The sequence below is a fragment of the Zootoca vivipara genome, chromosome 7, assembly GCF_963506605.1.
Source record: "Zootoca vivipara chromosome 7, rZooViv1.1, whole genome shotgun sequence".
NCBI classification, from domain to species: domain Eukaryota; kingdom Metazoa; phylum Chordata; class Lepidosauria; order Squamata; family Lacertidae; genus Zootoca; species Zootoca vivipara.
In genome coordinates, this window is record NC_083282.1 from 79,289,730 (window position 1) to 79,433,908 (window position 144,179).

The following is a 144,179-nucleotide window of genomic DNA, read 5'->3' on the forward strand; positions in this document are numbered from 1 at the left end:
TTCCTTAATGTTTGCTCTCTTTATATGGCAGGCATTTTGAAACTCGCACCCACACACTTCCAAATGTACCCACTAGCCCCAAAAGATTGGCAAGTTCCGCCAACCGGACCTACTGGTTACCAGCTTGCTTCTAGGCCAAATTCAAGGTGCTGACGCTTATCTTTAAATGCCCTTTGCCATCTGGGGCCAGGATGCTTACAGGATCATCTTCTCACAAATGTACTTTCCTGCTCTGTAAGATTTGCCACACATAAATCTTTCAGATTAGTGGCCACAACCAAGAGAGAGACCCTTCCTGAAGTTTTCCAGTTTTGGCCATTGTCTCTTTTAAATGGACTTTAATGAGCAGCTTACTACAGGCAGTTTTAAAATATATAGTAAGGAGACTTGTGTTGTTGTTTGCCATTGGTTGCTGTTTTCTTTGTCCCTCCTATTTTCAATAAATATTGAAAGATGACCTATCATTTTTTTAAAAAAAAAACACACACACAGAGGATAAACATAGTAATGAGAAGGCTGCAATTACTTGGGAGTCCCATTGAACTCAGTGAAATTTGCTTTTGAGTGACATGCACAGGATTGTGCTGGGGGAAGCAGCTCAGGTCAGATCCTGCTTCGTCTCTTTCTACCAGAAAAAGGGTATCCTAAAGATACGTATTACATTTATAACCCATCTTTCCTCCAAGAAGCTCACAGTGGCATATAGAGATGGCTCTCCCCCGCTGTTACACCTACAAATAATTCGGTGAGGTTGGTTACGCTAAGAGATCATAAGGAAACGATGCCTTATGAGGAACGGCTTAGGGAGCTGGGTATGTTTAGCCTGGAGAAGAGAAGGTTAAGGGGTGATATGATAGCCATGTTCAAATATATAAAAGGATGTCATATAGAGGAGGGAGAAAGGTTGTTTTCTGCTGCTCCAGAGAAGCGGACATGTACAAAGTACAAGAAAGAAGATTCCACCTAAACATTAGGAAGAACTTCCTGACAGTAAGAGCTGTTCGGCAGTGGAATTTGCTACCAAGGAGTGTGGTGGAGTCTCCTTCTTTGGAGGTCTTTAAGCAGAGGCTTGACAGCCATCTGTCAGGAATGCTTTGATGGTGTTTCCTGCTCGGCAGGGGGTTGGACTGGATGGCCCTTGTGGTCTCTTCCAACTCTACGATTCTATGATTCTAAGAGATAGGCACTGACCCAAGAGCAATCAGTGAGCTTCCAGGACTGGGGGGGGGGGAGTTTGAACAGGGGCGTAGGAAGGGGGGGCGTGAGGGGTGCAGTCCACCCCGGGTGTCATCCCAGAGAGGGTGACAAAATGGCACATCATGGGGGAGGGCACTTACTGCGGGGCCTGGTCTGCAGCGTGCCCGAGCCACGTGTCTCTCCTGGGAGTGGTGCGGTGGCTTGGGGACCCATGCTGCCTGAAACGGCAGCGTGGGGCTTGCGTCCACCAGGCGGATTCTGTGAGCGGATTGCCACGCCACCCCCGTGGGCAGCTCACCCCACCCCCGCCACTCTGGGTGCTGGAGCAGCCAGCTACGCCCCTGGGTTTGAATTTGGGGTTTTCCAGTCCTAGTCAGAATCTCTTAACCAAAAAGCCAAAATAAAATAAAATCCAAAAGCAAACAAGAGGTCTGGTGCAAGAAGATAGTTAATAATCTTGCAAGGTTGTGGCTAGGATTGGTGAGTGTGGAAGTTTCTCAGGTTCTGCTGCACATATTTACCCAATTTTAATGTTAAGTTGTGATAGTTCTTTGATTGTCAGGCATTTATCCGATGGAGAACGCAGTGGGGCATACCTGTATTACCATATATCAGGAATGTCCAACAGGTAGATTGGGATCTACCAGTAGATCACTGGATGTCTGTGGTAGATCACCGGTAGATCAGTGGGTCCCCCCAAAGAAGGTAAAAAAACTGGCTCCCCTAAAAAAGCTTAACATCTTTTCCCTGCACCCCCAAAAATTGGGGCTTTCCTCCCTATGAAAAGCTCAACAACCTTGACCTGAACCACCAAAACCAGGGTTTTCCTTCCTTAAAAAAAGCTCAGCATCGCTTCCCTCCTCCCTAAAGAAGCTCAACAACTTTGACCTGAACCCCGAAAAAGGGGGTAGATCACTCCCAGTTTTTAACTCTGTGAGTAGATTGCAGTCTCTTGGAAGTTGGCCACCCCTGCCATATATGTACTGGGAACTATGGTACATTAGTGCAGAAATTGGGGGAGGGGGGGTGAATCCGAAATTATGGTGGACAGACTGGATTTCTTCCAAGCAATGAATTCACAGAGGAGGTCAGCTCAAGAATACTTGTTTCTGATGACATAGTTCAGAGGTCATGAGTGAAATTACATATCAAAGAATAAAACGTAACTCAGAACCTGAGATTAAACATCATTTTCACTTTTGCGAATATTTTCAGATTTGAGAATTGTGTTTTGTCATATTTAAAGTTTTTTTTTTAAAAAAAATATTTCATTTTGTGGCTGTCCCTTGTATATGATACCTAAATGCAGTAACTTGCCCTATGGCCTTAGGGTGAAGTGTGGGATCTTCATTTAAAAATAAATAAAATACAAAATAAACCATTGGCAGTGCCCAGAATTGAACCTGTGAGCTCATTTGGGCAAATTATGTTTTCTACTGCCTAAATTACAGCAGTCCTAGAAGCAAACATAACTGACTTTTTAAATTTCTACTGCTGGTCTGTAACTTTGGGACAGTTGGGTACTCTGGGACTAACTGGTTCTAGAAAACACATGTTTGAGAGAGCCTAAATCAATACTCAAGTTCCACCTAGTGGGCAAATGTAGAAGATCCATTTGTTCTAGTATTCCACAGCAAATTAGCAGAGAATCTTGATTGCTTAAATGAATTAAGAAACGGGGAACAACATATATATGAGGGCTGGTCAAGATAATATAAGGTATCAGCTTTGTAATGTCAGTTCCAAACTCTGCAGCCTTTTTGGGAGACTGCAGTTATGAATTTTGGGTTATGAGTAATAACTGCTGGTACATTGAGACCTTTTTAAGAATTGGCAGGAAACCTGGATTTGGCACCAACTGTATGATCAAGAAGAGGTAGCCAGTCCTAAAGATTTGACCTGTAGGAAAGGCAGTTTCCATGCATAAGGATGTGGGTTCAATCCCCAACATCTCAAGGAAATGTCCCCATTTTGGAGCTGCTAGTTGATGTGGATAATACTAGTGAGATGGACTTGTGGTCTGACTCAGTAAAAGGAAGATTTCTATGCATGAAGTAGACATTATGGTTTACTACAATAAAGCAATCTGGCCATGAAACCAAACTACAAGGCTTTATTCCAAGTCACAATGTTGATTTTTAAAGGTGCTGGCTCATTCTATTTTTTTTCTCTTCTCAATGTGAGTCACAATCATGTCTATGGTGCATGCCGGAGAGGGACTATTTGCACGTAGAATCTGCTGGTTTGTGAACCAAGCTTTACAACTGTCTCATCTACACTTGCTCCTATTGGCAAAAATGATTATCCTCTTGCCACTATTCCAATTCTCCCATCCTTATTTGTCTTCTCCTTTGCCAGGAATAGACTTTCCCTGTGTGTGATTCTAAGCCATTTCCTGTTCCTCTTAAGAGCAAGGTTTTTAAGGTGGAATTGGCATTCACTCTTTCATGGGGCATCTAAATACCCTATAAGAATCTAAATTCCATCTGTTGTGGAACTGTTGTCTTCCTGTATTTTCTCTGTCCTTCAGTCTTCTTTCAGGCCACAGAAAATCAGCTTTAATATTTGGGAAAGAACAGTAGCCTGAAAATTTGATCAATAAGACATTCAACTCACAGGCCAAGAATTAGATATGAAGTTGCATAAAATTTTATTTCTTTTAAACCTGGTTTTATACCATTCCCTTTTTAAAAGTTCATACACATCTGCGACACAGAACTGCACACGACAATAATAATTTGCTTTTATATTTCTCTTGCATCAAGAATAGGCACATCTTAATTAACAAGAGGACGGGTACAAAACATTAGCATCACAAATAGTTTGACAAGAGAATCCATGTTCCCCAACACAGGAAAACATTTTTCCCCCTGATTCACATCCAAAGGTATAGAAATACATACTTTTATTAGGTGACAGTAACCAACTTGATCACAGTTGACACACACTTTGGAGTATCTGAGAGCCAGTTCAAATGTTGACAGAAAATGTGGTATAGCCTTCCTAGGATTGTTCCATGGAGAATGCCCAGGAATGGGCGGTTACTCTCTGTAGCAAAAAGCTAGCAAGCAATACCCTCGCCTGCATCCTGAAACAGTAATCTTAGAAAGCCTACCACATACTGCTTTTTAATTTACACTGTGGTAATTGCAATTGCTGGGCATATCAACCCTACCCACTGCTTTAGGCCAACACTTGTTCCAGTATACTCAGTGTTCCTGCTGGCTCCTGACACTGAAGACCAGGCTATGATGTTTCATTATGGTATTGCTCATGCATTTATGTGAGAACACAATGGTGAGAACACCAAAAGACTGGCCCCATAAGCTGTAGACAGAGAGAGAGGACATTGAGCCCAGAATTTAAAAGGATTATCTGTGCATGAAAAGCCTCCTAAACTTTCGGATAGAATGTTCCATATCCGATATTAAATGTCAGAAGTTCTGCGTAGTATTCAACAGATGTTGGGCAGAAGATTTAGGTGAGCATTTCTGTCTTTTCATCCTATAACTATTTTCTGAGGAGGCCCAATGCAATAGCTGTGACGTATGAGAGCATTTGCCTCAACATGAACAGAAGGAGGGCAATTCTGGCGACTGATATAATCAGTCAGGGAGCTTCACGTGCGATCGTTTCCCTTAAATCATTTGTCGTGTGAAATCTCAACAACTTCCCAATGCCTGCAAATATCACAATTGCCCAGTGCCACAAGCCACAATACCATGTTGCTGTGAAAATGCAATATATTGCGGCTGTCTCATCTAATGCTGTGTGAAATATGGCTGCACAGGTGCAATAGGCACCCCACGGATAATGTCTGACATAATGGGTGATTAGTACTGCAATTCCTCTATGCAAAGCCTGTACCAATTCCTGAACTTCAAGTTTACTTTTTTTGGGGGGGGGCAATTCAAGTATGGGTGTAGTCAAAGCAGTAACCGCAACCCAACCACAGTCCTCACTTGCAGCATCTTCCATTATTTGGGGGTAGGCTATGATACTATTAGGACCCAGGTGGCGCTCTGGGTTAAATCACTGAGCCTAGGGCTTGCTGATCAGAAGGTCGGCGGTTCAAATCCCTGTGCCGGGGTGAGCTCCCGTTGCTTGGTCCCAGCTCCTGCCAACCTAGCAGTTCGAAAGCATGTCAAAATGCAAGTAGATAAATAGGAACCGCTACAGCGGGAAGGTAAACGGCGTTTCCATGTGCTGCTCTGGTTTGCCAGAAGCGGCTTTGTCATGCTGGCCACATGACCTGGAAGCTATACGCCGGCTCCCTTGGCCAATAATGCGAGATGAGCGCGCAACCCCAGAGTCGGACACGACTGGACCTAATGGTCAGGGGTCCCTTTACCTTTACCTTTATGATACTATTACCTCTGGGTGCTTCGAGCAGGAGTATAGTGCCAATATGTAGCTAATAGCCCAAATCTTAGCCACATTTATTCAGATAAAGGTCCCACTGAAAGCAATGGGACTTACTCCTACACGTGTTTGCACAGCACTGCAACCTTGTATTCCTGTCTGTAAAAAGGCTGTGGGAATATGGGCAAACATATGATTCAGAAGTGGGAGAATAACCAACAAAGTATCAGAAACAAAAGGGATGCTGTATCTCCATTTAATGAAACAGAAACATGAGAGGATCATCGTATCAGTGCAAAAATAAATAAGTGTTTTTAGTAACCAGCTGCAAAGAGAAATAGTATTTATCAGCAATCTACATAATGCACCAAAGTATTTCTCCACTTTCTCCATTTTAAGGAAAACTGCCAAATTGATTTGTATCACACTAGGTAGAATACACAGTCTATAGGGATGTTTGCCAGGGTAAACCCAATTGAAACAATTCATTCCAAGCTGTGCCTTTGTGCAATTTCCATTCCAATATACTGAGATTGTGCTGGCATTCCCAGCAGATTGCACTCCACAAGGTATGATTGCCAGGCTTCACATACTTAAAGTAGCTTAGGAAAGGATAACTCCATTTCTCATAATGACACATAATTATTATTTTTTTAGGAGAAAGACAGAAGAGGGGAGAAAAGTTCTGATCTCAGTGGAATTATTGATTTGTGCAATTTGTGCTCCAATCCCCCCCAAAACCAAGGTAATTTTATGGAGATCCTATCAAGCTATAATAATAATAAACAAATCAACTGTTGCCACTAGTTTGTTCTACAAGAGGCTGTTTTGAACAATGTTTTTTTTTTTAAAGACACGCTCACAAAATTAAATTGCACCCACTCAGAAAGAAACACTTCACAGATTACAACCTTGTCTAAGATGTTATCTACAGAAGAACAACAGGTCAAAGAGATTTCATGTCTTACAAAAAGCATTAATAGTTACATTACTGCCACTAAATAAAATAGTTCCTTAGTCATTAGTCCAATAAATATTACTGAACTTAATTAGAATTCATTCCCTTTTTTGCTGGCTTTGTTAATGTGGCCATTAATGGCCCATTGATCATTATTTAGTGTAAACTTCACTGATTTTAAAAAAACCACACACACACACAACCCCAAAAATCTATAAAGTCTACCAACATGGTCTTGCATAATAACCATTAAATCTAAAAGGAGCTGTGCAGGGACTGTGACTACAGTTTTCTTATAGGAGACTCTTATACACTCAGGGAGGTGTTATATTTATAGACAGAGAAGACAAAGACAACTCATAAAAGAAGTTGAAGGAGGATAAAATAATTGAAAATAAAATTACTGGCCATGCTGTATTTATGGAATCCTCCCCATTAGGGGAAAAAAAGCTGTACAACCCACAGTTAGACATGCTCAAGTCCCACAGAAATGCATTTCAAATGCTGAACACCCACTAATTTGATTGGACTTCTCTTAAATGGCCCAAGGATCTTGAAGTACAGTCGTACCTTGGTTCTCGAACAGAATCCATTCCTGAAGTCCATTTGACTTCTGAAAATGTTCGCAAACCAAGGCGCAGCTTCCGATGGGCTGCAGGAGCTTCCTGCACTCAATCGGAAGCCGCATCAGACGTTCGGCTTCCAAAAATAGTTCGCAATCCAAACAGTCACTTCTGGGTTTCCGGCGTTCGGGAGCCAAAACGTTCGAGAACTAAGCTGTTTGAAAAACCAAGGTATGACTGTACACAACTCTGAACCAAATGTAGAAATGAATAACCTTCTCACCTGCAGATACACTTCCCTTTTACATGTCACATTTATTGCTGAATTGGAACAATAGGATTTTCTGTGGCATGACGTTTGTTCTGATTCAGCAGTAAACAAGGGGGGCGGGTTACAGGGAAAGTGGCAGGACAGAAGAAAAACCTTTTGAACCCATGCCTGGAAATCGCAGGAGAAAGAGAAGTGTGGATGAGCTTTGTCTGCATGCTGAAAGCCACTGTTGTTTTTACATGGAAAGAACATCCAAGCACAAGTCCACATCTGCAGTCCAAAGTGGCACAGTCCAGTGAAAAATATAAAACGTGCAGTTCAGTGTTAACTTAAAAAAAGCTTTACAGAAAACAACCAGTATCCCATGAACTTTCCCTTGTGATTCTGTTACATCTCTATTACAATCCAATACATCTGTTACGCTTCTGCAGAATAACATTTCAGATATATTTTTCAAAAGGGGCAATTAGCAGCTGGTTTCCTTCCAAAACATTGATGAAGGTTAAGGTGTTTGTTCTATGATACGACAGTGATGCTCATATTGCCAGCCCCATCTGGGGCATTTACCTGCTGTGTGCATTTGCACAGAGCAGGAAGAAACCTTGGTTAGCTCTACTGGATGAGCCAAACGAAACCTGCATGCGAGAATGGAATCTGTATTATCTCAGCAAGCATATATTTGCTAGCTAGTGGTAAGCTCTGTGTTGAACACGTAGCAGCTCTGTGTTGAACATTTGCACATGTGTCAATTCTCCTTTTCAGCCCCTTTCTGCAGCCAGGCTCTCGCTCTCCCCATTCCCCGCCCCCCGCCGGGCAAAAACAGGAGGAGGGGGGTGACGGTGGCTGGAGGAATGTGTAACAGGGTTAGGTATTGCATCCCTAATTCTCCTTGCAAAAGCCCTTCCACTCTCATGGCGCCCCCTTAAATACAGTGGGGGCATGCCCGCCTTGCTCCCCCCCCATAGGACAGGATCCAGCCAGCATCCTGGCATGGTCAGGAAGGGGAGGTGCCAAACATCTCTTCCCAAACCCCATCGGCCATGCAGGAAGCCCCTGCCCACTCCTTCCTCAAACTGTGCTGTGGCGCAAAGGCTTCCCACCTGGAGCCCAAGGTTAATGGTAGTCTCACACATAGAAGCCAACTCCCAGGGGCCCTGGAGACTTCAGCCCCTGCAATAAAATATTTGAAGGGGCTGCGCCATCGCAAAGTTGATGGGCACTGCCATTCAAATGCTGTGTGTGCACCTTGTTGTGATTGATCATGCAGGGCGGGGCTTACCTGCCCTCCCCCTTCCAATATTTTATTCAAATTGGCACCCTTGGCCATAAGCATTAATTATGTGAATATGGGGTGGGAAGCCCATGTCTGCCTTAGTTCTGGTTGTTATAACCTTTATGATGTGGCGGCAGTTTGGGTGGCGCAGAAGTATTCTCCCAAGAAAATGGTACCATTTAATAAAACAGAACCTCTCTTTTACCAGCGTCAATCCCCGTTAAAAATAATTGGACAACTTCAGAGCAGGAAAGACGAACTGTGGCTTTTTGTTTGTTTCCGTTTTGCAGATTGAAGAAAACTTCGCTGAAATTTGGAGCTCTGGTTTGCATTGGAACACATCAAAAGAGGTCAGCATGGCACTCCGAGTTAAAGTTGCCTGTGAGCATGTGGTTTCACCCATTGTAAAGTATTTCCCAAGAAATACAAAATGCTTATAAACTAGGACCTGAACTAAAAAGATAAATAGTAATATAAAAATGACATGAGGAAATTAAAAAAAGGGGGGGAATCAGTCTGAAAAATTTGTCACATCAATAGCTTACATAGCACTTCCCAAGTAAGCACATTCCAGGAATTTCCCACTGGAAGCCAATTCTTCTTGCCAGTTACATGCATTTATTAAAGTCAAAATAAATATAAAGTTGACAAAAAAACTGGATCACCTATGTCAGTTCTCCGGTTTACTTGACTGTTTCTGCTGCACTGCCAGTTATTTCAGTCTTTCGGAAACATTCTCTAGCCAGTGCACGATCCATTTGCAACCATCGGACATAACCGTTACTATGAGGAACACACATTTATTTTGTGCAAAAAGAAAGAGACGGTTGGGGGCGGGGGGAAAGAGAAGTAGTCTCTGCTCCACTGGTAGAACCACCTACGAAGTGAGTTTTGAATAGCTTGGGGGAGAAAATCTTCGCCTCAGATACTTTAGGAAGTAGAGGGGAAGACAGCTGACCAGAGTGATTACTGACACCTTCCACAAGAACGACAAGGTTGCAATGAAGTAAACATCTGCAAGAGAGAGAAAATGAGAGAATGGTTCAAAAAAGAGGCATGTTGAGGGGGAGGAAGGAGAAGAGAAACAGACATCAAAATATGATCAACAGAACAGAGCCCTATGCATGCACCCTAACTAAATAGTAAGCCATGCAACTTTATTTATTTATTTCTTTAATAATATTTAATAAAAAGGTAAAGGACCCCCTGGACAGTTAAGTCCAGACAAAAGCAACTATGGGGTGTGGCGCTCATCTCACTTTTCAGGCTGAGGGGACCAGTGTTTGCAGACAGCTTTCCTGGCAGTGCCAGATTAAATATAAGCTAAACACTCCCCCCCCCCCAATATACTACTTCTTAATTGTATTTCACTATTAAAATACTTCTAAACTGAAATTGTATTTCAGTTCAACAATTACTTTGATAAAATACATGTTTTGTTATGTGCAAATGACTTTAGATACCTATTAGGTCCATAAATTACCATATAGCACATATTCAACACAAAAAACAGCGACAATTTGTTGTTGGCAAAGGACAGCTGGACATATAAAGGGCCCCATTACTTTCATTAGCTTAGCACCTCATCAAACCTAAATCCGGCCCCGTTTCCGGGTCAAGTGGCCAGCATGACTTAAACCGCTTCTGGCGCAACGAGACAGCATGACAAGTGCCAGAGCGCACAAAGATGGCACTTACCTTCCCGCTGCAGTGGTACCTACTTATCTACTTGCACTGGTGTGCTTTCAAACTGCTAGGTTGGCAGAAGCTTGGAGAGAGAAACGGGAGCTCATGGATTCAAACCGCCAACCTTCTGGTCGGCAAGCCCCAGGGGCTCAGTGGTTTAGACCACAGCGCCACCTGCTTCCCTATTTAATAAACATGCTTACTTCAAGGAGTCCAGCTGTACATTTAAAGCTAACTGGAATCATTTTACTACCCAAAAGTAAGGTGGGCTTTTGCAGGTGGTTCCTCTACTTTGGCAGCTTAACTGGAGTACAAACTTAGAACTGTTAATGAGAAGCCACCAAAATGCGCCCCCCCCAAAGCACAAGTGGGCCAGGAATTGTTTTTTTAAAATAAAATGCAGATCTAAAAAGGAACACGTTAAGGACTCCAGCGCATTTATTACAGTGTTGCTGTTGTTTTAATACAGCATTTCATGTGTTTATTGTTGGGATGTTTAAAAGTTGGTATTTTTTGACCCTGAAATAATTACTTTTCAAAATTTCCATGTGTAGCATGGTTTGTTAAATGTATTGTTCTGCTAAATATATATATATTTAAAGCAAATACAAGTTCAAAGAAAGGAATAAAGTAATGGAATGCTCACACTCAGTTTTCCTCCAACTTTGAAGGGACATTTATGTACAGTATATTATGAACTTAACATTGGAAAATGCCACATTTTTTCTGGAAGTCCCATTGATAGCAACAGGGTTCACTTCTGAGTATATAAGATTGTATTGTTAGACTACAGTATCAGAAGTACTTAGCTTTTTTTACACACACATTTGAGAAGAAAGCACAGCCCCTTTTCAAAGCATACTTAAATGCCCTTAAAAATAAAATAAAACTGGGTGTAAACATTCCATGAATGAATTTCATCAGTTCCACTCTGATGAAGTAGCTAACTGCCTAAAGTGCTGTTTCAATAAAAATAAGTTCAGGTTAGCTGTAAAAGTGGAACTGGATCCTCTTAAAACAGCAATGGGATCATACTAAAATACAGTATACAATTTTAAAAAAATCAAGCTTCCATATTTAAAATGCGACTGCTAAAATAAAACAACCATGTTACTTATACTTTGAATTTCCAAATGAAAGTTGGTAACTAGTAGCTAGTTTTCAATCTTTGCAGCAGAAAGCAAACACTTAAAGTTAAAAGTGAACTGACTAGAGTAGGCATCCCCAAACTTCGGCCCTCCAGATGTTTTGTACTGCAATTCCCATCTTCCCTGGCCACTGGTCCTGTTAGCTAGGGATCATGGGAGTTGTAGGCCAAAACATCTGGAGGGCCGCAGTTTGGGGATGCCTGGACTAGAGCGTCACACTAAGGTCTTCAAAGCGGTGGGGGGGGGGATAAATCTTCAAAGTTTAAGTTCTGGAAACACAACTTTTAATTCAGCATTGACAGCTGCATATTTTGGAATGGGGGTAGATATATTGTTTCATTGCAATTTTAGACCGCTCTGCAAATTAGCAGTTGTGTTCCTTACATTTTCCCCTGTTCCATCAGCCCTTCCATTACTTCCTTTTCCCCCATTTCCACTGAAAGATTAGACTAACAATGGATACAAAAGAAGACTTTAGTAGACTTTTCTATATTATTAAAAGAAGAGGGCTATTGTTAGCCATTCTGAGAAGATCTGTGGTGAATTCTCATGGTGGTGGCCCCATGCCTCGGGGGAAAAAACTTCCCTCTGAAGTGTGTCTCACCATGACCCAGTTGTCATTTCATCATCAGCCGAAGACTTGCCTCTTTACTTAGGCTCTTGGATAAGGGAGAGGTACATCGGATTGGATTTCTATTGTGGCTGCTGTTTTATTTGTATGGAAATTGTGTTTGCTGCTTTTAAATGTTAATGTTTAATTTTAACTGCCTGTATTTTGGCACCTTTGAATGAAGGGTGGCCTTTAAACGTAGTAAGCAAATGAATAAAATATGTTGGCTACTGATACAAGAGGGCTTTACTTATGCTAATGTTTTTATAGGATAGGGTGACTCCTCTGCAAAAACTTACAACAGTAGCTTATAACAGCCCATCACCATCTTGACCTATCAATGGGCCAATGAACGAAACTGACTGTGTTGCTCAGAATTTTCAGGCGGTTTTGTAGATCACAGGTTTTCTACATCTGCTCCAACACCAATTCATCCCTTTCTTTGCCCATTACAATTCATGGGTTTGCAGTTGAACATTTGGAGAGTGGAATGGAAAATCTACATGGTACCCCGCTTGCTTTCAATATTCAAGATGGCCATTTCTTTTAATTCAAGCTGCCCTAGAGCCCGTGCCCTAAATCCACTTCCAGAAGTACCTTGGCTTCCAGAACTAGCCCTGGCTTTGCATTTGACCGAGGAAGTTTTAAGAAATTCAGAGCAACGGCTATTACCAATAAACTCGTGCAAGAAGACCAGCGAGGCAATGTAGCAGGAGAGGCTGAGTAGTTCTGCCACTATCATGAGCCAATGCCATGTCTGGATTGTCAATGCCACCATCAACAGCTCAGTGAGGATCAAGGACGTGAAGGAAATAGCCACAATGTGGACAAACTCAGATTCAAAGAGCAGCAATGCGCCGTACATAATGATGCTGCCTGCAAGTGGACGGAAGAGAAAGGAGGGGTTAAATAAAATACAAAAAAGTAATAAAAAAATATACAGTGGGTTGGATCCAGACTTTGAGTGGTCTCCCTGAAATCAGCGGGACTTGTTAGTCAGAGCTATCACTCTTCCACGAACAATAAAACACAGAAGACTTCCTTCCTTCCTTCCTTCCTCTAGCTCAGGCATAGGCAAACTCAGCCCTCCAGGTGTTTTGGGACTCCAACTCCCATGATCCCTAGCTAACAGGACCAGTGGTCAGGGATGATGGGAATTGCAGTCCCAAAACATCTGGAGGGCCAAGTTTGCCTATGCCTGCTCTAGCTGCTAGACAGTGTCTTATTATTTTACAGTAGCTGTAGAGATTTCAAAACACTTACTATTATTATGACCAATTCTATTATTAACCAGCATAATACATCAGAGGTGAGGAACCTTTGGCTCTCCAGGTGTTGTTGACTCCGACTCCCATCATCCCTGACCTTTGGGCCATGCTGCTAGGGTCAATGGTCCAGCAACATCTGGATGGCCACAGGCTCCCCCCTTCTGACATATTACCTGGCTAACCTTACAAGAGCCCTGCAACTAGGTAGATCTGTAATAATATTCACACATTGACAGTAGGGGCAGGTATGGGGGATAGAGGGAGAGGGAGAGGGAGAGAGAGAGAGGGAGGGAGGGAGAGGAGCTTGACCAATATTTCTCAGAGCATTCACAGTTGTGATGAGATTTGAAGCTAATTTTGTCGCCAGTCTTAAGCATTCTAAGAAGTCTCAATGAACTCAGTAGGACTTATGTTCAAGGAAACATATTTTTTTGAGAATGGTTAGGGAGAGAAAGACTGAGAATCACTTTGCATCCAACTTCTGGCTGATCTGAGAATAGCTACACAACGTCCCAGATCATCAGCTGCAGACATAACTCATGTCATCAGCATGAGTAATCTGCACTGATGACTAATCCACAGACATCACATTATGCTTGTTTGAAGAACAATTCTACCAGTGACTCAAGATCAAGCCATAAAACACAGACCCGGGGAGTAAATTTTCCACCATCTGGGTACTGCTCAGTTTTGGGCCATCCCTGATCTTGAGCGATAGCTACTAGCCAAAATTGCATGGTGTGATCCATCAAGGGGTGAGGTCATCTGACCAACAGAATGTAACAGGAGAAGGTTCTTGGCTTGGAAAGCTTTCCCACGATGTCTCACTCTTTCTGACTGTCCGGGAGATGTGTGATCTCTGCAAAGGCCAAGACACTGCTCTATAGTATTGATTTAGCCCTTGAAAATTGCAGCCGTCTCTCCAATTCTTCCCTGACCCTCTTAAAACGTAATATATTCCTGGTCCTCCTTTTCCAATTAAAAAGGCAATCAATAAAGTGGGTGTAACTTAGCCCCTTTGAATGTGAGGTTAACTGATGGACAATGGCTGCTATGCAGAGCAAAGGGTGCTACCTGTGACTGGTTTGCTGGGGGAGGCACCTGTTGGCTTAGTCTTTGCTGAACTGCATTGTCATTACTGTCAATGGCCAGATGGTGGTAGCAGAATGGACCACTCAACAGAGGTCAGATGATGTAACAGCCAGATAGGGTTCTACCCAGTCCTACAAAGCTGCTGATCATGGCTTGGTTCCTTGGCCTCATTGCTCGGGTAGACACAGGATACTGAGCTGCTATTGTCTCCAGACCACCACCCTGACAGCCCCTCTGCACGCTGCTCTCTGCACATGGAGGAAGCAGGATTGCAGCCAATGTCTGGGGAAATCTGAGAAGCCAGAAGGAAACTGAGCAGGACTTCCAGTGGTCAGGGAATGAGCGTGTGTTTGTGTAGATACAAATCTCTGCAGAGCTCATTGCCTCTCTTCCAAACCTATAAAAACCAGAATTTATTACGCACAATTTCAATTTAGTAGATTTGCCTATTCAAGCCAGTGTTTGTTGTTTCCGCCAAACCTGGGAAAATATGAGATTTGAACCATTCATTTCAAACAATTCACTGAGAGGTACCTGGACAGACAGTCTCTTACCTTGGTAAATACTTATCAAAACCCATATCAAAAATGTCTTGTATGATAAGGGCCTTCCCTAAAGAAATGAAAGAGGACAGGAAAACAAAATGAACGTCAGTCTGATGCACATTTCTGTATGTGATAAAAAAACCTGAAGACAAAAGATGAAAACACAACACAAGATGTATCAAACCTTCAGAAGATCTTTGTAGAGTTCTGGGTACAGCATGGCAACTTCTGATTTGACGTCTTTGTCCAGCACTAAAGAGAATACTGGAAACATAGTATAGAGTGTAGAATACCTGAAAGCAACAACAGAAGAGATCCCCATTGATTTCCACGTGGATTCAACACCACCTCTCCCGCCTTGACAACCCCCTTAAAAGTAAAGAGACCCCTGACCATTAGGTCCAGTCATGAGCGACTCTAGGGTTTGTTTACCTTTTACCAGTATTGTCTACTCTGACTGGCAGTGACTTTCTACAGTCTCAGGCAGAAGTCTTTTCCATTGCCTTGTCACCTGACCTGTTTAAATGTAAATGCCATAGATTGAATCCCCCCCAACCTTCTCCATCCCAGGCATGTGTCCTACTGCTGAACTACAACCCCACCCTGAGGCTGGTGTCCAAGAGCTGCTTCACATCTGAAATGAATCTCTCTCTCTCTCTCTCTCTCTAAAAAAAAGTGCAATGTGTTTTTTTGTGCGATCTAAAATCATAAATGTGGCAAACACATTTGCAAAGCATAGATATCACACGGAGCCACTCATCAGGGGTTAGAATTAGCTGCACCTCCCTAGCAAAAACAGACTTTGAGGCAAATTTTGTTGTGCTGCCGTGAAATGTGTGATGTTGTCTAAGACACAGGCCCTAACACTGAAAACCAATGTTTGCCAATGCTCAGCCAATGCTCAGTCTTAATTCTTCTGCTACAATGACAGACCTTAGGCCAGAAACGTGTGAAGTGGGGCACATGTATCTCTTGTGCTTTCTTGAATAAAAAAAGGGCTCATGTTAGAAAAGCATTGGCTGCCCAGGTTAATTTACTAGTTTTGAAATTTATATCCTGCTTTTCTTCCAAAAGAGGGACGTCTGAGCAAATTAAACCATTTCTTCCTGATCCTCAAATAAAAGTTGTCATAACAGCTGGAATTGGTCCTAATAAGATCCACGTGCTTATCATGATTGAGGGATTAATCGCTGCTTTGAAAATGTGAGCCTTCAAAGTCTCATCTCTTATTCTGATAACAGCAGCTATAGCAGGAAGGAAGGCAGTCCGCATTTTAGACAGCGGCACACAAGGATGTGAACGCTTCCAGACATATGAGAATTTCAAAACTAGCCTCCTTGCATTTCAGACTTCCTAGTCACATAATAGGGGTGGGGTGGGGAGTGTTTGGTTCTTACCCAATAATGAGGAAGCCCTGGTAGAGGGGGACGGATGCAAAGTAGAATACCGAAGAAAAAACAGCCTACAGAAAAAACGAAAAAACAGGAAAGACTAATAATAATAATAATAATAATAATAATAATATATTATTTATACCCCGCTCATCTGGCTGAGTTCCCCCAGCCACTCTGGGCGGCTTCCAACAAAATATTAAAATACAGAAATCCATCAAACATTAAAAGCTTCCCTAAACAGGGCTGCCTTGAGATGCCTTCTAAAGGTCTGGAAAAAAGCTATTGTTTCCACACGAGGAAGACTCAATGTGAGCTGAGCTAGAGAGGTAGGAGGCTGTGCTTTAACCACAGAAGATACAGACTTGTGTTCTGCGTTCCATCCTACCTATTCTCTCTGTCCTCAAAAGCAATTACTCCCATTGCCCATCATCTGACACATGCTTAAGTATCCTGATGAACAACAGGCCTGAAGTTTCTTTGGGATGCAAAATAGGTCACTGATGTTTTCACAGAACTATTTGGACACAGAATTCAAACTCTGCCTCACTGTTGGCGCATCGCTCAAGATATACAGAGAATTGGCCTCCACAGTCACTTACAGACCCTTTGTTAAAATCGTGTTTATGGAAGACAATCTTACTCGGATATACGAGTGATCGCCAAAGAAGAAGAAGAAGACTATGGGGGGAGGGGAATGTCTCTTTTCAAGTTTTTGGTAAGTTAAAAAGCAGAACTCCACCAATGAGTTCACTGGAGCTTGCTCCTAGGTGAGCAGGTATAGGAATACAGTCAGCCTTTATGCTATTGGTTCTTGGCTTTTACTGTTCTAGATGATAGGCTACCTTGTTGGACTTATTTTTTAGGTGGGAAACAAAATTAAATATCCATTTACAGTGGATAGTTGTCAGAGGATATGGCTATCAATGGCTACTAGCCATGATGGTTATGTTTTGTCTCTGGTGTTGCAGGCAGCAGGCCTTTGCAAATACCACTTGCTGAGAAGAGTAAGTGGGAACAGCGCTGTTTCACCCAGGTCCCACATGTGGGCTGGACCATGGACATGAGAAAAAGATGCTGGACTCGGTAAGCCTTTGGTCTGGTCCAGGCATCTTGACATTGGGCAGGTGGATCCATGACTCTGCTCCACCACTACAGGAACAGATAGGGCCAGCCCCAAGCCTTTGCCAACCGCAACCCATTATTTATTAACTAATGTAGATTTTAATCGGGTCACCGACTGAAAAGCTTAAACTTTGCAGATCCGATAAAAATAAGACACATTTTCAGTTTTAACAGAAGCAAGACGCTGCACTGAATCAACTTTGTGACGTATCAGAGCAATGTAAAAATACTATTTTTAACTTTTGGACATCAGCCGTCCTCTCGTAAACAGGCAGAAGAAAAGTGAAGATGCTGTGGCGTTACTTGCCTGCATTGTACTGATACACAAGCTTCTGTGGATCACAAATTGGCTGAGGGCTGCAGATCTTTTGTAGCTGTTCCGTCCATGCACCATCAGTAGCCGGCCCAGATGCTTAAACTGAGTGATGGAGAAGTCTGCTGCAAGGGAAGCTTGCTTTCCTTCCTAGGTACACCAAGAAACAATTAAGAAACAACCTATCAGACCACGAGATAGTAAGAAAACATACCCTGCCATAGGGAAACAGATACAATCCTAATTCTGTGGCACCTACCTCTCCCTTACTCAGCTGGAATGCAAGCTGCGGTCAGGTGGTTAAGCCCTGCTTCATATGCCCTCATTATGAGAGGTTAGAGCTATAAAAGCAAGATTCAGAACCTTTATCACAATGGCCCCAAGACTCTGCTACAGCATCCTTTGTGAAAGTGGCCATCTCTGGCTCTTTTACAAAAGGGCAATAAGACTTTAAAAAACAATAAATTGCAGATATATGTCTAATGTGCTGTGCAAGCCTATGTCTGTTTATTCAGAAGTAAGTCAAAATGTGTTCAGTGGGGCTTACTCCCAGGTAAGCATGCACATAATTACTGCCTTAGTAGTGTTTGGTCCATTTTTCAGAGTTATTATTTACTGCTTTGTTTTATGATTAGATTTTTTAGTCCACCCTGCTTCCAAAGAGATTAGGTTGGAACACATCATTTTACCCTTTCATCCTCACAACCACACAGAGAAGTAGGTTAGGCCTGCACAGCTTGTGATCTACCAAGCTGAACTCTACCGAAATTGCTACTGAGCCAGCAACCAAGCACAGCAGCTCGCCAGAGCAGAACAGACCTCTTGCTTTTGCTCTTTGTTTGCATTCACAAACTCTTGGCAGGTCATAAAATGTTCTAGGGTTGCACATCTACCAAGTGGTATCTTAATGTGGGAAACATGCATCACCATGGGCAGAATTGACTTTGTCAGGAGGAGAATTTTACCGTTCCAAAGCATGGCTTGTTTTGAAGCCATTATCCACCGTTTCCTGGTTTGCACATAACAAGAAACTATGGTTAACTGTGGCTTCCTGGCCTGTTTCTCCACATGTACACAAGCAGGGAGTGAAGGAACTGTGGTGGGTGCATGGAGCTTGTGCATATCCCAACTTATTCAGTAAGGATTTCATCACGTAAACTAGGTCAGACACTCATTTCATCCCTTTTAGCAAAACAGGTTCCTTGTGTGTGCATTAAGATAAAGGGTAAAGGGACCCCTGACCATTAGGTCCAGTCGTGGACGACTCTGGGGTTGCAGTGCTCATCTCACTTTATTGGCTGAGGGAGCCGGCGTACAGCTTCCGGGTCATGTGGCCAGCATGACAAAGCCACTTCTGGCGAACCAGAGCAGTGCACAGAAATGTGGTACCTATTTATCTACTTGCACTTAGACGTGCTTTCGAACTGCTAGGTTGGCAGAAGCAGGGACTGAGCAACGGGAGCTCACCCCGTCGTGGGGATTTGAACCGCCGACCTTCTGATTGGCAAGCCCTAGGTGGTTTAACCCACAGCGCCACCCACGTGCATTAGCTATCAATATAAATGTTGGCTTTAATTAAAATGGAGAGAGAGAGAGAGAGAGAGAGAGGGAGACTCACCTTTCCTTCAACCCCAACACCACAATCCGCCTCTTGAATCATACTGACATCATTCCCACCATCACCTGAAAGAGGCAACAGAGAAAAAGACCATAGAGAATCTTGATGGAACACCAATCTTTACTTGCAGCTTAGCCTATATTAGACTGCAGGGCTGCTCAGCTTGATCACAAAAGAGCCTCCACTCTGGCATTAATGTGCTAAAGGTGCCTTGCAGCATTTTTGTAGAGCAGGAGAGTGCAATCCCTGGTGCTAGAGATGGATTCCTTACTTTGGTGCATGATCAATGAGTTCATCTCATATTGTCTGGCTAATAAAGCAAAGGTAAGTTACCCAAGGTAATGATTTCTGTGCTTCTAGTTAGCAAGGGATAGGGAAACTTGCATATATCGCTTTGCATGATACGCAAATTTGAAATGCCCATGGCAGCGGGGGACGGGGGACGGGACAGATGCACAAATTTGTATATTATCAGGGACCTAGGCGTGATGCCTGTGGTAAACCTCCTTGCCCTTATAAACCCAGTCATTGAGAATCAAGCCCGCTCTTGCCAAACCTTCTTGATCATGCTAGAATATGGTGAAATATTGGGGGGACGGGGGACAACAAAACTGAAGCCTCAAAGGGAGGCAGAGACAACGACTTCCTTTGAAGTTACAGCATCTTCTGCTTTCAAGTGGTAGAGGGAGCCATTCAGCACCCAAGGGAGAATGGCTTTTTTTATGGAGTCTATGCTGGGAGGTGCCTGTTTGTGTGTGCAGAGAGCTAGGTAGGCCTGAGTGGATGTGCATGGTTGATGGGGACCTCTGGCAGTATCTCTCGCACCTCATGGGGTGCTGTTCCAGAAGGTATCTGACCATTGTAGGGGATTTCCTGGGGAGCCAGGTGGGTGCAACCAGAAGCTGTACACTGAGAGCCCCTGGAAACATGACATTTAGATCACAGCAGCTCTGTCTCTCAATCTCCAATGAAGATGGGTAAAATAAAACCGCCCAAAGGTGCCGAGCTGGAAAATGAAGCTGGAAGTGACCTACCCACAGCACAGGTCAGCTTCCCAGTTCTCTCCTGGAGCAAGCGTACAATCTGAGCCTTCTGCGTTGGGGCGCATCTGCAGCAGACTACAGCTGGGCACTGGCAAGCCAATTCCATAAACTCATACTCGTAGTATTTCAAGCACACCTGTTCCACAAAACAGATAAAATAATTACGTGGATATAAACATTTCCCCACCACCAGCTCACCTGCTTGCTGCAATGGCTACCACCACAACCACATTCTCACCTCCAATGAATCGCCAGAAATCACTAGGGCACAGTCGTGCTTGCGGCGGAAGGCATTGAGTTCCAAGTGAGCTTCCCCACGGTTGGTGACCTAGGAAAGAGCAAACAGATAACCACAGGCATTCAAAATCATTCCAAGCAGGTTTCTAAAATTAACTTGGAAATCAGAGAGAGAGAGAGAGAGAGAGAGAGAGAGAGAGAGAGAGAGAGAGAGAGGAGAGAGATGCTATGCAAAATTGCATGGCCAGGAAGTCACCCCCCCAAAAGAAAGAAATTCACACAACAACAACAACAACAACAACAACATGCACAGGATCAAGCCATTGAAATGGATTAGTCAGACTATTCCATATTACATTGAACAACTTGAGGACTTGAGCTACTGAGGAGAAATTATTCTAAGGCAGGCATCCCCAAACTTCGGCCCTCCAGATGTTTTGGACTACAATTCCCATCTTCCCCAACCACTGGTCCTGTTAGCTAGGGATCATGGGAGTTGTAGGCCAAAACATCTGGAGGGCCGAAGTTTGGGGGTGCCTGTTCTAACGTAATAGCCACACTACAAACCAGTAACACTTTCAACAGACATTGATTTCCTCCAAAGAACCCTGAGAATTGTAGCATGCTGAGCTGAGAATTCTCTTGGGAGCTTCTCAACTTTCCCCTCGCAGAATTACAATCCCCAGCGCTCTGTGGAAAGTGAGAGTGCCTATTAAACCAGTTAAAGATGGCAGGGTAGAAATGCCATGAGATGGCTTTTCATGCAGAAGGTCCCATTCCACGTCTCATGTCTAAAAGGAACAAGTAGCAAGTGATGTGAAAGCCCTCTGCCTGAGGCAATATTGGGGGAAATAGGGGGGCTTGCTGTGGTCCTTTTTTTACTGCACAACTCTAGGAATTCACAGTAAAATGCTGATGGATTTTCCTGAGGAATAACATTTCAAGCTGCTGGGGAAATGTTGAGAACTGAATTCAATGTGAGTGAGAGAGAGATGAAATTGACAAATGCATCTATCTTGAGACCCTCTGGAAAAGAGATATGAAATTTACGTCTTGTTATGCGTTAAAAGAAAACATGTTGAAAATGCAGTATCGCTGGTACCTCACGCCATCTAGACTCTCCAGAATGGACAAAAGTATATCAGATTTATGTTGGAGATGCGGTGAAAGGAGAGGTGACATGTATCATATGTGGCGGGGGGGGGTGCCGAAAAATTAAAGAATTCTGGAACTCTATATAGGAGGAGATGAAAAAGATCTTTAGAATAACTTTCATTAAAAAAAAACAACCCAGAGGCCTTTCTTCTTGGAATTCTGAGCAATGATATTCCTGTAAACAAAAGAGAAATATTTTTGTACGCCTCAGCAGCCAGCCGTCTACTAATAGCAGCAAACTGGAAAGGGGGACAAGATCCCAACAGTAAAGGAATGGCAGAATAAACTTCTGGGCTTTGGGGAAATGGCTCAATTAACGTACAATCTGAGGGGGAAATCAAAACAAACATTTGTGAAAAATTGGGATATGGTTAAGAGGTATTTACAAGAAAATAATAATAATGATGCGATCTCCATGGCAGCACTAGAGTGACTCATGTATAATGTAATATAAAATGCGTAGGAAACTGAAAGTATGAACTGATATGGATGTACAAAAAATGAAAGAAAGAATACGATGAGAAAAGCAGGTACATCGATAATACTAATGTGATGTACTTCAAGACGGGACGGGAAGTCCAATTTTTATTTTTATTTTTTCTTTATATTTCTTTTTCTTTCTTCTTTTTTGTATCTTAATGTAGTATTTAGATTCGAAACACAGCAAACAACTTGGAAGGGAAAAAAAAGAAAAACAACAAGAAGAAGACTTTTCTGAGTTTGTAATAATCTTTATTTCTTAACATTTGAAATGGAATATTGTATATGTATATACTGTATATAAGAATGTACTATGATTAATACAAAAAAATGCATCTATCTTAGGCATGTCCAAAGTCCCTTTCGGGGGCCTAATCCGGCCCGCCGTTCAGTTGTCGCTTTAATCCGGCCCCTCAACAACTTTGGGGTAAAATTGTAAAAAAAGCACAACAACTCTGGGGTAAAATCATTAAAAAAAGGTCACCAACTTCAATCCTTAAAAAAGGTCACCAACTTCTGAGGTAAAATCCTTAGAAAAGGTCAACAACTTTGGTCGGCCCTCAAGCATGTTTACTTCATCAAATCTGGCACCCCTGGTCTATCTCTACTAGTCAGGTCTCCTCCAGACTGTCAGTATTTTGTAGGGGGGATTCCAAGCTTGGTACGGGGAACTTTTGGCCCTCCAGATGTTGCTGAATGACAACTCTCGTTGGCCAGGCTTGCTGGGACTGATGGGAGTTGTGGTTTAGAAACATCTGGAGGGTCAGAGGTTCCCCACACCTGCCCTAGTGCAGCAAATCTACATCAGAAAAAGGAAATGGACTTTGTGTCACTAGGAAAGTAATGGGGAAATGCATTGGAATGAATTGTTGAATTAATTAACAAGAATGAATGAATGATTAACAGGAAGATGTCTAAGCACCTCATAAGCATGTCAGGATGAACGTTCATTGTTGTGTAACGCTCCCAACCCCAAAGCAAATCAGAACAAATGCTCAATAATGACCAGATATAATCTAAGCTCCATGTACACTTTGTACAAGCAAATCAAATAAATTGGAGGAGCCCTAAATTATCTGAACACAGGGCCAGTATTGGCTTCTCCTTTTGAATCTCAGAACCTGTCATTTTTCTGAGCGTCCTCAGAAAAAGCATTTTCACAGAGATTCCCCAAAGAGCTGGAGCTGAGCAAAATTAATGAAGACAGGAATTCTCCACCATATTTACATTGGCCACTAGTTAGCAAACCTATTGCTCTGTGTTTTGCCTCTTAAGTTGTTACAGAAGGGATCCAAATTCACTATGTCAACCGTGCCTGCAGGAAAGAAATCATTTTATCCCAAGAGGGATAAACAAAGGAGGAGGGGAGGGAGACTTTTTTTTCGGAACGCTCTTTTTCCACTATTAATGTCCAACTTCAATGTACTCATCAGATGGGTCTAGGTGTTGTGTAAATGCAACGATGGTCAGAGGAAGATTAGATCTGCATAATATACTCATATTTTATTCTAACTGCACATTGGGACTGGTGTAAATTATTCCCCTTGATTCATAATGTAGCTCCGTGGACAAGTGCTAAGTAAGCTAGTTTCATTCATATTACTCACCATTCTAAATATATGAATGTCCTGGGTCCTGGTTACCAGATGTGCATTCTTAGCTGTACACGTGGCTGTTTCTAGTTTGTCCCCTGTGAGCATCCATACCTACAATAAAAAAAGCACCATTTAATATCCTGGAATCAGCGATACAAAAACGCATTCGACAAAATGCTTAGTTTGTAGGAGGTTTATCAGATACTCTTTATTTATATTTGTACTGGAATCCAGGAAAATTGGTGTGTGTGTGTGTGTGTGTTTGAGCCACATTGTTTTCACATTAAATGAATCAGTTTGAGCAACAAGCTCATTTAAAAATGGAATTTTATTCTAATTGGATCCAATAACTGAGCTACACATTAGAAATAGAAATACTTTATTGTCACTGTACCACTTGTTTACAGTAAGATTAAACGAGCCCCCCCCCCAATCTCTCAGTCCTTGTTACACTCTATGTGCTGTCGTACGACCACCAACCTGTCTTCCATTCAGGAGCTTCACAGCCCATGGGTGGAAACTGTTCTTTAACCTGTTGATGTGGCTCTCCCAGGGCAAGAGATTAAAAAGGTGCTGGCCAGGGCGTGAGTCATCCCTGAGAATGTTCCTCCCTCTTCTGAGGCAACGGTCTCCCGCAATAACATCTAGCGGACTCAGGGGACAGCCCATGATATCGTGAGCTGTCTTCACCACTCTCTGTAGGTACTCTCTGTCCACGGCAGTCAAACCAGCATACCACACCGTAATGCAGTATGAGAGAACACTTTCTATCGTAGACCGATAGAAGGAAGTCATTAGTTGCTGTCCAATCTTGTTCTTTCGCAAGACCCTAAGGAAATGAAGTCTCTGTTGGGCCTTCCTAACCACCTGGGCTGTGTTGACCTTCCATGTTAGGTCTTCACTAAGATGGACTCCCAGGTATATAAAGGAAGAGAGTCTCTCCGCACAGCCCCCCCCCCAATATACAACAGGGCTAGTTCCCCTCTCTTCCTCCAAAAGTCCAACACCATCTTCTTTGTCTTGCCAATGTTTAGGTGCAGATTGTTCTCTGAGCAACATGTTCTCTGAGCACCTTTTGAACCCCCCCCCCCCCCGGTACGCAGATTCGTCTCTGCCTGTAATTAAACCCATTATGGTGGTGTCATCAGCAAACTTAATAATTGCAGTAGATGGGTCAGATGAAATGCAATCATATGTATACAATGAATACAGGTATGGACTTAGCATGCATCCCTGTGGAGTGCCAGTGCTGAGCTTCAGGGAGGTAGATGTAACAGGTCCAATCCTCACTGTTTGTGTCCGACCTCTCAGAAAGTCTTTAATCCAATCACAAATGTTAGAAGAAAGGTACAGGTCCCTTAACTTTCCGATGAGAATGTCTGGAAGGATGGTATTGAAAGCCGAGCTATAATCAATAAACAGCATTCTGACATAATTCCCTGATCTCTCCAGATGACTTGTTGCAAGGTGAAAAGCTGTAGCAATGGCATCTTCTGTTGACCTATTTCTCCTATAGGCGAACTGGTGTTTATCAAAGTCCGGTGGAAAACATGTTTGAAGATGTTGAAGGACCAATCTCTCGAAGCATTTCATCACTACAGATGTTAATGCAATGGGTCTCTAGTCATTTAGGCAGTTAATTGCTGTTTTCTTTGGGACTGGGATAATGGTGGCCACTTTCAAACATGATGGAACACAAGAAGTTTGCAGAGAGATGTTAAAAATCCTCGTCAAGATCCCTAATTGATTGGCACAATTTTTTACCACCATTCCCAGCACCCCATCTGGGCCAGCAGCTTTGCTGGGATTGACCGCCCACAATGCAGCTTTCACTTGATGGTCATATAAAACAAGTGGCTGCGAGTTTGTAGGCTGGCAGACAGGAGCCGAGATATCTGCTCTGTTTGCCTCATAGCGGACAAAGTAGATGTTCAGCTCCTCTGCCAACATATCATTGGCCATAACCATGTTCGTCATATTGTCTTTATAGTTGGTTAGGTGCTGCAATCCTTGCCACACTTGTTTCAAGCAGTTCCCAACCTTGAGCTTATATTGCTGCTTTGCCGCCTTGATGCCTTTCCTAAGCTTGACACAGTGTGAGGCTGTAGAACAGGCATAGGCAACCTCGGCCCTCCAGATGTTTGGGGACTACAACTCCCATGATCCCTAGCTAACAGGACTAGTGGTCAGGGATGATGGGAATTGTAGTCCCAAAACATCTGGAGGGCCAAGGTTGCCTATGCCTGCTGTAGAACTTGGGAGCTGTACCACTTTGCAATGTGGAGCTGAGTATGTGTACACATTTTTGAATGCATTTGCATGCATTTGAAAATGGTCAAAGGCCTGGAAACGATGCCTTATGAGGAACGGCTTAGGGAGCTGGGTATGTTTAGCCTGGAGAAGAGAAGGTTAAGGGGTGATATGATAGCCATGTTCAAATATATAAAAGGATGCCATATAGAGGAGGGAGAAAGGTTGTTTTCTGCTGCTCCAGAGAAGCGGACACGGAGCAATGGATTCAAACTACAAGAAAGAAGATTCCACCTAAACATTAGAAAGAACTTCCTGACAGTAAGAGCTGTTCGGCAGTGGAATTTGCTCCCAAGGAGTGTGGTGGAGTCTCCTTCTTTGGAGGTCTTTAAGCAGAGGCTTGACAGGCATATGTCAAGAATGCTTTGATGGTGTTTCCTGCTTGGCAGGGGGTTGGACTGGATGGCCCTTGTGGTCTCTTCCAACTCTATGATTCTATGTGAAAAAGCTCCATCAATGTAGTTAGCAAGCATCTTTAAGGGGGAGGGATTTCTACATCATACTGGGATCTGTGCAATTTTAAAAATAAATAAATCAGGAGTCAACCCAATGACGTTTTTAGAAATGTAAAAGGTGTTGGCACCTGTGATCCAGGCATTCTACAAAGCCACTTTAAATTGTTCCCTGTGGCTACTGACTTCACACAGCAAGGAAAGTTTGTGGTGTCAGAGTGAAAAACGCCCCCATCTGCACAGCGAGTCGCTTGTGCTCCTTGAGGAGACAGCCATCATGTGGAGAAGTTTAAAGTAACTTAATGGAGCTAAAATACATGCTTTAGTTAAAATACGTGTAATTCCTACTAAAATCAAAGAGACTGTGTTCATCACCCAAACCATACATCGAAAACACGTGGCTCCCTCCTCCAAAGAATCCCGGGAACTTTAGTTTGTTGAGGGTACTGAGAATTGTAGCTCTGTGAGGGGTAAACAACAGATGGGGGGGGGTTCCATTTGATAACAGATGTCTAGCCTACATTGGGCAGACAGAGATGGCAGCTTAGTCAGTGTTACAGTCTCTGTGTGGGCAGGAACTACTGGCCTTCCAGATACAGATTTGGTAAGATGGCAGCCCTGCCTTTTCAGGTTAGGACAAACAGGTCCTTGGGCCTAGCTCAGAACTGAGACTGAACATTTTTAGCCTACCCTTTTCTCCCAAAATCTCAAAGGCAACTATCATACAGTATATGTAGGCACAGGGTACACAATCCATCTCCAGTTAAAAACAGGCTAAAAACTATGACAGATAATGCTTTCTTAACCCCCTCACTTCTCATCCAGTCATGCTCATCAAAACCCAGTGGTAAATAGTAAAGTAAGTACAGTATAACTTATCAGCGCATGATTCCCCCCCCCCCAATTCTGCTCCCTCTGGTGGCCATTTCAATGCAATTCACTGTTTCAGAGTTTGTTTGTTTTTTCAAAATATTTCATACACCACCCCAGGAGCCTCAAGAGAAGAATTGTGCTAGGTAAGGATTCAGCGCTGCCCAGATTTCATAAGTGCACCGAAGGAAGGGCAAAGTGGTCGAGTTTGCTTGGCAACACTTTAAAGCAAACTTGATCACACAATCTTTGCCGTGCTTTCCTGTGTGCAACAAAACAGCCCCCAAACCACATGGGTCTCCAAGATCATAGGTTGTGGCCCTTCTCTGGGTTCTCCACCACTGACAGATGGGTTCTATGAAAGAGCCTTTTCATTGGTGGCACCCCAGCTTTGGATCACTCTCTCTAGGGAGATTTACCTATTACCTACTTTGAAGTCCTTCTGGCGCCAGACCTTCATCATTTCTTCTGCTTTATCCAACCTAGTAACTTTTAATTCCGCTTTTACAGACGTGCTGCTGCAGCTACTTTTTATGCTCAGGCACCTCCCGTTTTGTGCAAATTTTAAAAAATGCACTACTGTGCATGTGCAGGCTGTTTTTGGACCCAGAAGAGGGCATGACAGGCTCAGGACAAGGGCATAACAGCGTGTAACACACTTATGTGCATTCTGCCAACATGCGCGACGACCAGAATGCAATCCCTGCATAAATAGGGGGTTGCCTGTACTTCAATTTTGTTGTAAGCCACTCAGATAATTTAACTGAACACAGCAGGCAATGCATCTTAAACCCAACCAACCAACGAATACTCTTCCTACTTTTTCTTCTTCTGAACTCACATACTTGGAAAATTTCCAAACTTAAGAACCAAGCACTCTCCTGAGTATCAAAGTGAGAGAGTAAGAGTGACAACTCTTCAAGCATTTACAGGAAACTATTTTTGTATGTGTCTGATAAAAACAGTTGTTATTTGATCCAAACATTTGGTTGTCAGGATGCCTCATTTTTCACAGCTCCCAAAGTTCAGTGTTGTTTGTTTTGTGTGTGTGTGTGTGTGTGTGTGTTAAATTTTCTGCTTTACAATTTACAATACTCATTTTTACATCCTTAAGACATCAAGGACTTCCCATGGTTCATTTTACATATCGTAAATCCCTGCATATTTTACAAAAAAACTTTACCATTCAGTCTTCCATTATTGCATCCATCAAAACTTATTTACAATCTTGCATTTATCTTAATGCTGCCAGCGTTTTCAGCTGCCAAGTTCACTGTTCTGATTGCTGGGGAAATGCCCCCCCTTCCCCCACGAAATGATGCTACAGTATCTCTCACTTTCTCTTGCCGCTGCACTGTCAGATGGGGGGGGGGAGGGAGAGGCAAGAGAGAAACAATCAATGCTACGCTTTCCATTTGCAGTTTAGCCATACCTTCATGCCGGCATTTCTCAGTGTTTCCAGAGTAGGCCTGACATCTGCCTGCAGCTGGTCCTCCACTCCAGTCAGACAGAGCAGCTCCATCTCCATCTCCAGGCTCTCGATCACGGTTGCTACCTTCAGGGAACGGTCGTGGACGCTGAGCTTCGCTTGGACATAGCGTGCCTGTCAAAGACCCGAGAGAGACATAGCCAGTCAGTACGAAATCAATCACTTTGCACTTACATTTATTTATTTTTAATGTATTTTGCCTTGTTGTAACTAGGCCTGGGTCATAAACTGATCTACGTTTAGATGGAGATATATCACGAGGTTCATTGACTATGCAAAAGCCTTTGACTGTGTCGACCACAGCAAACTATGGCAAGTGCTTAAAGAAATGGGAGTGCCTGATCACCTCATCTGTCTCCTGAGAAATCTCTATGTGGGACAAGAAGCTGCAGTTAGAACTGGATATGGAACAACTGATTGGTTCAAAATTGGGAAAGGAGTACGACAAGGTTGTATATTGTCTCCCTGCTTATTTAACTTGTATGCAGAATTCATCATGCGAAAGGCTGGACTAGATGAATCCCAAGCCGGAATTAAGATTGCTGGAAGAAATATCAACAACCTCAGATATGCAGATGACACAACCTTGATGGCAGAAAGCGAGGAGGAATTAAAGAACCTTTTAATGAGGGTGAAAGAGGAGAGCGCAAATTATGGTCTGAAGCTCAACATCAAAAAAACCAAGATCATGGCCACTGGTCCCATCACCTCCTGGCAAATAGAAGGGGAAGAAATGGAGGCAGTGAGAGATTTTACTTTCTTGGGCTCCTTGATCACTGCAGATGGTGACAGAAGTCACAAAATTAAAAGACGCCTGCTTCTTGGGAGAAAAGCAATGACAAACCTAGACAGCATCTTAAAAAGCAGAGACATCACCTTGCCTACAAAGGTCTGTATAGTTAAAGCTATGGTTTTCCCAGTAGTGATGTATGGAAGTGAGAGCTGGACCACAAAGAAGGCTGATCGCCAAAGAATTGATACTTTTGAATTATGGTGCTGGAGGAGACTCTTGAGAGTCCCATGGACTGCAAGAAGATCAAACCTATCGATTCTTAAGGAAATCAGCCCTGAGTGCTCACTGGAAGGACAGATCGTGAAGCTGAGGCTCCAATACTTTGGCCACCTCATGAGAAGAGAAGAATCCTTTGAAAAAACCCTGATGTTGGGAAAGATTGAGGGCACAAGGAGAAGGGGACGACAGAGGACGAGATGGTTGGACAGTGTTCTCGAAGCTACGAACATGAGTTTGACCAAACTGCGGGAGGCAGTGGAAGACAGGAGTGCCTGGCGTGCTCTGGTCCATGGGGTCAGGAAGAGTCGGACACGACTAAACGACTAAACAACAACAACCACAACAACATATCACGAGATGGAAAATCAGATAGCTCAAAACTTCCCAGAAGACCCATGGCCGTTCATTCGATTCAGGCGGGGAACTTTTTTCAGTCCAAGGCAGGACTGGCCCACTCATGAGCCTAGTTGAGGCAACTGCGTCAGGCAGCAGGATCCTCAGGGGCAGCAGATCCTGAGGTAGATCTTTATTGCCTCCTTGTTCCTGATGGAGATCTTCACTCACCCCTCATTCCCTGGCAGGGAGGGAGGGGTGCCATTTTGCAGTTCTCAGGTGCCAACATGTCTTAGGCTGGGCCCTGGTCCAAGGGCCACATTCCATTCTGGGGAACCTTTCAGGGGCCACATGGGGGGGAGGCAGAGGCAAAAGTGGGCGGAGTGACAAAGGCAAATGATACTTTTGTACAGTAAGCTCGTTTCTATATACAGTATACTCATATGCCCCTCACGTACCTTCCATTAAGACGAAGAGCTATTATCAGAGTTCAAGGACACATTCCAGCCAGGCAAAAAGCACTCAGATAGTGCAAGATAGGGCCACTGAGGGGTGTGGCCTGGGAAGAGTCTCAAGAGCCAGACAGAGAGGCCCTGAGGGCCACTTTCAGCTCCCAGGCCTGAGGTTCCCAACCCCTGTATTGGATGGACTGGACAACCCCTGACAGAACAGGGTGGGAAATTGTTTCCCTCTACCCCGTTACTCACTTGGCCTATGTCAACATGCAGGAGGAACACTGCAGGAAATACATTGGGTGGGGTAGCCGATGTGCTTTTAGCAATTTCCCCTCTCTCCCAAAGCCAGATGCGTAGAGACTGGCTAGGCCTGTGCTGTGAGATTCTTTATCTACTCAAAGAAGATGGGTGGGTGGTGAGCCAACTGGCTGCCATCCACGAGTTGATGTGGCCCCCAGGCTGCCAGATGGCTCCTTTTTGCTACAGACTAAGAGCACCTCTTGGTCATATTTCATTTTTATTTCATCTTTGTCCTCCAGTGCCCTGGAATAAATTGCATAATGCCATCAGCAATGGGAGCAAGGAAGGCAATGCAGGAAGACAGAGACATCAAGGGGATGGGAAAAAGGGAGAGCCAAGAGAAAGAAGAGAGGGCACCTTCTATGCCAACTTCTAAATGCCAGATGAAAACTCTTCTTTTCTGCCAGGCTGATGCAGGCAATTAAGGGCACATCCTTGCACAACAGTTAATTGATGCCTGCTTCTAACTCTTTTAGGGTTTTTAATTGCGTGGTTTTAGGATTTTATTGCTGTAAACTGTGTTGATACATTTCTTATGACATAGCAGTATACCAGTCGCCACTCTCAGCCTCCCTGGGGTGGTCCTAAGGAAAGCAGAGCAATATGTTTGGCTGCAGGAGTTGCCGGAAGGAGGCGTACAAGATGCCATCCACCCGCCTTAGGGGCTCCACTCCAGATTTGTGTAAGGCTTACTCCTTGACCTTTTCTTCTCCCGAAGATATCCAGTAAAGCAGCAGAGGTTTAGGATCAGAGGTTTCCTTCTCTTAGGTGGGCTACCTTCCCATGTTGATGGGTCTCATCTGCCTCTCACTTCCTGCCACAGCACGTGATGAAACTGCTTTCTTGACCATTGCACCCACTATCGGTCTCGTCCGCTCAATCCACCAGAGCCTGCCTTCGCATGCAGGGTAAGTCTCTAACTCACCAAGGGTTAAGACCCATCGGCAACCCTCAACTGGTTTAGTCAAAGATGTTCCCAGGGTGCTGCCGCTACTATTGCATGCTGACAGCTTCCAGGAGCCACAGGTGAGAGCTAAGTGCAATTTGGGGCCCAAGGGTGGGCAAACTATGCCAGAAGGAGCAAGACATGGCCCCCACCAGAGGGTCTACCCCTTCCCTAACACCCCATACACCCCTGGACCACCCTGGTAATAAAGGAACAGGGGCAGCTGAAAACTTCTCTGCAGGCAAGAACTTGCACCTCTTTCACCAAGTACTAAAATTGTAGCCGAGAAAAATAATAATGATGATGATGAGAAAGTGGGATGAAAAAAGTGAAAGATCACAGGATGTGGTGTGGGTTGCTGCATCCCTTTCTCGTGTGAACATCGGCAGCCGAATCTGCAAAACGCTGCTGGCCTTGTACACACCCTTTTTGTCGGAGGAGTGCCTTCAAGGATATTTATAGCTAAATAAGCCATTGTTTGGAGCGGCTAGAAATTTGCCTCTCCAAGTTAGGCTCGATGCTGGCCTGAAACCCTGCATTCTCAATCACATGCCTATTGTCAAAACTAGAGTTCAATGCTGAGCTCGATGTATCAATAGTCTGACTCGGTATAAGGCAGCTTTGTATGTCTGTATGTTGAAGGTGGATCTCTCTCTCTCTCTCTCTCTCTCTCTCTCTCTCTCTCTCTCTCTCTCTCTCTCTCTCTCTCTCACACACACACACACACACACACACACCCTTTTCTCATCCTTCCTTCCAGCTTCTGCCTCAGGGATGAGGAACCCGTGGGCCTCCAGTTGCTGTTGCAACTTCTTGTGTCTGAATCAAGGATCTCTGGCTTAAATGCCCATGAACAAAACAAGCTAATAAGTCGGGATAGTAAGGAGAGGAAGAACGCCCAGCCGCATCCACAACTTCACACATCACATTTGACAAAGCTGCAGCTCAGTCATTCCCAAAGTGGATGGTACCATCCCCTGGAGGGTGGTGGGATTACCTAGGGGGCAGCAGGAGAGGGTGCTGGAGGTATAAATGACTATCAGGCATTAAAAAGCTGGCATGGTTGGGTAAATTTCGTCAGTTTTGTTGCATTAAACTAGACAGTTTTCACTGGATTTTGAATGAATGTGCAATTGATTGCTCCTGTTTTGGATTCTCCTGTATTATCTTCCTGAGTGGAGCATGCAAACTGTTATTTTATAAGAACAATTTTTTTTTTTTGGTAAGGTAGGGGGCTCTGGAGTTGAGTTTATGGTACCAAGGGGGAAGCAGGCCAAAAAGGTTTGAGAACAACCACTGCTGTAGATGAACATCCAAACACTGCCACAGACCAGCTTCATTGGGACGCATCAAGCATGAAAAAAACCGGGGTGGGGGGAGGCTTTTGAAAACTGCTGTGCTAGTGACAATGTTCCTCTCTTAAAGGGCCAATGACATAATGTAAAAACAGCTCACAGCAAATTATCAAGTTGCGGGTGTGAAACTAGCATCCTTCCAGTTTCACAACTGATAAGGAAGGAAGACACAGCAGCAGACCAAGCTTGAAGTAGGCAGCCTGCATCTGAATTTTTTAATGTGCCATGTGGATGAAATGTTCATGTGGTCACCAGCTCATTCACTGTGGAAGTAAGTGAGGATACTTCTGGGGCAGTTCTTAAAACGTAGTGTGTGTATTTGCCCCTATGCTACGTTGTCATTTTTTCCTGTAGGTTATTATTTATTCATTGAATTGTTGCTGTAAAAATTTTGAGCCCCCCTTTCATTTCCCATAAAACGCAAGATGGAAAACAGTACGGACATAACAACCCTGGAATCCCAAATAAAGGATTTAAAATACTATTAAACAGAAATGGCAAATAATCAAAACGTAATCATCAGATACCCACAACCAAAAGCTTACTGGAACGGCTTCATTTCTGAACAGCAAAATCCTAACAGCAATGGTTTTGCCAGCAGGGCCTGCCTGAGCTTTTCCACAACAATGGTGCCACAACCAGGAAGGTCTTGTCTCTCATGGCCATCCAACAAGTTTCACCATGGAGCAGGACTCCTGGTATTGTTTGGGAGTAAACGGGGGAATATGCAGGATAAGATGGTCCTTAAGTCAACAGGGTCCCAGAACATCCATAATTTTAAAATTAAGAACAGGCACCTTGAATTGGGACCTAAAAAGAATAGGCAAGCAAGTAAGATGACACGATACCAGAGGTAAACAAAACTGGCTTACCTCAAAGTCTTGATATTGTTCCTCAGTCAGGGATTTCTTTGCTACCACAAGGACCCTCAGGCCTTCCCTTGCCATATTGCCACACTGCGAAGGAGAAATTGCAAATTTGGTCAGGTCACATCTGAAGCTAGGGATCGCAAATCAGAGATCCTTATTTTGTTAAAATGTTTATGGGACAGATCCAGCCTCTGTGGGCCACTTCCACCTGTCCGTTACATTGACACCAGGTCATTCATCTTCCAAGGAAGAATCTTGAAAGACCTACATTGGCTCCCAGTACGTTTCCGAGCACAATTCAAAGTGTTGGTGCTGACCTTAAAAGCCCTAAATCGCCTCGGCCCAGTATACCTGAAGGAGCGTCTCCACCCCCATCTTTCTGCCCGGACACTGAGGTCCAGTGTCAAGGGCCTTCTGGCGGTTCCCTCACTGCGAGAAGTGAAGCTACAGGGAACCAGGCAGAGGGCCTTCTCGGTAGTGGCACCTGCCTTGTGGAATGCCCTCCCACCGGATGTCAAAGAGAACAACAACTACCAGACTTTCAGAAGACACCTGAAGGCAGCTTTTAATGTTTGATGGACTACTGTATTTTAATATTTTGTTGGAAGCTGCCCAGAGTGGCTGGGGAAACCCAGCCAGATGGGCGGAGTATAAATAATAAATTATAATTATTATTAGGAATGTCCTCTAAGGTTCTTGGTTGCTCCTTCGCAGGCACAGTTGGGGCAGGTGGGCATGGCGGGGGGGGGAAGTAAAATTAGGGCCCATAGTGAGAGTTCCCCATGCCCAACATAGGAGGAGATGGCAGTTTAGATTTCATAATTCTGTTATTTCACTGAACTGTTTCATAACGTTTTGCAGCCTTGGGTAGTGTGGTCCAAAATGTCTGGAGGGCATCAAGTTCCAGAAGGCTGCGCTATTGCTACTACAGCTTCTGCAAACACAACTCATTGTTTTGAGAAGCAGCTATAAAAGCGAAGTCACGGCCTCAGTTATTACCTCCCAAGGCAATAGTGTACCCCATGTTCCCTGTACCACTTGACAGTCATTGCACCAAGTGCAACTTCCCACTGGTGTGCTTCCATACCTCTTCCTCTAGCCAGTCATTGTATTGAACAATTCCTGCCATCACCACATCAGCCCCTTTCATGTAGAAGGTTATTTCCCCTGTAGATTCATCCTGGAAGAGAGAGAGAGAAAAGGTTCATAGACTATCTGTTCCAGCGCTACTGCTAATCCATGGTTGCCTGAACCTGGGATCGAGGTGGTTTAGCTCTCTCCACACCTACCACAAGCTATAACCAAGGTTTGTCCTATGATTTGCAGGTCATGGGGTTTTGGGGGGAGAGGTAAACCATGGACCTAAGTTCAGATGACATGCTAAGTCAAACCATGGCTTGCAACAGCACAGCATCAGAACAACTGAAGAGGAGCAAAGCAAACACAATCTCTTCTCCCAGAGCCCATACATTTGCGCTAAGGCATGGTTTGGCTTAGGATGGCATGCAACCCAGTCCACCCACAGTTTCTAGGGGTTCGTACTAACAAGCATCATTAAATGGTATAGTTTTTTTCTGCTGTACCAACTGAGATTGCAGGAGGGTTCTCAGATAAGTCAGTGCTCCTCCATACAATGCAATTAATCCCCTACCTATGCAAAACTAGCACATCAAGGCGAAGGCCTAGACTTCTCCCTGACATGCTATCTTTTGTTTCGAATGAAATAGCACTCAGTGACGTGAGCCCTCATCTCCCAGAAGTCCCAAGCAGTGCAATGAAGAAACAGGTTTAGCGACTCTCATCTTCTGTTTGTGAGAACCAGGCCTTTGTTAACAACAGGTGATATTGGCGTAGGTCCCAGGTTCATGTCAGATTCCCACCATCCTTCATGGAAAAGGTCACTCCTTTTTCCTCATTCCAATCATTCTCAGGCTGAGCAGGGAAAAAACATTACGACCAACTCATTTTTAGCTTAAGGCAAATTAACTACAACATTAATTCCCGTTTTACTGTATATGTTCACATTCAAAACTGGCAAATGTTAAATCACCAAAATAAATGAGAAAGATGCACATCTGTTCTGATTAAATCTGAATGGACCCGAATCTTGAGGTGAAATAGTGCAAACTGGCGCCACCTTGTCTCATTCCTGAAAGAGAAACCCCTTCCTCCCCCCACAATTTTTTTTCCAGATGTGTGAAGAATCTTTCCCCATGCCCTTGTACTTTGGGGGTGTAAAAAAAAGTCATAATAATTAATTCTGTTGGTTTGATAAGACTGTCATATGGAATATACCCTCCATCTCCCGGATTGAAAAATCCGGGATCAGCGGCGGTACGGCACCGGAAGTCGCTTCTATGCGGCGGCGCAGCACCGGAGGTCGCTTCTACACATGTCCAGACATGCGTAGAAGCAACTTCTGGTGTCGGTGCCACCCGATTTCCAGTGCCCAGACATGGGCAGAGTGGCGCCGGAAGTCACTTCTACACATGTCCAGACACGCGTAGAAGCGACTTTCGGTGCCAGGCTGCCCGTGTCTGCATGTCTGGGCACCAGAAATCGCTTCTGCGCATGTCCAGACATGCGCAGACAGCCAGGAGCCGGGTCATGACCGCCAGCAGGAGCTTTACGGGATATTTACAGGATATAATCAATTCGGGATAACAGCGGGAAACGGTAACAAAATACGGGGGTTTCCCACGAAAAACTGGAAACTTGGCAGCTATGATGGTATAACACCCCACTCTCTACTTCATGTAAGGTTTTACTCACTTAAAAAACCCCACCTCAACTCCAACAGATTCTGGAAATCCAATCTCACCCCACAAATCTGTATTTGCTGGACGTTAGAACCAAAATATAAGGTTTCGGAACATTTTGAAAACTTCTGAGTTTCAGAGTTTGGACTGGGTTATGTTTTAGTCAAATTTAACTGACTGGTCTGCAGCTGCAGAAAAATGCTCACGAGTAAGCAACCTGTCTGCTTTCTCCTGTGTAGATCTCCTGGCTAAGAGGGAGCCAGTCTGAGTCCAAGGGTTGTAGCCAATGCAAATCCTACTAAGAGGTGACCCATTTAAATTAAGGAACCTTAAGTGAGTCATGCCCGTTAACTTTAGCCGGTCTACTCTTAGTAGGACTAGCACTGGCTACAACCTTAAAGCTTCTGGTTAAAAACAAGTTCTTAGGTAGTATATTCTTGCCAATCTGCTAGATGAGAATGTAGGTACGTATTGCAGTTTACAGCACACCAGCAGCTAGTTCATATCGGAAGCATGCCTGCCCTCTATCCCACTTCGTTCAAAAGGTCTAAGAAAGAGGGCAGCCAAAAGAGTTCAAGAGCCCAAATAAAGCTTGTAGCTCAACATCAGCATCAAGAGAGGAGGCTAAATTTGGAGCAAAGAACCAGATACTGTGAAAGACCCATCGTGCAGTTAAGAACCATGGGCACTTTGGGAAGACTACAAAGTAGGCGAAATTTGTTAGGCCTCCCTTTTCAACAGACACTGATGGGTGGAACTCTCTATGCCCAATCCTTAATCTGAGCTCAGCCTGCAAGCTTCTGCAGGGCCACGATGTGTCCCATGGTCGCAACCCAAAACCCAACATGTTTAAGTTGCCCACTGAAGCCAATGGCCTTGCAGCTGCTCAAAACTGTGTTGGGATCATGGCCCAAAGCTTTTGAAGAACTGCTGGATGCCATATTGTTGTTCAGCTGTGGCTTTCAACCTATTTCTGCAAAAGGGTCAACTGTCAATGTAAACACAGGACAATGTAAACTTCTGAAAGAGGCCAGGGGGAAAAAAAAAACCACTTTAAAATAAAAAGAAGATCCTTGGCATTAGTTAAGATAGATGTTTGCGTATAAAATGATTTAAACTGTTAAGAAGCGTTTTAACAACTTTTTGGTAGGAAACTGAGCAGAGACTCCACTTCCTGTGGTGTAGAACTAGCTTTAAGATAGTTTAGATCTTTTGTCCAATATAAATACTGTATCAACTATCTCCTTGCATTAGTCATTTCCTCTCACCAAGTTCAGTAGGAGGTTAGCACGTTCCCATGTTATGGCACGATTACAACTATAAATCTGCAGAAAGATTTGCCAGTTGTATTGTTTCTCTACCACATCTTTTTCCACCATGGTCTGATTTTGGCTAAGGTTCAAAGGCCTTCTCTCCCCTCACTACCTTCCCCCAAACTCCCATTTGACATACGACAATAGCGCTCTCTGAGCTGCTAAGAAAACATGCTCCATTCCAGTTGCTCAAAGAGAGAGAGAGAGAGAGAAGCAGAAAGAGAGAGGGGGGGAAACTTTTGTGGTCAGATAAACAACTGCTTCTGTCACCAACGAGAGATGGCAGCAACGAGAGATGTCTGAGTGGTTTGCTTTAAGGGGGCCTTTTGGAACAGACATCTTTAGAGCAGCCAACGCTCTTGCCACCATCTTTTAAGCAGCAGACACTAAAACAAAAAACAAAACCAAAGAGAGAGTGAAGAGATCAGACTTGCTCCACAGTGAATGGAGAGGCTCCTTCCATTTATGCACGGAACCTGACTGAAGCCTGTTGCTGAAGGAAGTGATTTGGGGGCCAATTCCTCATCACTTCTACAGCCCCCAACACCACTTTGCAGCCTGTCCTGGAGGCTCTTCTAACCCTGATGGGGCAGTTCAGGGGGGAAATTGTCAGAAGCAACTTCCGGTCCTCTTCCACCAACATGAGCAAAACTCCGCTGAGTGCTAGGGCTGCTCCAGACGTCCTTGCCATTGCGCATTCACAATTATTTATGCTCATGGTGGTGCTATTGGGGTGGTCACAAGCAATTCCAAAACTGTTTGTGTCTGCAAAAGTTCTGGGGTGTTCACTCTTCTTCCTTTTCAATCAGAGCCTATCCCGTAACTTCCTGCTGAGGTCTCTCCACTTTTTGTACCAAAAACATTATTTACTTCATAAAATTTATACAGTAGAAGTATTTTACTGGGTTTTGCTGTGTGCGCATGCACAGAAGCAGTCCTCAGGTTGCAGAAACCTCAGGATCCGACCAGACCTCCGGATCGGATCCCGTCTGCAACCAGAGGTACCACTGTATACTGCTTGATTGTTTAAAAATATATATACAAAAGGAGAAGCAACACCCTCAGAGAAGTTCTGGTTTCATTTCTTCCAATTTCATAGAATCATAGAATTGTAGAGTCGAAAGGGACCCAGGGGTAATCTAGTCCAACCCCTCTGAAATGTAGGAATCTCGGCAAACACATTCATGACATGTGCTATAGCCTTCCAGACAGCAATAATGTGGTAACTTTGGGGGAGCACTGCAGAACAAACGAAAGCAGAATAAATCCACCGCTGACACACTATTATTGAGTCAAGAACTTGCTGCAAAATATGCCCACAATAAAACACCAGTCTGGAGGCGTCTCATCCCACCCGTAAATTGCTAGTCCCTCCTCTGCCAATTATTTGCAAGCAAACCTCCAGAGGCAGCTCGAGAATTCAAAAAGGGTATTTGAATTCTTTAACTCCGCTCCAAAGGCTATGAGTAAACAGCAAGCATGTTTGAACAGCCACTAAAGAATGATTGTGCATATGACTGGAGAAGCATTCCTCGATAAATCTCCAGGTTGTACAAAATAGAATTTCTGTCTTCTTTTCTTCACCCGCAACCACTAAACATGAAGTTTCACAAAACCGTAAGTCTGCATATCTCCTGCCAAAGAGGTGTACCAAAGTTCTACCACACGCATAGCAGTGGTAGACGCAACTGAGAGTTTCCTCTGAGGTAGCGCTACGTCAAAGTCACTGAGCGGTATGCTTGCCCCACTGATGTTTTGTGCAAGGGGAACATTGCCGTGCATGAGAATGCATAAGCAGCCTGCTGGTAACACTGCTGCATGATAGATTATGCAATCTGTTGTGTAAAGGATTTCTGCTAACACACCTGCTGTGTTGGACTCCTCTGTTGCACAACATTTAAATCCATCTGTCTGCTAGTGAAGAGCCCTTGTGCCAGCAGATGGAGAATGCTGGAAGCAGCCCTTATAAGCTCAGGAAACAAGAAGCAAGATGCCTCAGCTTCCCTTGGCAAGACAGCCCCTTGTGGACCTCTCAGTTCTTCTATGTATCCTGTGCCTTCATTAAGCAGGGAATGTTTCAGTGGGTAGATAACTCTCCCCCCCCCCACTGCTATGGAAGAAGCTGAGCTAGCTGAGATTCCGCTAAATGAAAGGCAGAGAATCCCAGGGGAGATAGCAATCCTATCCACACACTCAATGGTCAACAGGTAAATCAAGTCCACTGCTAATAGTACCACGTCTTCTTTGCTGAACTTTCGGTGTACAGACTGATGCACATGCAGTCAAATATTCCAGAAATGTTTCACAAACCTGCTATGCATGGGCTTAGCCAGGATTTTGTTCCGGGGGGGGGGGGGGGCAGGACTTTGTTGAGAAGGCAGGACTTTGTTGGGGGGGGCAGAACCGACATGATTGGTCAGTTAGTTACGGTAAGTATTTCTATTGTTTTACTTGATGGGGGGAAGCAGCCCCTCCCAGCCCCCCCTTGGCTATGCCCAGGCTGCTATGATTTCAACTATATAAAATGGAGGAAGTCGAGGCCAACTGCTGCTAACAGTTGGGTCTGGCAGTCCTAGGGTCTGGCAGCTAGTTCATCCCCCATCAGATGGAAGCTTCCAGTTCCTGGACATCTATTCACACCTACCGGTAGCAGCTGCCCGTGGGTTTTTCAGAACAGTGCAAGATGAAAGCAAGGCTGTAGAAGCTGATAGTTGGTTGAATTTAAAAGCACTGTGTGCCCAAGTGGCTTGCTGATATAGGTCCTGGTATTCTAACAAACCCCAACCAAAGGCTTCCAACGAAGATGAGCAACAGCAGCAACAAAACCTCATGGTGACTTAAAGAACAGTAGATTTATTTTGCCTAAGCTTTGTGGCCTTGCTGCAGCCGATAAGTGGACTGTAATCCATGAATGGCCATGCCATAGCAAATGTGTTGGCCTCCTGTTGTTTTTTTCCTGCAACTGACTAACATAGCTAATCCCTCTCTGCAAACTGACAGGCATGAAGTTAAAGACACATATATTTATAATATATATTATTTTAAAACCACTCTTAAAGTGGCTCATGCTGGTCTCCCATCCAAACAGGTCCACACCTGCTTACCTTTAACACTGATGCCTCGCCAGGTGATCGCTGTCCATTTCCTGGGCCCAAGAAATAGTTTTTTGTAGAGCAAATGTCATGGCCAATGGTAAATTCCTGGTTTAAACCTTACCCCTGCCTGGACCTCACTAAGTTGCCTTAAGCAAATCATGATTTCTCTGTTTCCTCGCCACCCGCTCAAATGCAATTACACACACCTTGCAGGGTTGTTGTCAGGCCTAGAAAAACTCACAACTCTCCCCACCCATCATGTTATTCTCCCAATCGCCCTGTGAAGTTGGCTGATCTAAGAAAGAGTGGCTGGCCCAGCGTCACCCAGTGGGTTTCATGGCTGGGGGGTTGAGGGGGGATTTGGTCCCAAACCAACATTTTTAACCACTACACCACACAGTAACAGTAGTTACTACTTGGAGCAACTTATTTGTAAGATAAAAAAAGGTATCACATATACAGTGATTGAACTATCTGAGAGTTTCATCCCTCAATGTCAAAGTTACCTGCCTTTGCAAATGTATGTGCCCCTTTTCCCCAAATGCAATGGCAAGTCGTCAACTTGATGTCTATAGGAAACAAGAATGCACCAAAACTCATAGCATTTATCGTTATTTGTTGGTGACAAGCAAACAACAGAAACCACGGCAGTCAGCTCCACCCTCTTGGCTGACAAGCACCTGACCTTCTGCTGTGGTTGTAATGTACAGCGCTTGACCTTATTTCAAAACCCAGGGCATGAAAGCAAAACCCAGTACTAATGTGGTCTTGCAGATCTGTGGTTGTGAATCAAGCAGCTTTTTAAAAAATATCAAATCTCAGCCGAGGGAGACCTGATACAATTTTGACTCTTCTGTGATAACCTACATGAAAACCTTATTTTGAACAACTACCTGACATTTAGAAAACACCTAAAGGCAGCCATGTTTAGGGAAGTTTTTAATCTGTGATATTTTAATGTATTTTTGTATTTGTTGGAAGCCGCCCAGAGTGGCAGGGGAAACCCAGCCAGATGGATGGGGTATAAATAAATAAATAAATAAATAAATAATTTTGCTTATGGCAGTTTTGCTACTGTATTGTACAACTTTGTTGTTGCTGTTGTTTAGTCGTTTAGTCGTGTCCGACTCTTCGTGACCCCATGGACCATAGCACGCCAGGCACTCCTGTCTTGCACTGCCTCCCGCAGTTTGGTCAAACTCATGTTCGTAGCTTCGAGAACACTATCCAACCATCTTGTCCTCTGACGTCCCCTTCTCCTAGTGCCCTCAATCTTTCCCAACATCAGGGTCTTTTCCAAGGATTCTTCTCTTCTCATGAGGTGGCCAAAGTATTGGAGCCTCAGCTTCACGATATGTCCTTCCAGGGAGCACTCAGGGCTGATTTCCTTGAGAATGGATAGGTTTGATCTTCTTGCAGTCCATGGGACTCTCAAGAGTCTCCTCCAGCACCACAATTCAAAAGCATCAATTCTTCGGCGATCAGCCTTCTTTATGGTCCAGCTCTCACTTCCATACATCACTACTGGGAAAACCATAGCTTTAACTATACGGACCTTTGTACAACTTACCCGAACAATGATCCCCATCCGTTTGCTTTCGTACGTGAAAGGGAAAATCTGGAGGATGGTGTAGTTTAAGATGTGGCCACCAGGGGTCCTCAGCTGCACAGAAGACTGATCTCTGCCCACCAGTGTTAAGCCTATGCTTTCTGTCCACTGCACCAGGGCCACCTAAACACAAGAAAGGTTAAAGGTCAGGTAGGCTGCTAAGCTTAGAGGGTGATGCATATGGAACAGGAGAGCGATGGGGCGAGGTATCTGGATCCTACCTTTTTAACACTGAAGGCACTCAAGGAGGCTCATAATTATGCAGCTGGCATTAAGAAGCCACTGAAGAATATTAGGAGCATATTAGCAATGAGCTGCTGTTAGGATCATATACAGTGGTACCTCGGGTTACAAACACCTCGGGTTACAAACGCTTTGGGTAACAAACTCCGCTAACCCGGAAGTAGTACCTCAGGTTGCGAACTTTGCCCCAGGATGAGAATGGAAATCGTGCGGCGGTGGCGGCAGCACGGCGGCAGCAGGAGGCCCCCATTAGCGAAAGCGTGCCTCAGGTTAAGAACCGTTTTGGGTTAAGAACGAACCTCTGGAACGAATTAAGCTCGTGACCGGGAGGTACTACTGTACTGAGATGGATCACTAGACCAGCCAGTCCAGTATTGCCTACACTGACTGGCAGAGGCTCTCTAGGGTTTCAGGAATCTGAAAAACCGATGCTTTGCCACTGAACTTCAGCCCTTCCCAGCTTAAAAGTATCAAATAAATAAATAAATAAATAAATAAATAAATAAATAAATAAATAAATAAATTCATATAGCCCCCTATACCCGGAGATCTCAGAAAATATCAACATAAAAACAACAACATATATATATAATCAAAATAAAAACAACAACCCAATAACACTGACACTGACACTGTCTTCACAAGCTTGCCAAAAGGAAGACAGCGATTAGTCCAACATTCTTGGACAGGATTGCATATATGGAATATCCTTTCTGGGAACTGTAACTCTTTTGGGGAATAGGGGTCTGCTAACAAACTTCAGCACCATTAACAAACTACCGCCCCCAGGGTTGTTTGGGGGCTGTTTAAAGTAGTACGGTACTGCTTTAAATAGACAGTAACTATTTGCCCAGACTAATAAGATCTCACCAGTTTTGATTACTGAGGTATTCAGGAATAAATAGATTAATGATCCCAAACCCCAGTTTTAAAATACAGCATTGTACTATTTGGGATAGCTCAGTTGGTAGAGCATGAGACTTTTAATACCAGGGTCATTGGTTCGAGCCCCACATTGGATATACCAGTATATAAAAAAGATTCCTGCATTGCAGGGGGTTGGACTAGATGACCCTCACGGTCCCTTCCAACTCTTCAATTCCATGTTTCTAATATGGATAATTTATTGCATGCCCCTAACTAGCCCTAGGAATTGTTTGGCAATAACAAGTCCTTGTCTTTGTTCTGCCTATCTTTCCCCAAACCTTCTACAATGCAAGCATGTAGCATTAAAGAGCTTTGTTACAGGTTGTCCTATTGCTCATTGTCTTCATAACCCTCCAGATAAGACAGTTATCCCAGACATTTGATCATTAAAGCTTAATAAGTAACACTAATCAGATGCTTTTCTCTGACCTCTGTTCCGCTTGCTTCAAATGTCACGTTCCAGTTTTAAACTACAAGCGGGAACTGCAACCAAAATGTTGCAGCAGGACGTGTTCCTGGTCAGGGTTCCAGCCAGCTGGCCAGCCAACCAGTCATGGAGTCTTCCTGGAAACTCCATGCCATCTGACCTCCCACAATATGTTTCCTATTTTCCATTCCCACTGAGCCTCATAAGTAGCACAATTGCAAAACAGCCTTATTATATTTTATTATATTTTATGTGCACTTCTGCAAACCTTGGGGTTTTCCTAAGCTTGCCAATACTTCCTCCTTCTGCAGGTGGGGGGAACCTGTGGTCCTCCAATGGTTGCTGGACTACAACTCCCATCAGCCCTAGCCAGCATGGATGATGTGATTTGTAGACCATCAACAGCTGGAGAGGCCGGTTTCCCCCCCCCCTTCTCCAGTGGGTGGCTGGTCGCTGGTGCCATTCTGGCGACATAAGGATCCACAATCTAGGCGCTTCCATATTGTCGCTATTTTCGGTTGCAATTCAATTGCACAGCAGCAAATCCAGGTTGTGCAATTCATAGCAATGTGCAACTTTTGTGCAACAAACACACTCCACCACAAATTTGCTTTCGCACACAAGAGGAATATCTGCTGCAGACTTCACAAAAGCAAAGCAATTCAAATTAATTTCCTTTCATAAGAGGCAACTGGAAGACACATAGCGGTTATGAGAATGAGGTACGAGCAGCGCTTGAAAGCCAACATCTGAGCCTTTGCCCTCAAACAGAAATATAGGAATAAAAACCTCACTGGGTTGCTTTACAAATACTAAATGCTCCAAATATGCAATATTTACTACTCTTAGCTAGGAATGTTACACCCACCAGCCGAACTACGTGGGAGCTAAAAGGAGGATTTTGGACTTTGAGCTGGGAAAAAGAGTGGCACTCAGCCTATAAAAGAGAAACTTCTGGGAATTTGGAGCTGAAGCAGTTTTGGAAGTGGTCCTGTTTCTGAAAAATGCTGCTGCTGCAGAGCTACCTCTTCCAGATTATAGGGGCTTGCTTGCCTGCTCACTCAGCCTGCATATTTGTAAACTATCTATGGGGGATGAGGTGGGGGGGGCCGACGACAAGGACAGCGACCATGATCCTATAAAACCGCCCCAGAGTTTCCACCCAGGGAATATTGGGTTTCATTCAATCCTAGTTCTACTCAGAGTAGACCCATTCAAATTAATGGGCCCAGCAAACTCCATACCATTGATTTCTTAGTATGCTGGCTGTTTGGCCGTAATTATAAACATACATTGATTCATTGAGTTCAATGGGTCAACTCTGAGTAGGATTTCGCTGGGCAAAAGTGGATCGTTACTCCGCTTTATGAATTACTGTTCTCTACGAATTTTTAGGCTTCAGCAACTCCCCAGCACATCTGATCGAGTGTTAACTCTTTCCGTTCACTGAATAGTGTCAAGCCAAAAAAAGGCTATTAAAACCACTTCAGAATCGGAGAAATGGATCCCTGTTTGTCATTAGTGCTGCCCCACGCTTCAACTGGGCTGCCTGGTCCCGGGGACTGCTGCTGCTGCTGTTACTGATCTGCACATTCTTTCACATCCCGGAGCGCGGTGAAGTGTCGTCAGGGTTAAAGGCCAGATTGCCAGGATTCCTCCCGGGCGAGTTATCTCTGATCTGATTCTACCTATTACATTTCCCCTCTCTGTTACTGTATGGCCTCAACCTGACAGGAGCACAGAAACCCCAGAGGCTGGTAACTGATCTCTCAATAAAGATGCTTTCAGGGGTCTCTGCCCAGGAATGCATACAGGAAACAAATCTAGGAAATCCTGCTTTGTGTTTCAGGAAATGAATTCTGTGCCAACTGGTAGAAATTACCCTGGGTGTTCAAAAGTTTGGTGGGGGGGGGGGGAGGAAAACACCTCCAAGGTTTTGTTCAGATTCGGAGGGCAAACTGACCTTCCTGCCTTTTATTGCTATAGGATTTCAAAGGTGGAGTTTGGACGCCTATTAAAGAGGCTTTTCGTGGAGTCACCCTTAGGGAATTGCTGGTTCGTAGCATCTCTCGTATTTGAAGGTTCCTGGAAGCATCCAGCTCTTACTCAGCAACCATCTGTTGCAGAACTGAGAAACTGCAAATGATATGTGTATTTCATATTGCTTAACGCTTGCTGTGCCAATTGCATCCCCCCTCAAAACTGAGCCAGATTATTATCCTCCTTCCCTTTAGAGGTATCAGATTTGCCGTCCCCACCCCCCAATGCTCAGTAATGTCTTATTTATTCGTCCTGAACTGCTTAAGACCTATTTATTGTGGCAGGGCATTGGAGCATGGCAAGAGTGACAACATTTGTATACCATACATAATCTAATGTGGATTATTACTGTATTGTTCACTTCATTCCACAACTCTACTCTTGCTTTTAATGTTCCATTTTGGGGTCCTTGAGCTCTCATGAAAGGAAGGGCAAAGTGTGAGACGTAAAAATCACCCATTAGGAATTTGCTTTTAAAAGGAAATGAGATTCTTGTACATTCTACTTATTCTGTAATTGTCAATTGTGCATTTTCTAAACAATGGCAAGGCAGTCTGGCCAGGACTGATGGTATAGACTAGAAGTTCCTCTCTTGATAGGGTTAGATAAATGGTATTCTTCTAAATATCATCAGATCTTCCAGCACTGGTGCTGTCTGAAATTTAACAGCTCCCAATTGGCAATAATATCAATAGCTGCATTTGAACACACACAGTTTACAGGAAGTCAAACCACACAGTTTACAGGAAGTCAAACCATTGTTTCCAAGGCACAACTTACCTCATCAGGACTAGCAGCTTGGTACACCCTGCAAGAATCTTCATAGTGGCGCTCTGCTTCAGCCTGATCCGTCACACCATTCGATTCATAGACGGGAGTCACATTGTGGCAGAGGGCGATCGCTTTCACTGCCTCGTGGACTCTGCTGCTCAGGGTTTTCCGTACCTTGGTAGCCAGGGTGGGGCCTTTTAAAGCAGGTGGCTCCTGAGACTGCTAAGGAAAGAGGATAAAGCACAAAAAGAAAAGAGGATAAAGGGGCCTTCTCGGTAGTGGCACCCGACCTGTGGAATGCCCTCCCACCAGATGTCAAAGAGAAAAACATCTAAGTACCAGACATTTAGTAGACATCTGAAGGCAGCCCTGTTTAGGGAAGCTTTTAATGTTTAACAGACCATTGTATTTTAATATTTTGTTGGAAGCCGCCCAGAGTGGCTGGGGAAACCCAGCCAGATGGGCGGGGTATAAATAATAATAAGTTGTTGTTGTTGTTGTTGTATTAGCTAGGAAAAAAGACCTGGCTTTCATTAATACTCGCCATTTGCACAGGGGAAGGGTGGGAAGCCTAGGATTCTAGCTTGAGATCCTTGATGAGCAAATACAAATTTGGTTGCAAAAAAATATGCTGAAGAATGCAAAAATAGGTCACCACGGCCACTGCAAGCCAGGACCTGATGCCAGGGACTGGCAAAACGCAGACAACTCACATCAATGGCATGTGCTTAAGGCCATTGCTCCGAAATGATGGAAGCTGGAATGATGGAAGTTTAACAACATGTGACAGGCCGCATATTCCGCGTTCTCTGCAGTCTAGAAGCCCTCACAAGATCTCGTGTGCTTCACCTTGCCTCATCTGTGGGTCAGGCCTGCTCACGAGTCACTGAAAGACGGGGAACTAAGGCTGAGAGAGAGTGACCAAGTTGAGCAAACCCTCTACAGTTCAGTGGGGATTCCAAACCAGGATTTGAATTCAGATCTATATCCAAATACAATGCCCTCTCCTCTAAACTACAATGGACTCTCAACAACAGGATCAAGAGAATATTTTTAAATGCTTCCATGCTACTATTATGGATTATTATAGTTTATTTCTTGTATTAGCTGCTTGATACACAAGAGTCCCCAAGTAACTTACAATACTCCTGAAGCCCACCTACTGGAGCCAGGTACAAATAGTTGCTTGGAGGTACATGGGGTAGTAGGAGAGGCTAGAATTAGGGAAGAGAGTGCCTCTGAGTATGTGCTTAGCCCAGGAGCTTCTTCCCAGTATCAGAACTGAGCCCATAGTCCTCATTGTCATAAAAATCCACTCCAGATCTTCTCATAAACTTTCCCTCAGCAGCCTAATTTAGGGCAAAACCAGGCATCACCTTTAACATTGTTGTTGTTTAGTCGTTTAGTCGTGTCCGACTCTTCGTGACCCCATGGACCATAGCACGCCAGGCACTCCTGTCTTCCACTGCCTCCCGCAGTTTGGTCAAACTCATGCTGGTAGCTTCGAGTACACTGTCCAACCATCTCGTCCTCTGTCATCCCCTTCTCCTTGTGCCCTCAATCTTTCCCAACATCAGGGTCTTTTCCAGGGAGTCTTCTCTTCTCATGAGATGGCCAAAGTATTGGAGCCTCAGCTTCAGGATCTGTCCTTCCAGTGAGCACTCAGGGCTGATTTCCTTCAGAATGGATAGGTTTGATCTTCTTGCAGTCCATGGGACTCTCAAGAGTCTCCTCCAGCACCAGAATTCAAAAGCATCAATTCTTCGGCGATCAGCCTTCTTTATGGTCCAGCTCTCACTTCCATACATCACTACTGGGAAAACCATAGCTTTAACTATACGGACCTTTGTCGGCAAGGTGATGTCTCTGCTTTTTAAGATGCTGTCTTAAAAAGACCTTTGCCATACAAAGAGGTAATTTTAATGTTTTAGTATTTTATCTTTTGTATGTTTTAAAGTATGGCTGTGAATTTTTCATGATTTTCATGTTTGTTTGTTTGTTTGTTTGTTTGTTTGTTTGTTTTTCTTTTGTAAGCTGCTTTGAGGGTTTTCTGTTCTTGTTTTTTAAAATCAAGCAGTGTATAAAATTCTATGAAATAAATACAATTTGCCCTTGTGTCATTGAAAGGTGGCATTCAGTTACATTCTACTCAGAGAAGACCTATTGAAATTAATGACTCTAACTTAGTCTCCAACTTGGAGAGAGTGGTAATGGAAAGCCAACAATCCAAAGGCAAAGTATGTCACAAACTCTGAGTCTAGTTTTTGCGGGGCGGAGGACCCTCTTTTTCTTATTGCTATTATTAAATTTTAAAAAAATGGGAGTCAGAAATTCCTACCAATCTGCAAATCACCTAAAGATCGACCATTGGATCCCAATTCTGCCCACTCTAGTATGTAGCAATAAAAGAGATTCCTGACATGAGTCAACAGTACCTAAGTTTTCCTAGTTGGTCAGAAAAAGTAGGTTTCTTACAGAACCCGCCACCAGTTTGGCCTCTAAAACTCAGCTCTGTAAAGGTCTTTTCAGTGAAATCTCTTTGCTCAGTGAGAGACGGATAATTTGAAATGAACAGGGTTTTATGTTCGTAAACACACAGCCAACCGAAAAAGAAAAAACAGATGGGTCAGCATAGAGGTAGGTAGAAAGCTGATCGTTTTGATTTTTAATACTATTTTTAGAGTCTGCATCGGACCTTCCAGGTAATTTTACAATTACTAAATTATGCTGGCCACAGGGGGAACATATAGCCATCCAGTTTCCTGCTCTGTTAACCTCTTGTGTCAAGAGGACAGAAGTTTCACTTCCAGGTCAAAGGGCATAGCATGGTAACAATAATTAGAGCAATGAATCAGAACTACAGTTTAAATGAATCATGGCCAGCAAATGCTTCCAATTACTGAAGAATCTAACCTTTTAATTATATTTAAAGTTATACCTGCTTGGAAGCTCTCTTTAACGTGGTTAGGGGCTGCTTTCCTCATTCTTAAATAAAGCCGTATTAGTTAAAGTTGGGCTTTGAATACAGTTTGATACCTTGAGCTGCCTTGCTCAGTACCATGAAAGCATGGACAGAAGGGGAAAGTGGCCTGCACATCTACTTTCCATGCTTTCACTTATTGTGCGAAGACAAGTCCTGTACACACAATTGGGGACCACAACTATGCAAATATACATATTTGAATACTTTGTTTATGCATAAGCTCTTTCAGAGATTATGCTGAACATACATAGGAGGAGGAAGCGGGGTGTGATCCTGCAAAGTGGTTGCTAAGCTATTGCAAATTGGTTGTTGGCAACAGATTTTAAAAATACAGTGATACCTCGGGTTGCGGACCCAATCCATTCCAGGGTGCCGTTCGCACCCCGAAAAGTCAGCAACCCGAGCGGGGCTTTTGCGCATGCACGAAAGCACGATAGAGTGCTTCTGTGCATGCACGAAGCACACAGAATGCTTCTGCGCATGCGCGCGTTGTGAAAATCGGAAGTAAACACTTCCGGGTCTGCAGCATTCGTAACATGAAAAAATGCAACCCACAGCGGACGCAACATGAAGTATGACTTTATAACAACAACAACAACAACAACTGCTTACTGAATTCTCAATGAAAAGAGAAAATCTGGGTTAACTACATGAAGGATATGGGCTGCCATTTTTATTCTGACATTGTGCGGAACTCACCTGTGTATATATACTAAATATATGGCTCTGAACTTCATCCATGGAGTCTAGTCCATAAGCAACTGTTCCAAGATGAAGGCGTTTGAAAACCATCTCATTCTGCGTCAGGGTCCCTGGAATAAGAGCAGAATTATAAAGTCAAGGTCCAAATAAGTGCAAAAAGGTGGAAATGGATGTTTCTCACACACATACCCACGCTATTGCATTTATGAAGAAGGGAAAGGCCACACTCCTTCCATTTTTTCCTCTTCATTTTTTTCCTCATCAGAAGGTTGTTTATTTACTTATTTTACTAATTCGAGCCATTTACAGACCACATACAACCAGGGGATCTAACAACTACAACTACAACAACCCAGGTATATTCTTAACCATTTATGAATAAAAGAAAATCTAAATACATAACACACAGCACAATAGCCATGCATGTATCAATAATCTTCTATCAGTATGGAATTCTTAAAAAGAAAAAAAAGTATTTATTCTCTCTCTCTCTCTCTCTCTCTCACACACACACCATAAAACATAAATCAATCTCCCAATAGCATTCTGCCCACACAATTGCTCTCACAATCTTGCATTTTCATCAGCCACACATATACCCACACAACAACTTTGAGAGGCAGCATGGCGTACTGCTTAGATTTCCAGGCTAGGACGAGAGTTCAAATCCCCTCTCATCTGCAAAGCTCACTGGGTGACTGTCAGGGGACCACCAGGGGTCAGCAGGGAGCCCGAGAGGGTGGTGCCACGGCTCCCTCAGGCGGAGGAGCTTCGAGATGCTGAGAGTGCAAGGTTTCAGCAGGGTAGGTTTGGAGAGTCGGACCAGAGCACTGAGGAAGGGGAGGCTCCAGGGGCTACAGCACCGGCTCAACAGCTGAGCAGCTGAGCAGCTGGGGGGGGGGGGAGAGGAGTGCTCTACCAGCCCCATCACCCCAGAAGCGTTGCGAGGAGAGGAGGAGGCTTCGCGCGCCAAGTGTGTTTTGCTGGCGGAAGTCCTGCCGTGCGGCACTTCCGGATTCTGACTTGGACTGAACGGTCATGGACTTTGATGCTCTGTCTTGTACATATGTATATAATAAAACTCTGTAAAAAACCAGTTACGGAGTTGTAGCGCGTTACTCGTGTGAAAGCCACCCAGCACCATTACAGTGACCATGGGCCAGTCACTGCCTCTCAGCTGAGCCTACCTCACGAGGTTGGTGTGAGGATAATGTGGAGAGTAAGGAGGACCGTGTATACCACCTTGAGCCCTTTGGGGGAAAGGTGGGGTGCAACTGTAATAATAAAATAAACCAGCACACCTTTACAAGGTCTCCTTTCCTATTATTACATATCATTTCATTCACCTCTAACAATAACCTTTAGCTATGCAAGATGTACATTATGACATCTTTCCCTGCAAAGATTATGTTCATTTTTTAAAGAAGAAGAATTGTATCCTTGTATCCTTGGGGGGGGGAGTTTTCCAGAGTAGTGAAAATAAAATAAGAATAATATTTATAGATAAAAACCAGGTCTCTCTCTAACATACCTGTTTTATCTGTAAGTAAATAGGATATTCTTCCAAGTTGCTCTGGGATTGTGCTAGATCGGACTACAGTGCCAGGAATTTTAGAATCCTTCCGGATCATCCAGCTATAAACTATTTTCCCCATGTCAAGATTGACACGTAAACTGTGAGAGAGGTGAGAAAGTCAGCAGGGAAAACAACTGAGGAACAATTCCTCTACAGTTTTTCTGATTGAAATCAATCCCTCCTCCCAAGTTCCTCTGTGGTCCCATGGATTGAATATGTTGGTGAACTTCCCCCACATAAAACATCCCTTGTACATATGAAATTAGCATGCACAATTTCAGGTTAGTTTCATGATTCATGAAATAGTTTTATTTGAAGGCTCAAACTCTCAGAATTCCATTCCTAGGCCCAGTATGGACACTGTAAACCATGGTTTGCCACTCTGTGCAAGTGGAAATGCAAAGCACCCAATAACTCGTTAGCAGCAAACTGTCATTTGTTTCTCCATCCAGGCCTGGGAAGTATTCAAACCAGAGTCTATTACCAAATATGGAAGCTTTAAAATATCTTTTGCACACAAGGGCAGGACAATGCACACATGCCTGAGCTCATGTTGCCTCATCTGTGTAACAAACCATGGTTTGTTATGATGTCTGAACTGGGCTACTTGTGCATTACATGTGGAATCCTACTCTTTAGTGTTAGTTCTAAAAGCAGCTTTTTTCCTGAAACAGAGCTTTAATGGTGCTCAGAATAAGGGAGTGGGCTCAGCTTGCTATTTATGGTACAGTTCAAGTAAGGGCCAAGCAAATAAGAAGCCCCGAATAACACCACAACTGAACTAATGGGAGGGGAGAATATCATACCTAATAGGAATTATATTTGAGAAGAGAAGGAGAAATCTGATGATCTGAAGGTACCAGCGGCCAGCGAAGTGCTGAAGAGCGACCATGACAAGAGAGACCACCACCAAGGCCCCAAAGAGAATCTTGGTGAGGCAGTTCACTTCCAGATCGAAGAGGCCAATCTGAGGAGAACAGCAACAAACAGATTGCTTGCAACACACAACTGTGATGGGCTATTTTTCGCTCTCAGTAGTCCATGCTGAGGAAAGTCACACCTTGAGGTGTGGAGAAAGTAGATATTGCGTAGTTTCCCCTTCCCGTCTCATAAGGAACTCGGACTCATCCCTCTCTGAAGAGGGTTTCTAAGTATGTTGGATTGAACACACTCACAAACCTCCTTGCGACTGGGAACTCTGATCAACAACTGCTAGTACTACAACAACAACCCAGTCTTCACCCTAAGTTCCCAGGGTAGGTAAAGGCAATTTAAACCCAACATTGAATACAGCTTAAAACAACTTACAATCACAGAAATAAGGTGGGTCCCCCCCCCAAAAAAAACATCTCAAACATCAAAAGACATGGTAAAGAGGTGCATCTTCAGCATTTGTCAAAAGCTGTACAATGAAGGTGCCAGACACACCTCTGTGGGGAGGGAGCTCCACAACTTAGGGGCCCTTCCCAGGCCTCCACCCCCAGAGCTTCTGAGGGCGGTGAATGATCAAGAGAGCCCCCTCTGCTACACTTAGCACCCAAGAGGGCCCGTCGGGAAGGAGGTGTTCTTCCAGGTATTTGAGGCCTGTTCATGAGGAGGCTTGTAAGCACATTCAGGCAAAAGCACTTACAGTGGTGCCTCGCTAGACGAATTTAATTCGTTCCGCGAGTCGCTTCGTATAGCAAAAAATTCATTTTCCGAAGCGGCTCCCATAGGAATGCATTGAAGTGCGGTTTCCCATAGGGTGCCTCGCAAGACGGGGGGGATTGGTCTTGTGCGGCACCCTATGGGACGAAAAAATTCATCTTGCGAAGCGCGCCATAGGAAACTTCGTCTTGCGAGTCTCCATTGAAATTGCAAAATGCATTTGTCTTGCGAAAAATTCATCTTGCAGGGCATTCGTCTTGCGAGGTACCACTGTACAAGCTTGCCTCGGTTCTCCACACAAACATGGGGAGCGGAGCAGGGCTTGGTCCTTACTTTCCTTCCTTTACATATCTTGGCCCTTCCATGTCCAGGCCAAGTGCCTGAAGGCTCTAATGGCCTTAATATCGAAGACCCAAGAAGCTGTTTGGGTTGGTTGCCATGTGGGAGCCATAATGTGCAAAGCCACCCCATCGAGAAGCGTCAGTTTGCCCACTGCATTTTTAGGGGTGTTACATGCTCACTTAGGTGCGCCTGTGACAAACGCATCCATCATACAAGTACAAATCCTGGGAGTCAGGACTGGTCAAAGCTGGGAAACCAGGGTCTGCTACATGAGAATGAGTAGAGCGGACCAAGGAATCTCTCCTTACCTTACTCCGTGGATTTGAAGTGTTCATGACGCTGCGCAGCTCCCGCCCTGTGTACAGAACAACTCCCACAACCGTTCCTGAGGAAACAAAAAGATTCTGATTCCAGATTGATACCAATTGGAAAGGCGAGAGTTGTTTAAAAAACAGAAAGTGGACATGTGGAAATGTGGAAACGTGGAATCGTACTCCCTTGAGAGGTTGTGGTGTCTCCTCCTTTGGAGGCTTTTAAGCAGAAGTTAGATGGCCATTTGTCATGGATGCTTTAGTTGAGATTCCTGCATTGAATGGCACTGAGCATTGGGCTCAGGTTCAACTTCACACCACGGGATTCCTCCCCTTGAACACTGCTGAGTGTCCAAAATTATACCAGCACTTGAGTGCAGTCAGACCTTGACAGCAAGTACCAAACTCACATCAAATCAGGTGCACCTTTTAATGCCTCAACTAAACACAAAGCTTTCTAAAGAAGGGGAGAGATGCACAAGCTGCCCTAGCAGGAATTAAAAAAGAGCTCTTTCTTGAAATGCATTTGCTAGAGCAGAGACTGGGTACATGCGCCCTTCTCCTACAACTCCCATCAGGTCCAACCATTGGTCACGTTGGCTGGGTCTAATGGGAGATGTGGTTCCATGGAGGATATTAGATATTTGGCTCTTCCATATATTAGAGAGCTCCTCCACTCCCTGCCCTTAATGCATGACACATCTGGTCTTGCTTTTACAAGATGCTCTCTTACAGAGCTACAAACTAGGGGGTAGCCTTTATTTGAAGATCTTTCACCCTAGCTTCCATTTAAAATCTCTTTGACACCCTTTCTGTTACAGATTTCAAATGTCAATATTGAGAGCAATTAAGTGTTATTCAAGCAGGGGATGCTTTGCGCAAAGGTTACTGGAATTCCAAAGGCTTTCTCATCTATAAATGTTCGAGGGGCAATTAGACGTCAGCTCAAAGTCCCTAGAGGTGTTAGGACAAGTGGGGAACTTCATCCCAGCCACTAATTCCCGCTGACAAGAGATGATTATTTAAATTGCAAAGGGAGTTTTTAAAAATTGCTAACATACTCCCGGAGACATTCGACATTTACTCTGGCCTTACCTGAAGCAATCACTGTGCTGGCCCACAGGGTGTTTTCGATGCTTAAGCTCTCATTCACTGGAGGGTCACTGTCCTCCTGAAAAAGTTACAAAAAATAGTCAAAATAGCACTATCAACACATGGGGGAAGTATCAACAAGCTTGGGGAAATGCAAGTAGGAAAAAAAGTTTGGGTGGAACCCCAAGTGTGGCGTGTGATTGGGGTGGGAGGGAATAGCTTGATGAGACCTGGAAAACTAAGGAGAGGAGCAATGGAATGGAACACCTTAGAAAAGGGAATGGCTGGTTGGCACCCTGAGCAGCTGCACCCTGCACTGCAACGTTTTGTTACAGAAGAATAGCAACTTATTTGTCCTAGAAAGCACAAGGCACTTCTGCGAGTCATGTTTTATGATCCTCGCAATACACTGAACATCTCCAACCTCTTTTGAAAGAATCTGGATGTTGTCTCCACTACCCAAGGGTTCTTAAGAGACACGTTTTTAGATTTCTTGCCCAACAGCAACCACTTACTCTAGTGAAAGTGCCAACAAAGTTGTGGATGTCAATGTTAGGTTCCTCTGCATACACATATGATCGGATCTGGAGAAGGTCCTACGGAGAAAGATAAAAAATGAGTGACAACGATGAGTTCAAAACTTTGCTGTTTAAAGTAAGTCCTCTTTCCAACTAAATGATAGGCACTTCTGGGAAGGGGGAGGCAGGGGAGGACAGATGAACTTCCTTTAAATTAGTGAAATATGTACACCAACTTTCCATCTAATTGACTATCGTGGTTAGAGAAAGCTTCAGCATGCTTTGTTTTTTACAGATGCCATCAATCTCATTGGAGCTGCAGGAAAAGACATGCTCATGTGAATTGTGCCCCTGGTTTTTAAAATGATGGCTGCATTTTAGAGGGCAATGGTTAAAAACGACAAATTAGAAAACTTTACATACAGAAGCAGTGGGCAACCTCTGAGTGCAGCTGACAGGCAGGCGCAACTTCCAGTCTGTTTCGCCATCCAGCTGATCCGTACGTAGAAAGCAGGACCCTGCGGATTTTAAATCTGTGTTAATGGGGCTTTGGTGGTTGCTCTTCAAACTGCATCTCAAAGGCAGCCACATATTTAGGGAGAGAGTATCCCAGTGGACCTTGTGGACCTTGGAGCTGGCTTCAGGCACCAGGCCTGTCGACAGACCAACTCTGCATTATAAAGATATCTGCAAATGGGACACGAAGGTTGGCAACATCAACCCTGCCATGTGGGAATCCCTTGCAGACAGTGCCTGGAGACAGGCAGTCAAGTCATGTTCAATCCCTGGCATACCCAGTAAGAAGGATCAGAGAGCTTGTGAGGACCAAAGAGCTCTACCTAAGACTCACAAGAGCCACTGCTAGAAGGACAAACCAATTGAACGGATATAAGAGAATTTAAACATTCTTACTGAATAGCACCACACCAGAAGGATATTCCATCTCGTATCATGTGGCATGCCATTGTTCTTATAACAAAACAGAACCAGGAGTCAGAATCCTTCATTGCCCCTTTCTCTTCCTCCATGATTTGCAAACAAGATTTAATTAAATCTACTACACATTTTGGAACACTGTTTGTCTGTTTACAACATCTTAAGAGGTGTCAAAATGTATAGCAATCAGATTTTGAATGATGACTCCCGAGATCAAGAAGCAGGTTTCAAAAATGCAGAGGTTTTTTTGGTTTCTTAGAATTCCCAAGCAATGCCGGGCACATTCCTAGTGCAAAATAAGCAAAAACCACGCAATTTGCTTGATTTGCACGTGCTGCACAGATTCAAGAGCTTAGTACAGCAGCCTAGAACAGGGTGACTTGTGCTATGTTGGCTGGGGCTGAGAGGAGTTGTAGGCTGGATCTACACAGCTATTTAAAAAAGCTATTTAAAAAAAAGTTTTAAAAGCTCACAATGGAAATTATCATTGCCTTCCGATTTCAGCTCCACGGCGCCACCTGGTGTCACATTGTTACAGCGCATTTATAACGTTATAAATTGACTAATGTAGCTGAGTCCATAGTCCAAATTTTTTGGAGGGGACCAGTTTGGAGAAGTCTGGCATTTAGCATGGAGGGAAGGACTCTATTTACTTGGCATTCTCCAACGCTGCAGTCTATTAGCTCTGACTATCCACACGGGCCCCATCCACACCAAATGGAAGCAAAACTACTAGGCAGAATTCATCCAAGCCAGTATCCCACCAGGACTGCGGTGTGAGCAGAGGCTTTCCTATTCAGCATCTCCCTCTTTCTTTGGCATGGCTGCAAGCCTATCAACCCAATTGCTCCAGTGCTTGGGGTGGCTCCATGTGTGCCTCCCCACTGCACTTCTGATCTGGGTCATTGTCTCCGTATGACCCACAAACAATTTGACCGTGGCCACCAAGACTGTAATATGACTGCACTTGAATAAACACTGCTACCAGCAGCTGTCCGCTTGATAAATATTATTGCACACAGACAGGGTCCCAGTGTCTGCAAAACCATGCGAGCTTTTTTTAAAATAAAAATAAAAATCAAGTCTTTTCTTTTCTTGCAGTTCTACTTGGGGGCCAGGTACATAAACATGAGAAGGAACCCCAGGATGACCGCTTATATAATATATATAATCTATTCCATCTATCGGTTTTAAAGAATGCATTTTTCACACTCTGAATAAATGGAGGCACATGTTAAAAGACAAGCCAGTATGAAGCTCCCAGTGAGCGCGATGGCGTGCAGCATCAATCTCCTTTAGCCTCGCATTGCCTGACCTCGCGCAACAGGACACCCTACAGGATAAACTAATTGCTATGGTTTGAACGATCACAAACGATAAAACAAGGATGGTAGCCAAGCTATCGAAAAAGGAGCCTCTGAATCGGGCAGACATGCTAAGCCTAAAAATAGGACCCACTTGGGCTACGTTTTCAAAACGATTCTTTTATCCCATAAAAACAACAACAACAACAACAAACCACCATTAAAGATCATTTTCACTATTGGTTCCAGATGTTTACCGTTCTTTTCCGACGTCCTGAGGAAGATCATGTCGGCAGGGACCCTCTGGTTCTGTTTTGAGAGATGGGAGGTGGGTTTTGAATGTTCGGCATACAATCAATGGCTACTAGTCACAGTTTAGTAAACCAGGCATCCCATAGGCCTTTTGTTGGCCACTGAAATGGTGGGCTTGCTGGGCCTTTGGTCTCACCTAGCAGGGTTCTTGTTATATTCACTGGTGCAGCAGAGTGGTTAAGAAAAGCACTTTTCGGCCATTATCCTCCACAAGATTATGATCACATAGAGGCAAAAAGTGAAGCTGCACCTGCTGGTCTAACCACATATTATTAAGTTAACAATATGGGTGGGTGTTAAAAAATATAAATAGCAGTTCTGCCTATTTTATTAAAATATTATCCTTATTTCTATGGGAATGCTGTGCATTACTACTTTAAAGACTTTGAAACATTTTAGCTAGGGTGTTTATGTACCGTGTTTCTCCAAAAATAAGACAGTCTTATATTTATTTTTCCTCAAAAAACACACACTATGGCTTATTTTCAGGGGTTGTCTTATTTTTTTCCCCCTCCTCCTGCCACGGCCGGCATTGCTGCTGCGCCTATCACTATGTCTTATTTTCGGGGTATGGCTTATATTTCTTGAATGCTTAAAAATCCTGCTACGGCTTATTTTATGACTACATCTTAAAATAGGAGAAACAGGGTATTAAGAGAATTTATATGCCTCTTTTCATTTCAAAATGAAATGTTAAGGCAGTTCACAATCTAAAACAACAGAATATTGCAATAAAAGCAGCCCAGTGAAGCAAAGTTAGAGTTATCAATCACAGGAACCTGGAAGGCCAGAAACCAGTATTAATGGTCAAGAAAATGCTCAGCTGAAGAGGTATATTTTCAGTGCCAATAGTGTTAGGAAAAGAGAGACAAAAGTATAGTGTACAATGCCAGACTAAGCTGGCTCTCCCTCCCAGCATGCTAGAAGTAGTAAGAAAAGTATAAAATCTTTATAAATCCAGATGTACCTTTTCCACAATAATAAGGTCCCCCACTTGAATACTGGAACTTTTCACTTTTACTGTACCTGTTGCAGGGGGGAAAGATAGACTTTAATAACATTCCTTTCTCTCCCATGTTGTTTACCTTGGTAGCACATTTCAGAACTATGTGGAATCAATATTTTTGCCTTAAACTGCAGCGCCATTAAAAGAACTTCAAAGTAAGTGGTTGGTTGACTGAAATTGTCCTCCAAAAATATAGAAATAGAAATCAATCAACTAAAATCTCTTCTTTTATGCTGGTTAATCCTGCCCTGCATTTCCAACATCTAAACTTGCATTTTATTTACTTAAAAGCATTTATTTAAAAAAGCTTAATGTTTAAAACTATTTTAAGCAGTATACCACACATAATATATAAAAACAATTAAAACAGCATCCTAAAAACAGAGATACAACATAAAACCCAGTAAACCAGAATTAAGAGGAAAAAACCCGCCCCCAAACCTAGACAAAGTCAATCTTATGCATCAGGGAAAGCATTATTTATTTATTTAATTATTATTATTATTATTATTATTATTATTATTATTATTATTATTTCTACCCGCCCATCTGGCTGGGTTTCCCCAGCCACTCTTGGCAGCTTCCAACAAAATATTAAAATACAATATACAATATACTGTTAAACATTACAAGACATCTGAAGCAGCAAGTGGGTACTATTTAACATAAAGCAGAGAGAAGACCCTCTGCAGTGTAGGGGCAATGAAAAAAAACAACCTATTTCCAGGTCACCACCCTGCAATATTTTGTAGGGTCTAGTCCCATGAGCAAAATCATCCCCAGATTATCCAAGTGGTCTTACAGGTCTATACTGGGGCCGTCAGGTCTAAAACACATGGACGACAAACCAGCATGGCTTTGTGTACCATAGGAGAACAGGGAGCTGCCTAACACTATATAGGAGTGACTATTTGCTCAGCCAGACCCTATTTGCCTACTCTGCCTGCCAGTTCTCTGAGACCTCACAGGCTGTTCATATTCCCTGTTTCCTGATCCTGGTAACTGGAGATGCCAGGATTCGAACCTGAAACCGCCTGCATGCAACCTACATGCTCTGTCACTTAGCTATGGTCCCATGCCTTAAAAAATAATAATGACATAGCTCAGTCAGTAGAGCCTCAAGCTCTTGATCTCAGGGTCGTGGATTCGAGCCCTGTGTTGGGGGAAAAGAATCCTGCTTTGCAGGGGGTTGGACTAGATGACCCTTAGGGTTCCCTCCAATTCTAAAATTCTATGATACTATGGCTCCAATTTTCCCTGGTATATCTTCCCAACTAGTGCATGCTGGTGCTAAGAGGAAGGCTCCATCCACCTTAGGGGATTGCACTAGGGAGGAAATCATGTACTGCTTCTCAACTTTCTTCTCTCACCTACCACTCCCCAAGAGTCCCTTTTAGAACAACCAAACATCATGGAGAATCTTTATAACAGGATGTCACCATCATCACCAGTGGTTTCCACTTCATGGCACAAAGGCAGTGCTAGCTCTTTCTTTGCACCCAATTTAAGGGACACATTAGGCCAAAACAGGAGTTGCCCCAGATTTAAAACACTTTTATGCCCAGCCTGGACATATGCCCAGTGTCCCAACTCCTGAGCGAAACAACTGAAACTACTTCTAAACCCCTGCTGTGCTGGTGACAAACAGCACATTTAACAAAAGTGCCTCCTGGCTTCTGCTAATAAAAGCCACAGACTTCCTTTGATGCTGTAATGATTGCTACAAATTGCAAAACTAAGTCTTGGGGAAACAGTTGCAACAATATCGATTCACTGGTAAAAAGAAAAAGGGGGGAAAGGGCTCTAACAAATTCCTCTCGGTCGCAACTGCTAGCCAACGCACAGCAGCAAAATATTGGCTGTGTGACTCAAAGATTCTTTTCAGGGAGAGTTGAATGCGCACACATTGGGCGGTCTTACACACACACACACACACACACACACACACACACACACACACACAGAGAGAGAGAGAGAGAGAGAGAGAGAGAGAGAGAGAGAGAGAGAGAGAGAGAGAGAGAGCAGCTCCTTGTTGCTATATCAGGGGCTCATATATTAAGCTGCATTAATTGTTTATTGTTTGCTCTTGCTTTGCCGATATGCTACTGTGTCTTACACTATGCTTTTGGGGTGTGTGTCTGTGTGTGTGTTTTAAAAAAGATTATATTGGTGGAAATGTTGTTTTAAGTATTATTATGTTTAATGCTCAAGTTGTTAAAGTGTTCTTTTAAAACTTAGTCATTGTATAAGAAGAAGAGCGGCATACAAATATTAAATTAAATCAAATCTTAAATTTCCCCTGAGATTCAGGAGCAGACAATTTGCTTCCGAATCCCCATTCTAATAACTCTGCCTTGTCACATCACTCTTGGGCTGCTGGCCTTTGCATCTGTCATGACTACAGGGTCAGGCTCAAGTTAGGGAATGAGGCTTCGGGGATTCAGAAACACCTCTGGCAAGGAGGCAGCAATAACATAGTACCTGCCCAGCCTGAGGACGATACACCACCCTCCTCTGACATCAGTCTAAAAGCCAAAGAGCAACAGTGTGGGACATCTACCTTGGGGGCCTAATCAGGCCTGCCAGGTCTTCCCATTTAGCTCATGAGGTTGAGCCACACAATTGTCCCACACTTGACACTAACAGCTGTGGGTTAAGTAAAGACATAACTGGGCCCCAAGGGGCTTGCAGGCACTTTGCAAACCTTGACAATCATCTGAAAAAGGGGAACCTGCCAGAGCATGTAGCCTCTTTCTTCTTCCCCTCTGACCATGCCACCACTAATCCCGGAAGTCTGCAATAAACCCTAGCTCCCCATGAAAGCTGAACAAGGAAACTAAGGGCTGCACCCAACATTAGTCCTACTCAGAGTAAACCTACTGAAATTAGTAAGAATCACTAACTTAGATCTACTAATTTCAATGGCCCTATTCCCGAGTACTGGTCCGTATAGTTAAAGCTATGGTTTTCCCAGTAGTGATGTATGGAAGTGAGAGCTGGACCACAAAGAAGGCTAATCGCTTCTGAATTATGGCGCTGAAGGAGACTGCAACATACCCATCCATTCTGAAGGAAATCAGCCCTGAGTGCTCACTGGAAGGACAGATCGTGAAGCTGAGGCCCCAATACTTTGGCCACCTCATGAGAAGAGAAGACTCCCTGGAAAAGACCTTGATGTTGGGAAAGATGGAGGGCACAAGGAGAAGGGGATGACAGAGGACGAGATGGTTGGACAGTGTTCTCGAAGCCACGAACATGAGTTTGACCAAACTGCGGGAGGCAGTGGAAGACAGGAGTGCCTGGCATGCTCTGGTCCATGGGGTCATGAAGAGTCAGACATGACTAAATGACTAAACAACAACAACTCCCGAGTAAAACAACTCTATGGTTACAAAGCATATTAAGCAGAGGGTTAAGACCCTGGCTTTTCCTTAACCATAGCTTCCCAGTTCCGATGCAATGGATGCTATGGGGAAGACTTCCGGGGTTAATTGTGTTGAGAAGGAAAGAGAGAAGTGGCTGCACAAGGATGCAGCATGTGTGTATCGCAGCTTATTAAAGTGCGATAATCCAAACCATTATTATTATTCTTATCCAAATTAGGCAAGCAACTATGTCATTCCGGTCTTGATTTCCAGCTATGCATACCAACTTTTGTTTTAAGAGTCAACTGAGGTTCATGATGATCCAAGTGCCACGACTGCAAAATAAAAATACTACAGAAGTGAAAATTTAATACATCCCATTAATGGCAGCACTGCACCTTTACAGTATGAAACAGTGACACCAAGATAAAACTGATAATGAAACTGGTATTGCCAATTAGCTGTTTGCTTTCAGGTTCTTTATATAGACCTCTCTGACGTGATCCTTGACACTGCAAAGGTAACCAGCACTAGCAATGGGGAATGCGTTCTTTATATAAAACTCTCAGTGGAGACATATCTGTGATGGTTCACTGCAGCCCTGAGCTCCTCAGTGGCTGGGATGCATATCATTTGCAAACACAAAATCAAAACAAAACGTCTCCAGGAACAAATCAAAACACACCCAAGACAGTTTTCATCTGTTCTGGTACGCTTTTGGCTTTTAGGTGGCCTTGCGCTCTGTAACTTGCAAAAATAAGAGCACAAAAGGTTTGGCAAAATATTGTTTTTCGATACAGCTTGTAAATGCCAGTGATCTGTATCAAAGGAGCACCCTGCTGGCAGGAGGTCTCTTTCCATTTCATAGGGTGGTGGGGATTCTTTATGTAGTTCTCCCTTACTACGCTCTGTAATCTTGAAAGGGAGTTGAGGAGAAAAGAAAAACAACTCTGGAATTTTAAATCAACAGCCTAGTGAGTATCAAAACAGAAATCTGGCCTGCAAATTTAATAGCAAAGTTGGGTTGATGGATGGATGAATAGGAAACACGAATCTTGATTTATACAGATGGTTTGGAACTATTTGCAAAGCTCCTCTTTGGTGCCTCAAAAGGTAGCAGTAAAACAAGTCATAAAGATAACAAGCTGTGGTGCAAAATATGAAATCAAATGTAAAAGAAAGTTGTCAAATTTCCACAATACAATTACTTCTATTTCACCTTCTCCCATAACCAGCCCAGTAAAGCTGGAGGGAAATTTGAAAATATTTGGGGCTGCCACATCATATTTTCAATTACCTTTCTCCAGTTACGGTATTCCACTGCCCATCACAAGTTTAAAATCATAGTTTTCTGGAGGGGATGGGGAATCTCCAAAAGCTGTTGGACTCCAACTCCCATCATCCCTGACTGTGGGTCACACTGGCTGGGGCTGATGGGAGCCCACAACATCCAGAGAGCCACAGGTTCCCCATCTCTGGCTTAGTACATCATCTGAATCTGAGAAACTGTGGTCAGGGCCGGCTCTAGGTATAGTCCCGGTGGTGTGGGGTGACAGGGCGCCGGGTTGGCAGTGCTCCGCGCTGCGAGGACGGGGGCACTGGAGCGATCTCCGCGCCTCAGCACCAGGGCGCCCGACCTGCTCGAGACTGCCCTGACTGTGGTTCAGCTTCACTATAGTTTATCACCAAAAAAAGCTAACTTCAAACCATGGATTATGAATCTGGCTCGTTTGAAACAAGTCACAGTTAAGCGCAGTTCAGGTTTCAGGTGAAAAACTAGAAAGACTAAACTATGTGACATCTAATTGTGGCCAGTGAGCAACCCAAGGGGGGGAAGTTCCAAAACTTTGCTTGCTCTCGCCTCCCACCCACCAACTGCTTATACATATTCCAAATAGCTCGTTCACATCATTTCCTCCCCCCTCCCTCAAAATAGCAGCAGAACAATCAGATGCAAATAAACCCCTTAAACACCTGCTCCAGAAAAAAAGGTCACTGCCCATGACTTTGAAAGAAGGGGGGGGTCCCTGCTACTGTACCACATGAAAACAGGTAGCAGTGTGGGTAATATATAAAACTGGGACTTTTTTTCAATAAAGGACTGGAGGAAGAAAAGCCACCTCTGAGAAATGTAGCAAGAAAAACAGGCCAGACCTCTTTCATTTTCTTTTTAAGGATTCCTTGTTCTTGATTTATCTGCATAATTTCCGGGGTTTTTGTTGGTGTATGATGTCGAGAGAACGTGCCATTTAAAAGCGATTTAATATGCCCACATCTAGACCACCTTTTAATTCCCAGGATGTAGAAAGCACACTCCTATGAAATTATGCAAATATTGCTTTAAGGGCTGTCAACTAATTGGAGATGCTTGAGTCTTGATTCTGGACAATTACAATGATGGGGATCCTGAAATACATGAAATTCACGGAAGGGGGTCTACCGCCAAAAGGCTTTTCTAAGTACCAGGGGCCCTTGCAAAGAGGCATGCAGTATTTTGGGATGACTCATCATTATGTCCTATTACACTTCTCACGAGATAATTTGCCCTTCCTTTCCTCCTCCTCCTCCTTCTGCAGCTTTCCCCCACCCCCAAATAACCCTATACAGTATATCTACAGGGTTCTCAAACTCTCCAAAGCAAATCTGGTCAGCATGCAGGTTGCAAAAGAGGGAGAAGAGGAAGGGAAAGTCCTGGTGCAGGATTGTAAGCCTGTTCTGCTAGCGGATGGTCACAATAGGATTTCACCCAAGGAGCCTTACTTCTGAACAAACATGAATTGGATTAGGTTGCATGCCTAATTTGCAACACGCATTCCCCTTCTGAAAAGACCCAAGTCAGGATTAGGATATTCAACAAATTCAGACCATGTATCGCTTATAATCTATAAAATGGATGTGGCTGTAGCAGCCATCATCTCAAAAATTCATATTCTTCATATTCTTCTCTTCGATACAACATCCGCCATAATTATTCTGAGTAATTGGCCAGATCCCAATATGCACTGAATACTCATTCTTTGTGGAAGATTCCCATTCCCTGAGAACTTATTGCCCAATTGTAGCTGTAAATTTATCTATTCTGTCATCAGGAGTCTCTGATGCTCTGCCAGGGCCAGACAGAGGGACTTTGCTAAGCCATATGCCTGTGTGATTGGCAACCTTCCCCCCCCTTTTCAACCCCCCACCCCCCTTTCAGAAACTTTGCTCCTCCAATTGTCAGCAACATTTGATTGAGTTGCAACTCCCTGCTGTTCGGGCAGTCAGCTAAGGGACTCTGCGAGCAGATGTAGAAAGCTGGAGCCAAATAGCTGACCTCTCGCTGTGAGCTTGCTGTAGATCTGCGAGTTCACTTCCTTGTCACGCATGTAGCACCGGATCTCTTCCACAGCCTCACGGATGATGGTAACGGCGAGGACAAAGCCCTAGGAGAGAGCGGGAGGCAGAGAGGTCATTGAAAATGTGTGGATAAAAAAAGCCCAAGGAACTCCCACTCTGTGCATGGAAAGCCACTGAATGTTGGGAATACATTCTGGAGCATGCGGCCTACCAGATGAAACACGGTGACACTTTTCATTAAAATTGTCAGTATCTATAGAGAAAGCTAAGTATTGTGCTATGTCTTCATTTAAAAAGGGACACCATAAAACCTTAAACCTAAACGTTCTTCGTATTTTAAGTGCTTGGGCAGCTCCAGAGGACCTGTTTGTTTATTTATTGAGCATCTATCCTGATCTGCTTGCACAATGTTTATGAGGATATTAAATTATACGACAATGAGCACCCATCTTGCTTTATTCCAGATTTGGTCATGGAGTGTTTATACATCTTTCCATTAGCCATTTTGTTCATTACACACTTTCCAGGTCATTTCTCTGCCATGTTCCTATGTGAAAAAAGGTTGTAGATTTTATGTACAGTGGTACCCAGGTGGCGCTGTGGGTTAAACCACAGAGTCTAGGGCTTGCTGATCAGAAGGTCGTTGGTTCAAATTCCTGCAATGGGGTGAGCTCCCGTTGCTCGGTCCCAGCTCCTGCCCACCTAGCAGTTTGAAAGCACATCAAAGTGCAAGTAGATAAATAGGGACCGCTCCGGCGGGAAGGTAAACGGCATTTCCGTGCGCTGCTCTGGTTCGCCAGAAGCAGCTTTGTCATGCTGGCCACATGACCCGGAAGCTGTCTGCAGACAAATGCTGGCCCCCTCAGCCTATAGAGCGAGGTAAGCGCCGCAACCCCAGAGTCGGACACAACTGGACCTGATGGTCAGGGGCCCCTTTACTTAATTCGTTCTGGAGGTCCGTTCTTAACCTGAAACTGTTCTTAACCTGAGGTACCACTTTAGCTAATGGGGTCTCCCGCTGCCACTGCGCCACTGCCACGCAATTTCTGTTCTCATCCTGAAAAAAGTTCTTAACCTGAGATCCTATTTCTGGGTTAGCGGAGTCTGTGACCTGAAGCGTCTGTAACCCAAGGTACCACTCTATTCATAAGCTGACTGCACATTTATAAACTGAATGTTTTGGTAATCATTTGTCATGAAAGGGTCGAATGATGGCTACCAGGACTAAGGACCACTTGGTTATATATTTATATAATCTGTCCTGAGATTCTTAGCACTCACTGTATGTTAAACGCCTAGATGTCCTTCATTGGCCGGTGAAGACTATTTTATTCCAGCAGGCTTTCAGCAACAGATTAGTTCTAAGGAAAGGACTTTCCATAGTGCTGTGCTGTTTTTACTATCTGCATTTAATAGATTTGTTTTTGTATTCTACTTTTTATATAATTTTATATTGTTTTAATTCTATTACAGTTTAATTGCTTTTTAGCTACTTTGTATGTTTTAAAGCTTTCTGCAACATTTTAACTGTATTGTTTTAATTTCTGTAAACTGCCTTGAGTCCCAGTCTGGGGGAAAGGCAGGATGAATAAAAATTATAATATTGACATTCTGGAGGCATTCCTTGTTTTGTTTTGTTTAAAAAAACAACAATGCACAACAAAATCCAAAAGAACGTTCTCAATGTAGTCTCTCAATATTTCTTTTCCTTAACTGTATCATGAAATTATAATTTGTTACTTAAATGCAATTAGGTCCTGCCCACCTGCCGCAACGCCTTCTCAAAGGAAACTAATCTGTCTGGCTAATTTCAGGGCATCCCTTGCAAAACTTCTCGGGAACATTAATTCAGAAGTGCATTGCTACATGCCCTCAAGGCTTGGGAACATTTTCAAAGAGATGCAAATGCTGCTAAGGGGATACATCATAGCTGCACAAATTTGGAAGTCACTGTATGAAGGGGGTTTCATTATTTCTCCTTTGAGGGCACCAAGTTGCCATGGCATACACATGTCCCCTCACCCCAAAAAGATGGAAATCTCCTCTGGCACATATAGACTTTATATACCATGACTTCTGAACGTTTTGCAGCATTTCAAACTATTGTTTTTAATTAGCATTCTGATAGAGAGTCCAAAAACATAGCTCGTTATTGCTACAGGCAACACACACACAAAGTGATAAGCCGCTGTGATGTATTTTTATGATACAGCAGTATATATTTTTATAAATAATCTAGATGCATTTGGCAATCAAGGATTTCTAATAATCACTCCCCCCCCCAAAAAAAACCCCTTCACGTTCTGCCTCACTAACCCATCCCAAGTTGCTATTCTATACCAAAATGGTTGCATTAGCAGCCTGCAAAGAACAAAAGGCCTTTTATATATAGCCCTGGCAGCTCACATGCTGAATTTCAATGGTTCATGTGATGTGGGGCAAATCACAATGGGCTTATAGGTTTGCAAGCCAGCCTTGCAAAAAAACTAGCCTCTAACTCTCTGCTTCTCTTTCCCAAGCCATAACAAATGAAACAGTGCAGCTACAGGCGAGCACCCGATTGTTGACACAATGGCATATATAAAATGAGGCCGCAAAATTCAGGATCACAAAAATCTCAGCTTTTGCTTAAAAGGGTTCAAGTTTCTTGTCCTCGCAGCTGTGAAGGTATGCTTGAAAGGGTGCGGGCAAAGTCTGCCGAATCTCAGAAAGCTCATGGCTGGAGAAGGCATGGGGCTTCCAGTCGCTACCTTGCATTTGTTTCCTGCCCTTCCCCAATGACTAGCAAACCCAACAACGTGTAAAGGAGTTAAAACAAAAGGATTCAGCAAAATAAGACAATTTGAAAAACAAATTAATTAATTGCTCTAACAGGTTTCAGGGAGGTGCAATTCAGACGTAGGCACCACACTGTTCCAATCAAATTTAAAGCTACCCTCCTTGGTTTAAAATTAAAATAAAACCTTCTGGGAAAACCACACAGATTTTCTGCACAGCAACCCAGTCTGAACATCATATTAAGTAATATTAAAAACAAACAAACAATGGTTTAATGTGAACAAGTTCCCGTGGCCAGAGCCACGGTCATGACATTCAAATCCAGACTTGGTGGTTTGTTTCTTCCTGGGAAGATGCCCTGGGTTGACTTTGCCCCACAGTTTTGTTCATGGTTAGTGACCACCAGTTCAGACCCCCATGAACATATATACGAAGTTAGGATTTGTAAATATTGTTTTCACTGACTTGACACAGACTTACATTGAATTGCACCTGCCGTTTTACTACCCATTCATCCAGTTTGGACTCCTTTTGGAGCTCCTTGAGATCCCACTTTATTTTAGTCGCCTTGAATGATTTGGCAACATCCACAAACTTGGCTACCATGCTGCTCATCCCTAGCTCTAGATCATTTGGTTTAATGTGGTGTACAAGCTTAATTCTGAACCCAACATACATAGTCTATCCACTAAGAAACACTGGCTAAATAATATATAGGTAATTGTTGCGGGAATAATTGGTGGAATGTTCACATGATGTCTTAACTCTTGCCAGGGTTAACCCAAGGGAATCTCCCTTGGCTGTACTCCTAGAATGGCTGAGTTATGGGATAAATTACCTTTTTGGATCAAATATCCCTCATGCATTTCCTTAGACCACTGAAGGTCCCAGTTTTGAACAGCAAACCTTTATTAAATCACTTTGGGCAGCTACAACTCCCAAACACATAAAGGACAGGCTTCATAAAACAAGCTAACAAAAACCATTTTAAGTTACGGCACCACTTGGATCTCTGAGATAAGGTAACAAAGGACATCTTGTATTCAAACACTGAAACTTTTCTTGAATAAATAAACTCGATACTACCTACCAAAGGAACCCAATACGTGTAAAGAGCACCGAGCCTCATTTCAGGAACAAATTGAGAACAGGCCAGAAACAAGAAGTAGAGGTTGAAGAAGTACTTGAATTGGTTGAACAGAACCTAAGAAACAAGAGAGGCATTTGTAGCAGCGTATCTAAGGTTAACATGGCTCACCATGGAAACGTTTAAGACAGCTTTTCGCAACCCGGTGCCCTCCCAAAGTTCTGGACTACAACTCCCATCAACTGGATGGAGCTGATGGGACTTGTAGTTCAAAATATTTGGAGGATACCAAGTTGAAGGCTGTTTCAAGGCATCTGGAAAATAAACAGCTGTCTAGCAACAGCAACATTTTAGAAATTTGGCTAACCAGGAAAGCTTTAAGAAAAAATGCAAACTCCCACACATTCCAGGACATTAGAGATATGGAGTCAACTGTGGCTCCCCCATCTATTTTTCCCATTGCAGCACAGTTTAATTCAGGCTTCCTCAACCTTGGCTCTCCAGATGTTTTGAGACTACAATTCCCATCATCCCTGACCACTGGTCCTGCTAGCTAGGGATCATGGGAGTTGTAGGCCAAAAACATCTGGAGGGCTGAGGTTGAGGAAGCCTGATCTATATGGAAGGGACAGAGTGTCCATTGATACGTATAGCACATGGAAAGAGGACCGAAATTGAAAAAGTTCCAATTTCAGCCCCTTCTCTTCCCTCTTTTCAGTTCTGTCGGACTGGGAAATTTCTCAGCAACTTCTTCACTATTGTAGGCAACATGATGGCTTATTGGGGCGCAGACAGCAAGAAGCAAAATTAAGCTTCACTTAAACTCAGAAGAGTAGATTGAGCCAATCCTGGTTAGAGCTGCCTTAATTACCCACTCCAAATAAACCACTGGCACGCAACACTCAAATATCAATAGAAGAGGAAAGCACACGGTTTTTAAACATGGCATACATACCCCTGGCAGAAAAGTAAAGAAGTTGTACTTCTGGTTGTTGATCACATTGCGTGGATATCGCTGGTCCCTCTTTTCTGGATGGCCAAGCCAAACCGTTCGAGGCCTTGGGTCTCTTCTTCCACAACATCTTAGGCACTCGCAACATCTGTAGGAGATAGGGGAAGTTTTTAAAACTTATTATATTGAGGACAGCTATCATAAGAGCCCTGTTGGATCAGTCCTTGGGCCCATACGGTCTAGGATTCCATTTTCAACAATAGCCAACCAGGAAGCCCACAAGATGCCAACAAGGCAATGACCTTTTCCAGGAGTGATCAGTACGATGATCTTGTTGCAACTTACTAGGGAAGGGCAGGCTGAGTCCTGCAGACCAAGGCTGCATTCACACCATATATCTAAAGCACTATGATATCACTTTAAATACTCAAGGCTTTCCCCAAAGAACTCTGGGAGCTGTAGTCTGGTTAAGTGTATGGAGAATTGTTCGGCGAGTCCTATTCCACTCACAGAGCTACAGTTTACAGAGCGGTTCAACAATCAATTCCTCTTCCCAGGGAAATCTGGAAGTTGTCTCATAGCCTTAAGACAATCACTTCTTTTTGAGCTGAGCACTCCATTATTTAATCTAACTCCTGCCTTCCCAAGCCATCACTGACCATATGTTTCAAACAGTGTTAGATACATAAGCTAGGCGCCAAATGGCTCGTAAACCAGGGTTACTGTCGCCAAAACGGAATGTCTAGTTGCCATTTTGGGGTCAGATGCTCAAAAAATTTCAATGCAACTTTGGGGTACCTGAAATTCTCTCTGATTGTGCAGATAAAATATCACAGGTAGAATTCTACAAGATGTGTTGTTAGTGTGCGAAAAGAGGCAAGATCCAAGGATCCCCAGGAATGCACCTCCAGATGATGGAGACATCAGGCACCATCCTGGCGCCCAGGCATCTTCACTTGGTCTTAAGCGGCCAATAGGCAGGTGCAAAATGCACCTGGTGAATTTTGAGTACTGCTTTGAAACGTATCATGAACATATCCTTGTATGTAGTGCCATACATGCAAAGGTCCATGGACAGGAGCACTAATCAAACACTAGCATTAAAGAACAATAGAACTGGACCCTTGGACCCCACATCCTAAATCCACATGCAAATCCTGCATTGCAATGAAGCAGGAATTCTTCTTTCCACGCCATGTTAGGATGATGGCACAGAGAGGTCAGCCTCATAGAGGAAGTGTGGCCCCGTAACAGTGGAAAAGGAGACATGAAATGGATAGGTCCTCAGGGGCCCAGCCATTAAACTTTGCACCCTCTGAGAGCCATCCAGAGTGGCTGGGGCAACCCAGTCAGACGGATGGGATACGAATAATAAAATTATTATTACTGTATAAAAATTATGAGAGGCTCCAACCCATGACCTTCGCCGAGGACAAGAAAATTGCTTAAACAACAAACAAACCCTAAAACTACACACAAGCCAAGATTGTTACACCTGCACAGTATGATCACAGAATACACTTTGCCCCCAATTACCAGACTATAAACAATTACAGACAGGGTACAGCCAATCAAATGTCGGGGATCTGATATTACCATAACTGAGATACATACCCTCCAACGTTTCTCTGGTAAAAATAGGGACGTCCCATTCCATAATGATAATTTTACTATACCCCACACATCTTACTGATTTGCCCCAGGCACACTGGGCAGCCTCCAACATACATAAAAAATAAGAAAACATTAAACTTTTTTAAAAATAAAAACAAAACACTTCCCTATACATGATTGCCTTCAGATGGCTCAGGGATTGGATAACTCCATAACCTCCAACATTTCTCTAATGAAAATAGGGGGAAAGTGGGACATTCCGGGATAAAATCAGAAACTGGGACGGCTTCTAAAAAGCAGGGACATCCCTGGAAAATAGGGACACTTGGAGGGTCTGGAAATACAGTCACACAACTGTGAAAAATGAACTTGATGCAGAGCGTGTAAGCCACACCCTAGCCTCCCCTTGTGATCCCAGAGAAACAAGCACACTTCAACATTCATCCAGGAATTCACCTTAATTTAGCTCTTGGGCAAATTCCCCCCATTCTTTCAAAGCCTTCCCTGCCCAGTAATCCCAGAAGAGGGCTGAACTACTGATAAACATGGAAAGCAGCTGCTTAGTTTTTGGGTTTTTAAAACATAATGAGCTGCTTGCTCCTCCTCCTATAAACCCTGCATCCAATCAGAGACTACCTTCCTGGTTGTTAGTCAGGTGCCAGAAACTGCCAATGGCCACATCCAATCACTCTTTGAGCAAAGGCTGATTGAATGTTTGTTCCTGTGTGTCTGTGTTGAGTGGTATTTGTTAAGCCCCGTTGCCTTAAGATTTCAGTCCTAAACACACTGCAACTGGGGAGACACGTTTCTAAAAAAAACATGCTTGGGATTCCACTGGATTCCACTATCCCTATTAGGTAAGGTTGCCAGTTTTTCCCCTGGCCTCTGTAGCAGGGTCTGTTTAATCACAGGCATTAGCAGCTGATCTTATTCTGCAGATTGTGAAAAATCCCAGGTTGATTTCTAGAGCTGAAATTGATGAAAAAGACATAAGTGATGGTGAGGTGCGGTTTTTTTACCTGATCAGCTTGGCAAGCATAGTTCCTGTCCGCCTGCAGTAGCTGTTGCCTCAGTTCTGAATAAGAATGCTTAACACCCAGTGTTAAATAAGCATAGACTAATTTCTCCATCCTTATGGAAAGCGCCTACAATCATCCTCCAGAGTAGAAGGCAGAGCAGCAATGGGAACCTTTGACCCACAAGTTGCTGCTGAACTACAACTCCCATCAGCCCTAGCAATCGTGGCCAATGGCCAGGGGTGATAGAAGTTGTAGTTCAGCAACTGGATGAAGGGAGTTGTAGTTCAGCAACTCCCATGATGGGAGCCCCAAACATTCCCCACATGAGAGTGTTTGGGTTGAAATGTGGGACACACAGATCCAAATCCCTACTCGGCTATAAAGCTCACTGGATGACCTTGGGCCAACCATGCCTATCTAAGCCTGCCTCACAGGGTTGTTAGTTAGCTAAATAAAAAAGGGCAGGTTATACTTGTGCCAAGAACCAATATTCTCTCTTGGGTTTCATTTCCCTCTTGACCTCACTGCTAACATTCCCAGCCCCTTGCTGTTGCAGCAGCACTTCATGCTTTTGATGAAGTGGACCCTAGTCCACCAAACTTTAGGCCATAGGAACAAAGAAAGCTACCTTTCATCATGTCAGAATACTAGTCCACAAGAGTCTAGCAGAGGCTCATGATATTTCAGACCGGGGTCTCTCTGATCCCTACCTGGAGATGTCAAGCATGGGCATAGCCAGGATTTAGGTTGGGGGGGGGCAGGACACCCACCTGTCCTCATCCTCTGTCTGGCTCTGTCTAGCAGATTCGGAATGAAATGTCTCAGTGACAGTCGGAATGCCACTTGTGTCACTAGAATGCATCACAACATTATCCATGTGACCTCAGTGAGCATTTCGATTTCAAATATTCCGATTGTTTTCTACTTTTAGTTAAGTGTTTTTATTTATTCACTTGATTGGAGCGGGGAGCTGCCCCCCTTCCCACCCCCCCACCCATGATGCCAAGGACCAAATCTGGGACTATTCTGCATGCTCTGCTTCTCAGCTACAAGCCTTCCCTTATTGAATGGTTGTCAGATACTGGGTTCTGGATGCTAGCCTTGTGCTCTGATTCTATTAATCTTGCTGTGGCCAAAAGTAAAAGTCTGCAGATCCAAACCACCTTCACCAGTCTTAAGGACACAAGCAAAATACATGTGCTTAGGGCTCCACCCTTCTTTTTACAACGTTTTGCTGACATAGCCTGCAGGGTATTATTGCAACACAGGTGAAGCTTGGGAAGGCAATAAAAACTTTTTCTTTATCAACAGATATACTGAACTCGTCACATCACCACTTGGATGAGCCCATTTCATAAGAGACCTAAGGGAAACTCTCATCAACAGCCTGTTCTAAGACTTTTCGCCTCAACCCAAAGATTGGCACCCTGTCCTGTCCAGAACTTTATCCTCTCCCACATTTTAATTTCCATTCTTGTCCTTAACTCGCCCGTCCTGGGAAAGAATTCAGCCATTTGCACACTGCAAATGTGGGAATAAGCCCCGTGGAATTCCTTGGGGCTTACTTCTGCATAGCTATGCATAGGATTGTAGTGTACATTTTGTTTTATCAGATGAACACAGCAAGCCACTGGTCTGGCTGGCTGATCCATCTGGGCTTTATGGAAGCTGCTCTGAACACTTTCAAAAAGTGACCTGGGAATTGAATGATAAAGTTTTAACTGAACTGCGAGAGCAACTTACTATGTTGTAACTTGGGTTCACAAGTCACTGCTTATTTGATCTGAATACAATTGTTAAGTACGGATCTGGATACAATCTCAGAGTATGCAGTTGCACTTTGTCACCAAGCAATTGCCTTCAGTCAACACTGCCCTTTTAAAATCTGGTTTTTTGGGGGGGGGAATTGGGTTGTTGTTTGCATTTTGATTACATATTTTGTGGTTTTATATTTTGATTTTGTTCTGTGAACTGCCCTGAGACCTCCGGGTATAGGGCAGCATATAAATTCAATAAATAATAATAAGTAAATAAAAATAATAATTAATAAATAAAACACCATAGCGTACACTGCAGCGCCCTTACAGCACATGCAGTTTAATGGTTGAAACAAATCTCTTCCGTAATGGGCTGGTTTTGCAAAAAGGCTTTGGGATACAGAGCAATGAAGTGAAACTCTCAAGCAGTTCATGTCTGAGGCTTAATTGCATTTTGTTTAACTTGCCAACACTGTAAGATCCAGAAAGAGGTAGGTTGAGGCACCTCCCCACAATCGTAAAGTCAATGTTCCCTGTCACTCTTGTCACATCAATCATGATGGAAGTAAAAACAAATAAAACTAGAGCTGGAAAATGGAAGTAAATCCCACATATAACTTTTGCCTGAGTAAATGTATGCGGAGCTGGCTGCATGGCTGTAATCCTACGTATGCTGACTTGGGAGGGGTCAGGCTACAATGCTGCTAGCCCAAGAAGGAAGTTTCATTTAACTACTGTACAAGAAAGTTACTGTGAATGCATGTGTGCAGGAACCAGTTGTAGGGTTTTGCTTTTAAATACAAGTGTGCAATCCTGAACACAGAAGGCTTCAATCCTATCACACTTTGGAGGAAATTAAAATAAGTAGAACTAACTTCCAAGATAACAAAGATAGGGTCAGACTGTAAGACGGGAGTCCTAAACCGACTGTGTTGTCCTCCAGATTCAGGTAGGTAGCAATGTTGGTCTGACGCAGTCAAAATAAATTTAAAAATAAAAAATTGTCCAGTAGCACCTTAGAGACCAACTAAGTTTGTTCTGGATATAAGCTTGCACATGAAAGCTCATACCAATGACAAACGTAGTTGGTCTCTAAGGTGCTACTAGACAAATTTGTGTGTGGTGTGTGTGTGTGTGTGTGTGTGTGTGTGTGTAGTTCTCCATATGTCTACTCAGAACGTAGGCCCATTAAACTCAATGGGAATACAGTAGTGAGTAGAAGGATGCAGTCTTACCATGCAATCCTATGCATGTCTTCTCAGAAGTAAGGTTTCCTTTGTTCACCTAGGTGTGCAAGTCTGCACCCTGAGCCTATTGATTTTTCCAGGATTAAACTTGTCTAACGTGGCATAGGATTGGGTTGTTACGAAAAGGTAGCCTATTGAGCATCCTTAACTTCAGCTCTTATGCCCTGGCTCTTAGAGCAATCCTCAAACTCAGTAAGGACTAATTCTGAGTAAAAGGGTGCAAATGGTTAGGCTGCAAAGGTTAATAATACACATCAAAGTGATGCAATGGTTAGAATGTAGCAGTAGAAGCACAGAGATTCAGCCATGGGTGATCTTGGGCCAATCTCTGACTGCATTCACACATAACACAAAAGTTATGGCTTATTTTAAGCATAGTTTGCTCAACAAACCATCTTACAGCTGAGCAAACATGCTATGGGTTGTTTCTCCAAAGCTTGATTTGTTTCCCATCTGCTCCTGTCTTGTACCTCTGTAGCTTGGCGAGCATCTGGGGTGGAACTGGCCACCCCAGCTCAGCTCCTGCAGAGAATATTTCTGCTTAATTGCCAACAATGTCCTTTGCGACCTGATCCTATGCAAATCTAGGTGTGTTCTAACAAAACACGTTTATTTCACTGGGTTTAGGCAAACATGAAGAATCAGGATGCAGGGAAACGACAAGTAAAAAGATGCAGGACTATGGGCATAGTGTGGGGGGGGGCAGGGGGGCAGCTGTCCCCCTGCCATAGATCAGGTAAAGCAATAGAAATACTTAACTAACTGACCAATCACGTCGGTTCTGCCTCCCTCCCCAACAAAAGTCCTGCCCCCTAACCAAGTCCTGCTCCCCCTTCCAGCAAAAATCCTGGCTATGCCTCTATGTAGGGCTGCAATCGTAAACACTTATCTCAAGTCAGTGGTGAAACTAGAGTATGTACACCTTGAGTAGTATGAGGGGACTGTGTGGTCAAAGTCTCCCCCAACATGTAGCTGCCTGAGATATAGAGTGCTTTCAGATACAGGAGTCCAGGGCCCCAAAACCCAGGGTACCCTGAAACTATAAGCCAAAGAGTAGCGGCTTTTGGGCACAAACAGCGCTGGAGTCAGCAGCTAGCCACCTTGAGCATTCCAGACTCTGCAGCAACTGACACTTGCCCTTTCTTTGTTCCTATATTTAAGTACATTTTATAATCAACAAGCCAGACATGTGCATGGATATAGGTGCTCATTTTATCAGGGCAGCAGAAGCAAAAACCACAGACCTACCCCTTGGGGACCGCAGCCCTGTGAAGATGCTGGGAAGGGAGTCTCTCAACAACAGACACAAAGCAAACTACAGTGAAGTCTGAGAGCAGTCCTGTGTGGGAAGTTTTTAATGTTTGATGTTTTTATTTTATTTATTTTTTGCTGGAAGCTGTCCAGAGTAGCTGGGGCAGATGGGCGGCATATACAACAACAACAACAACAACAACAACAACAACAACAACAACAACAACAACAACAACAACAACAACAGTGACCAAGCCAAAACAGCAGAAGTAGATTTACATTTGTGGTGTGCATATGCTAACCATTTTATTCCTTGTAGTAATCATGGTGTTATTTAAAATACAAAACTATGCATGCTCGGAATTTTGTTTTTATCAGTCAGCAAGCATTTTTTTGTTTCTTTTGTCTCCCCCCCCCCTTTTTTTGGCTTTAATTTATCAGAAATGTTGGTGCCAACCAGCTGATCACTCCTGAATTTCCTATTCAGTAGAAGACAGATTTTAATATATCCATGATGAAAACTTTCATTTAACTGTTTAACAGCATATTGATTACACTGTGTTGTTGCAACAGATTAAGATTCTGAATTTTTTTTAAATTCATGCCTCAAGGAGGAGCCGAGCTTGGGGGGGGGAGTGCATGAGAATCATGGGTTTGCAAGAACTCTTTGGAAATAACAATAGAGGGTCAATCTCCCAGAACTGGCTTTCGAGCCCAAATCCCAGCAGCCTCCATGCCTTTGGAGGTTGCAGGTGGCTTGTAGGGCAAAGGAAGAGGTGGCAAACTTTCCTTCCTCAAACTTCCTTAAGTTAACTTATTCAAGAAACAACGCCTATGTCTTAGCTGGGTCTATTTGACCATAGTATCTGATTATAATAAAGTTCATGCATTGTTCTCCATTGACATTTTGAAATATTGATTAATGTCAGAGACACATTGGCCACAGGTGGGGAAGGTTGAAAACAACAACAACACATGCAATGGCTCACACGCACAGGTTAAATATCTACCAGTCTACCAAGAATAATGAGGCTTGTCTGTTGCACTGATTTAGGTAAGCAAATATCTTGCTGATTAGAAGCAAACTAAGCTCTGTTTAAGAAAGAGCTCAGCACTTTCAACAGGTAGAACCATCGTCTCTATTTGCCTCACCAGAAAACAGGAAACACTTTGGGAAATGGCAAACAGTAGGGAAGGTAGTTTCATCTTAAAAAAAAAAAGTATCACATTTCTTGCTTTCCACCCCAGTGCCTGCAAATAAGAATAAAAGAAATCTTATCTGCTAAGGAAATGCTTTTAGAATTCCACCCTCCAAAAAGGAAAACAACATCTGGAAAAATCCAGTTAGAAGGAATGAGTTAGGAAATATTAGCTTTGCTTAAATCAGAATACTCAACAGGCAGCAGAAAGATTAACTTTCATGAGCGGGTATTTTTCAGGCACCCTACTGAGAACAAACACAAGATGATTTCCATGCCAGGTCAATATTTTTAAGGCTAAATATTTCAGTGGGGGATATTAAATGAAAGCCAATAGGTAAAATCCTAATATTTAGATTTGGTACCGACTCTCAGCTTTTGGTTCTCAATAAGGATCTCTCCAAGGGATGTCAAGAGAAGCTGTGGACGTGGTTTTCATTGGATCATAAAATCCTGAAACTATAAAGCTAGAATGGTTCTCCAAAGTCATTTCGTCCACCCTCCTACTCAATACAGGACCTACGCAGGATGGTGCCCTCCAGATACTTTGAAGCGAAACTCCTATCATCCCTGACCATTGACCATACTGGCTGAGACTGATGGGAACTGTAGGAGAAACATATGGAGGGCACCATGTTGCCTACCCCTGGCTTGCAAGGATGAGCAGGGTTGCCAGATTCTGATCTAGGGATTGCTTCTTTTGCATTCAAGAACATTGTTGTTGTTGGCATCTGTGTGTCTTGAGAGACAATGGAGCAAGCATCCCCAAACTGCGGCCCTCCAGAAGTTTTGGCCTACAACTCCCATGATCCCTAGCTAACAGGACCAGTGGTTGGGGAAGATGGGAATTGCAGTCCAAAACATCTGGAGGGCCAAAGTTTGGGGATGCCTGCAATGGAGTGTGCCTCCAGGGGTGAAGTCAAACCGCTGGAGAATCACAGTGCTTGCTGTGTCTATGGAGACTGGTAACTCGTAACTGCTGCCTCCTATGTTGTTTTTGTTGCATTAGCAGCACTGAACTGACCTCTATGAGGCACAAGCCTGGGCAGTGTGTATGGAGATTCTGTGCTGCCCAGACAACAAGACCCCCCTCTCAGCCTTGCTGATGTGGCCCAAAGGAAAGCAGAGCAGTATGTTTAGCACCAGCTTGGCTGCAGGAGTTGTCGGACAGAGGCGTACAAGGCACCATCCAACCATCTTAGGGACTCCTAAGGTGTGTAGGATTTACTCCATAGCCTTTTCTTCTCCCAAAAATGTCCTGCAAGGCAGCAGGTACAGATTTTTCCTGAGGGTGTACTCCCGAAGCCTTTCTCATGGATGGGTATACCCACAAGGCAGAGGAGGTTTCCACTGCAAATCATTTCCACTGAGCTTAAAGTGACCATTCCCCTATGACGGATAGGTCAAGATGTTGAGAACAAGGAAGGGTTTGTCCCCAATAAACAGTGGTGATTAGCATGTGCAGGATAGTCTCTCTAATCACGTTAAAAGACAAAGGTGGAATCTACATGCATATAAAAACGTTTTGAAAAATACATTGAATTTGACATAGCTCACTGTTGCCATCTAGTGCCGCATTTGTATATTGCCCCTTACAACACATTGAAAATGTTTCATTTGCAACTGTATAGCTGAGTCCTTAACGTAAGTTACTGTATGGGGAAAGAACATTGCTGTAGGACACATCTACGCTACCCACACCTTGCCAGCATTCAGTGTAGCCACCAAGCTCCGGGGAGCCCTGTCCACTTTTTCTTGTTGCCCAGCTGATCAGTCATCAACTGGGAAAAGAAAGACATTTCCATGCAATGGAAGGAGGGGGGAGGAGAAGCAGACCACTGACATTGCTCCACCAAACCACAAAATTGGAAAATCAGAAGGTCTTCTTCCAAAAGGCCTCCACTCTCTGCAATATCCAGCAGTTCCAGCTAACCACAAATGTCATAATCGTATAATGCATGAAGAAAGAATTATGAACGCACAATTACACACCAGTAGGTACTTCCTGCCCAACTGGATTTCTTTCTTTCTTCTTCTTTTTTTTAAAAAACAAGAGATACATGTAATAATGCTAGCTGAAGAATTAATGTCAGCATTGGCATTCAGTTGCCAACAGAATTCAGGCCTCATTATTTACATTGATATTGGAATTGCTTGTTTTTTTCCCTGGGGTTAAATGGATTGTTACGTATAATATTTACAATAATCTGCATTTCCATCATCATAATGGCTGAAGGCAAACCATGTTGCTGCACTCATTCTATAACAGATGTGTTTTAGTTAGCATTAAAAAATTGGAAATGGCTCTTGTGAACCTCCCATTCATTTAACATTCAATTGTCGGGTTTGTATTGTGTTATTCTCTTGCCAAGAGACTGCCCTGTTTGTACTGTGTGCAAACAGGAGAAGGGCATGGGAGAAGGTTGACCTGGAACCTGGCAACACTCAGGATGCAACAAGGGAACATCTCAGTCTCCCAGGATGCTCTGCTCGCTGCTGCTGACCTCAAAGCCACCATATAACCAACAAAAAGACTTCAAATGCAGGATTCCAGAGTGAAATTGCTGTGTTAGACCTTATCACAGCTGTCCATGGAGGCACAGGTCAACTCTGTGTCCAAGACAGCTGTTTATCAGCTCCATCTGGTACGCAGGCTGAGTCCCTACCTGCCCACTGACTGTCTCTCCAGAGTGGTGTATGCTCTAGTTATCTCTCGCTTGGACTACTGCAATGCGCTCTACGTGGGGCTACCTTTGAAGGTGACCCGGAAACTACAACTAATCCAGAATGTGGCCGCTAGACTGGTGACTGGGAGCGGCCGCCGAGACCACATAACACCGGTCCTGAAAGACCTACATTGGCTCCCAGTACGTTTCCGAGCACAATTCAAAGTGTTGGTGTTGACCTTTAAAGCCCTAAACGGCCTCGGTCCGGTATACCTGAAGGAGCGTCTCCACCCCCATCATTCTGCCCGGACACTGAGGTCCAGCTCCGAGGGCCTTCTGGCGGTTCCCTCACTACGAGAAGCCAAGTTACAGGGAACCAGGCAGAGGGCCTTCTCGGTAGTGGCACCCACCCTGTGGAATGCCCTCCCACTAGAGGTCAAAGAGAACAACAATTACCAGACCTTTAGAAGGCATCTCAAGGCAGCCCTGTTTAGGGAAGCTTTTAATGTTTGATGTATTTCTGTATTTTAGAATTTCTGTTTTGTTGGAAGCCGCCCAGAGTGGCTGGGGGAACCCGGCCAGATGGGCGGGGTATAAATAATAAATTATTATTATTATTATTATTATTATTATTATTATTATTATTATTATCATCAGCAAATATGATTCTAATCAATTTGCACAATCAGAGCTGGGGATTCATTTCCCACACCAAGAGAGTTACGGTAAATTAGCACAGCATAGCCGGGGCTGGGGGGGGGGTAGTAGTATTGCTGTTCTAAATGGCTACCCAGTTATGACTTGGGCTCCCCAAAGAAATGTTACACCTGATGTTGTAACAGACATGTAATGATCCCACTACTGACAACTATTTCTCTTTCTGTAACTGTTAGGAAGGCTTGCAAGTACATGTATTATAAAAACAGAGTCTTATCTACAAAAGCCTTGTGCCAAAATAAATATCACAAGACCCTTCATTCTTGCAGCTGCAATAGGTGACTTCCCTAGAATTAAGGAAGAGTTTGTCCTGGCTGTTTTGGACACATTTTTCACAGGCCGGAAAAACAAGTTGCCTCCAGGTGAGGTCATCGCGAAGCCTCTGATGTGTGTGCCTGCGTCGTACAAGCGTTTGTTGTAGCCACGCTACGGTGTTATTTGTTTAAATAGTTATAGAGCACATTTTCAGAGAAATACCGCAAGGTGGCATACGGCCTAAAAACACAGCATTGCAATAAGGTTGATAAATGCACAAATGAAAACATCGGTGGGCCTTGGTGAAGATGTGACGTTTTCTCCCCCCAAACAGTTTTTGATCTGGGCTTCCACTGAAATGAGGCTGCATTTTAAGTTGCATTTTAATCCCGTTTTTAAGTTGTATTTTAATCAATTGTTTTTATACCTGATGTTAGCCGCCCTGAGCCCAGTCTTAGCCGGGGAGGGCAGGGTATAAATAAAATATTATTATTATTATTATTATTATTATTATTATTATTATTATTATTATTAAATATCAGTTTGTAAAAATAAATTCCTGTTTCAAAGGCTTGTTGATGTTCAAAAGATGTCTAAGATAAAAGTCAGTGGTGATTCTTGCACATTATTAAGCAGCAGCACATAGAGATAGGTCTCCCAAATGGAATGTGTGGAATAAGGTATTCTGATGCAAAGCAGCACAGGGCTCTTACATCTGTAATCATTGTGTAAAAGAAGGGATTTCAGTAAGTTTAGCTTGCATGACAAAGGCACACCTGCCCACATTCCCACTTCTTCACAACTAAAAGGTGCAAGAGCCCCATCCTCTTTGGCATCTGACCACCTCCATGTGCTCTGACCCTAGATCAGGCATCCCCAAACTTTGGCCCTCCAGATGTTTTGGACTACAATTCCCATCTTCCCCGACCACTGGTCCTATTAGCTAGGGATCATGGGAGTTGTAGGCCAAAACATCTGGAGGGCCGTAGTTTGGGGATGCCTGCCCTAGATCAACAGTCCTACTCATGCTTACTTGGAAATAAATCCCACTGAAATCAATAGGATTTGCTTTCAAGGAAATAGGGGCTGGCATTCAAGGTACCGGTATATTCAGAGCAGACCCACCGAAATTTAGGTACGTACTTAAGTTAGGTTCAACAGTTTCAATAGGCCCTGAGTTAAACTTAAGGCTGGCTACGTACAACTCAGGTGTGGCATGTAATCCTAAACTTGTTTACTCAGAAGTAAATCCCACTTTTACAGCCTCTGGGTGTAAAACTCGTTTCCATGCTGTGAGGCTGATTTCTGTTGCCTTTTACCTTCCAAGAAGAAACTAAAGTTGAAAGGCACCTTTCAGGAATGCATAGTAGCAACTATTAAGACAGAGTTTACTCCTGTGGATACAATACATCCACCCACCTCAGTAAACAAATGCTGGAATTTATTGTAAGGATCTTTAATAATTTTAGATGGATGTTGGCTTAGGTAGACATAAATGAAAAAATTCCTTCCAGTAGCACCTTAGAGACCAACTAAGTTTGTCAGATCGTGAAGCTGAGGCTCCAATACTTTGGCCACCTCATGAGAAGAGAAGAATCCTTGGAAAAGACCCTGATGTTGGGAAAGATTGAGGGCACTAGGAGAAGGGGACGACAGAGGATGAGATGGTTGGACAGTGTTCTCGAAGCTACGAACATGAGTTTGACTAAACTGCGGGAGGCAGTGCAAGACAGGAGTGCCTGGCGTGCTATGGTCCATGGGGTCACGAAGAGTCGGACACGACTAAACGACTAAACAACAACAACAACAACAACAAGTTTGCCATTGGTATGAGCTTTCATGTGCATGCACACTTCTTCAGATGCATGTACATGAAAGCTCATACCAACGACAAACTTAGTTGGTCTCTAAGGTGCTACTGGAAGGAATTTTTTTATTTTGTTTCGACTACGGCAGACCAACATGGCTACCAACCTGTAAGTAGACATAAATTGTCACTGGAAGGCCCACTGAGAATGAATCTACGCTTTCATACGGGTCATTCAGTAATGAAGAGTAGCATGGAAGAAATGCAGTAGGTCCCTCCCCCCCCCCATTTTAAACACAAATGTTGTTAAGAGTAGGTCTTTGGAACTGAAACCACTAACAGGGATAACAATTTGAATACAGCATGGTGAAGAACCAGCAATACTGGTTCTGCCTGCATGCTGGCCAATGCAAAGCAAGAAATGGACAAAAGGCTCTTTTATCCCTCCTCCTCAGGATGAACAGCCACAGAACTGTTTTTTTTTTGTTTTAACTTTATATATAATTATATATAATATATATAATTAATTACCCCTGCTTTAGCCTTGCAAATAAACAAGAGCTGCTGAAAACACAAACAATACAATTTAGGGCAGATAAATGGGCAAGCATGCAGGTGGCAGGTATTGTGGTGGTGGTGGTGGTTGGTGGTGAAGAAGAATTTGTGGTTACAGTGTGCATGGAACAGGGATGGGTCTAGCCAGCCCAATTGCCTTCTAAATCCGCCCCGTGGATGGTCCGGGAATCAGCGTGTTTTTACATGGGTAGAATGTGTCCTTTTATTTAAAGTTAATCTCTGGGTTATTTGTGGGGCATGCCTGGTGTTTTTACATGACAAGAATGTGTGCTTTTATTTAAAATTCATCTCTGGGTTATTTGTGGGGCATGGAAATTCATTCATCCCCCCTCCAAAAAAATATAGTCCAGCCCCCCACAAGGTCTGAGGGACAGCGGACCGGCCCCTGCTGAAAAAGTTTGCTGACCATAGCTGCCAAGTTATCCCTTTTTTAAGGGAAATTCCCTTATGCTGAATAGGCTTCCTCGTGAGAAAAGGGAAAACTTGGCAGCTATGTTGCTGACCCCTGGAGCCTAACCGGTTCCCCCCAGATTCTTTCAGTCATAGCTGCCAAGTTTTCCCTTTTCTCATGAGGAAGCCTATTCAGCATAAGGGAAAATCCCTTAAAAAAGGGGATAACTTGGCAGCTATGCTTTCAGTACACATGAAGAAGGTCATCTAACTCACCCTTTGTGCAAGGATTGATGCATTGAATCTAAAGTCTAGATTGCCACTGCCACCTGTCACACCAATTAATTCCCAATCCCTAGTTATTATTTAGGGGTGGGCAACCTCAAGCCCAGGGGCTGTATACGGCTTTCCAAGCTTCTCTCTCTCTGGCCACTGGAACTCTCTGGCTCCATCCACCACTGGCATGCGGCCCTCAGGCAGCTGTCCATGAGGCAATGTGGCCCTTGGTCCCAAAAACATTCCCTGCCCATTGTAATCTCTAGTTTAAAAGTTCAGATTTATGGCAATCTGCCAACTGAATTACATACCCATCAACTGTCCCAACATTCCATTTTGTGCAAAATGCACGACATTAAGGTCCTGAAAGACGGATGCCCTGGTTTTCCACTGGGACATGTTGGAGGGTATGGAATTATGCTCTCCTTTGACAAGGCCTTCATCTACCCAGGCAGCAGAAGGGTTTCTTTAACAATCCCCAACAAAATGAGCAAATGTAGCTGACAAGATCTGCCCTGGAGAATTGCAGCCAAAAGCGTTCATAGATTTAGACACACTCAACAGTTATGAAATCAAGCTTTAATAATGCTTCATGGGAGGGGAAATTACACTTGTATAAATATGTTTAGGCTCGGCTGATTTTCTCTTCCTTGAGGCGATCATTTTTGTTGCTTACTTTCATACAGTTTATTTTCATGTGCTGAGTGAAAAATTAGTGGGGAACCAAATTTTCTCTTTAGCTGGTCATATAAATATTGTCTTAAAAGTGGGGATTGATATTTTCTGGGTACAATCTATAAGGTGCTCACTTACACATTGCCAAAAAACAGGAAGTGCATCACCACAGCATCCAATTCAGCCACTGATTGGCCACCTGCCTCTTTGAGAACTACCCTTTGAACTTTGTCCTCAGAAAGCAGAGGAGGAACTGGACAACTCACCCTCCCTTACAGAGGCATCTGGCAACAGCAGCATGGCCTTTTCAACATCAACCTCACTATCTGAACTTTCCCCAATTTCAGGGTTCTCCTCCTCTGAAGAATTCTGCTCTTGCCACACTGTCTCACTTTGCACCATATGGCCCATGACATGAACCATAAACCTAAAGACTCCTAGTATTCATTATTTTTTTATTTATTTTTTTTAAAAATCAAGTTCCTAGCACTTGTGGAACCTGAGATGTGAGACAAAAAGTACAGACATTCATCTCCTAATTTGTTTTATGAGAAACTAGCCACTTTTCCATGCTTTTAGCCAATGAATGAAGTCATAGCAATGGTTGAAATTTAGGAATGCAGATCAAGCCCATTAAAGGCTAGAGTGAAATGCCCGTTTTCTGAACTCTAGACTAGAGCAGGAACATCTCCAGTTTGTTTTTAAGCCTTTTCTGCTGGTCTTCCCTGGGGAAGTGATTGCTGCCGCTGCTCAGATATCCAGGATTTTAGTTAGCTGCAAATGGGAAGTTGTGTGTCAACTGAAAAATGAAAGGTAGCAGCAAAGACAGGAGTTCATGATCTTTCTAACCTGGGGCTTATTTCATACCAAAAAAAAGGTGTCTCTCCCTCCCGAGCCAGAAACCATTTTAAATGATACTATGCCAATACAGATAAAGTCCACAATTATTATACAAACTAGTGTATTTCAGCCCGTTCAATAACGGGCGCTAGAATCCTGGGGTTCGGAGAAACGCTTGCGCAGCGCTTCTCCGAACCCTGGGACCTGTCCTTGTTGTTGGCGGCGGGGGGGCAGGAACGGAGGAGGAGAAAGCGCTGCTTTCTCCTCCTCCGTTCCTCTCCCGTAGCCGCCGACAGCAAGGAGACATCCCAGGGTTTGGAGAAGCGCTTGCACAGCGCTTCTCCGAACCCTGGGACCTGTCCTTTCTGTCGGCGGCAGGGGGACAGGAACGGAGGAGGAGAAAGCGCTTTCTCCTCCTCCGTTCCTCTCCCGCAGCCGCCGACAGGAAGGACGCGGGACACATACGCCTACCTCGCTGCCGCTGCTTCACGGCCTCCCGCCGCTCCTCTCACGGGCCAGGGAGGGTTGTGAGGAGGAGGCCTCCACTGGCCTCCACCCTCGCTTCCCTGACGTGCCCTGCAGTGAGGCGGTGTCCGGCCGGGAGCGGCGGTTGGAGGAGGCGGGGGGGGAGAGCGTGCGCGTGTGCGTTCCAAGTCTCTGGTCCAATCCCTGTGCCCCTGGGGTACATGCGCAGTAACCCAGGGACACACGGGAAAACTTGGACGCAGAGACACAGGGACTTTATTATATAGGATATTGCAGGGGCAGGGCTGTGGTTGAGACAGTGGGTTTCATCAACCATGCTAAGTAGCTCAGTACCATTATGCCCATTTTACTGGGAGAAAGAGTGAGTTAGAATGACATACAGCAGGCATGTCCAACAGGTAGATCGTGATCTACTGGTAGATCACTGGACATCTGCAGTAGATCCCTGGTAGATCATTGGCTCCCCCCCCCCACAGAAGCTGAACAACTGTGGCTCCCCTAAAAAAAAGCTCAACATTTTACCTCCTCCCTGAAAACCCAACAACTTTGACCTGAACCCCCCAAAATGCGCCTTCCTCCTTCCTAAAAAAAGCTCAACAATTTCGACTGGACCCAAAAAAGGGGGGTAGATCACTGCCAGTTTTTAACTCTGTAAGTAGATCGCAGTCTCTTGGGAGTTGTCCACCCCTGACATACAGTATCACATATGACAACCCTGAGATGCAATTGTTATCCTGGTGTGTTGGTGTGGGCTTGTTTGTTTTTAGGGCAATGCAGGGTTTGTGCAAAGTTGACTGTAGCAGCGATGCAATTAATTAAGTGCTGAAGGGGGTGAAAGGAGCCAGGGAAGGAAAAGGGGGGATTTCAGCTGTGGGTGGAAAGAGAGTGTCTGGATGTCAGATCTATACATAAGAAGATGAATACCCATTGAGAAGCAATGCAGGGTTAGACCTGGAATACAAGCTTCTCACTGTATGACCACCACTCAGTCAACAGATGGACCAGAATGAATAGGCACACTATGTTTAGTTATTTATTTGGAGTACTTATGAAGAAACTCCTGCCAACGCCTATCTATGGAGCCCTTCAGTTAAACACTATATTGGGACATTTCCTACAGCCCATCTGAGCTCATTCAGCTAAATGAGGTCTTGACACATGCATCCAACCTCTCCATAAGCTCATCTTTTACGATCAAAGAGCATGATCTCTCCAGAATGGTGGCCGGCTGATCCTTGGTCCATTTTTAATCGTTCCAGCCTATCTTCGCTTTTAATTTGTTTTAAAAGCAAAAGGCCAAAATTACTCATCCATTTCCTGCTATAAAGCAACATTTGATTTCAGCATAGTCATCATATTATTTCTCTCTCTGTCTGTCTCTCTCTGGTAATAATTTATTATAATTATTTATACCCTGCCCATCTGGATCGGTTTCCCCAGCCACTCTGGTAGGGTGTAATGGCTGTGCCGCCACCCAAAGATCACTTAACTCATATTCAGATGGATATTCTTCATTACAGCAAAGCTGCAGAACACTCGTTCTGTTCTTGGCGGGAGAACTGAGGCATAAAGGAGCGTCTCCACCCCTGTCGTTCTGCCCGGACACTGAGGTCCAGTACTGAGGGCCTTTTGGCGGTTCCCACACTGTGAGAAGCCAAGTTGCAGGGAACCAGGCAGAGGGCCTTCTCGGTAGTGGCACCCGCCCTGTGGAATGCCCTCCCATCAGATGTCAAAGAGAAAAACAGCTACCAGATTTTTAGAAGACATCTGAAGGCAGCCCTGTTTAGGGAGGTTTTTTAATGTTTAATAGATTATTTTATTTTTCTGTTGGAAGCCGCCCAGAGTGGCTGGGGAAACCCAGCCAGATGGGCGGGGTATAAATAATAATAATAATAATATTATTATTATTATTATTATTATTATTATTACTTCACCAGACTTATTTCGGAAACTGAATATACAGTGGATCACATTCCGACTATCCCGAGTCTGTCATGTTTAAGCCTGCCAGGTTAGCTTCTTGCATTTAGCACTGATCCAAATACAAAGGTGCCTGCATTTTTTGCTGGCTAGAGAAGCATTTCTTGTGCTCCTAACTACAGCACAAACCACAAAGGCAGATAACTGCCACATCGACTAGAGACCCTTAGGTAGGGCTGGCTCTACGTAGAACCCCGGTGGCGCAGGGCACCATGGCACCGGCCCGCCAGGAGGGCGCCGCGAGCTGCGCCCGCCTGCTGGCCCGCCGGTCTGCTGCGCTGCTGCGCAGCTGCGCGCGGCGCCCACCTGCCCACCGCGCTGGGAAACGGGGCGGAAGGGCGCCGGAGAGATCCGGCGCACCATGGCGCCAGGGGCGCTTAAGACGGCCCTGTGGGGAACTCCTGGCGCATGAGACTGATGCAACCTTCTGAGTGTCTCTATCCAGCCCTCTGGACTCTTCCCACAAGTGGCTCTGTTCCACACCCTCTCCACATGCTTTTGCCAGGGTGGAATGTGCCCTTTAATGATGCCGATGCCCCTAGCTTGCTTTGATTGAAGCAAGCAAGATTGGGTGGTGGGGTGTACAGAAACCCCTGGCTTTTGCATGGCCGGAATGTATCCTATTGAGCAAAGGGAAGAGTCATGTCTACTGCTCTGCCCCCTCCTGCCCCTGGCCCCGCCCACCACAAGTGTGCACTAGAAGGTTGCCCATGAAAGAAAACATCCTAAAGATGGAGGGGGGAGTCTCCTGCTTAAGATTGTACGAGTGCAATGCAGAAAACTCCCTGCCCCTTTCCAGGGTGCCTCTATCCAATAGAAAGGAAATATGATAGCTTTACTTTATCTTATTTGTTATTCCACCTTGCCTTGCTGGAGCCACTTGCTGGGTGGAGCAAACAGTCTCCTACTAGTAATGTTGCTGGCACATTCCAGGAGAGGCAAGATATTCGGGAATTTGGGGTGCTTGCCAAACAGTGCTGATGACTGATGGTGCAAGCTGGGATCCTGAACCTCCTGCAAAAATCTACACAGAGCAAACCTGCTCAGCAAAGTTTGTTTTCTTTGGTCTTTTTAAGCAACTGTTGCCCAATTAAGTAGGAAGACTTTTTTTTAGTTGATCAAAACATTTGCTTGTTAATGGATCTAGCCAATTGACCCACAGAACAATCCTATAAAAGTCTATTCAGAAGAAGTCCTATTGTCTTCAGCAGCGTAAACACTGAGACTCCAGAAGCTCATCTGAAGCCCAACTACTAACCAACACACACAAATCCTAAAGAGCAGAAATGTGGATGGTCAAAAAATAAAATGAAAACACCCAAACTGGCAGCACAGCTCTGTGCTATCAACAGCTCTTGATGGTTATAGGAAATACCACTTCTGTGACCCAATTGAAGCAAGCCGATTCCCTAGCCTGTGACTAACAGCTCTGGAGCATGGGTTAGCTCAGGGCAATTGCTGCAAGCACTACTAACAAGGCAAGCCATACAAGGATGTCAATGAAACACCAGTGGAGACAGTGTAATTCTCTACAAAGAAAGCAAGATCAGCCAAGGAGTACTAATTGGCCTGTCTGCTCCACAGCCATGAGGCTGCTTTTATGTGTCAGCAGAACCGCCTTGAAACATTGCCAATTCCCTTTACCATTTCATCATCTGGCATTTCACCATTATACCATTATCATGCAACTAGCAAAGTACCCTTCATTACTATAGGGTGTTGGCCACCAGGGCTGGACAAAGGAACAGAGGCTAATTTGGTTTGTAAATTCACACTTCTGGAAACAATGTGTGTGCATGAAAGCATGTCTATCCCTCAAAATTATAATACTGTAATAATAATAATAATAAAATACCACCCCACCCATCTGGTTGAGTTTCCACAGCCACTCTGGGCAGCTTACAGCATATATAAAAACATAGTAAAATATCAAACATTTAAAACATCCCCACACAGGGCTGCCTTCAGATGTCTTCTAAAAGTTGTGTAGTTCTTTATCTCCATCTGAAGGGAGGGTGTTCCACAGGGAGGTGAAAATAAAATTCAAAATGATGCATTTTGCTAGGAAATTGCATGCCAAAAATGTGTGCAGTAGGCAAAATTGTGCACACATATGTGTTCATTAGGAGAAATCTATAAATACATATGAATTTGTTTAATTAATAAAATAACAATAATAAGAAGTCTAATGGGCAAACTACAGTAATATGGGAGATCCATGGACAGCTCTCTCAATGCATATTTTCAGACAAAAGGAGCTGTGATGTGTGTATATGTGGTTGTGGGGTAGCTATCTCCCCAACTTAAATTATGCACCAGTGACTCCCTTCACCCCACACAACAAATCATAATTATGGTGGTGAGAAAGTTTAGAATAGGTTGATTCAAATCAGGCTATTAGTCTGGGGAGAAAAGAGTTCTTTTTATCCAAATTTTAAACAAATTAACAACTAATTGGGGAGAAAAGGTTAAACTCGTATCTCTGGCATGGCAGCCTCAATCCAATTCACATGTTCTGGCTACTTTAAACAACCAAGCAAGCTCTGGAAGATCCAGTCACATGTCGCCTTGCCCTAACAAGAGACCTGTGCATCTTGTGAACCCCACCAAGTCACACACAGCCCATCTCAGTCATGTGTGTTAGATCTTCTGTGATCACTCCATGTCTGAGGCTGCAAAAGCAGAGGATTAACAAGTGGCAAGCAGGAAAGTTGGCTGGCTTTCACGGCCTCTGCCTGCAAATGAGGTGGTGGTCATTTTGAATCATCAATAGCCTCAAAACATTGCATTGTGCTACGTTGGGTATGGTAGGCCCCAGGTTGTGCAGGCCTGGCCCAATATATGCAGCTACTGCCTTGTGCTTTGACTGGCCATTGGGTCAACTAGCCCACCTCCAATGGCGTCACCTAGCCGTGGCTCTCAGGCAGTAGTCTTTTCTAGCCTGGTGGTTGGAAATCTTTTTACAGGGAGATATCCCACAGATCAATGTGCATGTAAAACAATAACCTCTACCACTGAGCTCTGATCCCTCCCTTGGTGTGCCTCCCTAGAATGTGAGAGGCAGTTTTGTCTAATTGTTTAGAACAGTGTACTGTTACACTGTGTACTAATGCACACTAATGTACTAACTGTTCAGAACAGTGTTCTTCAGCTTTCAGTCCCTAGATGTTGTTGATACTACAACACCCATAATCCCTGGTGTCTGACTAAGATGGATATGGATGATGGGAATTGTAGTCCAGCCCCAAGGCTAAAGAACACAGATTTTGAACACAGTGCATATACCAGGCATCCCCAAACTGTGGCCCTCCAGATGTTTTGGCCTACAACTCCCATGATCCCTAGCTAAGAGGACCAGTGGTCAGGGATGATGGGAATTGTAGTCCAAAACATCTGGAGGGCCGAAGTTTGGGGATGCCTGGCATATACTGTAGGTGAGTAAGAATATAAGAAGAGTCCTGCTTGATTAGACCAAATCTGGTCCAGCACCTTTTTCTCACAATAGCCAACTGGATGCTTATGGGACCTAAGCACAGCAGCTCTCTCCCCACTTGTGATTGGCAGCTTCTGGCATTGAGAGGCATACTGATACTGAGAAACACCCAAACTTAGTTCTTGGCTTTGTTCTGGGAGCTTTGTAGAACCTCATTAGGCTGCTGGCAGCCTGACTTGAAGCCAGCTTGTAAAAGCCATAAAATGAATGTCGAAAGCACGGCAGCACACATTCTGCAACGGATGTGCAATTTCTAAATGAGAGACTGTAACCAAATGTTGGCTTTGAGATAAAGACTGACTACCAGTGCTTTCTGCTTCATTTACAGCGTGCCCACTTTGCAAGCTACACCAAGCTAGAATCCATGCTGCCCCAGACTGCTGGAATGGGGAGACTCTCAAAGACCTATCAGATTGCATTGTTATTGTAGGACTTGAGAGATGCATTTAACTTAGTCACTCACAAGTTGTACAGGCCTGTTGCACATTATGAGGTATACTACTGAACATCTCTAGTAAGGTAAACACACAAGGAACCAATTCTGAAACCAATTGACTATTATCCTTTAATATTTCTTTAGCAAAAGGAACATGGATTGCATTCAAGGCTGTACTGAGGGGGTTGTTTTTCCAGGACAACCGTTTCTGATTGCCCAATTTATTGGCGTGCCTGCAAACCTGGGAGTAAACTCCACTGAACTCAACTGCATGGTGCTTATTTCTAACTGCATAGGTTTAGCTTGCAAAACACAACTTATAAAACACAAAGCATCTTCCACCAGCTGAAATGCAACATTTAGCTTTTAATTAGAAATACAAGCATATCTTGCAATAAAGTATTACCATTTAAATAGACAGCAGATGCAGATCTGGGACAGTGTGACGGGTTCTGCCACACTGAACACCAAGCCAAGGGGGCGCTACAGAGAATTGGAAATATGACACAGCAAATTGAGCAGAATGGAAGGGGAGGGGCTGGGGGGTACCAGATTTGGCCTTGCACAGGGTGCCCCTGTTGCTAGTGTAAAGTTGGAAGCCCAGCAACTCTGTCATTTTTCTCATCCTCTGACTTCCTCAATGGCAATCTGTCACAAACACACTTGAAAGCCTCATTATCATCCCCATTCCCTTGCTAGAGCAAGGAAAAATTGTCAATTACCCAAGCAAATGACATCATTACTCCTGTCCTGAAAAAATAAAAGTCCCAGAGCGGCACCCCCACTGCATGCAGTGGCAGAAGACCTTGGGGTCTTAAATTTCAGTGGCGCCTTGTGTGATGCCAAAATTTGGTGCCCCAGCTTCTCACCTTCCACGCAACATCATAGTTGTGGCACCCCCTGCAGGTCCCCCGAGGCTCTGCTCCCAGTGCAACCCAATTAGTTGCACTCCCCGAAAGCCGCCTCTGCTGCATTCTCTCCACTACACCATGGCCAATGACTATTTCGAGTAGGATTCCAGGTGCACAGAGCCAGCAGGGAAGCGAGGAAGGTGGAGGAATGGGCAAAGAAAGAACTGTTCATCTTCATCTTTACCTTCATTGGTGACTTTAAAGATACCAAGCAAATCTCTAGGGCAGGGTTTCCCAAACATACCGTGTTTCTCATATTATAAGACATGTCTTATATTTATTTTTTCCTCAAAAAAACACACTATGGCTTATTTTCAAGGGATGTCTTATTTTTTTCTTCCTTCTCCTGCTGTGGCCGGCATTGCTGCTGCACCTATCACTATGTCTTATTTTCGGGGTATGTCTTATATTCCTTGAATGCTTAAAAATCCTGCTATGGCTTATTTTATGTGTATGTCTTAAAATATGAGAAACAGGGTAGGTCTCCAGTTGTTTTTGGACTACAATTCCCATCATCCCTGACCACTGGTCCTGCTAGCTAGGGATGGTGGGAGTTGTAGTCCTACAACAGCCAGCTGGAGACCCAAGTTTCAGAAACACTGCTCTAGGGTCAAGCTTTACAGATGAGAGGACATGGCTTCTCCACAGGCACAATCTCCTGTAGGTCACCATTCAGAAATTAACCATTGCAGAGATTATTCCTGAAAAATCCACTTTGGGTGACTTATCCAGATGTAACAGTTTTTCTACGATGAGCATGCCTCTACTGAAATTATTCATTATTTAGAAAGTTCTCTTGATTCATACCATAGAGCAAACAGCCATAATGTTTCCCTTTGTTTTAAATTGTTATAAGAAGAGGGTTTGGATGTGTCATCTAGCAGCTCCTCGAAGCCAGAAATATTGGCAAAGGAAGAGGGCAACTCCTGTGAGGATTCTGGTAGCCATGTCTGGTGGAATACCTTTGTGGCAGGATCAGCCCCACCCACTTGGACTGGACATTCCTCCCTCCTCTGCTCCCGGACGCAAGAGGTGAAGTGGATTTGGCCTCCCAGATGCAGCATCGCTTTATTTACAGCAAATAGGGACGGGTCATAGGTGTGGCAGGGGCAGAGCCAATTGGTACTCCCACCTACACCTCACTGCCACCCTGCTTCTGCACTGCCCTGGTAAGTGACAGCAACAGTGCTGGTGCCACGAGGCCAGGTCTATGATGCCACCCTTGCCTGCCTGCCTGCCACTCCTCGCTGGGTCTAATCTCAGAAAAGGAGAATTTTTTTCTAATAAGAGGTTGCTCTCCAAGTCAGCCAGGATCTACACAGGAGATAGAGCTGTATAATAACGCTATATGAATCATAAAATTAAGAAGTGGTACCTGAGCTGCTTTCCCCCTCCTCCCTCCCCAACTCTTTTTCCTCGCATGCCATGTCTTTTAGATCAGTCTCTCATTTATTTTAGTAAAGGGATTTACATACCCTCTCTTTCCCTAAGTAAAGGAGCGAGATACCAAATAAAAAAAGAAGAAGCAGTAGTTGTAAGGCTATGATCTAAAACCACTTTTCCCAACCTTGGGTGTGTCCTCCCCCCCCCCCCAAAATGCTGTTGGACTACAATTCCCTTCAGTCCCAGATGGCATAGCCCAATGATCAGGGATGATGGGAGTTGTAGACCTATATGCCCCCTTGTCTTGCTAAGTAAAGGAATAGATGCTTTTACAGTACTAAAGGAATGAATGAACAGCTGGTTGTAGCACAGCAGCACATCCGCTAAGGAGATGTTCCTTTGCATCTCTCCACTAAGTAGGGTTGCCATATTTCAAAAAGTAAAATTCCTGACATCCGGGTGAGACAAGCAAAGGTAGGATAAAGAAGGGATTGCGGCTGCACTGGCTCTCCTCTTGTCCTGGTTTCTATCCAGGCCTGTGCACAGAGCAAAAGAATGCTGGCAGGAGCAGCGCCCGCCCGCCTCGCTCTCTTTCCGCCTTCTTTCCCTCGACCAGGATCCGTGGGCTGGAATGGCAGCCTCCGCCTGGGCGTGCCACCTTACAATGGCGTCAGGAACAACCTGCCAGCTCCGGCTGCCTGGGCGAGACCCCCCGCTAACAAAACAGTCCCTTCCAGAGGTCGACGGTCGACCTCTCCCTCAGAGTCCCAGCTTATGGGAAAAGGATCAACCCTGTCCCTCGAAGGGCACCGGCGACTTTCTTTATCTCCCAAGGAGAAGGAGAGGGTGGGGGAGAGCGATGCAACCCACCCAGCGCGCCCAGGGCGCGCGCAGATGCCCATGGAGAGCGCTGCCCGCCTCCAAAGCTATTTCTCGGCTTGGCGACTGAAGCGCCTTTGAAATATACACAGATCTGGAAAGGCGAACCCACATGGCGAACACAAACGGAGACGGTGGGGGAAGGTGGGGGGAGTCCGGATCGGGGAAAGGGAGATCCACCGCGCGGCTTGGAGACAGATCGCATAGCAAAGAAAGGCGTTTACACCCGGTCGTGGGAATGCCCGCCGCCCCCCGGATCGGGCTTCCAGACGTTGGGAAGAGGCGAGAACGAGCGACTAAGGCAGGGCCAAGGCGCAGCAGCAGCAGCAGCCGGCCTCGCCGAGAGAGCCGCGGAGCAAAGAGACAGCGAGAGAAAGGAGGCCGCCCCGGCGTCCATCCAAGCCGGGCAGGAGAGCCCAGGAAGGCGCGCTGGCTGCGGAAAAGGCGAGGCCCGTCGGCTGCCAGGAGCCGAGGCGCGCACGAGGGGAGGGAAACGAGGGGAGCCGGGCCCGGCGCTGCCTTACCCGCCGCGGTGCTTGCTGTCCATCCGCTTCTTCTGCCGGACCGGCTGCAAGGGGATGTTGTCGGTCATGATGGCCGCGGCGGCCGAGGAGGAGCGCCGGCGGGGAGGATCTCGCCTTCGCGCTAGCAGCCTCGCCAGGCGCGGCCCAGCCTCTCCGCGCTCTGGTGGCAGCGGCGGCGCTGCCGAGGACAACCGGGCGGGCTGGGGGCTGGGCTGCGACGCGCAGGTAACGTGGACGCTCACGCCGCCCCCTCCCTCGCATCTCCCCCTCCCCGGCCCACCCATTGGGCGGCGGTCGCCCCCGCCACTAGGCAACGCTGCCTTCCCACCCGTCCACCGGCTCAACGCACCCTGCGCCGCAGGGTCTCTTCTTCCCGCCTCCGACCATCTCTCTCAGGTAAAGGTGCTGCGCTTCTTCGCCAAGCTGCGCTTCCGAGCAGCCGCGGCCTTGGAGAAAGTTGCTGTCCAGGCTGGACGTCGAACCATCCCCGCAGCAAAGTCACTCTCCCACCCCCCTCCACACACACTTCCTGGTGCCAGGATATTTGGCTGGCTGCCACGCTGGCCAGGCCTTTGTGCCAGGACTCGGAGCTGGCTTGGATTGGCAGGTGACTCTTTCTTCAACCCTGGCCCTGGGGTGGCATCCTTCAGTGGACTGGAGGGCAGTAGGCTAGTTTAGGGAGGTGCCTGAGGGATTCTCTGTGTCACACCACAGCCCTGATCCCCAAGGGAAGGGGGTGGCCAGGAACCTCAAGGTCAATGGCCTAGTCCTGACACCCAGTATTTGAGGTCATTGCCTCACTCTGTCTAGTGATAGGGTCAGCCCCTGGCCAATCTCAGAGTTTACCCACACTTATTTTTTGCCCCACTCTTTCCAGGCACAGGTCTGCACTTAAAAGCTCCTTGTCGAGATCTTCTTGTTGCACTGGAACATCTTCCTCCTGCAAAACCACTCTTTAGTGCTCAATCAGAGCAAACATCGATTCAAGTTTTCCATGGGTTGTTGTTTGCTCCAGTGGGTTTTTGTACAGGAAGCTTGGGGTGGAGGAGGAAAAGGTGCTCCGACACAAGAGCTTTAAACCACAGGCTGTGCCTGGAAAGCGTGGAGGAAAGGGAAGTGTGGTCAAGCCCTCAAACCTAATCATTATTTTGTCCCACCTGTGTGCAGTGCCAGCTAGACACTTCACACCACACTGGGCTGAAACCAGGCTGCTTGGATTGTGAGACTCTTTTACTTCACCCAAATTACAGTTAATCCTCAGGAGTCACAAGGCCGTTTGTTGACCCAGATTAAACACAGTTGGGGAGTGCCAACAACCAAGTTTTGAGGGACCCTTCGGGAAGATGCCTTCTACCTTCCCAAGATCAGGATATATAGTCCTTGGGATGTTGTTGGACTACAACCCCCATCATCTTTGATCATGGGAGTTGTAGTCCAACAGCATCCAGAGGGCTGCTTGCATCCCTTGCTGTTGCATCACCACTGCTCCTTCTGCAAGATGTTTAGAGAAAGCAGAGTGCAAAGCATTAGGAGTCTGCAGCTTCTTCTTCTTAATTTGACCCCTGCTTACTTCCTGGGTGAGAACAAGTAAACAGGCAGTGACAGAAGGAGCAGCCATGGCCAGGGGTTGGCAGCAGGTCCCTGCTAGGACATGCTGACTCCTGACAACGGGTATGTATGGCCAGTTGTATTAGGTGCTCCTTTGATAAGTAAAAAAAGAGATGCAGGTGGAGCTATGGGTTAAACCACCCTGCCACTTGGGCTTGCCGATCAAAAGGTCAGTGGTTTGAATCCCCGCAATGGGGTGAGCTCCCGTTGTTCGGTCCCAGCTCCTGCCAACCTAGCAGTTCGTAAGCACGAAGTGCAAGTAGAAAAACAGGTACCACTCTGGTGGGAAGGTAAACTGTGTTTCCTTGCGCTGCTCTGGTTTCGCCATAAGCAGCTTAGTCCTGCTGGCCACACGACCTGGAAAAACTGTCTGCAGAAGCGGACAAATGTGGGCTCCCTCAGCCTGTAAAGCGAGATGAGCGCCATAACCCCAGAGTCGTTTGTGAGTGGACTTAATTGTCAGGGGTCCCTTTACCTTTACCTTGATATGTGAGCACTGACCTGTTTATTGAGCATTTCTTCTGATTTGTTTGCACGAAGTTTTCAAAGTTATATGGTCGTGGAGGAAGAGGGCTTTGTATGCTCTTGGAGGAATGGTGCAAGACAATATAGCTAAATCCAACTGACTTCAGTGTGATTTAAACCAACTAAGTAGGCAAGTCTATAGGCCTCAAGTATAGAGTTTCTTCTCTTTGATTGCACCAACTGGGCTGAGAAGCTGTCACCATGCCATTGTCCTTTGATCTCAGTGCTAAATGTGTTCGTGTGTCACAGTTTGCCTATTGGCAGCTGGATTACCCTAATTGACTCCAGGAACTGGATGGTTGTCTTTGGGGAATTCTTGGCCTCTCTTTAACTCTGCTGTCCCATCCTCCTTTTCCCATAAAAACAGGTGCATCCCAAAGCTGCTTGATCCCATTGAGGAATTTGATTATCCTTGGCCACTGCTCTTCCCACTTCTTCATGTCATCTGTTAAATGCATATTTATCTCATCAGGACGACACATCTGGAAAAACTCAAGGCAACAGGACTTAGGGCAGACCGCATTAATCATTGTGGCAAGTATCACTGCAGAGCAGGGCCCAAGCCGAATGAATTCTATAAAAGCTGTAATTTAGCTTCACTGTCTGCACACAGGGGTGATAAGAGATTAGTCCCAAGGAAAGGAAGGTATCACTTGTCTTAGAGTAACCATTTCGTATCCAATTCTCTGGGGAAAATCATTCTCTGGAAGAGAACTAGTGGTTGTGATGAGGGCAGACTGTAAGAAAAAGTAGCTCTTACATGTGGCTACAAGTGTCAGGGCTTTTGAGCACTGCCCAGATCGCCTAAATCATGGGTAAGCAAACTAAGGCTCAGGGGCCGGATCCGGCCCAATCTCCTTCTAAATCCAGCCCGCAGACAGTCCGGGAATCAGTATGTTTTCACATGAGTAGAATGTGTGCTTTGATTTAAAATGCATCTCTATGAGGCATAGGAATTCGTTCATTTCCCCCAAAATATATATATATAGTTCGGCCCCCACAAGGTCTGAGGGACAGTGGACCAGCCCCCTGCTGAAAAAGTTTGCTGACCCCTGACCTAAATGCACAGAAGACTGGGCCAAGTGGCCAGGTTCCTTCCGAAGGAACCAATCACATTAGAACCAATCTGCGCATTGCTCAGAATGAGGCATCATTATTTTAATGCTCTCCTATGCACAATGGAACCACTGCCCTGCATAAAGTAGAAATATTAAGCATAAACCTTTCCCTGCTGTGTTAGATTACTACATGCAGGGAGCTACCTACATGGGAGAACAGTAGAAGACATTATCCATCACCTGCAGCAGGAAAAGAAACATAGCTCAGTGGTTAGAACATCTGCTTTGCATGCAAAAGGTCCCAGATTCAGCCCCTGGCATCTTCAGGTAGGGCTGGGAGGGAGCCGTACATGAAACCTTGGAGAGTCACTACCAGCCAATGTCAACACTAGGATAGATGGACCAAAGATATGACTCTTCCAGAGGGTAGGACCTGAACCGATGTCTTCAAGTTACAATAAAGGGAAGTCCAACTAAACATCAGGAAGAACTTTCTGACAGTAAGAGCTGTTTGACAGTGGGATGGACTCCCTTGGAAGGTGGTGGACTTTTCTCTACTGGAAGTTTTAAAGCAGTAGTTGAATGGCCACCTGACATGGATGCTTTAGTTGAGATTCCTGCATTGCAGGGGTTGGACTAGATTAAGGTTACCAGATTTTTTTTTCAAAGAATCCGGGGACACTTTATTTTTTTTGAAAAGTGAAAAAAGAAAAGTTATTTTTAAAAGTTATTTTTAAAAAAGAAGAAGTAATATCTTCTCTTCTGTGGTCTCCTCTGTCATGCGGCCTTCCTCTGGGTCTTGGCCTGCTCTCTTGGAGCACTAGCCGCCGTGGAGTAGGCTTGGGTCAGGCCTGGGCTCGGCCACGTGGCCTTGCCCTCCCAGTGCTCTCCTAATTCTCCTCTTCAGCGGCGGCAGTGGCATGACAAGGTCGGGGCTCCCCTCTTCCTTCTCCTTCTCTCCTCCCTGCATCAGCTCCGGGGTTTTCCTGGCCCTGGAGCGCCATGCCACTGGGCAGTCGGCCGGGTGGCCGGGCGCTCTTTCTCCCGGCTCTATTTGGGTCGCGGGGTGTGTGTGTGTGTCAGCGGTTTCCTCAGTTGACACGCCAAGTGTCCCCAGTTCCGCCTCGGCAGTGGTGGCGACAGCGGCAGTCTCAGCTGCCCAGAGCCAGCCTGGTTGGCTCTGACTAGCTTCAGGAGCTGCTCGCTGCCGTGGCGCCCGCCATTTTGCCTCGTCGTAAGTCCCCATATGATGTGTCTTGTGCCGTTGAACCAACCACACAACATTCATCCCCTAGTAATAAATCCACAACACTTAATAAATCCGGGGACATTAAGTGAAATCCAGGGACATTCTGGGGATGTATTTTGTCCGGGGATAGATTTGTAAATCCGGGGACTGCCCTCGGGAAACGGGGATGTCTGGTAACCATAGACTAGATGGCCCTTGGGTGTACCTTCCAGCTCTACAATTCTATGATTCTATGACTCTGTACAAGGCAGCTTCCTCTGTTCCTAGCAACATGGGAGCTTGAATGCTTAAGGGGCCTTTAGCCTCCTTTAGAAGACTGTTCCATGAACTGCATTCAGATCCCAGTCATAAATGCCCTCAACCCATTATATTCACTTTCTAAGGAGAGACAATAAAAGAACAGCTGTGAACAGAGGCAAGGGCGTGCTCTTCTTTTGGTTTAATGGACAAAAACCTCACCAAAATAAAAACATCTCAAAACAGAAGTGCTTCTGCAACGGAAACGATTGTGATCTTGGATGTCAAAACTGAAATTATTAGAGGTACGGCAACGGTATATTTGCCCTAAATCTTCTCTGTGTTTGAGCACCAACAAGGCCACTGGAATTAATTGGCCAGTTAATCACTACCAGACTATAATAAGCTGTTAACACCTGTATCTCTGAACTGCTGGGATGGCTTTGATTTCCCCCCACTCTTCTCTCGCCCGCTTAGACAAGTGGGCGATAGCGGATATCCTTTAAACATACATTTAATGAAGCCCTTCGTAAATCCATCAGCACTTGCAAACGGAAACTACAATAAATTCCTGCTGCCACGTAGCTTCTGCAGTGAGGCCATTTGGTATCTTTCTACTGTTGCATCTGTGTGTTCCTTGCGCTTCAAAATATATGTTATGTATATAGCCTAGAAGGGTTTGGGAGGATCAGTTCATAAATAGTAAAAACGAGAGAGGTTTGCTAAGGCACAGAGTAGCAGTTTTCTCCAGAGTTTGGCTAAGTGTAGCATTTTTATTTCTACTTTGGTGCTGTAAACAAGTAACATATTTCTGTATAAAAGGCGGCGGCAAAAGGAACATATGCTCTGCACTTCACAGATGCACCTATTCTGCATGTCAGAATCATGCCTACTGACTCAGCCTCCCAGGGCCCTATTCCTCCCCACCTCATGCCTTCAGTAAATGCAGGTGTACCTTTGCTAAAACAAAGGTGTAAAAACAGAGCTAGATTCAGGTGATGACCAAGTTGGGTGTTTGCTAGGGCCCCATAACCAACAAAGGGCCTGCCACCCTGCTAAGATTCCCTCCCCCCCAAGAAGAATTGCAGGAGTTTAGACTAGATTACAGTGGTACCTCGCTAGACGAATGCCCTGCTAGACGAATTTTTCGCTAGACGAATGGGTTTTGCGATTGGAGGTTGCCTCGCAAGACGAATTCGTTTTGTGAAAAATTCATCTAGCGAATCACGGTTTCCCATAGGAATGCATTGAAATTCAATAAATGCGTTCCTATGGGCAAATTTTTTTTCCAATGCATTCCTATGGGATTCGCAATACATTTTTTTCGCAAAACGAATTAAATTCGTCTTGTGAGGCACCACTGTACCTGTTTTGAGTCATCTACAATTCTTTTATTCCAAAGTTAGGTGCAGCCTAAGCGTTTCCTGGGTTGGTGTCATGGATTGGTTGGACACAGAGGAATGGTGGGAAGAACCAGATGGGGAACCATCAAGAGAAGAAATCTCAGAGCCTGGGGAGTGGTGGTGGGAGGATGGTGAGTTTGTCAGAGGGAGAAGAGGTAGCAAGGTTTAGTGAGCAGGGGTGGGGGTGGACGAGAGAGTCTGTGGCAGAGAAGTCCAGAATCAGAGGCAGAAACTGAAGCAGGCAAGTGGAAGGAGAGAGGCCAGGAGGCAGATAGGAGTTTGGCTGGTGGAGAGCCACAGGTGTCTCCCCCTCCTGCTGTGACCAGTTTCCCTCCCCCTTTGTTTCCCTGAACCAGAAGAGGGCTGAAAGGGATGTAGCAGTGGCAGGCTGCACACAGGGGCAGTCTCCCAATTGCTTGGAAATGAGGTGACTTAAGATGGCTGTGGGGAAGCAGAGACTTTCAGTCTCTGCAACTGATTCATGGGGCAAGACCTACTGGGGACGAGCTGCTGTGCTCATTAAGCCTTATAAGATTGTGTTTTTCCTCATTTACCATACCCATTGAGTCAATCGCCCATCTCCTACTACCCTCCTGAGAAAACCCCCACCCCACCCTCCCACTGGTGACTTGTTTCAGTGTATCTGAAGAAGTGTGCTTATGAAAGCTTATACCAAGAACAAACTTGGTTGGTTCTCTAAGGTGCTACTGGACAATTATATTTATATATCTCGACTGCGTCAGACCAACACAGCTACCTACCTGAATCCTCATAGAGAGTTAACTCCCATTTGGAATAGTGCGATTTTGCTCTTTGACAGTTTCAGGTTGCAGTAGCCTTATTCAGGTGCATTGCCTGAGCATCCCTCAGATCAGAAAAGCAGAATGCTGTCCATTTTCAGGTTCTTGATCAGGGGTCCCCAAACTTACCCGGCTTCAGGCCGGTTCCTCCAGCGCCAATCGCGCAGCGGACTGGAGGGTGGGGGAACATGCTCCCATATGCACGCCCACTTGCGGCGCCGGAAATGGCTTCTGCGCATACGCAGACGTCATTTCCAGTGCACTTCTGGGTCGGCGTGGCACCAGAAATAGCTTGTGCATGTGTGTATGGGAGCGCATTCCCCCGCCCTCCAGCCCCCCCACACGCACATGCTTATTTCTGGCACCGCATCGACCCAGAGATGGGCAACTGCACCGCAGCGCACCGATAAGAGAGGGCGGCGGGGGTCGTTGGGGGCCGCACAATTGGCTTGCATGGGCTGCATCTGGCCCCCGGACCTTAGTTTGGGGACCCCTGTTCTTGATTCTTGAAATCTTCCTATACTGGGAGTTCAATAAGATTTTCAATGGTTAAGGGCAGGGGCAGCTAACCTGTGGCACCTCCTATCATCCTTTGCGATTGACCATGCTGACTGTGGCTGCTGTGAGTTTGAGCCCAGCAATAACTGGAGGGCCACATATTTTCCACACCTGGTTCAGTGTAGCACTCCAGTAACTTTGCTTCTTCCCCAACTAGCAAAGCTGGAAAGTACCATTGGTACTCATCTGAAAGGTATTTCCGAGGGGCACTAGGACACTACCAATGGGATTTACAGTGGTACCTTGGAAGTCAAATGGAATCCGTTCCGGAAGTCCATTAGACTTCCAGAACATTCAGAAACCAAGGTGCAGCTTCCGATTGGCTACAGGAAGCTCCTGCAGCCAATTGAAAGCAATGGAAGCTGCGGAGGATGTTCCAGAGAACATTCGCAAACCCGAACACTCACTTCCAGGTTTGCAGCGTTCGGGATCCAAAACGTTCAACTTGCAAGGCGTTTGGGATCCAAGGTACAACTGTACTGCAAACTCTTGAAAGGGGGGGGGGGAACCACCCCATTTGGCAGAATTTATACAATTCCCAGAATTTGAATAGCCTGTGTGCAGATTTTCTTTTTGTTTAAAGCATAAATACATTGAGCATTGGTTATCAAGCACCTTGTACACTGAAAGAGCTGTAGAAACGCCACAAAAATGAAAGTTAGATGCATCAAGTGTGAAAAAGTCATCCCAAATTTATTTTCGTAACATCAACAGAAACATTTCAGTAGATAAGTTTTTTTTCTTTTTTTAAAAAGCTACACAGTATTTCCTTAAAAGTCCATACATTCGCAACACAGAAGAGACATTTGATGATTGGGATGAACCTTTGGCATGTTCAATGTAACAAGATCCATTTTACAGTGTAAACAGGGTTGTGTTCTTTACGAAGTCCAGCAGGAAAGGCACAACTTGGCAAAAAACTGATCCCAAGCAACAACAACAAAAACTGAGAGGAGAAACACACACAATATAGTTCAGGTGCAACAACATGGTGCAAGTAAAGTGTATTTTTTCATTATTATTATTACTACTACTACTGAATCCACATTGTTTCATGAGCCTTCCACATGAGCACAGCTGGACCCTTGAATTCGGGGTGGGGGAGAAGTCATATGCTTATTCCAAGTCATTTTAATACCGAATGCTAAGCTCTATTTTCCAATGTAGCTTCACATCCACAAAGAGAGATTATGCAGAAGCCAGGAGGGGAGGGGCTTGGGGGGGAAGCCCCCAAACAAACAAACAAACAAACAAACCTCTCTCACACACCATGACATCATCAGACATTCTTACCAGCATATCATATTTTGGTTCAAATAGTGCACAGCAGCCTCTGCTTGGATCTCAAGTTTAATACAGTGGTTATTTGATAGAAAAATAGACACTCAGCACTACAAAAAGAACAACAACATAATAATATAATAATAATAATGAGGTAGATAACTTAGAATCCACAGGGCCATCCCAGTAACCTTCATACAAACACAAATGCCATCAGGGGCTTTTTGGCGGCGGCGGGGGGGGGGGGTTGTTGTTTTCCCCTCCAAAAAAATACAAGATACACAAAGTCAAAAAGAAGGAACCTGCCCACCCCTTGCAAGCAAGCCTAGATTTCTCCTGCACAAACTCCAAATGCACCACAAGAATACAGGAAGTCCAGCCTCACCCCCCCCCCTACTTCATTTTAAATACAGAATCTTGATACAGACATTTCCTAAGAAAATCAAATATGCATGAACAGGGGGAAGGTTTCCTCATGCTACATGAACTGTTTCCAAAATGCAGTCACCTGAGATTCCTAGCAGAACATTCCAAATCCAAACTCAGCCCCCCCCCAAAAGGATCCAAATTCCCTTTCGACAGTATATACAAAGCTTTTACCCTCCTGCTCGTTCGACGAATCTCTCCCAACTTCCTCCCTGCAATGTGGCATATTTGGGAGGGGCAGTGGGTGTGGAACAGCAATGCAATGCAATATCAGGATTTTGGCACAGTTATCTTGACGGTGTGCATGCGTTCATGTAGTTTTTAAATAAGCAGCAGTCATCAGTACAAGGTATTTAAGGTTTATCGTGGATTAAACAGACAGTGCCAGTTTAAAAATGCATTTTCATATCCAACAACATATTCTTCTGAGTAAAGTGGGATCTGCATGTCCAGTAGGCATTATAGTAATATTACATTCAAAAACCACATTTAAAAACAAACCACACACGCACACAAAAGGTACTATCCTAAAAGGGTGACATTCTTGGATATTTACCCGCATAATTACTTTCCACATATCAGTCGTGAATTCCAGGAGTGCCAAACTCCCTGTGTCCCCCTCTGGATGGCCAACTGATTTGACCCTACTCTTCTCGAAGCCGCAACTGATTTCTAAGCCATAATAACGAAACAAAAAGAGGTACATATGTTCATCAGTTTTGGATTTTCACATTGTAAAACGGGCAACGTTTTACACATTAAAGTCATCCATGTAAGAACTATTTTGCAAGACCCGCATCTTTCCAAAAAAGGAAAAGAAAAGAGGAGAGCCCTAAATAGACTCTCCCCCCCAAAAAACAAAACAAAACAAAACCCGGCATGATTGTACTCTGGGCAACTCTTTTCAAAGACAACCATAGACTCATTTGCACATTGATAGGAAAATAAGGATACTTGAGGTGTAATCTCTTAAAAATATAATATATATATATGTTTCTATAGTGATTCCTTTAAAAAAATCCATTCTGCTTGGATTTCAATTGACAGCAATTTTGTTTTCCTCCATAAAGTGAGGGAATTGGCGTTTTGGCACAGTGTCTGTGGCGGTGCTGCTGGGCTTCTCTATCTCTGAACCAGTCGTAGACTGGGAACCATCCATCTTGGAGACTGTGGCGGAATTCATTGCTATGTTGATTGCCGGACCTCCCCCAATTGTGGTTGGAAGAGAAGGTATACCGCCACTCTGGATCACAGAGATCTCGTTGGCTTTCATGGCTAAGCCGTTGCTGAGGACCGCAGTGTACTGGTTCCATGCTGAGGGATCGAGGCTGACCGAGGCAGGAACAACCTCCTTGGGAAACATCTCCGATACCTTCTTGGGATCGTTTCCGAGCAGAGCCATGGGGTTGTCGATGGACAGTCTTCTTCCACGCCTGGCAGAGTTGTTCCACATGTGAGTTCCAACGTGAACCTTAACAGAGACAGAAAAGGAGGGTGAAGAGAGGGGGAAATATCAAAATGATGTTTCCACTTCTAACCAATCCATTGGCAAGAAGCAAATGGGAGCTATGGGTAAAGCACTTACATTGTGAAAGAGTTTCAAACCACAGCCATAGAACTATCACTTGGGCAAAGTCCACCACTCGCTCAACCTACTTTCACGGGTGTGTTAATAGTGAAAAGTGCAATAACCCCAAGCACTTTGCCCTGTGCTCCCTGGAATGACGATGCTACACAGATGCAAGAGATTAAAGAGGCAAGCGATTAAAAAGGGAAGGGGACAGATGGCAAGAGGAAATTCCCTACCCCCACAAACACAGTACATTCTCAGTGCTGGTCTTTCCCAGCAAGAGGTACAACAGCAGGAACCTTCTGAACATCAATGAAGTTACAGTGGTGCCTCACTTAACGAATGCCCTGCTTAATGAAATTTCCGCTTAACGAAAGGTTTTTTCTACTGGAGGTTGCCTCGCTAGACGAATTCGTTTCACGAAAAATTCGTCTAGTGAATCGCGGTTTCAAAAAAATAATAAAAAAACATTCAATGCATTCCTATGGGATTCGCTAGACGAATTTTTTGTTATAAGAAAAGACCCGTGGAATGAATTAAATTCGTCTAGCGAGGCACCACTGTAGACTCTTATGGGCTTTAGGAAGCTCTCCAAGAGGCATTTTACAACACAAAGACAAGCCCTTTTAATGTGTCCTCTATGTCAAAGTTAAACTCATGACATGGAAAGAAGAGGGGCTGCAGCAACTGGCTCTGCTCTGACTCACTCAATGCATTTAAAAGGATTGCAAAGGTATTCACACAAAGTCCACCTGAGCCCACCATTAACATATTTTCAGAGCCAGGTAAAAATGTTTCTCCCAGGCATTTGATGGATTATGATGATTTAGCTGTTTATTGATCCGCTTTTGCTGCTGAAATCTTTGCTGTTGCTTTACTGCAGGCACCCCCAAACTTCGGCCCGCCAGATGTTTTGGACTACAGTTCCCATCTTCCCCAACCACTGGTCCTGTTAGCTAGGGATCATGGAAGTTGTAGGCCAAAACATCTGAAGGGCCACAGTTTGGGGATGCCTGCTTTAATGGGTCTATGGACAGTTCTATGGACTGTTGTATGGCTTTAATTGTAATGCACTGTCCTTTTTTATGTTGTGCTTTATGCTCTTAACATTTCTGTAAGTTGCTTAGAGACTCTTTAAGTTAGTGGTTCTCAAAACTTTTTTCCTCTGGGCCACACTTTCAGAATAAAAATTTGCTTGCGCAACACACTAGATTCTTTATTGTTAAGAAATATGTTGGAAAACAAAAAGAAACAAATCCTAGAAGTGCTTGATTTATAACAGAGAACACAGCTACTTTAGATTATGATCATGGGACACCCAGAAAGTATATAATAATGCAGCTGCATAACAACATGAATCATTCCTGAAATATAATTCTAAACAAGCCTCTTACATATTTACCTTAGGTATGTATACAATCTAAAAGAGAGGTGTGAGATTGCTTTTTGCTGGGTAATCTCATTTATATCAGGTCTAATTTGAGACAAACAAACTCTCATCTCCTCGTCAGCGCAAAGAAGCCTTTCTTATTTTCTGATCTCTCACATTTGCCAGATTTGAAAATCCCTGTTCACAACAATATGCTGTGAGGAGCAGTAGAATAGCCAATGCTCTCGCTCTTATTTTGAAAAGACATCTATCCACATTCTGCAAATAATAGTTTTTTATACTATCCTATCCTATACCGAAATGTCTAAATGTTTCTTTGATTGCCTTACATCTTCCCACACTTTCCACCCTCCCCTGCCATATCTGTGTGGCATGACACACCCTTTGAGAAACGCTCCTTTCTGTAGACGGGAACATGTAGATCTCATAGAACACTTGTGTCTACAGCTATAGGCATGCTTTTGCATACGTTTTGCGGAACATTTATTTAATTAATTTAAAGCCATTTTTATACTGCCCATGTTTTGGATATACCGGTATTAAGGTAGTTTACAGCAAGGTAAACCACAATTAAATTAAATTAATCTGATTACTTCAATCAATCACAAATTAATTGAAGTGCACCATTAAAATAACAACTGATAACTAATGTAGCAGGAACATCCACAATTGACTATAAATTGCCACACAACTAAGTTGCCACAATTGCCGCATGTGGACTTGCTGATGGTGGGCCCATCTCCCCACCCCAACAGAGGGACCCATGTTGGCAGAGGAACCTGTAGTTTTCTAGATGTTGCTGAACTAGAACTCCCCTCAGACCCAGCCAGCAAGGCCAGTGGGTCAGGGATGAAGAGAGTTTTAGCTCAAGAACATTTGGAAGGTCCCAGGAAGAGGGAGACAAGTGACACATTTGACCACAGTACCAGTTTCAGCTTCAGAAGTTTGCTGCTGTTCTGGCTTTCCCACAGCAACCACTAGCAGTCCCGTTTGGGTTGGAGAAAGAAAAGCGAGGGATCAATACTTAAAACCTTCTGCAGCTGAATACAAATTGGTGCTTTCCCTCCTTGGCTCACCTTGAGGTTCCCTTTCGTGGTGAAAGCCCTTCCGCAGATGGTGCAGGCAAAGGGCTTTTCGCCCGTGTGAGTCCGCTCGTGAATCTGGAGGGCGCTTGCCGAAGAGAAGTTCTTGCCACACGTAGTGCAGATATGCTGCTTCGCAGTCCGGCGAGGGGGCGGCACCAGCAGAGGAGGCCCAGAGGACGACAACACATGGGGGCCAATAAAATGGGCCGCGCTGATGGCGCGATCGCTAGGGACTTCCATTTTTATAAGACCTGACGGCGCTCTGACAAAAGCAGCGTGGATACTGTTTCGACCTGCAGAATAATTTCCAAAGAGGGACAAGAGAACGCATTGGTAACTTGAATGCGACGAGCAAATGCAAACAAATCACCATATGATCATATGCTTAGGTTGGAGACAGATGCACAAAAGCGGAAGGTCATTTGTAAATAGGATAGCTGGTTGCAGTCGGTATATGCATTCTGCAGAGTGTCTTTTTTCATCAGAGCAGGACAAAAAAATAATGATGTGTACCTGAAAACCTCTCTTTGGCTAGAATTCTAGGGTCTGTCCACCAGCCAAACAGACTTCCACTCATGCCATGGGACTCAGATTCAGGACAGACAAGTGAAGAGACTTACAGTGGCACCTCGCTTAACGAATGCCCTGCTTAACGAAATTTCCGCTTAACGAAAGGATTTTTCGAGCGGAGGTTGTCTCGCTAGACAAATGTGTTTTACGAAAAAATTGTCTAGCGAATCGCGGTTTCCCATAGGAATGCATTGAAATTCAATTAATGCGTTCCTGTGGGCAAAAAAAAATTCAATGCATTCCTATGGGATTCGCTAGACAAAATTTTTCGCTATAAGAAAAGACCCGTGGAACGAATTAATTTCGTCTAGCGAGGCACCACTGTATTCTCACCGCACAAAGTTAAGAGTCCCTGAAGGAGCGTCTCCACCCCCATTGTTCTGCCCGGACACTGAGGGCCAGTACCAAGGGCCTTCTGGTGGTTCCCTCATTGAGAGAAGCCAAGTTGCAGGGAATCAGGCAGAGGGCCTTCTCGGTGGTGGCGCCCGCCCTGTGAAACGCCCTCCCATCAGATGTCAAAGAGAAAAACAGCTACCAGATTTTTAGAAGGCATCTGAAGGCAGCTCTGTTTAGGGAGGCTTTTTAAAGTTTAATCGATTATTTTATTTTTCTGTTGGAAGCTGCCCAGAGTGCCTGGGGAAACCTAGCCAGATGGGCAGGGTATAAATAATAAATTATTATTATTATTAGACTATGGAACTCTCTCCCACTAGAGGCAGTGATGACCACCAACTTGGATGACTTAAAAGCAGCTTAGAAAAATTAATGCTGGATAAAGCTGTCAGAGACAACTAACCCTGATGGTTATGTTTTGTCCCCACTGTTGAGAGGGAGCCTGCAGTATCAGATGCTGGAAACTTCAGGAGGAAATAAAGCATTTGGGGTTCAGGTCCTGCTTGCGAGCTTCCCCTCTGCATCCATCCAGTTGGTCACAGGAGCTTGGACTAGATGGACTTCTTCCCTACCCTGAAGCTCTGCAGGGACCCCAAAATCTGCTCTGGAGGAGTAGGGGACCTTCTGGAGCAGATCATGAGGAGCATGTGGGCTTCAGGGGTGCAGGAAAGGCAGGGCAAATCTGCTTGCCCAATGCCAAATGTCATCCTTTAAAATGGATGCCTGTCTCCAGACTTGCGGGGGAGAGGAGACCCTCCTCTTTTTGGGTGGGTAACAAAGGAGACTTTATTGACAATTAAGTGTCATACAAATTTTGCTAAAATATTAAATGCGTATTCACTAAGCACAGGTTTTGACGTCTTTTTCTATGTTTGCAGTACTTTTCAATGCTATAAAAAAAATTGATGAAAAGAAAACGCATGTCAAAAGTTTGATGTTCTAATAGCTTTGTTGTATTAGGCACTAACTCCCAACTCTTTTAGACCCACCCAAAATGGAGATGGTTTTACAGTGCTTCTGAAAAGACATAGAAGAGGCAACTGCTAGATCAGATCGAAGAATCATCTAGTTCAGTAGCCTGCTCTTGCAGTGGCCCAACCAGGTGCCCATGGCAAACCTGCAAACAGGAAGTGAGCACTAACATAGCCTGCCCTACTGAGATTCCCAGCAATGGAGACAGGAGATGGCCTTCCTCCATCAATTCATCTAATCCTATTTGAAAGCCATCCAAATTGGTGGTCACCACTACCTCTTGTGGAAGGGAATTCAACTGTGCAAAGAAGTCATTGCTTTTGCCTGCCTTCAATCTTCCAGCTTTTAGCTTCATTTGGCTGTCAATGTGGTATGGCTCTTTGATATTATTGCCTTTGCAGCACTCCCACACAGCACCAGTAACACAGGAAGATTAGTTACAGGTAGGTAGCCGTGTTGGTTTGAGTCGAAGCAAAATAAAAAAATTCCTTCAGTAGCACCTTAAAGACCAACTAAGTTTTTATTTTGGTATGAGCTTTCGTGTGCATGCACACTTCTTCACATACACAGGAAGATTAATTCCACATGGCTGCTTTATGGGGAACTTTCCATGCTGCTGCTGGCCCTGGTGGAGGGAGGGAGGGAGGGGCAACAACAGCGAAGGAAATCATTCCTAGGTTATCTGCATGGCACAAATTCCAGCCGCAGGCCAGTGACTTGGTGGCAGCTCAACGTTTCACTGTTAAGATATAACACAGGGATCATCCTCGATTGGAAGCATCTCAAGTAAGAGAAGATTCAACAACCAATAACAGCAGCCACCAAGATCATCTGTATATATGATGATCTTGTGCTGTGCTGAAAATTTATCTTACATTTCCTCCCAAATGAATGAGAAATTAATTTGAAGCTTCGTGAATTAACAACAACAACCAATTCAACAGAAAATTATGAGACAATTTTAATTGAAAAGGTTACTTGTGCAAAGAGAAAGACACCTGAAGGCGTATGAAGGCTTGTGGGCGTATGAAGCAGAGGTTGGATGGTCACCTGTCATGGATGCTTTAGTTGAGATTCCTGCATTGAAGGGGGTTGGACTAGATGACCCTTGGGTCCCTTCCAACTCTACAATGCTATGATTCTATGAAATATGCACTTCCTGAGGGGGTAGGGCAGGCAACACAGAAGTTTCACATTACTTCTTAAGCCATTGCTTTAGCCATAGGGTCAAGCCATTTTAAGCAACTGGGGCTCCGGCAGAAAGAAGAAACCAAACATTTCCTTTCTCCCATCAATGAGAGTACTGCGGCTCTTCAGTCAGACACCTTCATGTATCCCTAGCACTCTTTAAAGGGAGAAAAAGAAAATAAACCACCCAACCGCTCCTGTCTCAAGGAAACTAGTGTACGTATCTTGGGTTGTGTCATTAGATGTGTGTGTCTTTTTGATTACATGTAGGTTTGAAGCTTTACAGACATTGGGAATTTGGGACAACCTGGGCAGGCAGATGGTGAGGAAGCAGGAGCCTGACAAAGAAACAGAGGCGGTGGTTACCTGACTTCTACTTTGCTCATCTGATGAGAAGAGGACATGGGGTTGTTCTTAAGCCTCCCGTCATGTTGCTTAGCTTTAGATCCAGAGAAAGACCAATACCAATTCCACAAAGAGAACAGCTGTAGCAGGCTGTAGCATTTCTCCAACTTGGGAGTCTCCCAAGGTGGGTGCTCCCTTTCTGTAGCACAATGTTGGAGAACCTCTGGCCCACCAGACATGGCCGGAATCCAACTCCCATCAGCCCCGGCCAACACAGCCAGTGGTCAGGGCTGATGGGAAATGTAGTCCACCAACATCTGGAATGCTACCACTTCCTCTTACCTGGTCCAAGAGACTGGCTAGCCAGGCACAGTCAGCAAGCTGTGAAGCCGAAACACCCTCCCCCCAATAGATGTAACAGTAACTGTAATGGGGACTTTTGAAAGAGAAAGAAAGAAAGAAAGGGAGACTCACCATATTCTCCATTTGGGAAGAGCAACCCAGGTTCCTCTTTGATAATCTTTCGACCAATACTGCCATAAGTTAGATCCAAAGCACTATCCCTTTCCATGGGACGGATTTCAGGACCCATGGGGTGGGTTTCGGGACCCTCAGCCTTACTTCCCGCTGCACTATCCTCTTGGATGTTAAAGTCTGGAGACTTGGATGTGGGGCTCTCTGCTTGACTGTTGGCCGGAGACAATGCTGGGAAAGAAGTTGAATCAGAGGCAGCGGGACTTCGGCTGCCATTCTGATAGTCTGCATCACCCATTACCGAGGAAGAGTCATTGGTCATACCATCGCTCTCTCCTGAGCCATTATCGCTGCATTTCTGGCTGCTCTGGCGCTGCAAGGACAAGGTGGAGTTCACCATCTTCATCTGGCTTTCCAGGGCTGAAATGCTGGAGAAAACAGAACTCGTAGGCTCGCCTGGAGTACCACATGGGGCAAGTGGCTTGGAAGAGTGGCTTGGGCCATCCCGCAACTCCAGATCTCCTTCTGTCTCCATGGCTTCCACACTATCCTCCTGGCAACACGGGTCTCCGTTGTTCTCAGCTACGGTAGCCTCCACCTCAGTGTTGTCCCGCGTGTTTTCTGGGACTGGGCTATTGGGGATTTGCCCGCCCATGTGCATCCGGATGTGTTGCTGCAGCACCACGGCATTTGTAAACTTCTTCTGGCAGATGGGGCAGGAGTGCTGCATCTTCAAGGGGGTATTTGCGCGGTGCACTCCATAATGCGTCTTGAGGTTGCCCTTGGTAGAGAAGGCGCGGCCACAGATCTTGCACTTGAAGGGCCGCTCGCCCGTGTGAGTGCGGTAATGCATCTTGAGGGAGCTCTGGCAGCTGAGGACTCGGTGGCAGATCAGGCACTCGTTGGGGTCCGACGCGGATTTGTCAATGTTCTCCACCAGCTGCTGAAGCTTGGTCGTTTCGGAGCCTTGCTCACCAGCTCTGCCCACATGAAACACACCTGCGCTGCAGCCGGCCTGCGGGGAACTCCTGTTCTGCTCGACTCCCGACTCGTGACTCGCCGTACCCGATGAAGACCCCCCTTCGCTTTCCGGAGAAGGCCTGGGCTGCATGTCACTCAGAAGCACACCGGCAAAAGAATCCTTGCTGCTTGCCAAGTTGGAAGAGTGTGGAGGTAAGCTGGCCCCTACAGAGGTAGGCAGTGCAGTCAAGATGGGCTTGGTGTCCACAATAAGGTTTGATTCATCCAGCGGGACAGACATCCCATAGGGTATGCCGCTGCTGGTGGGTATGTTGTCCAGGTGTTCTGGTACCGGGTAAGGATTCATTTTGATTTGGGGATATTTGTCCTTATGCCGCTGGAAATGCACTTTAAGGTTGCCTTTGGTCGTAAAGCGATTGCCACAGATGTTGCACTTGTAGGGCCTTTCGCCCGTGTGCGAACGGAGGTGGATCTGCAGGGCGCTGTCGTTGCCAAAGACTTTGCCACAGAACTTGCACTTGTGTTTGAAGAAGGAGGAAGGCTCTTCCAAGCTTGGTTTGATTTCGGGCATGTTGAGGTTGGGCAGCTTCCCTTTCGCCTTCTTTGAGGGGTCAACCGCTGCTGGGGAAATGGCCGAAAGCGGGTTTTGGAAGATGACCGAGCTGGACGATTGAGGTAGCAAAGGGTTTGGGAAGCGGGAGATGGCGCCCGACAGGCCTCTGATTGCATCGGGCTTCAAGGAGATGGCTGCTGGCGTGAGCCCGCCAGCCATAGAGACAGCGGCCGGCATGCCAGCACTTGAATGAGGTAGTTTGCCTTGCTTCAAGGATTCCAGGGATAGGCTTTGGTTCCCAGCTTTCTGTCCGATTAATGCCACAGCAGCTGACAGTTGTTGGGACATGTGGGCTCCCAAAGCTTTGAGTGGGTCGGCAGCAGCTATTGAAGGGTGCAGGGTGTGGGAGGCCATCATGGCAATCTGGATCCGGATTTGCTCCGTCAGCTGGATCTGTTGAAGCTGCTGCTGCTGTAGACACACGAGCTGCTCAAGGATCATCGGGATGGCGTTGAGGCCAGCCACGGATGGAGACAGAGTCTCCGAGGTACATTGGTTGACAGCCACTTTAGTGCCACGTATGGACTGCAAAGTCACGTTAGTGTTTGGTACTTTAGGTTTGGGCATATAGCTCAACTCATGAGCCGCAGGAACGACAGGGGGCTCCGATTTGAGATACATCCCTCCCTCCGGTTCAGCGCCGACCTTCTCTCCTCTCTTGTCCGCAGAAGCAGAGCGACTCTTGGCAGGGCTCTCCTTGGCAGTCTGACCGTCCACCTGATTGCTGGGGAAACTCCCCGAGGAGCTGTCAGGGAAGTCTTCCAGGGGCACCGTCACCTCGCCGTCATTCATGATTAGGACAGGTGGCGTCTTAGTGCAATTTGTCTTATGCTCGAGGAATTCGGAAAGCTCAAAGAACTCTGCACAGCATTTCTCGCAGATGTTGGTCTCCTCCGTCCGGCACCTTTTGGAACTCATTTCGCCCCCCCTGTCACCTGGGACGTCTTGTGGACTCCCTAGAAAGAGACACCAGAAAGAGAGAGGGGAGAGAAGGGGTCTCAGAGCAAGGTTCTTTTACAGGAACAAATGCACAATCAGATGTTCTCCGCAGGGAAAATATGGCTAGTAGACCAAGACATTTGCTCATTGGAAATGCAAGGTGCAATCAAGGAGGATTTTCTATCCCTTTTACCCAAATCCAGTTCCCATTCCTGCCACGTGTCAAAGCAATATGGGTGCTAAGCTCCCTACCACCCCAGTTTAAAGCATTTCTTATTAGCTATGCAATGACCGAGTACACTATACATGCAAATGGCCTTCCAATACTAGATTCAAAGGACTACAAGAACAGAACAGGTAGGCTAAAGAAGTCCAGGTGTGCAATACAGGGTCAGCTCAAAGTATGAGGCAGCTCAAAGTGCCCCGACAGCAACACACACATACCCCCCCATCAGTGGAGGCTGGTTCGCTCAGGTGAATGGGGCGCTGCCCCATCAATCTCAGCCAGTTCTCACTTGCCTGCCTTCTTATTTACAACCTTGTCAGCCTCCTCCCCACTCTGCTGCGATAGCTCAGTCAGTAGAGCATGAGACTCTTGATCTCGGGGTAATGAGTTTGAGCCCCACGTTGGGCAAGAGAGTCCTGCATTTAGAAGACATCTGAAGGCAGCCCTGTTTAGGGAAAAGCTTTTAATGTTTAACAGACTATTGTATTTTAATATTTTGTTGGAAGCCGCCCAGCCAGATGGGTGGGGTATAAATAATATTATAGATGACTCGCAATGTCCCTCAAACTCTATGATTCTAGGTGGGTGGGGGCAAAAGTAGAATTAGTTGGCTCCACCAGTCATTGGCTCTACCCACTGTTCACCTTTGTGCCTGACACCTGATTAGTCCCATCAGCTACCACCACTGAGCCCCCGCCCCACGCAATCCACCAATGCCAGTGTGGCTTTATTTAACTCATGCCTTGCAGGCTTCCTATCTGCATGGGTTTGGACGCTATTTGGGCTACATCCTGATCCCGTAAAGATTTGATTCCTGTAAAAGCTCTCTGAACAGGAACAACGTACATCAGGAGAGCACACTTATCCCTGAAGGAGTCAAATGCACCCACAAACACAGCAAAGTTGGACATTCACATCTAACCGCAAGTGCAAGAATGAGATGCCTCATCTTTGTGCCACCTTATACAGGAGAAACTCGGGAAATTAGAATATCATCGAAAAGTGCATTTATTTCAGTAACCAATATATGAGATAGATGCATGACATGCAAAGCAAGATATGTCAAGCCTTTATTGTAATTGTTGTAATTGTAATTATTTGTCGTTAGGTGGGTCAATTATAAATGGAATGTAATTAATCAAATGTAATAGCGATGTTTATTTTTGTATTATTGTAACTATTTGTTTTATCACTGTGGAATTTCCAAAAGAAAGCATTTGTAAAAATTAAAAGGAAAAAGAAAAAACAATAAGTTGCATTACTGAAATAAATGCACTTTTCGACGATATTCTAATTTCCCGAGTTTCACCTGGGAAAGAAGCACCATACCAACTTTTTTTTAAAAGTAACATGATGGAATTATACAGCAAATTTCCTCATTAGTTTTTCTTGTAGATGCTCCCCCATGTGGAGATCCCGGGTGTTTACACCATTAACAGAAAGGAGGAGATTTTGTAAACTCCCTGAAATTACAAAAAAAAATGTCACTCCATTGTGGAGGGGAAAGACTGGAGGAGGGCAGATGTTTATCCCAGATGTTTATTGCAAGGTTCAGGGGCTCAGGTTCAGGTCTTTCTCAAGAAACACATGCAGAGTTGAAGCAGAAATTGCTGCTGTGGACACAGCATTTCTTCTTCAATACAACATTCAATTAATACACAGAGAATGGCTGAAAGGGGCTCTTGCAATGGATTTCCTGCATTAAAAGTTAAAATCATTAGGTCCTTATGCATAGGGCTAATTTGAAACCTTTGCACAGCATCGGAATATGACAAGACAACTGGAGTTTTTGGAAGTAAAGAGTCTGAATATTTTTTTTAATGCCCACCAGCATGAGGGGAGGAGAACAATTCCTTCCCCTCACCCCACCCTAGTGAGCTGAAAGGAATAAGCACTTTTCATCCTGTTTAAGATGTATTATGTACTCACTCTCAGCTAGGGGTGGGGAGAAATTAGATTCAATCTGCATTTGAAGGCAAGCAGTTTGCACTATCCACTTTGCACTTTCCAAAGCAACCCAAGAACCAAAACAGAGCTATCCTTTGAAGTTCATTCTCCTCTGAATTTTGCAATGCAGCTCCCCGGCCTAGTAGTGTGCAGAAAAATGCATCCCCCCCCCCAAAGCCCAGTCACCCACAAAGATAGCAACTCTGTTCTTTCCACACAGTTATAACGGCATATGCATGCAAACCTAACAGCACCTGCACATTATTCCCCTAGCAAGAGAAATTTATCCATTCACATTCACTCCATTTCTATCCTGCCCCTGGACAGTGCAGGGTGGCGTCCTCCCCTCCAGAATGAGTCACCACAACCACTTTGTAAAGTAATGTTGGGAAGAGAGAATGACTGTCTAAGGTCACGCCATGACGCTCATAGCATAGTAGGGATTTGAACTCAGGTCGCCTCAGCCCTAGTTCAAGTTTCTAACCACTATGTCACACTGGCTTCAACCTCCCTGTCCAGATCACAGTTGACTTCATTCTTACCTTAGCTGTGTGACCACCCACCCACCCACCTCTCCCTTAAAAGCAAATTCCTATGAGGTAAAGTCCCCTCCCTTATACCCTCTTCCTTTCCTCTAATGACATCACCAATTTCTTCACTTGCTTTCCCAAATGTTTACTCTTCACTCAATAACAAAATATATTGACTTGGGTGTTTTGCTGGGGTCCCAAGTCAACATCTAGTCAAGGGTGACACAAGGCAGAAGTCTCAGAAAACAGCATATTTCCCTAAATAGTAGCCAGGAAGCCAGCCAAGCAAAGTCTAAATAAGCTTGCTTTGCAGATATTATTTAAGTTTTGAAATATCACTCCACAGCAGTAGTCAACATCACAAATTTATGAGGAACAGCAAGCAAAAACCAGAGGTGGGTTTTTTTGTTTGTTTAAAATGGATGCACTATTTTAAACACTGAAGGCAAAAACAACTTAAAGGTGGGTTCACCATCACAAACATGTTGCCTAAAGCACATTCACTGTCTTCAAAAGTATGTGCAGGAATTAAATCATTTATAGCAATACGATATATAATGGAAAATGAGGTGGAAAATGTTCAACAGGAAGTTCATGCATTCACACACACACACACACGGGTTCCCAAACAGTTGTGGAAAAAGCAGTTTTTGAAAAACATTTCTTTGAACTACAACCACTAAACACCCGCAGAGGAATATCTGGGACCAGAGATCTTCCTTCAGTAATACATTTCTGAAGATCTTCCTTCAATAATAAATTTCTTACTAGAGCTCATACTTGAGAAAATAGCAGAATATAAAGTTTTGCAAACATTTGGTTGCTTTTTTAAAAGGAAAATGTCACCACAAGTGCAGACATCCAGGGATGGAGAGCTTCTGGCCAGTGCGGACCAACTGCGGCCAACCACGCTTTGGAGCTTGGCCCAACTAGGTCATAATGCGCAAAGTACAGCCACTTTCCCCAGATCAAATACTATTGACTTTTTGAATCACAGCTTATGCTGCACTGGTTTTAAATTTTAAAAATCCAGTTCAATGGACAAAAGTTGATGAGAAGGGAAGATCTGGCATGCACATTCCCCCATGCAAATTTGACACCACTTTCAGAGTTACTTTTCAATTCTCAGATCTGCTCCTGAAACATAAGCGATCATAAGACCTGGAAGCCTGTCAAGGCGTATCTTTCAGCGAGCATCCTATTTCCCATGGTGGCTAAACAGACATTTTGGAAGCCCAGAAGGAGGACATAGCCATAGCATACTCCCACTGTTCCTGGGACCTCCAGCCGCTCCACCACTGACCTATGACCCTTTTCTCCCCCTTCACCTTTGCAACTGTTCAGCAAAGCTGTTGGCTTGAGAGAGGTCTTACTTCTCTGCAAAGAAAGGGTATCTTAGAGCAGCTGGAGACCACTTCTCACAAGTCCACAGATCACAATAGCCTACCACCATTCTTGGTGGCCAAAAAACCCAGGCCACTAAACGCTACCTGCACTTTGGAAGTTGTGTAGTTTGGCTGATTTGTCACCAGACTGAAGAGCAGGTGCTTAAACACATGCTAGGCCCATCCCCACCACTAATTTGGGAGTTTATAGCTAAACACGCATTTATATCTATGCCGCAGACTAAGACTTTTTAATCCCATATCCAGTGCTTGAAGAAGATCAGGTTCTGTTTTTCTCTCTCCAAACGAAGACCTGGAATGCAGTACTCCCAGCAGGGAAATTTATGAAACAACTCTGTACAGTGGTATCTCGGATTATGAACTTAATCCATTCTGGAAGTCCGTTCTTAAACTGAAACCGTTCTTAAACTGAGGCGTGCTTTTCCTATTGAGGCCTCCCACCACCACTGCCCTTCCACCTTTTGGATTCCATTCTTAGACAGAGGTAAAGTTTGCTAACCGGAACACTACTTCCGGTTTTGCGGAGTTTGTAAACCGAATCATTCGTAAAAAGGACTGTTCTTAAACCGAGGTACTACTGTACTTGCATTAAGGCACTGCTTTGTTGGCAAAACAGCCTCTAGTGCATGTTCAGCCAGAGAGGAAGAAAAACACAAGTACAGTGGTACGTTGGGTTACGTTACCTTTGGGTAATGTGATTTCAAGTTACGGACGCAGCAAACCCGGAAGTGTATACGTGCATGAGCGCTCTGTGCACTTTGCACGTGCACCGAAGCAGCACCTCCAGATACGGACTTTTCAGGGCAAGTATGGACCCCTGGAATGAATTAAGTTGGCTGTATAAAATACAAAAATAGTGACCCGGAAGACTCTGCTAACAACAATCATTCAGGGGTCACCCAAGGAGAAAACACTAGGCATGCGGCCATTGACCCTGGAAACACTTCCAGAGACAACCAATGGCCACATGCCCACAAATGGAGGAAGCCAGCAAACTCAGTGATGATGGAGACATGCCTTGAGCATCACCCTTACCCAACCCATGAAAGATGCCACATTGTGTCTGCTCCGATGCCACAGGCGTAAAGTTGCACCTTCAACTGGAGTCAGGAGGGCTAGGATCCGGTGTAAGTGTGCTCGTGCCTTGTGTCACCAAAGTCCCACCCAATTACGGTACACTAACTCATTTTAGCTGTTCTGCTGGTGTTCTCCATCAAAATAGCGGTGTCATGTGGCATTCTTCTGGCATGATGAAGCTTCCACAAAATCCTAAAGTCCTACATCTGCCAAACCTCCAGAACAGGATTGCACATTTAGATTATTCAGAGTACAATGGATGGAAAGTAACTCCTAACGTGTTGATGTGATCATGTTAAAATAAGGGCTGATGCAATAATTCAGACCTCACAATTAAGCCCATGTCTGTGGAGTTGATAATCTCATTTAAATTCTACTACAATGATCAAATTAGTGATGAAGATTTCTCATGCTTCAAAGTATTTCCCTGACCATACCTCTGCATACAGATTAGATTCAAAACATACACTAACACACCTTGCCTTTCAAATTTGCCCACTGAGTTATAAACAGCAGTTCCCATAGATGCCACCTTATCGTAAAGCAGAGATAGCGCTTATTTTTGGCTGGATCATGATTGGGAGTCATTTATTTCAGTAGGAAATATTTCCTCTTCAAAATCCTTCAGTTTGGCTGGCTGTGTCCTAAATCATTTGTACACACACTTAAGACTTCTTCCCTTTCTCCCTCCCTCTCCATATAGTCAATTACTCAGTGCTTATTGGAAATGGCAGTGAGTAGGGTCTGCACCCTCAAAAATACTCACTCCCCCTATACATAAAGTCAGAGGTCCATCATGGCCAATGCATGCAGATTCTTTACTGGGCAGTTTTGAGAATCCTCCCGTTCCAAAATTCTTTTCTAAAAGGTTTTGTTAATCTTGATTGGACTAATGTTGAAGTCTATTAAAGTTTACACTTATCCTGCTCATTCAGATCATTGCCAGTACCACCATTGGCAACCGTTCTGAATAATTTCTTTAGTTGGACATTTCAGCATGTGTTCCACTAATATAACAGGGATCTGAGGATTTGGGGGGGGGGTTGGATTGCTGTAAAACAGGGGTCAGCAAACTTTTTCAGCCTTGGGCTGGCCCACCGTCCCTCAGACCATGTAGTGGGCTGGACTATATTTTGAAAATAAAAATAAAAGAATTCCTATGCCCCACAAATAACCCAGAGATGCATTTTTAGATAAAAGCACACATTCTACTCATGTAAAAACTCCAGGCAGGCCTCACAAATAACCCAGAGATGCATTTTAAATAAAAGGACACATTCTAATCATTTAAAAACACGCTGATTCCTGGACCATCCACAGGCTGGATTGAGAAGGCGATTGGGCCACATCCGGCCCCTGGGCCTTAGGTTGCCTACCCCTGCTGTAAAACATTCCCAATATTCCAAGCATGACTGAAGACAACAGCACAGATATTATTAGAGTTAGGTCAATACTACTCAGTTACGCAGGTGGTCCCACGGAGAACCTTTTTGTGTTCGAACTGTAACAACAGCAACAAATTAAATGCAGTTTTGTTCTGAAAACACAAAGAGTTGTCAGGTGCGATTCCAAATATGTTTACTGATAATAATAAAAAAAACCCAGAGATTTCAATGGCACATACTCTCTATTACACAACCTTGAAATAGGATTCTATATTATCCACTGTCCAGGGGTAATTTATGTTTATCTATTTTTAACTTCACATTACCATGTGAAGTAACTTTAAATGGGATTAAAAAATTTTTTTTAAGGCTACTGATTGCTGACAAGCTTCTTTTAAGAAGTGTCCTTAGTTACCTGCTGGGCTTAAAATGAAAGCCTTAACTGGACATCTGTTCCAATGCTATTAACATGGAGATTAAAAAGGAGGCCAGAGAAAGGCATTTATTATAGTGAAGATAGCTTTGTTCTGCAGAAATGGGTTAATTTTTTTTGTTGGCTCATATTAAATACACCTGTATGCTTTCATAGTCAGAGTGAACGACCTTTTAAAAAAAACAGAACAAAAGGGGTGGCATTTCACAAAAAGAGAATCACAACTGATGTGTTATCTATGCACAAACCAGAAATACTTTGCCCATCCCAGTATTATTGGCCAATTCCGCATTCTTGCCCAAAGCATTTTGCTAAATAGCACTACATCTGCCTATGCAAAATATTGCAAGAGCCATAAAGAGGTTATTTTTATTTTACGATCTAGCTCAGGTTTGCATTTAAAGATCAATGAGAAATAAACAGCTGTACTGAATTTCTGCCCCCTCCACCACTACCAATGATGCCCCCTCCCAGTATTGAAGGGGCACACAGAGACACCCCACCTCCCACAGATGACAGCTCAGTGCCCAGAAGAGAAAGGGAAGAGGGCGAGAACAAAATCTTGCTTCTACCTTAGCCAAGGAACACTTCTTCCGCACTCAATTACTTCCACCAGCAAGACCCCTCAACTATAAACAAGGCAGCTCCAAACCACACTTAACACTAGCGCAGTGTTTAAGGCGAAGCTAAACAGCCGAAAACCCCGCTGCCAAGGTCAATTGCATGAGAGTCCTAATTGTAAGCTTGACATCAACTTACCACCCACAGCAGGCAGGAGGAGGCAAAGGTTAGAGCAGCAGCTCTGTCAAAAACGTCACAAGCTGCCGGGTTTCGCAGAAAAGGCCTGATCACTACAACCAATATAGTGTTCCACTGGCATTTTTTTTCGGGGGGGGGGAGAGATGGGGAAGAAAATGAAGAACAAGGCAGCATGCACAGCACCCCATGCTTTGCGCCTCCAGCAACTCTGCCAATCAGCTATTCTCCTATTGCTTCTTTTAAAATGATTTCATCTCTCCAGGGCAAAGAACACAGAGGGGAAATCTTAGTTGGGACTCTCTCAAGTTTATCACATCAAAAATAAACTCAAGACGCTCCTATAAACACTACTTCGATCATCAACGCAAGTTTAAAGAGAGCTCATTTTGTCATTTTGCTTAATCCTTTCCATTTATGCAAGTTGGTCCTTTTTTTAAAAAACAAAACTTATTTCTTGTTGAATTTCTTGATATTCAGTTCATATGTCTAATGAATTATTCCTGCCATAGCAAGGAACGACCATGTTTCACTCACTTCTTTTTTAGTAAAAACTGCACAAGTTGCAGGTCTGGAATTTTCCCAAGTATTAGAAAAAGTTCTACATTCTACACAGCATTAAAAAAAAGAATTTGGCCTTGTGGCTGTTATCAAACACAATGGGCAGCTAAAATGCAAGGGGGGAATGCTAATTTTCAGTATGCAATTATTGTTCTCAAGTGACCCACCTGCTATTTTTTTGACCTGCTAATTGATCACTAGGTTAGCAGCAACATTCCCAACCCCACCCCACACAACTGCAAACACACACACACACATTCACTGAGATGGTTCTCAGATTGCTTCACAATTTTTGTGTCTGGGTTTATTTTTCCCAAAGCCCAAAGATAGAAGTCTTGGGCTTAATTGTGCCTCCCTGCTATGCATATGCAGGAAACCTTGCAGGAATTTTCTGATCAAATTTTACTCTTTCCATATTTAAAAGTGCACAATATGGGCATATTCAAGTTCTTGCCATGATTTTAAATGCGCATTCCATGCACGGAAGTGAGAGAAACTGTTTTTAAGACACCCACTAACACTTTCTGCTACACTCTTTTCTATTATATTAAATGAACTCCCACGACAATAAAATTCTATCTCACAATATGAAAGAAAAGTGAAGATCTCCATCGCATGAGTTCTCCTTCGTTTGAGAAAGCTCCTACATCCCTCCGGCAATGTTATGTAGAGAGTGCAAGTTTAAATATGAGGACGCACATATCCAAATTCCTACTCAGCTACATAGCTCAGTGGGAGGGTCTTGGGCAAACCATGCCTGTACTACCTCGCAGGGCTGTTCTGCAGCTAAATACAGGAGGGGCAGGTTACACTTGATATCAAGCAACCCCTCTCCCTCTCCCTCTGCAACTTACAATGCATTTAGAGAAGTGGCCTCTAGTTGAGGACCGCTTATGCAGCGTGAACACAAAAAGCTACCTTCTACTTGTCACATCACTAGCTCAGTGTTGTCCACACTGACTGGCAGCAACTGTTCAAAGTTTCAGGCAAGGTTCTTGACTTTCAACCCTAGGTGGATGCCAAGGATCAAACCTGGGACCTTCTGCATGCAAGGCAGAAGCTCTTCTATACCTGACATTTGTTGCAGAACATTTGTTGCTTCTTTCCAGAAAAGTGGCACTTTGGGGGGGGGTTTGGGTTTTTATTTTTTGGGACAACAGAAGACTTGAAGCATTCCCTAAAGGACCACAGCCTGTTTCACCATGCAAAGGCATCCAATGAACTCAGCAGCTTCACTATCAAAGTCCTCATTCTTTTAAAGTAGCTGAGATTCCTGCATTGCAGGGGGTTCGACTAGATGACCATGTGAGGGGATCCCCTTCCAATTCTCCTATCACACTGGCAGCAAAAAAGGCCAACAAATATCTACTCTGCTGAAACAAAATAAATGAATAAGCGACTTAGCACAGAGCGACTTCCACACAGTTCTTGCTAGTTTGCTTTATACCGTAGGATGGGGGGAAAGAGGACAAAATCTCTCACGCAGGCACCAAGCAGACTAAGGCTTGCCTCCCCTTCGCCCCAAGGGCACGACTGACACATTCTCAGTTCCCGGGAAGGCATCCCGAAATAGCTTTAGCAGGCAGGTCGCTCGTGCAGATTTAACCTAGCCTCTAAGAACCATCAATAGCAGCAAGGGGAAAATATAAACGTATGCGATTATTGTGACCAGCTAAGTTTCACCCACTGATAGGACCGAAAAGTTAGCCATGCGTCCATCTCATTTCAGCGGGTCGAGCGCCCAACTAAAATCGAAAGAACCTATACTGTGTACAGTAAAGAGAAAATGCGTTTTTCCAATACCGGCGTCGCATCGCCGGCAGAGCCCCCTAGGTGGCGCTGGAGAGCAACCGAACTCTCCCACGCAACCTCCCGCGCGCCCTCGCCAGAAGTTACCTTCAAACAATTCCGCGCGAGTTAAAGAGCGTGGTGTTTTTACTACGGATAACGCACTCGCGCGTTAGTGACACGCAGGGCTTCGGCTTCTCCTCCTCCTCCGCCCTGCCATTATTTCCTCCCCTAGTTACAGAACTCTGCAGTATCGGAATCCAGTAATGCTGAAGGCTTCGTTGCTGCAAAGTTAAGTATTTTTTCTTTAAGTGCAAAACATCGATCAAATAAGTATTATTTGCAATCCAGGTGCCTGCAGCGGGAGAGGGGCACCTCCAAGTAATAATTCCCCGATAACCCTTTTTTCTTCTTCCCCGCCCCGCCTACCCGGAGCGCGCCACTCCGAGGGATTCATTAACCCTTTTGTTTCAAGGGAGCCCCCCGGAGGTGATTCCCCAGCTGCGGGCAGAGATTTACACGGAAGAAACATCACCTCCAGTGGCCGCCCCGCCCCGCTCCATCCTAAGCACACGCACAAAGGAAAAACAGTCATGCATTAAACATGGGATTTATTGCCTTCTGGTCAGCTTGCCGTTTTCTTAAATCACCATTAACCGGACTCAACAATTGGACATTTGGGCTCGAAAGAAGAGGCGGAGGACCGCGAGAGAAAAGCCCCACACCTCCTGCGGGTCGCGAATGGGACCGTCCCCTCCCCCCGCGCCCTGCAAATATACATTGTTATCGACCATTTCCATCCATATGGGGGGGAGTTCCCCCTCACCTTTCAGAAAAAAAGAAAAAAAGACACATATGCACTTTCAAGATTTCATCCCAATGTTTCCATTCGCCCCTGAACAACAACTTTGAAACAAATCTGCAAGTTATGGAATTGAATTTCATCTAAGTCACTGTGAAAACTAATTTTGTTCCCGAAAGGCTCGATTGTTCCCCCACTTGAATTGCAAAGGTTCGGGTTTGCATCGATAAACCAATCTTAACACCCCCCCCTTTCAATGTTTTATTGCACTCATCCCCGGATTCGTGTTCTTTATTTAATAAAAGGGAGTCGAAATGAAGCTTCCCCGGACGCGTAAAGCCAGCTACGTCCGGCGAGGATCCCAAAACTCCCAGCCCGGTCTCAACTCCTCGCACCACCCAGGAATTTAAAGCCCTCCGCTTCGCCTTCGAGCGAGTTCTGCCAACATCCCCTTTCCTCCGCGCTGAACATCCACACGCAGCCCCTCCCTTGATCAAGGAGATCCGGAGAGGTAAAAGCCAGCAAATTTCTTTTTTTCTATAAAAGGGGATAAAAGTCACGAAGCACCGGCGATAGAAGAGAAGGAAAAGGGGAATTAGAAGAAGTAGAAATGAGAGAGGAGGCGCCCACGAGTTCTGGAAGGTTGTTAAAAAGATCTCTCCCTTTTGCTCACCCCCCACCCCCAACACACCATATTAGCTCACCGGAGTTATTTTAGGAAGTCGGAAATCAAAGATGGCTGGAGGTCAGGCTACAAAAGGTCCCGAGTGATTGCGATCTCTCGCTGGCTCTCCCTCCGACCCCAACACCAAGATCGTCCCAAAGTTTTTGGTGCACAGGAGAGGAGAGGAGAGGAAGAGACCCATCCAAATAAGGAAAGAGATGGAAGGGTGGGGGAAAATATTCAACCCCCCCCCCCCGCCAGCCAGCCTTGCATTACAAAAGGTGTTGCTCTCGCCTATGCCCCATCCCTCCCAGAAATATTTCCTGGAGGTGTGGGGAGGGAGGAAAATGAGTTACCTTCCAGCAACATCCATTGGGATTTAAGGAGAAGATTGTCCCACACAATGGGATGGGGTGGGGTGGGGTGTTGATGCTAAAGAGATCTTGGAACCACCACAGAAACTTTCCCCCCGGTCCCACACACTACAAAAGCCTGAGTTGTTGTCTTTTTAAATAAAAATATATGTATTGAGAGTTCATCCTCCCCAAAGCTAAAGTGATCAGAAGCCAGGTCCAACACTGATTTTTTTTGGGGGGGGGAAGAGAAAGGACGGGTCCCAACCTAGAATATTAAAATTATTATTAATAATAACAGGAGCACGCACATTATCCGATCCGTTCCTGCCGTCGTTAGAAATAAAGGTGGGATAAAAGTGGTCCAGATTCCGAAAGGAGGAGGACTCAAGGATCGCGAACCAGCAACCCCAGCGCGCAACGTTGGGAGAAAGACCCACTCGCACAAAAGCGATCTCTCTTTCTCTCTTCCCACCCCCCGTCCCCTCCCCCGCAGATCCGATTCCCTCGTCGATTTCTTTTGCCCATCAATTAAAGTTAGCGACTGACCCGCGAGCTCCGGTTGTGTCGCCCTTACCATTTGCTGCGCGCGGGGCTTGCTGCTCGTCCGAATGGATGTGCTGGGGCTTCGCCTGCTTGCGCCTCGACATGGTGCACACGCATCGGGAGCAAAATAGTAGCAATTATTTTCTTCTTCTTCTTCTTCTTCACAACAAATTCCTAGAGTTGGGAAATTACTCCCCTGGACCGGAATGCGCATGTCAGAGTAATTATGATTATCAATAATGCATTGCGATTTATCATGGGTCCCTGACAGCTGATTGGCCTGAGTCCAAGAGCTCACAGATTATTCAAATAAGGTCCATTGATCAGGGCGAAGAAGGGGACGCCGGGCGTTGTAGTCTCGGGCCGGCCGCTGGGCTCGCCCATGTGATGGAAGCGTGCGCGCTGAGTCCGGGAGCGCAAGGCGCGCAGAGGGACTTTGGCGTAGCGCTTTCGAGCGCCTGATTGGATCAGATGCCCCTTAAGGGGAGCGAAGAGGCGCACGGAGCGTCCCGAATCCATCTTTGCAAGTAAACAAACAACCAGGCTACTCCAGCGCAGTCGGAAGAGAACAATACCTCTGCGCTCTCTCTCCTTTTAATTGCCTTTTTTTAAAAAAAAAAAGTTAGGGTTTCCCCCACTTTGGTTCAGAATCCCGAAAAACACCATCAAGCGGAGGAGGTATTTAATTAGTCCATCTCCCACGCATTAAATCAAAGAGAAATGCTCCTTCCGGCACAGAAGGAAACATCCTCGCACGCAGATTGATCCTTTCGCTCAGCTCAGTGTTGAGACATGCGCGTTTACTCGGAAGTCAGGTCCGCTGAGTCGGGGGCGGGGGGGGGGGGCTTGCTGCTGCGTGAGTTGCGCGCAAAACTGCAACTTGACTGCCAGGGAAGGATCGTAACCCCTAAAAGCATAATCGCATAAATGTCTCCTCGGATGGAAATCCCACTTATTTTAAGGAGGATCAAGGATCAACTGGAATTAATGGAGGTGGATTTTATACGGGGAAGGAGCTGGAGCAAGGTGTTTGGGGTTGTTATTCCTATAACCATCAATGTTGTGGGGGAAACTTGAAAGAACTTGAAGCCATGCTTCTGCATGAACCTGATAGTTAACACTCCAGTTTTAAGACCAGTGTACAGTGGGGGCAGGTATGCTACCTTTGATTTCAGAATTGTTGGAAGTTACTTCGTAGAACCTAAAAAGCAGCAAATATTGTGGCATTTTGACCCAAAACAGTTTTTGTGGAACGGGGGGGGGGGGTTTACTATCAGCTGGTTAGAACCTCACAGAGAATAAGCAAAGACCAAGACCAATAATAATAATAATAATAATAATAATAATGTATATATTTCTTTTGCCCAAAGATGTATCATAGACAGCATCCTTACAACAGCCCTGTTATGGTAGAGGTCAAGCCTTAATTTTTCATTATATATTGTGTCTTGTCTATCCACCTCGAGCAGATACTTGCTGATCGATGAACTTTAGATTCGAGTTCCTATCCCATCTCTTCCATGGACTCACTCTGTGGCCTTGAGCAAATGGAAATGATGGAGTGACAGAACTAGTGGAGTTTGAGGAGAGGAAAACACAGAAACTGTAAATGGTAGATAGATAATGCATCTTGCTGGCAAAGCCCCTAAATTGAGATTCCTGCATTGCAGGGGATTGGACTCGTTGGCCATCAGGGACATATTGAAATATTTTTGCACTTAGAGATGCAGTTCGAATGTACTCTTCACCCTGAATTATATATATATATGCACACACTTTGCCTCGAATCTTGGGAATAACACATTTAAGTGGCAAAATGCATGTGTGACATGGACATTTGTGATGGTTGTTGCTAAGTGGATTTAAACTACAGTGGTACCTTGGGTTACGAACGCTTTGGGTTACAAACGCTTCAGGTTACAGACTCCACTAACCCAGAAATAGTATCTCGGGTTAAGAACTTTGCTTCAGGATGAGAACAGAAATCATGCTCCGGTGGCGTGGCGGCAGCAGGAGGCTCCATTAACTAAAGTGGTGCCTCAGATTAAGAACAGTTTCAGGTTAAGAACGGACCTCTGGAACGAATTAAGTTCTTAACCAGAGGTACCACTGTACTAGGCTTTTGCAAAATAGACACAAAAATGACAAGTGGGAAAGGTTTGAAGCCATTCTCATTTATTGTGGGGGAGTCCAAACATTTATGCAGTATTAAGAACTTATGTATTTAATATTTTGCCATTTAAACCCTGGTGCTCTAAGCAAATGAGTTGGCTCAAGACTCACACAAACTAATAAACCTTAACAGAATAAAGCCTGAATGGAATTACTGTACTCTACAGTGTCTTGAGGATTGTGATTTAGGGGCACAATCACAGACGTGAGTTTAACTAGGGACAACATTATAGACTTTTAATATAAAATACAACTCAGGTTGCAATATCCTGCCCCTGAAATAAAAAAAATTCCTTCAGTAGCACCTTAAAGACCAACTAAGTTTTTATTTTGGTATGAGCTTTCGTGTGCATGCACACTTCTTCAGATACCAAAAAAGTATCAGATACCAAAAAAGTATTCTTCAGATACTTGCCCCTGAAAGTAAGCCTTGGAAATCAGACTTACAGTAATTTCTGTGCTGTGTATAAGACTGCGCTGTTTATCGTAGTTGTTTCTGAATAAATGTACTCAGGTTTGCAGCTTCAGTTAATATGATAACATAAATCTTGGTAATAATCTGAGAGGTTAATAAATATTTCAAAATAAAACACAATAAAATGGGAAAACAAACAAACAAACAAAACTACAGGTTTCCCCTTTTGCAATGTTGTGTCAAGTCTTATTGAAGATGATTTGATGAATGGCTGTGCTATATCTAAAGAGAGGCCTGGAAAACAGAACTTTGCAAACTCATGCAAAGCGGTTCAAATCCCTGCAACGGGGTGAGCTCCTGTTGCTCTGCCCCAGCTTCTGTCAACCAGCAGTTAGAAAGCACACCAGACTTCAGAGAAGTGTGACTGGCCCAAGGTCACCCAGCAGCTGCATGTGGAGGAGTGGAGACGCGAACCCGGTTCCCCAGATTACGAGTCTGCCGCTCTTAACCACTACACCACACTGACTTTCCCAAGAGTTTTTTTAAAAAGATTTTTATTCAATTTTCCAAATATACACACAACACACAAACAAAAACAACATAAAACACAATTTCAATCTTTCTTATATCTCCTCATCTTAATTTCATTCGCTCTGCCGAGCTATGACTTCCCTCCCCCCCACCATTCGGCTTTGTTGGTCACTCTTATCCCGCAGTTCATTTTAATATACATTTTAATTCAGTTCGTAGGATTTATCTCAGTCCCGCAAGTGTCTTCAAACTCTTACAGTTCTTCTCCATATAGTCAATGAATTTACTCCATTCTCGTTGGTACTTTGTTTCTCCTTGGTCTCGAATTCCATAAGTCATCTTTGCTAATTCTGCATAGTCTATCATTTTTGTCCGCCACTCCTCAATCGTCGGTATCTCCTGTGTTTTCCATTTTGGGGCTTCTAAAGTCCTAGCCATGGTTGTAGCATACATAAATAGTCTCTGATCACCTTTTGCAACTTCATCTCCCATTAATCCCAATAGAAAGGCCTCAGGTTTTTTAGGGAACGTATACTTAAACATCTTTTTCAACTCATTATATATTGTTTCCCAAGACTTTCCCAAGAGTTTTATGGCTGAGTGGGGATTTGAATCTTGGAGTTGTATCCAACAAAGCCATCCAATTAGCACAATGACTTTTGTCTGCGCAAGGGGACTTCCTCTCACTGTGTGCCCCCTCCATCTACTCCAGTGGGCTAAGAGAATTCCTAAAAAAGATTGGGTGGGGCGTGAGGAGAGGAGAGGGAGCCCTATTAAGCAGGGGCAGTCCTTACGCTTTTGCGACAATTGTCTCCGCAGTCTTGGCCAAACACTCTATGCGAATTAATATACTGCTTGATGCCAAAATAGATTTCTAAGCGGTTTACAAGGGTTAAAAACAATGACATAAATATTACAATACAAATATCCATAATTAAAATATGCAACCAAACAATCCCACTCTTAACTTCTACATAGCATAGACTTTCAAGACACAGGCATCATTTAATAATGATAATTTGTCCTGACATGTTACCAAAAGCAGACTCATGTAACCCAATTGGATGTGTGTTAGTCTGCAATAAGTCTACAACTCTGAATTCACCTTCCCTCAGCAGCCAACAATTTATTTCAAATTGTTCCCGTGATTTCAACATCTACCAGTCTTTGTGCTACTTTGTTAGATACCACACAGTATACATAGCACTTTAGAGAAAGAATATGGAAAGTGTTTGTTTGTTTGTGTGTTTGTGTGTGTCCGTCTGTCTGTCTATCTCAAATCCGGACTAGGAAAAATATTTATTAAAGTGTCCAAATGCAAAACAAAAAGAAATATTATCTGTGTAATAAAGAATCAACCTGTGGAACGCATTTCCACAGGATGTTGTTACAGCCATCAGCCTTAATAGGATCAAATGATTACATCAGTTGCTAATAGCCTCGTGTTAACTGCAAAATGAGTTGCATTTTTATTGTCAGCATACTTTATCCACCAGATGCTACGGATTAAGCTCACCATCATGCTGCTTCATAATCCTCTCTGAGGAATCTGTCTGCTGCTTGAGAGACAGCAAGAAAAATTCCATTCAGTTTTGAAGTAACCAAAGAAAGTGCCGGGATTTAAAACACCCCTGGGGAAGAGTTTAAAACAGCACAGAACTGTGTTGAGTTTTCCTCAATAAAAAGGGAAGCCCATGGCACCAGTGGGCTGTCCTCTGCTGATCACTTGTGATAAGATAAACAAGATGCAGAGATGTATGGACCACATATTGCACTCAGTGTGGTTCTCTTTCTTACATAGGTTTGGGCTTCATATCCACGGGGAACACCTGTAGTTTTGGGAGTTGGGCGAGGGGCTGCTGCTGCTGCATGCTAGTTTCTGAGAGCAAGCGGACAGCTACAAACCATAGATCAGGGGTAGCCAGTGTGGTCTCTCCCCCCCAGATGTTACTAGGTTACTCATCACCCCAGTCAACATGTCCAGTGGCCAGGGATGATGGAAGTTACAATCCAACCATGTCTAGAGACCACCACATCGGCTACCATGGATCTATGGCTTGTAGCTGTTCTAAAATGCTCTAAAACATTTGGAACCAGCCTATCTTGCATCTAGGAAGGAGATGTTCTAATCCAGGGTACAGGTCCTTATGTGCTTGCACCAGCCCTTGATAAAAAAGCCACTCCCAAATATTCACATGCTCCAAAGGAAGGAAGGAAGGAAGGAAGAGAAAGAAAGAAAGAAACCTAGGAGACCCCCTAACTGTAACAAATTAACACAGATTGATGAAAGTGACTTGTATCAAGAATATGTGTAAGGCTATGAGGGCCAAACTTGGCCCTCCAGCTGTTTGGGGACTACAATTCCCATCATCCCTGACCAAGTGTGCATGCACACGAAAGCTCATACCAATGACAAACTTAGTTGCTCTCTAAGGTGCTACTGGAAGGATTTTTTTTATATATTTTGTTTTGACTGGTCCTGTTAGCTAGGGGTGATGGGAGTTGTAGTCCCAAAACAGCTGGAGGGCCAAGTTTGGCCACCACTGGTGTAAGGGAATGCTCTCAGTTCAATCTGCATTGACATGCAAGGCTGCCAGGTGTTGGCCCAGAGACATTGCACATCTCTTTAAGAACTCAGAGTAGTCTTCTAAATTCAGCAGAATGCTCCTCTCTTCTTACTGTGTTCTCTCCTGACTGGCAATTTTTGCTACTCCTCTTCAGGGAAGGGATGTGGGTCCAGTGGTAGAGCAAGTGGTTTGCATGCATAAGATGCCAGGTTCAATCCCTGGCATCTCCAGGTAGGGCTGGCAAATACTTCTGTCTGAAATCTTGGAAAGCTGCTGCCAGTCATTGCAGATAATACTGAACTAGATGGAGACAAGCAGCCAAGGCGTGTATCCATGGCCTGTATCCATTGCAGTGACCAGAGCAAGAATGACTGCTGGGAAGAGCACAGAGAAAGAAACACCATGGTGCATCTGCAGCAGCACAACCAGACACCTTCATCTGCCCCAGCTACAACAAAACATGTCTCTCCCTTATCTGTCTCTACAGTCACAGCAGGCGCTGTGGCCTTCCAACAGTTTGACTTCACCCCCAAAGTCGCACTCCATTGTCTCCTAAGATAGACAGATAACAACAACTACAGATGGACCAGTTGTTTGTTTGTTTGTTTGTTTGTTTGTTTGTTTGTTTTGGCAGTTTATGTGCTCTTTAACACCATAGTATCTGAGATGGCCACACGACCCAGAAAACTTGTCAAATGCCAGCTCCCTTGCCCTGAAAGCAAGATGAGCGCTGCACCCCATTGTCGCCTTTGACTGGACTTTAAATTTTACCTAATTAAAAACAGCTAAGTATCTGACTTAAGCACATGTGGCGCTGTGGGTTAAACCACAGAGCCTAGGACTTGCCGATCAGAAGGCTGGCGGTTTGAATCCCCGTGACGGGGTGAGCTCCTGTTGCTTGGTCCCTGCTCCTGCCAACCTAGCAGTTCGAAAGCACCTCAAAGTGCAAGTAGATAAATAGGTACCACTCCAAGTGGGAAGATAAACGGGGGTTCCATGTGCTGCTCTGGTTCGCCAGAAGCGGCTTAGTCATGCTGGCCACATGACTCAGAAGCTACGCTGGTTCCCTCGGCCAGTAAAGCGAGATGAGCAGCGCAACCCCAGTGTCGTCCGTGACTGGACCTAATGGTCAGGGGTCCCTTTATCTTTACCTGACTATCAGAGACTGTTCTCTTCTGCTTTTCACTTCTGGTATTTTAGATTTAGTTTTTTTCCAAATTGACTTGGGTTTAGCTTCTTCTATTCATAATTTTAATGTTTATTTTATTTTAAACACTTAGAGGTTGTTGTTGTTGTTTTAAAGTAAACAATATATACATTCTGATTAAATAAAAATAAAATAAAATTTCCCTCTGGTGTCCGTTTTCACACTTCTGCCATACAACTCTGTATATATGTACCTGCAACTCAGAATAACATTCATGCATCTGATGAAAAGCTTCTTTCATAATAAATTTGTTAGGCTGTAATCCCAACCCCACTTCACTGGGAGCAAGTGCCAATGAATTCAATAAAGTTTAGGACTGTACTAAGTCTTTAAGTTACCACGAGATCCTTTGTGGCTTTTCCTATGACAAGAGAGACAAGAGTACAGTATCCTCATGCATGCAGTACTTTGCTTTTAAAAATTTAAATGCTGTTAACAACTCAATAATCATTTTGCACAGAATGCATTCCCCCCCCCATATTTTTGTGGGGAAAGAAATCTACGCAAACCTAACAGGAGCTGAAGTGAGATCTGGAAAAGACAAGATTCAGGGAGCCCATCTTTCTGTAACAGACAGCTCAAGAGGTCTATAGGATCTGTAATATTTTGAAAGACACTCTGACTGGCTCCACTGCCCCCAGAAGAATGACAAGTATGTGGGTGAGGCAGGTAAACAAACAAATGCCGGGATGTTTGTTAAAATGCCCAGGCGTTTCATCTCATCCAAAGTAAACATCATCAGATCTATTTTTCACAGTATGAAGCAACAGCTTGCGTTCCAGGTGGAGGATGGGATCTGTGAGGCAAAGGGCCCCCATTTGCTCCAGGAACAAGGTTCCGACATTATTTGGGGGTGTGTGTGCCTGGAGCTGTAGCAACACAAGGAAGCCAGCATCGGCCCAGCTTAGATCTGGATCCAAGCTGCTAGTCAGTTATTATGATGCTCTCTGAGTGACTTTGGCTCAATCTGGGGTCAGTGTGGCACGGTGCCTTGATTGTTGGGGAGGGAAAGCACTCAGACGCAGCACTTTAAATTGTGGACCTGTGCTTCGAAAGCACAGGGCAAAAGGTAAGTGTGGCCGAGCCCTGAGTCACAAAGCTCATGGGGTGACCTTGGGAGCAATCGCTGTCTCTCTCAGCCTCTCTACCAAGGAAATATAATAAACGAATAGATGGAGAACCTACCCAAGTGACGCTGGCATAAAACCCCCACATATACACTTAAGTATTACCACTCCCCCCCCCTCTTCCTCCTTCCTCAACCTTATTCTGTATACAACACTAATGTCTCACTTCAAATGTAAAAAAAAACACACCCCAAAACTAGTCTATAACCTGAAAGAGAGACAATGCATGTACTTTTGCAAAGCAAGAAAATATTTAATAAAGCTTCTTTTTAAAGGATTGCTGTGAGGACCAAATGGGAGGGGGAGAACTTGTCGTACCAACTGGAACTCTTTGGAGAAAAGTGATATATGTATAATAAATAAATAAATTTGAAAATAGCTATAGTAAAATTAGGGACAGGGCTGTTTTGTGAACTTTTCTGTCCTCCACACATTTGCTGAATGTAGTGTGTGTGTGTGTGTGTGTGTGTGTGTGTGTGTGTACCAGCCTGTAATCTGTAACTATTCAGGGTCTTTTAAGCTCCCGTGGTATCTTTGAGATCAGGGAAGCTAAATGCTCCTGAGATGTGATACATTACTCACATGAACAAACATCCCCCAAGAATGAATAGAGCGTCCTAAAGTAGACCTGCTCTAAGAGCCTCTGGAGGACTTCTTAGGATGGCTTTGAAACCTGTTGTTTTACCTGACCTGTGGCTTAGTTTCTTTTGCGATTATTATTTTATTTAGCACAATTTTTATATATATTGCTTTAAAAAAATGTTTGTGGGGTGGGGGTTTACAGAAAACGATACAAAATCCTCATTAAAAACAGTAGACACAACAACATTGTCAAAAATATAGATAAAATCACCAGTTTAGGCCAGAATTCCTGGTCCCAATTCAGTAAAATAGTCAGGAGGGTATCCACACACACACTCCCCCCAAAAAACCACAGCAGGGCTGGTTTATCGCATCTGAAAGTAAGTGCATCTACATTGCTGAAGAAGGACTCTCCACAAACAAACACCTGTAAGATTATTCAGTCCAAAGTCCAAAACACTACCCCCAAAGGACTAAAATAGGACAAAATGGGATAACCATGTATCACCCAAGCACCTTGGAGAATATTATTCCAACCAGCTAAAAATAAGAAGAATATGATTAGTACTATGCTTAAGTTTGAACAGATTGCCTGTGAACTACACGAACAGCCGTGCCGTATTAGGAATATAAGAAGCTGAACTAGACCCTTGGTCGATCTAGCTCCATATTGTCTGCAGGGAGTAGTTTTTATCTCTCCGGGGTTTCAGATGGGGCTTTTTCCACACCACATATTTAAACACTATTATACCACAGAATCCTAGGAATCCTGTTTCAGCATATCTGAAGAAGTGTGCATGCACACGAAAGCTCATACCAAAATAAAAACTTAGTTGGTCTTTAAGGTGCTACTGAAGGAATTTTTTTTTATTTTGCTTCGACTCGGACCAACACGGCTACCTACCTGTAACTAGGAACTGCAGTTTGTGAAGAGCGCCGGGAATTGTAGTGCTGTGGAGCCAGCACCCTTAACAAACAACATTTCCCAGGGTTCTTTGGGGGGTAGGAAGCCATGACTGTTAAAGTGGCATTAAGAGCATTTTAATTGTACGGTATTTCTAGGTGTGACACAGTGATTGGACCTCCTGCATGCAAGATGGAGGCTCAAGCACTGAGCCCTTTCCCATTCAGTTCCCCATAATGGCTTTAGCCCGGTCTAAAAAAAGTGTTTTAGTATCAGTCCTAGAATGTTTTATAGTGATATGTTAGCTAAAAGGCACCACTGTTTCAGCCAATCTCATTCCTTTTGCTGACATAGCTTTTGCAATCATTTACATCTGAAAAAGACCTTGGATTGAGCAATGCTCCCTGCATTGGGTGGAAATACAAGGGATGGGGGAGAAGGCCTGAAAAATGTATGATGCTCTCTTTGTTTACTGACTTTTGTACTTCTCAATTTAATGTCTTAATGCCTGCAGCCACTAAATGGATCCCCCCTCCCCAATGGGGAAACAGCATGCTGCAGAATACGGGCCACGCCTTTAAAGCACATCCCCTCACCTCAAAGAATCCTGGGCACTGTAGTTTACACCCTTCACAGAGTTACAATTCCCACCAGCCCTAGAAACTACAGTGCCCAGAATTCTTTGAGAGGAATGATATGCTTTGATGATATGCTTTGATGGATATAATGCAGGCATCCCCAAACTTCGGCCCTCCAGATGTTTTGGACTACAATTCCCATCATCCCTGACCACTGGTCCTGTTAGCTAGGGATCATGGGAGTTGTAGGCCAAAACATCTGGAGGGCCGCAGTTTGGGGATGCCTGATATAATGTATATGCAGCTTCTGACAGGACGAGCCCATTAACTGCCCAGTTGGGTTTGTGTGAAATCCTGCCTAACTGAAATTAATAGAAAAGAGCCAGAGTTATGCAGCAGATAGTGCAGGGTTGTTGTTTTCATAACATCATAGAATTGTAGAGTTGGAAGTGACCACAGGGGACATATAGTCCAACCCCCTGCAATGCCAGAATCTTTTGCCCAATGTGGGTCTCGAAGCCATGACCTGACATAACCAGCCGACGTGGCCATTGGCGGGAGGAGAGGCTCAGGCTGTGCTGGGGGTGCTGGCATGAGGGCGCCTGGTTTGCGCCCCATCAAAAATTGTGCGCCCAGGACCACAGCCCCCCTGGCACCCCCTTCGCCCCTGCCTCCCTGGCACAGCCAGCTGTCCCCTCTCTGCTAGTTTTTATCAAGAGGGGCAAGGATCCAGAGCTCGAGTGAGTGTGGCCTTATGATATCACGCTAGTAGAAGCAGCGGAAGTCACCATGGTGTTTCCTCATGCTGTCTTCATAGCTGGTGGAGAAACTAGTAAGTAGCTCATAGGAAGAAGCCTTAAGTTCAATATTTGTGTTTCTCAAAATCTGCAGAAAACTGGACAAGATTAGTAATCACCTTGAGTATACTATAGGCTGACCAGAGGGGGGGGGCATTGCAATTTCCTGTATTTACTAAGCTTTCTTCATTCCCTTTTTTTATAGCTTGGCAATGATATATTGATTTTTGTGGGGTTTCTTTTAACAATTACAAAAGAAAAACTAAATTACTCATTGCAAAGGGGGAAAAACCTTCTTTGTGCCTCTTCTGGAAAAAGAAGCAGCCTTTTTGTGTTTGTGTGTGTGGAAGAAATACAAATGGATTAAACAAGGGAAAGGGAAAGAGAATAAGATGGAGGGATCAATACAAGGAATTTAGTGAAAAAGAACTTCTTGCACACTGTACATTTAAAAAATAGAATAAAATCATTTTTCATATACTAAACACACTTCCTTGCTCTGAAGTGCAATTTTGAGTCCACACTAGGTTTTGTGTTTTATACAACTGAGAACTCATCTTCTAAAAAGACTTGAGGTTACAGAGAATGCCAACTTAGAGATGAGATTTGCTTTATTGCTCTGATGCTGTTTCACCTGCTATGACAATGACTAGTCCTACTAGTAAAGTTATGGGAACAAAGAACAGGCACATTCCCTTATCTTGCCCCAAAACAAGGCGGCAAGACTGGTCACATTGCCGCAGGACTTGATCATCTGCAGCGGCACTGGTATCCCAGCCATTTCATTCAAAACTCCTTTTCTTTTTTCCAAAACTTGTAAACTATTAAATGACATGAGGAGAGGTTGCCAAATTAATGGACTCTTCCCACATTTAGCTATCTGGACCTTAAGAGACCTTCGCTGGGTACATCTGGTGAACAAGAGGTTGTATCCCAATAAGGTACTCTGCTGAAATTACAGTAATTGACCTAAATTACTCATGTCTATTAATTTCAGTGGGTCTACTCTGAGTAAGACTATCACTGGATGCAATCTATGGTGTGGTGGGTAGCTTCTAGGGAATGGACCTACAAGTGGTAGCACCCCAGGTAGAAAATGCTCACCTGGCATCTAACACTTGTGTTAAGTGAAGGACACGGGAGGGGGCAGGACTTACCATGCGGCATACCCAACTCTGTTCTCAAATAGATGGGAATGGCCAGGAGGCTTAGGAGGAACAACACCTGGACACAGCATCTGCATCCTAAGGTGGTTGCCTCACTTTGCCAAATGGTAGAGCTGGCCTTGTCCTTGTGATGCCTTTTCAGACACCATTTGAAATATCTCGACGAGCTAAATTACTTGTTAAACTGTTCAGATTATTGGCTGGGTGGGAAAGAGGCTGTTTATGAAATCCGCAGTCCCTGACTTCCCCTGGTTTTAGTTTTCAAAAACAGTAGCTCAGGGGACTATCAGAAAGGCATGGAAGCCAGGCTCCTCCTATATCCACCCTGTAATCTGAGCACTCCTTGCCAGAACTCAGATTCAAAGCCAGAAGTAGAGCCCTTCAGTGATACCCCCCTCTCACCCAGGATATGACCCAGGAAACGGGGGAAGGGGGAAGATTTAGGAACTGCAATAGGATTTCTGTTACCTATTATGAAGTCATGCTTGGGGGATGGTGTAGGAAAGGGTATATTGCCTAAGGACTGAAAGATTAGGCCGTGTGTCATCCCATCCTAGGAAAACACCTGACCTTGTCATAATGAATGCAATCACCCGACACTTTTTTCTGCCTGTGCACTGTATGAAAATGACTGGATGCTGATTTTGCAAGACTTGCTCCGCAAGTGAATGTTTTGTCTGGCCTGAACATGAAGTAATGCTGAAAGTTCAGTTCGATGACTTGGAATTTTTTGTGAACATTAACTCTTAATACCAGTTGAGCCATCTACAATAATCAGCCCGCTGACTAATCCCGTGTGCTGCTCATTCATTTATTATTTCTGGGCACTCGGTACTATGCAAACACACGATAAAACACTGTCTTTTACTTAAACAGCCAGGCCTTATATGGCAACGATTAGCCATCTATCAAATCTACATGGCTTCGGTCATCAGAAAGGTATCTGATTCCCTTTTATTTATTTTTTGATTGTCGTTTGTTACACTGCGAATGGATAATAAGCACCTACAAATGAACAGATTTTATAGATAAATTATAAACACAGATTGCACGAGAATATAGCATAATGATTTTCAGGACAAAACAAGCAATGGTGCTCTAACTTGAGCCCCTCCAGTATTGACAACTAATAAACAACTGAAGATAAAATCTTGCTCTCTTGCAGGGTGCAAAGCACTAGCATAAATGAAAACAAAGCAGCAACTGACAGGGTTGGGTTTGAAGACAGCGAGGGTAGGGAGCAAGGGGGAAAAGATTCAGCCCAGGGTTTAGTTGTCTCATGACTATTATCAATCAATCAATTATTGACAATAATTTATATAATTTATTGTTTACTAGACAGGTGGCTTCCAAGCAATTTACAAAATATAAAAAACCAATTGCACAACTTTGTTAAAATATACGATAACTAAAAACACAGCACAATTAGGAGTAAATTGCAGTTCTATGGACTCTTTGGGTGTGTGAAGTGTGCTTTAAATGTGTGCTGTGTACCCAGCCACACCCACCAATTGTCGTTTGTTAAAACTGCAGAAGGGATAATGACCTGAGTAATATTAGAACTAGTTTGTCCATGAATCTACAGCTTAGCCAGCATGTACTGAAATTTGTAATTCTGAGGTGAGATTCTGCCGAGCAATCAAAATGCGCTAATTTATATGCTTTCTGGGCAGGAGGGGTTGCATGCAGTCTTTAAAATTATTTTTCCATACAGTATTTATCATTTTCCAATCGTTTCCCAACACCTCTATGGCGGGACTGCCAGTCCCCACGCAAGGAACAGGTGCCATATTGTAAACCAGGTAGTGCAAAAGAAAGCCCCTTCAGGTAACTCTCCCCCATGTGACCAAAGGACACATGA

The 144,179-nt window shown here is 44.5% G+C and overlaps 2 protein-coding genes across 4 annotated transcripts; both read right to left on the bottom strand.

The window, feature by feature from the left end:
- Positions 1 to 6,220: 6,220 nt before the first annotated feature.
- On the bottom strand, positions 6,221 to 98,652 carry ATP9A (ATPase phospholipid transporting 9A (putative)). 3 transcript variants are annotated; one of them, XM_035121485.2, is made up of 28 exons: positions 98,483 to 98,652; positions 71,756 to 71,900; positions 70,804 to 70,917; positions 66,913 to 67,021; positions 60,196 to 60,254; positions 59,174 to 59,225; positions 57,100 to 57,194; positions 56,674 to 56,754; positions 56,162 to 56,237; positions 55,064 to 55,140; positions 53,573 to 53,733; positions 52,722 to 52,864; positions 51,188 to 51,300; positions 47,515 to 47,727; positions 43,059 to 43,220; positions 35,409 to 35,501; positions 34,325 to 34,408; positions 28,995 to 29,165; positions 23,943 to 24,041; positions 20,702 to 20,791; positions 20,455 to 20,599; positions 19,421 to 19,485; positions 17,797 to 17,952; positions 16,371 to 16,435; positions 15,158 to 15,266; positions 14,983 to 15,040; positions 12,741 to 12,944; positions 6,221 to 9,638 (listed from the first exon to the last, which is right to left on the bottom strand). In XM_035121485.2, the coding sequence occupies exons 1-28, from the start codon at positions 98,518 to 98,520 to the stop codon at positions 9,502 to 9,504; spliced, it is 3,114 nt and encodes a 1,037-aa protein (XP_034977376.1). In that variant the 5' UTR covers positions 98,521 to 98,652; the 3' UTR covers positions 6,221 to 9,501. The 3 variants fall into 3 exon arrangements, with proteins under 3 accessions (XP_034977376.1, XP_034977375.2, XP_034977374.2); XM_035121484.2 differs by lacking the exon at positions 98,483 to 98,652 and adding an exon at positions 98,134 to 98,440 and having other exon boundaries at positions 47,515 to 47,724; XM_035121483.2 differs by lacking the exon at positions 98,483 to 98,652 and adding an exon at positions 98,134 to 98,440.
- An 8,441-nt stretch (positions 98,653 to 107,093) lies between these two features.
- On the bottom strand, positions 107,094 to 130,628 carry SALL4 (spalt like transcription factor 4). The gene is made up of 4 exons (XM_035123266.2): positions 130,304 to 130,628; positions 115,266 to 117,815; positions 111,315 to 111,616; positions 107,094 to 108,749 (listed from the first exon to the last, which is right to left on the bottom strand). Exons 1-4 carry the CDS (start codon positions 130,374 to 130,376, stop codon positions 108,315 to 108,317), a joined length of 3,360 nt encoding a protein of 1,119 aa, XP_034979157.2. The 5' UTR covers positions 130,377 to 130,628; the 3' UTR covers positions 107,094 to 108,314.
- Positions 130,629 to 144,179: the final 13,551 nt, after the last annotated feature.

Coding starts and splice junctions, on each gene's coding strand:
- SALL4 (XM_035123266.2), bottom strand. CDS start 130,376: ATGTCGAGGCGCAAGCAGGCGAAGCCCCAGCACATCCATTCGGACGAG. Junction 117,816..130,303: donor AGCCCCGCGCGCAGCAAATG/GTAAGGGCGACA, acceptor GTCTCTTTCTAG/GGAGTCCACAAGACGTCCCA. Junction 108,750..111,314: donor CCACGAAAGGGAACCTCAAG/GTGAGCCAAGGA, acceptor GTCTCTGTTAAG/GTTCACGTTGGAACTCACAT.
- ATP9A (XM_035121483.2), bottom strand. CDS start 98,417: ATGGGTGGGCCGGGGAGGGGGAGATGCGAGGGAGGGGGCGGCGTGAGC. Junction 70,918..71,755: donor TCTTTACTTTTCTGCCAGGG/GTATGTATGCCA, acceptor CTTGTTTCTTAG/GTTCTGTTCAACCAATTCAA. Junction 15,041..15,157: donor TCTACAAAGATCTTCTGAAG/GTTTGATACATC, acceptor TCATTTCTTTAG/GGAAGGCCCTTATCATACAA.